Source organism: Peromyscus californicus, unplaced genomic scaffold, assembly GCF_007827085.1.
Source record: "Peromyscus californicus insignis strain IS unplaced genomic scaffold, ASM782708v3 Scaffold_10__1_contigs__length_136768540, whole genome shotgun sequence".
NCBI lineage: Eukaryota > Metazoa > Chordata > Mammalia > Rodentia > Cricetidae > Peromyscus > Peromyscus californicus.
In genome coordinates, this window is record NW_026294391.1 from 52621870 (window position 1) to 52725171 (window position 103302).

A 103302-nucleotide genomic window follows, 5' to 3' on the forward strand; every position below is an offset into this window, starting at 1 on the left:
AAATTTTTTTCTTTTTTTTTCATTTTTCTTTATTAAGAAATTTTCTACTCACTCCACATACCATCCACAGATTTCCCCTCCTCCGTCCTCCCACCCCCAGCCCTCTTTCCCAAGCCACCCCACATCTCCACATCCCCCCAATCGAGGTCTCCCATGGGGAGTCAGCCGAGCTGAGCACACTGAGCCTAGGCAGGTCCAAGCCCCTTCCCACTGCACCAAGGCTGCGCAAGGCATCATACCATAGGCACCTGATTTCCAGAAGCCTGCCCTTATACCAGGGACAGATCCCGATCCCTCTGCCTGGGTGCCCCCCAAACAGTTCGAGCCAAACAACTGTCTTCTGTATCCAGAGGGCCTAGTCCAGCCCCATAGGGGCTCCACAGCCACCAGTCCACAGTTCATGGCCTTCCTCTAGTGTGGCCGGTCGTATCTGCATGTCCCTCCATTATGATCTCGATGTCCCTCACCTGCAGAATCCCTCTTTTCTCTCATCAACTGGATTCCCGGAGCTTAGCCTGGTGCCTGGACATGGATCTCTGCATTTGCCTCCATAAGTCACTGGTCAAAGGCTCTATGATGACAGCTAGGTTATTTGCTAGGCCAGTCACCAGAGTGACTAGACCAGTCCAGGCACCCTCTGGACCACTGCCAGCAGACCAAGGTGGGGTCATCCTTATGGATTCCTGAGAGCCTCCCCAGCACCCTGCCTCTTCCTATTCCTATGATGTCCTCATCTATCATGGTATCTTCCTCCCTGCCCTCCCACTCTGTCCCTGTTCCAGCTTAATCCTCCCATTTTCCTATGTTCTCATCCCCCACTCCTCGCCCTCTGCCACCCCCCCAAACCCAGTCTGCTCATGTAGATCTCATCCACTTCTCCTTTGCAGGGTCATCCATGTGTCCCTCCTAGGGTCTTTCCCTGTAAGCTAGCCTCTCTGGAGTTGTGGGTTGCAGTCTGGCCATCCCTTCCCTCACATCTAGTATTCACTTATGGGAGAGTACATACTATGTTTTTCCTTCTGAGTCTGGGTTACCTCACTCGAGATGATATTTTCTAGTTCCATCCATTTGCCTGCAAATTTCTTGATATCATTGATTTTTACTGCTGAGTAGTACTCCATTGTGTATATGTGCCACATTTTTTTTAATCCATTCTTCAGTTAAGGGGCATCTAGGTTGTTTCCAGGTTCTGACTATTATGAATAATGCTGACATGAACATAGTTGAGCATGTGTCCTTGTGGTAAGATTGAGCATTCCTTGGGCATATGCTCGAGTGGTATAACTGGGTCTTGAGGAAGACTTATTCCCAATTTTCTGAGAAACCGCCATACTGATTTCCAGAATGGCTGTACAAGTTTGCATTCCCACCAACAGTGGAGGAGTATTCCCCCTGCTCCACATCCTCTCCAACATAAGCTGTCATCAGTGTTTTTGATCTTAGCCATTCTGACAGGTGTAAGATAGTATCTCAGAGTTGTTTTGATTTGCATTTCCCTGATGACTAAGGATGTTGAGCAATTCCTTAAATGTCTTTCAGCCATTTGAGATTCTTTTGTTGAGAATTCTCTGTTAAGCTCTGTAGCCCATTTTTTAATTGGATTGTTCAGTATTTTGAAGTCTAGCTTTTTGAGTTCTTTATATATTTTGGAGATCAGCCCTCGGTCTGATGTGGGGTTGGTGAAGATCTTTTCCCATTCTGTAGGCTGTTGTTTTGTTTTATTGACCATGTCCTTTGCTCTACAAAAGCTTCTCAGTTTCAGGAGGTCCCATTTATTAATTGTTGCTCTCAGTGTCTGTTCTACTGGTGTTAAATTTAGGAAGTGGTCTCCAGTGCCAATGCGTTCCAGAATACTTCCTACTTTCTCTTCTATCAAGTTCAGTGTAACTGAATTTATGACCTCAACATAAATCCAGTTACACAGAAAAGTTTTATTAATTGTCAAGCCTAGGGGCACAGTTGTTATGGAAAGGTGTTCCATATCTCATAGTGGGAAAGTTTGTTGACTGACTTTTGTTGGTACCCCTATCTCTGATGGCAAGAATGATTCATTTTAATTAATACTCCTCATGATGCTTCTGTAAAGGCATCTATTTTTCATTTAAGAGAAAGACAAGCCCTATTTGTAGTTTGCTAGACTTAATAGGGGTATGCTGTATTAGGTTGAAAATTTTAATTTATTTCACATTGCTACAACACAATGAAGAGATGCTCCCTAACTAAATGTAGTTGCTCTAAATATTGCCCCTTTTCACAGACCCTAGAGTGACAGTAATTTCATTCATAGTCGAATTACAGGTTTATCATGACCTTCAATCAACTAACTTTGAAAATGTAAGCAATTCCAAAAACAGAAATTAATTCTTCACTGTGTGTAATGTCTCACATTTGTTTTCCTTTTTTTCTAGATGTAAGAGGTCATGGATAGAGACTTGTGCAGAGAAGAATGAGAGTCCATGGAGAGATGTGCTTGCTAAGGGATAGTTGCATATAGATGATGTGCAAAGGATAGGAGGAGACCTTGTTATATGGAATTCTTTCAAGCTTGTGTTCATCCAGAACTAATCCCCTTGGCTGGTTGAGCTTCATGCTATGGCTACTTCACTCAGTCTATCTCACTAGGATTTTAAGGTTTTCTTCCCATTCATTCTTCACTTAGGGAATTCTGACTTTCAAAGAAACTTCTTTCTAATTTACAATCACTACTCTACCAGGTCTACCATCACACACACACACACACACACACACACACACACACACACACACACACACACACACACACACACGCATGCACACGCACAGGCACATGCACACTTCTCCACTATAACTTTCATTGTCATAAACTGGAAGCCCATTGGACTGTCACCAATCTCTACACGACTCTATCTAACTCATGATAGTCATATTTCAGCTCCAATGCTGGACTTACAAGCTTACATCAGCTTGTCTGCTTATAATTGTGTATCTTTTGTGTGCATCCTAAATCTTTTTAGGTGGTTTTGGATCTGAAGATAAAGAAATTTCCTGGGGAACATACATAGGATTTCCAGCCATGTAATGAATTCATCAGTCTGTTGATCATAAAAAAAAATAGTTGGGAAGTCAATAAGTATGAAGATGGCTAGGATCTATACCACTTGATTTCTACCTTGAAAAAGCCAAATCCATCTGAATATTAATTAGCTTTCTCAATTGCAACATGAACATGGGACTTGATAATTGTATATTCTAAATTTAAAAAAACATCAAACCACATTATTCATATAATGACAGCTGTAGCAATTACAACTTTCTTCATTTTTCTACTCATCCAGACACTGTACTAAGATGAATATTAATGTACTTACTCTTGTATCTTTATATGTTTCATCTATTCTATTACATTGCTTCTCTTTTCTTTGTGGTGCTTGTACTTGATATATACTGACTCTCTCATTTGTCACTTTACATTCTGAATTAAATAAATTTCCATTCTAAAAAGAAGGTCTTGGATATCTTTTGCTGATAGAGGAAATTTATGTAGAGATGCACCATGAAACCTACACACAATCAAATGTAATGAGCAAAAGGGAGTTTTTTTCTCTCAAATTTGGTCTGATCTCAAGGATTGTATCCTTTTTCTTCAAAATCACAGGGCAGTACTTGAGCTAAGTAAGAAAGGATGGGGTTTTTGAGTAGGAGACGGGAGGGATATGAAAAGTTACTTTAATCCAGAGAATTTACTTTTTCGTTTTCAACTCTAGTGCTTCCAGGGATAATGATGCATATGTTGTAAGAATTCACATATTGTGGGTGAGCAGCACAAAAAATATGTATTTTTTCAAGCCTAATATTCAGAGATCACATGGTTTAAGTTTACCAGAATATGACTTTCATATTCTGGCTTCTTTTGCTTAATATAATTTCAAGTTGTATCCATTTTCCTACAAATAGCATGATTTTGGATCGGGGAAGGTGATTTAGATAAGAGAGTAGTAAGACAGGTGCTATGAAAAGAGAAATGGGAAAATGGGGGATAGCTTTATCTGGGGAGAGCTGGTGAGGCCAATACTGATGCTAATGGACAGGGAAGTAGGAGGGATAAAGACACTAAGGATGGTTCAAAAAGTCATAGGGAAACAGTTTATATTTACTTAAAGATATGTACATGATATACATGTATATGTGTATACATACATAAAAGTTTTTAGATTTAATTTTTTTCCTGTTTTTCTTTTTTATTCATCTATTTATTTTACACTCCAGCTGCAGCCTCTCCCATCCTCCCCTCCCAGTCTCCTCCTCCCATTCTCCCTGCTCTCACCCCCCAATCCCCTTCTCCATCAGGAAAGGGCAGTTCTCCCATGAGTATGAACAAAACATGTCATATCAAGCTGCAGTAAGACTAAGAACCCCCCCCCCCCAGTTATTCAGACTGGGCAAGACGACCCAGTATGAGGAGTAGAGTCCTAAAAGCCAATAAAAGAGTCAGAGACAGCCCCTGTTTCCATTGTTAGGAGTCCCACAAGAGCACCAAGCTACACAATTGCAATATATGTGCAGAGTGCCTAAGTCAGACCCATGCAGGCTCCTTGGTTGCTGTTCAGTCTCTGTGAGCCCCTATTAACCAAGGTTAGTTGATTCTGTGGATTTTCTTATGCTGTTCTTGACCTTTCTGGCTCCCACACTTCTTTCTCCTCCTCCTCACCAGGATTCCTGAACTCCGCCTAATGTTTGGCTGTGAGTATTTGAATCTGCCTCCATTAGTTGCTGGATGACACCTCTCTGATGGTAATTGGGCCAGGCACCAATATGATCACAGGAGGCAGTAAGTTCAGGCTACTTACCTATTACTGCTAGGAGTCTCCCTGTAGACTCCTGGGAGATTCCAGACCAGGCTTTCAGCCCACTCAAAATGGTCCCCCTCCAGCAGTAACCCTCAGCACTTACCTTCTCCATTCCACCCCCAAACTGATCGTTCGTATTCTGTGATTCTTTATTTGTTGGATCTTTGTGTGGTTTGGTTATTGGGGTGACTGTGGCCTCATAGAAAGAATTTGGCAATGTTCCTTCTGTTTCTATGTTCCTTTTTGTGGAATAATTTGAGGAGTATTGGTCTTAGTGCTACTTTGAAAGTCTGGTAGAATTCTGCACTAAATCTGTCTGACCCTTGGCTTTTTTTGGTTGGGAGACTTTTAATAACTGCTTCTATTTCCTTAGGGTTATTGGTGTATTTATATTGTTTATCTGATCTTGACTTAATTTAGGTAAATGGTATCTATCAAGAAAATTTTCCATTTCTTTTAGATTTTCCAATGTTGTGGAGTACAGGTTTTTGAAGTATGACCTAACGATTCTCTGAATTTCCTCAGTGTCTGTTGTTATGCCCCCCTTTTAGTTTCTAATTTTGTTGATTTGGATATTGTCTCTCTGCCTTTTGGTTAGTTTGGATAAGGGTTTATCTATTTCATTGATTTGCTCAAAGAACAAACTTTGTTTCATTGATTCTTTGTATTATCTTCTTTGTTTCTATTTTATTGATTTCAGCCCTTAGTTGATTATTTCCTGCTGTTTACTCCTCTTAGGTGTGTCTGCTTCTTTTTATTCTATAGCTTTCAGATGTGCTGTTAAGTCACAAGTATGAGATCTCTCCAAATTCTTCATGAAGGCCCTTCATGTTATGAACTTCCCTCTTAGCACCACTTTCATTATGTCCCATAAGTTTGAGTATGTTTTGCATTCATTTTCATTAAATTCTAGGAAGTCTGTAACTTCTTTCTTTATTCCTTCCTTGACTCAGTGGTAACTCAGTAGAGAGTTATTCAGTATCCATGAGTTTTTAGGCTTTCTATAGTTTCTGTTGTTGTTGAAACCCAGCTTTAATCCCTGGTGGTCTAATAACATACAAGGGGTTATTTCAATTTCTTTGGATCTGTTGAGACTTGCTTTGTGGCTGAGTATATGATCAATTTTGGGGAAGGTTCCATAAGGTGCTGAGAAGAAAGTGTATTCTTTTGTGTTTGGGTGAAATGTTCTGTAGACATCTGTTATGTCCATTTGAATCATAATGTCTGATAGTTCCTTTATTCCTGTTTAGTTTGTGTCTGGATGACCTGTCCATTGGTGGGAGTGTGGTGTTAAAGTTTCCCACTATTATTGTATGGGGTTCAATGTGTAGTTTAAGCTTTAGTAATGTTTCTTTTACAAATGTGTGTGCCCTTACATTTGGGGCATAGATGCTCAGAATTGAGATATCTGATCTTGGTGCATTTTTCCTTTGAAATGCCCTTCTTCATCTCTTTTGATTAATTTTGGTTAGAAGTCTATTTTGTTAGATATTAGGATAGCTAGACCAGCTTGTTTCTTAGATACATTTGATTGAAAAACCTTTGCCAACCCTTTACTCCAAGGTAATGTCTCTCTTTGATGTTGAGGTGTATTTCTTGTATGCAGCAGAATGACACATTAGCCCGTGTCATTTTATTGGCGAATTGAATCCATTGAGAGGTATTAATGGCCAATGATTGTTAATTCCTGTTATTTTGCTGTTGTTGTTGGTAGTGGTGTGTGTGTGTGTGTGTGTGTGTGTGTGTGTGTGTGTGTGTGTGTGTGTGTATGTATGTGTGTGTGTATGCTCATGCATGTGCATGTGAGCACCTGCCTGTGTGTGTTTCCCTTCTTTGGGTTTTGCTGGTGTAAAATTATCTATTGCCTGTGTTTTTGTGGGTATAGCTATCTTCCTGGAATTGTTGTTTTCCTTCTATTACCTTCTGTAGGGCTGTGTTTGTAGATAGATATTGTTTAAAATGGACTTTGTCATGAAATACCTTGTTTTCTCCATCTATGGTGATTGACAGTTTTGCTGGGTATAGTAGTTGACGTATTAAGTTGAACCAACCCTGCATTTCTAGGATAAGGCCAACTTGATTGTGGTGATTATCTCCTTGATATGTGTTTGCATTTGGTTTGCTAGTGTTTGTTGATGGTTTTTGGTTCTAGATTCCTCAGGGGTATTATTTTGTAGCTTTTTGTTGTTCTTGTATTGTCTTTGTGTGGTTTGGGTATTAGCATACTACTGGCTTCATAGAATAAGATTGGGAGTGAGTCTTTAGTTTTTATCCTTCCTTTTCTTCTTTTTAAAAAAATAGTTTAAGAAGGATTGGTTGTAGTTCTTCTTTGAAAATCTTGTAGAATCTATCTAATTCTGGACCTTGTTTTTAGTCAGAAAGCTTTTTATTATTTCAATATCTTCCTTTGTTATGGGTCTGCATGCCTCTAATCCCAGCACTAGGAAGTGGAGACAGAAATATAAGGCAGGTGGAGACAGGATCTCGGCCCCCTATTTGGTCTGAGAATTCATAGAGTTAAGAAGCTTCTAGTGGTTGCTGCTCTGCTTCTCTGACCTTTCAGCTTTCACTCTCATGACCTTTCAGTCATTACCCATCTGACTCTGGGTTTTTTTATTGTTAAGACTAATTAGAATCACGCTTCACTTTCCACTCCCTCCCAAGTTCATAATAACTTAGTTATTATTGTTACATACAGAAATACTTATATACACAAATACTTCATATAAATTTTACATACTAATTCCAGTTCTCCCTCCTCCCCTTCTGCTACCCTCCCCACCTCCCCCAATCCCACCTCTCAATCCACTCCTCAGAGAGGGTAAGGCTTCCCTTGGGGAATCAACAAAGTCTGGCATACTAAGTTGAGACAAGACCAACTCTCCACTCCCCCCCCCCCCCCACCGTGTCAAGGCTGAGCAAGGTATCCTATCCTAGAGAATGTGTTCCAAAAGCCATTTCATGCACCCAAGATAAATCCTGGTCTTATTTCCAGGGCTCCCCAAACAGATCTAGCCACATAACTGTTGCCCACATTCAGAGGGTCTAGTTTGGTCCCATGCATGTTCCCCAGCTGACAGGCCAGAGTCCATGAGCTCCCACCAGCTTGGTTCAGCTATCTCTGTGGTTTTCCTCATTATGATCTTGACCTCACTTGCCCCTTGTGATCCCTCCTCCCTCTCTTCTACTGAAGCCTAGGAGTTCAGCCCAGTGCTTGGTTGTGGATCATTGTATCTGCTTCCATTAGTTACTAGATGTAGGTTCTATAATGACAACTAGGGTAGTCACTAATCTGATTATAGGAGAAGGTAAGTTCAGGCACCCTCTCCATTATTGCTAGGAGTCTTAGTTGATATCACCCTTGTGGATTCCTGGGGAATCCACAAGTACTAGGTTTCTCCTTATCCCCCTAATGGTTCCCTCTACCAAGAATTATTCACATAGATGAGGAAGAATAATTCCAAGTCAGTGGCATATACTAGATCTTCAACATAGTAAAAACAACTTCCCCATGTTATAGAATAATACACCCATACAGCTACAAAGAAGCGTAGAGCACCAAGTAGATAAGATTAGAAATAAAATCCCCATAGTATACCACAGTTAAAAAATTAAGTGTACAGAATAAAAGAGTATTGAAAAATGCAAGAGGAAAAAAATAAGTTACATATAAAGGAAAATCTGTTTAAATAGCTGATTCTCAATGGAAAATCTGACAGCTGGAAGAGGCTGGAACAATACATTCCAAGCCTTAAAAGAACAGGAGGGCCAACACAGACTAATATACCCAGAAAAATGATCTACCATAGTTGAAGGAGAAAAACTTTCCACAATATAAACAGCCTTAAATATTTTATACCCAACACACTAAATGTAAAGAAAATATAGGAAGCAATATTTTGCGCTGAATAGAGTAATGAACATATCTAAGAGTCTGTGGAATGAGATGTAAAACTATAATTACAAAACCACAAAGTACCACTGAGACACAAATAACAACACCAAAAATCAGTAACATAATGACTAGAATCAATGTCCAACTTTCAATAATAATGATAAATACTAACAGCCTCAGTTCTCCAATCAAAAGTCATGGTTGGATAAATGGATCAAGAAACAAAATCTACTTATTTCTTGTCTACAAGAAACACTTCTTAGCTTTAATGATCAACATTACTGTAGAGTAAAAGAATGGACAAAAACAGTGACAAGGAAGCAAGCAGGTATCACTATCCCAATAGTAACTTCCTATTGTTGTAGACAGTATGTACTTAGGATACAGGATTTGAATGAATGGAGATAGATATGATCCCAAAACTTCCTCCTTCAGGACTTGCTTTCATATTACTGGAAGCTGTCAAGGAAGGGATGTAATCAATAGTCTTAATCAGTTGTGATGCTAATGAACTGCAATAATGACCAGCATGACAATATATCCATCCCTAAAGGTGTGATAGTGACGCTCATGTATTGGCAGTAACAAAGAGCTGTCTAATTGGACTTAAGGCCCACATAACAGGGGTCTCCTTGCAACAGACAGAGATCATTGCAGAAAACCACAGCTGGTCAAAATGCAGAGAACATATGATACTGGTGTGCTCAGCCCCAATTCATACAACTACAATTTTTGCACCTAAGGTTCAGGGACTATTATGGAATGGGGTGGGGGCAGTGTGCAGAAAGATTGTGAGAGCCAGAGGATCAGGAAATCTACATGAAGGTAGTGTCTTCTAGAAATGACAAGAAAGCTGTATTCCTGATATCTCAAGGACATGGCTGCCTAAATAAGATCTGAAGAAAGACAGCATCAAGCAACATGTTAATGTAGAAAGGAGAAATCTAATGGTGTCCTACACAAAAAGGAAGAGCAATTAACAAGTGGTGAGAGAGGGAGAATTAGTCTTCCAGAGGTTGAGTCACCTAATAGCTATTTAATACTAAGTGGTTAGCCCTAAAATGCATGCATACAGGCAAAAGATCTAGCAGGTTTTATTTATGTATTTTTGTGTTTATATACATACAATAATAATTAAAGTAAAAGAGTCAATAAACTTGAAAGGGATCACAAGGGATATAGAAAGGGTTAAATGAAGGAAACAAGGAAAGAATGATATTATGTTGTCAAAAATAAGAGCATAAAAAAATCACAAAAAGCCACATAAAAAGTCTTAAAAGAACTCAAAGTGGAAATATCAATTATTAAAAAGTCAATGGGTTGCACACTGGAAGGAGGAAGATGTAGATGACAAGGAAGGAAGAAGAAAGAAAGAAAAATAAAAGAAAGTAAGGAAGAAAGGAAGGGGAAGGCAAGAAAGGAAAGAAACAAACTGAGACTCTGCAGTCAGCTGAAGATCACATGTAAGTAGAACCAGGAATCTTACTTGGTTCTGTGTGATTCCACATTCATGTTCTTTCATGTCACACACACACTGCCCAGAGTTATTTAAATGGAAGATAATTAAAATCTCCTAATATATCCCATAGCCACTTCCAAAGTCATTATCTTTCATATATACCCAGACTATCTCTTGGCTTTAAAGACTAGAAAGTACAAATGGAATTACGCTTCTGGGCTGACTACAGATGTTGAGAACTCTTAAGCAACCCTACTTACATCTCACTTGTTTGGGAGAAAAGGAGAATTGGAAAAAGCTGACAATGTCAAGGGACGTCAAAAATGACACAAGATGTCTTTATGAATGTGACCAGTATGAGTATTCTAAATTTATTCCAGTTTTTATGTAAATACACTCTGCTGTATTATGTTTCTTTCTGAAAATATATAGTCTTCCCTCACCTTTGCTCACATCTCTCAGGTGCCTCATTGTGTTGATCTTTCTTCTTCAGCCTTATAGTCAAATTTCTCATTGAGGTTATGTGCAGCTCATAACTAGACAATTTCTTCTCATGGTCCTAACTATCTCAAATTTAGACTTAAATTTATCCCAAATAATATTTTGATAATGCTTTATGTTTTCTCATGTTCACTAACAATTACTCCTCCTAACCCAGATTTGCAGTCTAAGAACTTAAATATCAACTGAAATATCTCAGAATTTTCGTAGAAGATCAAGTAGGAGTGGGAAATATAATTTACTTCCCTTTTAATATTTGGTGCTAGAGCTTGAACCCAGGACCATGAGAATGCTGAAACATGCTCTACTACCAAACTACATCATCAGCCCCATAGTTTGCATCTGATTTTTATTGGGTGATAGACTGTATTTGCTATGATGGGGTGATTTTATACATGTTTTGATATGTCCTAAGCGTTAAGAGTGGTGCTTTGCTGACAGCTCAATAATTTCTTAAAAGAATGACTGGGTGACCATCTTTATATTTTGAACTTATTTTACTTTTTTTGTAGTATTTAATTAGGATTTTAAACTGTCATTTTAATGTTTATAGGATATACATTCTAAGGAATAAGACACCATGAATTTTCTGTGTGTATGTGGGGAAGTGTGTTCATGTCTGTATGGGTGCACAGGTATGAGAGTGTACATATACATGTGCACACACATGTGAAGGCCAAAACTCAACATCTACTGTCTTTGTTCAGATGCTATCCCCCATGTTTTACTATTGTCATTTTGAGACAGGGCCTTTCATTAACCTGGAACTCACTGAGTAGTAGGAAGGACCGGCTGGCCAGTGAGCTTCATAAATCCTCTATCTCTGCCTCACTAGGGCTGGAGTTACAAGTCTACACCATCACAACCAGCTTTTTTTTTCATGGATTCTGTGGATGAATCTTGGGTCCTCATGCTTGTACCACATGCACTTTACTGATACAGATGGCCCTACAGTTTTTCATCCAAATCTTTTCTGGTTTCTAAAACTGCTTACTAAAAAATGTACTCTACACAAATATGAATACAACATATCCCTACTATGGGGAAACCCAGAATCCAGAATAAACATATAAAATGAACCAGACTTCTTGGTGCATATATATTAATTGTTATGTAATATATACTAAGTAATCCAGAAGTATGAAGGAGGGAGATCATCAATTCTGCTATTAGAAGAGAAATGTGGGTCTGACACAGTACTTCATGCCTGTAATCTTGCCAGTTGAGAAGCTGAGGCAGGAAGATCATGAGTTTTAGGTCTCAGCTATAGAGGAAAGTTAATTAAATTTGGATCACGAGTCAAGATCCCATCAGAAACAAATAAAATGACAAAAAGAACAGAGGAAAGGAAGAAGGGAGAGAGGGCGGGAGTAAGAGGAGGAAGGAAAAATGAAAAGGAATTCAGGTAAAATATATGTTTATTTAGCAGCTTAAGCCCACAGAAATCTTAACAGAATAGTTTAGTTGCTTTTGGCCCAATTTCCAAGCTTTACATATTGACAGCAAGATACTTTTCTATTTCCCCCATCTTTTCTTCTGTTTTATATGTAAAACCTTAGTTCTATTAGCCTTAACTTCACAAATCATGGTCTCGTGGTTTCATGCACTTCAGGGTATTTAATTTATTTATTTTTGTTAATAATTATATTCTAGTAAGATATGGCAGTGAAACTCATGACAGGGTTGTTGGGAAATTCAAGCACACCCAGATAATATGCTGACTAAACTGGAAAAATGGTCTTGTTGACAAAATAGTAAAACCATAATTGCATGAAAAAATGAAGCAACTATGAAAGTATCCTAAGAGGAAGAAAACTGGGGTTCAGAAAGGGCAAGTGAAAAAAGCAAATTAATAACCAACAAAGACTTAATAGGGTCATCAGAGTGCCTGAGGTTTAGAAGTCACCAGCACTTTTGTTCCTGATGGTTTAGTTCCTGTCTTAGGGTTTCTATTGCTGTGATGAAACATCATGGCCATGAGCAATATGGGGAGGAAAGGGTTTGTTTTAGCTTACACTTCCAGGTAACACTCCATCACTGAGGAAAGTCAGGGAAGGAACTCAAATATGGCAGGAACCTGGAGGCAGGGGCTAATGCAGAGGCCATGGAGGGATGCTGCTTACTGACTTGCACCCCATGGCTTGCTCAGGCTGCTTTCTTATAGAACTCAGGACCACCAGTCTGGGGATGGTACACCACCACAAGGGGTTAAATGTTACGGAGGCATTTTCTCAATTGAGGTTCCCTCCCTACAGATAACTCTAGCTTTTGTCAAGTTGGCATAAAACTAGCTTGCATAATTACCAAGATAAAAAATGGTAGTCTTAAACTCATTACTACTTTTTCATTGCTGAGGTGTTTTGGCTGGCACTCGTGAGGATGAAGCATGAATAAACAACTCTAAAATCCAAGACATCTGTGACAAAACTGGCTGGCTGCTGAGCCATGTGAGGAGGTAAAATCTTATAGCAGATGGTTTTCTAATATATATGACTCATATAACAATTAAAATCTAGCTGTTGCCTGTTTCTACTTTGGAAGCCAATGAAAGAAATAATTTTATCAAAGTCTTTTAGTTAATATTTCCACTGAGCTACTTTTTAAATTGTTATAATCCTTCCAAGTGTGAGTTTCGAGATATAAATAAATAAATGCATCTTCAAGAACACATTTTTTTTTGGTGACTGGGTTAGTGTTTATGTTTCTCTTTTGATAGTGTACAGAGTGTCTTCCTTACTAAAGTCTAGAACGTAGGGGTGAAGGCTCTATGTAGGTACCAATTTAACTTCTCCATGTTTAATGAGTTTTGTAGGTGTTGTCTTCAGCAACAGGGTCTTGTCATCAGTTTGTAGAGGGCAATACACAGTCTTGGCAACAGACTGGGTCATTTAGGGATTCTCATGGGACCCCTTTGGCCAACAACACAATTAGATATAACCCAATCCTGGTACTGGAAGCTTCATTTGGTGACAAGAGATGGCCAGCAGGGGCTCGGATTCTGCCATTATTGGGTAATTTTATTTAAAGCACCTTAACATATGTATATATTTTAGGATGCTTCAACTGTATCAGGTTTCCCTATTACCCCTCAAATGGCACTTACTTTTAGCTGTCTTAGCTTATGTTCTCTTTTGGTCCCATTCTCCCTTCCCCTCCCCACTTGATCCTCTCTCCACCCACCATTCATAGCTCTCTATGATATTTCCCTTTCCTAGGGAGTTCTATTTGTAATCCCTGGTCCCTTAGTCTACACATAACCTCTGTGGTTCTTCAGATTGTAGCTTGGTTATCATAGAGTTAAAAGCTAACATCCACATATAAGTGAAAACATATTTGTCTTTTTAGATCTGTAATACCTCTCTCAGGATAATATGTTTCATCCATTTATCTGTGAATTTCATTTTTTCACAGCTGAGTAATATTTAACTTTGTAAATGCACCACACTTTCTTTATCCATTCTTCTGTTGAGGGACATCTGGGTTGTTAACAATTTCTGGATATTATAAATAGAGCATCAATGAACATGTTTGAGTAAGTGTCTCTGTGATTGGATGACACATCCTTTGTGAATATGCCCAAGAGTGAAGAGTGTTGTAGCTGGATCTTTTTTTTTTTTTTTTTTTTTTTTTTGGTTTTTTGAGACAGGGTTTCTCTGTGTAGCTTTGTGCCTTTCCTGGAACTCACTTGGTAACCCAGGCTGGCCTTGAACTCACAGAGATCTGCCTGGCTGTGCCTCCTGAGTGCTGAGATTAAAGGTGTGTACCACCACCACCTGGCTATAGCTAGATCTTAAGGTAGATTTATTCTCATCTTCCCAAGGAACCACCATACTGATTTCCATAGTGGCTGTCTAAGTCTGCATTTCCAACAGCAACCTTACTCCACATCCTTGCCACTATGACCTGTTACCTATTTTACTGATGTTAACCATTCTGATGGGTGTAAAATGAAATCTCAAAGCAGTTTTGATTTGCACTTCCCTCATGACTTAGATTGCTGAACATTTCTTTAAGTGAAGAACACTTTTTAAAGACTTGATAAACATTGTAATCTTGTACATTCATATTTATTGCTGCAGTATTTATAATACTTAAGCCATAGATTCAACCTAGATGTCCATGAACAAATAAAAGGATTTGTAGTTCAGTACCTTAATTAAATGTAGACTCAGAAAAGACAAAACCACACTTTTTATATCATATGCAATCTCTCTCTGTCTTTGTGTCTCTGTTTTTCAGATTATCTATCTGTCTATCTATCTATCTATCTATCTATCTATCTATCTATCTATCTATCTATCTACCTACCTACCTACATATCTATCATGTCTCAAGTAAGGAGACAGTGAGAAAAAAGTGAATATCAGAATAAATGTGACATAAAAATAGATTGAGGGACTATTTGAGGGAGGAGAACATCAGGAAGACAATGGCCTTGGTGATAAGTGACGGCAGTGAGTGAGGGAGATGAATAAGAAGAGTAAAACAATGTATGTACATAATATGTATGAATGAAAATATTTTATATGGAAAATTAAAAATAAAAACAATGTTAATGCCTATATATATAAATAATTATGTGGTTTAAGATACATATGTTTTTCATTTGTGGGAAGTTTTGGCTCTTTGTGTAATTGAATTTCTTTCCCATAAGAACTTTTCAGCCTTCCTTAACCACACATCTGAAAAAGGATTAGTGTCTAGAACATATATGTGTAGTGTCTAGAACATATATATATCCACCCTCAAAACCTAAGAATCAAGGAAACAGCCTTACTAAAAGATGTAATACTTAACTGAAGAGAGATAACAGCCCTACTAAAAGATGTAATACTTAACTGAAGAGAGATAACAAAGACTTCTGAACAGTTTAAAAGGTGCTAAATGTCCTTAGCTACATACCAATCAGAATGTCTAAGGTCATGAAAGTAACCAAAAACAAATTTTGGAGAGGATGTGAGGAAATGGGAACTCTCATCCACAATTAATACGACTATTAACTGGTGCAGCCACTCTGGAAATCAGTGTGGAGAATCCCCTCAAAAGCTAAAAATAAATCTACCATATGACCTAGATATACCACTCCTTGACATATGCCTACAGGATTTGACATCCTACTCTACAGATACTTGCTCAGGCATGTTCATTGCTGCTCTATTCACATGTAGGGAAAAGGAAAACAACCTAAATGTCCTTCAACTGAAAAAATGGATAATGAAAATGTGGTACATATACACAATACAATAGTATTAAGCTGTAAATAAAAATGAACTCATGAAATTTGCTGGTAAATGTATGACTAGAAATAGCCATATTGAGTGTGGTTAACCCAGAAAAAGAACTGCACATGATCTCTCTTATTTGTAAGCTATAGTTCTGAATTTATAGATTTGAGTATATAACATGGAGCAACCACAGAAAACACAGTAAAAAGGAACCATAGGTGATGGTGGAAGGAGTTCTAAACACGGGGAACATAGACACAGGTTCTCTGAATTGGGAAACAAGAAAAACATGTGGTAGGGAGGTGTCTGTCTGAGGAGGGGAATACAGGAAAGAAGGAATAAGGATGGACAAAGAGAACTACAGATATTTGAAAAAGCCATAGGGAAGCATTATTTTGTTTTCTTAAAATATGTGTGTGTGTATGTGTGCGTGATATAAGTGTATGTACACACACAAATGTACTTAATGAAATCACACTACTGGAAGTGATACTGCTCCCCCCAAGTTCCACAGACTATCCAAACAAAAACCCCAGAGCCAGGCATGGGAAGTCTCTCTTTGAGTAGTCATTAGAGGAGTTCAAGAGCCTCCCCAAATGCTACAGGCTATTGCTGTTACCCTTGGCTGCTTTCTAAAACTTGAAAGTAAGCCCCTATTGCTAAAAAACACCACACACTTCAGATAGAGGACTTGTAAGAATGGAGCTAGAACTGACCTGGAAACTCCTCCATTAGCACGAGGTATCAGTACCCGGAAAGTCCTTTGTAAGCTGCCATGTTAGAAAAGAAGTAAATAGTCCTACCCAACTATAAAACCTATAAACCACAGCAATGACCCATAGTGCAAGTTATACCCAAGGGTACAATAGTGGCACTTATAGCTCATAGGATTCCCAACAGTTGTCTAATTAGACTTAAGGACTACTCGGTAAGAGGGAATTCATGCGTGCTATTGCCAAGCTAGCCAACTATCCATGGCTGCTGTGTTCATGGTCAGCTTCCTAAACCAGTCTAATTTCTAACCGTTCCTAAATACCTATCCTTATACTCACAGATAAATGTAATTCTTACCCCCTCATTTTTTTAGAAAAAAAAGATAAGCTCCTTTTTGAGGCAGACAGAGACCATTATTGAAATCCATAATGGTACAGAGCAGAGAATAACTGACTGTGGGCTATTCATCCCCTGTTGATACACCAGCAATGTAGTTCTCACATCTAGGTTACAGAGAAGGGAGTGGGAAGATTGTAAGAACCAGAGGACAAGGATATCTACTGTCAGTGTTTTGTTTTGTTTTTATGACAGGGAAGCAGAACCCAAGGAATCTTAATAATACGGCTTCCTAAACGAGACCTGCACAAAGACACCAGTTTGACACTCCAATATGGATGGGGGAAATTTCACAAGACCCATAGATGAAGATCTATAGGTAACGAATGACTGCTGAGAGAGGGAGAATTAATTTTCTTGGGTTCCTTGATAGATTAGGCAACACCAAGTCACCAAGTGGTCATTCTTAAACACATATCAAAAATACTAAATAAACTCAGTAGGATATACATACATACATACATACATACATACATACATACATACATACACACACATATATCTGAAATAATATATGTGAAATAATAATATATATAATAATTAAAGAAAATGAGGTCATATATTTGAGAGGGAGTAGAGTGGGCATGGGAGGATTTGGAGGGTAGAGGAAGTTGGTAGAAATGATGTAAATACAGAACTTGGGTCTAAAATGCTAAAACTTAATTGATTAAATAAATAAATGCAAACAAAGAAAAACTGCTTTGAGATTCCATTTCACCCTGGTCAGAATTGCCATTGTTAGGAATACAAATGACAGCAAGTACTGGCATGCATGTGGGAAGGCAAACCCTTACACATTGTTAGTGAGAGTGCCAACTAGTGAAGCCACTTTGAAAACCAGTATGTAGGTTTCTCAAAAAACTAGAAATAGTACCACCATATGACCAAGTGACACCACTCCTGGGCATGTAGCCAATGTACTTTATATCCCTCCACTACAGATATATATGTACATCCATGTTCATTGCAGCTTTTTTTTACAAAAACTCAAAAATGGAATTAGCCCAGATGTCTATCATTTAACTAATGAATAAGAAAAATGTGGCACATACACACAATGTAGTATTACTCAGTGATAAAACAAAGATAAAATCATGACATTTTCAGGTTAATGGATGAAACTGGAAAAATTACACTGAGAGAGTTAATGCAGGACCAGAAAAAAAGCACCATATAGTCCCTTTCACATGTGGATCCTAGCTTCCAACCTTTTGTGTTACATATTTAACTTAGTGAATAATTGGACAGCAAGAAACTAGAAAGGGGCAATTGTGGGAGAGCTGACAGTAGATTATAGGTAAGAAAAACAGAGAGGTAGATTTCTCTAAGTGGAAAGGCTTAACCCAGCAGGGGCACTGGAGCATGAAGGGAACTAGGAAGAACAAAGGGGGGGAAACTAATATCAAAAGAAGGGGGTATGAAAATTCATTTGGAAGCTTACTATATCATGATATAGCTAAAGCCAATTGATTGGAGGAATTGTAGGATATCCAATATGTAAAATGTAGGAAGAGGGAGTTAAAGAATTAAACAGAGATGGGGTCCTAGTTGTTATGGGGGAAAGGAGTAGTGACTGGTTAAACCGATACGATAAAATGGAGTTGGAAAGGATACACTGTGCATGGTGGGGATTTGCTCCAGAAGACATGAATTATTAAGTCAAAATCACGAGTTTCTTTGAAGTTAAAGTAACACAAACACAAATTTATGTACGTGTGTGATACATTCTCCTAACTACACATACAATCATCCTAGAAGTTTCAATCCTTTTGTCAAAGGTCCTGGTGTACACCAAAGAAAACGATACTGTGAAAAGTATGCTCTGCTCTTTATTGACTTACAGAACATTACAGTGACAAGATATTTTTCAATTTTTGAAATATGTTGTTTCACCCCTGCATATTAAAAGCTCAGCCATAGCTTCATGAGATCTGGACTTTCCTTAAGACTTTTCAAAGTTAAACAAACTATTTTATTTAAACAAGCACACACTTTTTAAAATTAGAGACCAAAAACACTGAGCTATTTTCCCTTCCTTGTAAAGCTGACTTCATTGTTGTGAGTTTAGCAGGTGGACTCAAGCGGTAGGAAAGTGTCACAGACTGAAGCCCTTAAAAACTTGATGTTTTAGTATTCAGTGTACTAACAGAAAGCCTTCAACATGTTCTTTGGTGCTTCCTCAAGTAAACAGCTAATCCTGAACTCTAAGTGCTATGATGCTCAATGCTTAGGCGTGTATGAATGCCGCTGTTGGAATAGTTTGTATGAAAACTGCTCCAGGGTGATGGAAAACCATACTATTTTTGAAACATGACATTCTATGAAATAATTATGTATGAGTTAAAGAATACTGATAAAGCTAAAGATGCATTTGGAAATGAGAGGTAGAGTTGAGAAATGGCTGGCTGTGAATTTTTTACTTCAATTTCTAATAAGTCATTTGTTTTGGGGTTTCTGTATGCTTTAAGTAAAAACTTTGCTAAAGTTTGATTCTCGGATTTCTTGTCCAAGGTTTTAGGTGAATTTGACTGTCTATGCTGATGGCCATTATACAGAAAATTACCATTTTCTGCTTAAATTTTAACTTTTTTAGGAATTAAACATTGTGTAAGACTGTAACAAAGTGGATAACTATAGAATAACTTTACCTGTAAAATCTAGGAGTAACATTAACTGTATCATTTTCATTAACTGAAAATCTTGCTTTTAAACATGAGATTTGTTTCAGTAAACTTTGGAATAACTGTTTCTTTACTATAAGCAAAAGTTAGCTACATTAATTTGCTAATTAGAAAAATGTAATAATACTAATCTCTGTTGTAGTCACAAATAAGGTATTAGAATATTATTGGTTTAAAATTAAAAACTAAATTTTTGTTATTTCAAAATTTAAATATATTCCTTATCTTTCTGTGGTTTGAATTTCATCCTAGTTGTCAAAGCTTGTCTTGATACTGGAAGACAGTAATTTTAACATATTTTTAAGTTACAGAAGTTACAAGATGAAAACAGATACACTAGCCAACATCCATGGAATATCTATCTCCCAGCAGAAAGTGAGATTCACTGAAACTCAAAATAAATTCTAATAGAAGATTAAGTTTAACATGCTCTTCAAAAACTATTAGTAACAGGATTGAGAAAGAGAAACGAGAATGCATTGGCTTCTCCACTGGCTTCTGCAGATAACTGGGGAACAATATTTTCAATATTCTCAGTAGTATTTGCAGTATCTTCTTGTGTAGTAGAAATATTGAAGGCTACATAATCATGATCACATAAGGCTGATAAGACATTTGATGGATTCTTCAGATTATCCAAAAGGAGGTCATTAGAATCTTGAAGATTTTCTCCAAAATCACATATTGGTGTACCATCTAATAGTAAAAGCTGGGGTTTTTCCATGCATTGTTTCACATGTTTGTCTGTGGAAAGACAGTGCTTTGTTACATGTGATGTAGGAGGAAAACAAAGTATAATTCACAAGTCGTAACACTGCTAAATGCTTCGTGGAAGATATTAAGTGTTATCTGTCTACTCTTCTGAGTTACACTCTTTAAATTGGTCATATTAGCCAAGAAAAATGTATTCTTAAAAGTTACTATCAGCCTTTCCTACTATACTTATAGGTGATTCATTTTTTTTTGTATTGAAAAAGAGATCTAGTTATATCCAAATATGTGTTTTGAATTAAGGAGGTACTAACCACTAGACATAAACTTGGCAGACTACACCAACCATAAAATAGAAGGCTGACTGTGAATGACTAGGCTTACTAAACAATAAAGGATTTATTTTCTGAAAAAGAACTTTTAATGTCATGTGAGGAACACAAAATTATACCACATCCTTTTAATGTTTGGTCATGGTTTTTGTCTTAAAATCAGTCACATATATACTGTCCCTGAAGTTTATAGAGTCATTATCAGGGCTCTTTCATATGTATAATCTTATTTAAAATAGCTTATGAAATAAGAAAAGTAGTTCACACAAGCATTGACTAGGACTTTCAAATGTTAAATCATTTGCCGAATGTCATATGGATAGTTGTGAGCCTGGGTCTTGGGTATACATTTTCTGATCATTCTACAAATTTTCTTTTATACCTTTTTCCCCACTGGCTTCTAGCAGACTTCTTTCTCCTTCGTTTTCCATTAGACTTACACTCTGGGTACAAAGAGAAAATACTAAAGTCCTTATCAATACGTCATTTTCAGTGATAAAGTTAAATAACTGAGATCAAATCTTTCCCTTGAGGCTGTAACTGTGTAGTGTGTTTTCCAAACACGAGGCCACAGTTTCAATTCTCTGCACCCGAAGAAGCATATTTCTTGAGAGATTAACAAAGTTAAGAAAGGTACATTTCCATTTATCTTGTTTTCTAAAAGTATAGTTTTCTAACTGCTGTTTAGACAGAAGAACAAAACTAATTCACAGTACATCCAGAGCCAACTGTACCATGCAGGTCTATTTTCCATTTGACTTGAACTAATATCTACCAATATTTGTTGGAGCAGACAGAAGCGAACACAGTAGGCACTGTTTTCAAACACACGTGTTTGAATGTGAATAATGAGACTCACCAAATATGCCTGCTATGCCTGGCAAAAAGGAAACAATACTTCCTTCCGATCATTCCTGGCTAAACAATATAACAAGAATGAATTCCCTCAAGTTCTAGACCCGTTGCTGATCAGCAGGGAAAAAGAATGATTTCCCCCTATACAGCTTCCCTAATTGGAGAAATCAGTCTGAGAGAATAGGGGTTTGTTTTGTCTTAAAACAACAACCATATGATCTTACTAAGCTAAGAGAATGACCTGTAAATAGACGTTTAAAGACAGTTGTCTAGGAGGAATTGTTTTCTCTTACTATTTGTAGGCAAGTGAGAAAGATTTTTTAAAATTTATTTTATTTTATACACTTTGATTAATATATAATTGTGTCATTTACCTCCCTCCAGTCCCTCCCAGCTTCCACCCCCTCTAACTCCTTCCATGCACCCACTCTCACTCAGCAAGGAAGATTTTTGTTTGTTTGTTTTCAGAAAAGGTCTCTCTATGTAGTCCTGCCTGTCCTGGAACTCACTGTAGATCAGGCTGGCCTAGAACTCACAGAGATGCTTCTGTCTCTACCTCCCAAGCACTGGGATTAAAGGTGTGCATCACCACCCCTGGCCAAGAAAGACTTTAATAAAGACATTTTCAAAAACTGGCTGTCTTATTCTTTTCTATTTCTATTTTAATTTCTAGTAATAACTATGGGCATTTCATAACCCAATTAATTCCAGTCAAAATTGAAGATTTCCTTGATAAAATTGGGGTAACTATCCGATAATAATACAGTAGTACATTCAATATTCAGATATTTGGCCATGTCAGAGACTAAAATGCAGATTTTCCCTTTGTGAAATATTTTCACCCCATAATTATAAAGCCATGGCATAAGAGAAAGGGGGTGGTATTCTATAGTAACTTTTTAAAAAATGGGTGGAAGATGAGTAATGTGGTGATACTAACACTAAGTCAGTCATAAAAACTCAGTTGCCCTCCCCCATGGTTGAGATCTCTTAACAATTTACCAATTTATTCATAAAGAATAATTAAATTTATGGGACAACACATGTGTTAAGCAAAGTAGCCTAAGCCCAGAAAATCAAACACCGCGTGATCTTCCTCATATGTGGATAGTAATCTCTAACTGTTAGATATATGTATCATAGTAGAAGTAAATAATGGTAAAGGTGAAGAAACTCGCAAAGGGTACATTAGAATGGCAAAGAAGTGGCTTTAAGGGATCAGGATGGAGAAAACAACAGAGCAAAGTAGAAGAGGAATACTAGAGGCATATGGGGTACAGCAGAGAAAAAGAGACGGAGGGAACTAAAAGGGGAGTGTGGCAGGGAGACTCAACCAAAATGAAATGTGTGTGAAATACCTTATGGAAGCCTGCTACTATGATAGCTTGTGAAAAGAATATTAGCAAATATATTACTTTACTCTTATACTTCCCTTTGACACTTGAGGAAAATTCACAAGAAAAATATCTTATTTCAGGGTATCTATAGCATAAAAGCCCATTAAATTGAACATACAGTCCCAATTATGATCCTATAGTATGGAATATAATAAGAGTCTTCTTTGTGTAATTTATAAAGAAAGCAATTGCCAAGAAAACAGCAATTCATTTAGAAGCATATGTCAAAAAATTTTGAGATAAGTTCTCACTATATTGTCTAGGCTGGCCTTGAACTCCTGGACTCAAGAGATTCTCCTGCATCAGCATCCCAATTAGCTGGAACTATATGTGTATGTACTATAAGTATTTGTGATACTGTATAAAGCTTGCCAATTATTTATTATCAGTACTTATTTTGTAAATGTATGAACAAAGAATTTGTATTTGAATAAATGGATTTTTAATGTTATAAGTACCCCAAAGTATTAAAATCTTAAAAACACATTATGCTGGACAACCTTTGTAATTAATCAGTATTAAGGCACTTGAGGAAAAATGTGAATCAGTCAATGAGCTATTATAAATATAAGCCATCTTATATCATTCACTTAACTGAAAAAAATTCTGCTAAATCTACTATGGCAATATTCACCAGTAAATTACAAAGAGATGATGTATAAAAAGTAATAAAGAGATGAGACATGGATCTTACATTGGTTTCTACCACAATATCCATATTGAGTAAATTTTTAGATTTGTTTGCCATCAAAACAGGAAGTTCATAATAGGCTGACTGAAAAGAAATTACAAGGAAAATCCTCTAAATGTACTGACATTATAAATAAACATCTAAATATCTAGCTATCATGGAAAAGGGGGAGTTTGTATAGCACCGAAAGACACTGTGAAAAGAAGGGCAACTTTGAATACATAAAATCACTAAAAGCAAAACATGGACTACTTTAATGTTTAATATTTTAAGTTGCTGGAGAAAGGAAAACTTCATGTAAAGACAAATTGTGATGTTGCTATAAGGAAGAGAGACATAATGATTTCAGAAAACTAGGCAAATATGAAATATACTAAATTGGAAAAGTCAAGGTAAAAGCACAAGTATTCTTGCCTCCCAGGCCTGATGTTATTGGTGCTAATTCTCATATATCATTCTAATTTTTGAACAATAAATATAAATGCAAGAAAGTCACAAATTTGAGTTGATGAGCTTACCTCACTGAAATGATCAAAGTCATAATTCACTGCCTTCCTAGATAATAATGAATTTAGCTCTACCAAGTTTCCTTCAGTATGATGCATTTTATTCCTTCAATGAGAAACATAGAGATAGGGAGTAAAGGTGGATGCAAACCATGATATTCTTACTTCTAGGAAATAATCTTTGAGAAATCCAGAGGACAGTAAGCTGAAAAGATTATGCTGGGTTCTCAGCTAAGAAACCATAAAACTAATATTGCACTTTTCAGTTACAGATATCTCACTTGCAGAGTATAAAGCCTACTGCTGTAAGATTTCAGCCCACTTCTCAGTAAAATTTCAGAGTTTTCAACCCGATGAACTCCAGAAAAGGATGGGAGAAAAAGACCACGTTAGTCTCTTCCTAAATAGGAAGTACTTTTCAACCTGAGAAAGATGTCAATCGCCACAGTTTTTGCACATCTGGTACAAAATAAAGACAACAAATTGCTGTCTCAGAAGAGTAAGATCTGAGGAACCATAACTCATAACTAGCTGACCAAAAATGACCAGGAGTTCTTTACACTTATGAGATTGTATATATTCAAATTTTGGTTTAGAAATGACTTGATTCCTCTCAGTGAAGAACACCTAGTCTAAATCTCATCAAAAGATGAGTCGCCGGGTGGTGGTGGCACACACTTTTTAATCCCAGCACTCAGTAGGTACAGGCAGGTGATCTCTGAGTTTGAGGACAGCCTGGTCTACAGAGCGAGTTCAAGACCAGCCAGAGCTGTTACACAGAGAAACCCTGTCTCACAAAAACAAAAACAAATACAAAACAACAACAGAAAAAGAGTCACAGACTTGAGTGAGTGGGACACACACATCAGCTGGTAAGCAAAAGTATTACACATTTTTTTTAACTTTCTGTCAGGACCTCTGAGGCTCTTGACTTCATTTTGTCATTAATTAGGAAAACTAGGAGTTCTGAGAAACATTTGCATTACTATCAAGTATTATCACCAGTATTTCTACTCAACTTGACTTCAAGAAGCTATTAAATTCTTATAGGCCGATATCATAGGAATCCGTTGGTTCTCTCTATATCTTTCTTTCTTTTTTTTTATTTAAAAGTTTTTTCCACTCTACATACCAATAACAGTTTCTCCTCCCTCCACTCCTCACTCCCCACCACCCACTCCTCTTCATCTCTCCCTCCCCCCACCCACATCCACTCCTCAGAGAGGGTAAGGCCTCCCATGGAGAATCAACAAAGCCTGGCATATCAAATTCAGGCAGGACCAAGCCCCTCCTCCCTGCATCAAGGCTGAATAAGGTATCCCTCCATAGGGAGTGGGGTCCAAAAAGCTAGTTCATGCTCTAGGGATAAATCTGGTCCCACTGTCAGGAGCCCCACAAAGTGCCCAAGCCACACAACTGTCACCCACATCCAGAGGGTCTCCCTAGCTGTCAGTCCAGGGTCCGTGAGCTTTCACTAGCTCAGGTCAGCTGTCTCTGTGGGTTCCCCCATCATGATCTTGACAACCCCCCCCCCCCCCCCCCCCCCCCCCCCCCCCGCTGATATAATCCCTTCTCCCTCTCTTGGACTGGACTCCAGGAGCTTGGCCCAGTGCTTAGCTATGGATCTCTGTATCTGCTTCCCTCAGTTACAAGATGAAGGTTCTATGACAACAATTAGGGTATTCACCAATCTGATTACAGACATGCATGGATCGCCCTATATCTTTTTTTTCTTTCTTTCTTTCTTTCTTTTCTTTCTTTCTTTCTTTCTTTCTTTCTTTCTTTCTTTCTTTTCTTTCTCTTCTTTCTTTCTTTCTTTCTTTCTTTCTTTCTTTCTTCTTTTTTTGGTTTTTCGAGGCAGGGTTTCTCTGTGTAGCTTTGCACCTTTCCTGGAACTCACTTGTTAGCCCAGGCTGGCCTCGAACTCACAGAGATCCGCCTGGCTCTGCCTCCCGAGTGCTGGGATTAAAGGTGTGTGCCACCACTGCCCGGCACCCTATATCTTTCTTAATCTAGTAGATCTTGGACTCAGCTCTGATGGTCAAGTCCATCAATGTTAAAACAACGCAAAATAATCATCCCAATAGACACTGTTGTTGTCATGGTTAGCTATGGTTCTGGTGAGACTCAGTGCCCTAAAAGATAGATTATTTTTATTGTCTAGAGTTGTTATTTTATGCACATGTCTAAGAGTCTACACTGAAGTTTGGGATCAAGCTGAGGAAGCTCCTTTGGGGTGTGTATGTTAAGAGAATATTTATATATCAGGCCTACCAAGGACTAAATGTGGTCTTTGTCCCTCTGAGATTGGTCAATAAATGTGAGCCAGTAATGAGGAATAATGCAAATGTAAGATGATAACACATGCAAACAGACAATTGTAAGCACTACTGATGAAGGTGAAACTCAGGCAGACATCCTCAGGACAGAGATGTGCTGACAATGGTGCCTTTATGGTTCCAATTGAGTAGTATTTTTGCTGAAGCATACACAACCTTCAAGTTTCAGGAAAAGAAGACATTTCTCCTTTTTTTCTTATAGTTCTGTTCCATGCAGGAAATTTCACTCTGATTTGAGAGCTAATATTGGGTATAGAATTGAGTATTTTACAATAACAGTGTTGGGTTCTCATTTTCATTCTAGAAGAGAAACACTAAATGCATCATCAGAGTGTATCTGTAATACATGAGAAGCAATGATAATGTCAGGAATTGAGGTACCCAGGGGAAATGTTGCTTTAATCGCTTCTCTCAGCATACTATTAAACAGTTTTTCAAAACCATGTATATGTACATCTAAATTAAAGATGGAAGACACCAAATACCTGTTCATTATACTGTTACACAGAGTGTCTGATTGTTCTGCAATCAAAACTGAATCCAGAGGAGAAAGCTCTAATTCCAAAGAAAAATCCTTTGGGTCCTGTACAAAGCATTCTTCAGTTATTTGTTCTTGGAAAAATGGTATGGTCAAATCCAATTGAATGGTCAGTGAATCTTCATTCATAGGTATGTCCGGAACTGGCACGTTAGGGTCTTTTCTGAAACATAATGCAGAAAAATATTAACTCAACATGTTTCAAGAGTTCAAATCACATGGGCTATAGTATATCTATTTATATTGTATAAGCAGATTTTCAATACTCAGATCAAAGAATTTATATAGTGCCAATATGCTCTTCTTTAATTTCATTTATGTAACATATGATACAATGCTCAAACATACTGACAGATCAAATGATTATTTGGCAATAAAAATAATTAAACTATTAATCATCAATGAAACATAAATGAACCTTGGAAATATGCTAAGATAAATAAACCAAACACAAAAGATTACTTGTATGATATTATTGATATGAAGTGTCCAGAATAATCAAATTTAAATTTTAGAGACAGAAAGTAGGTCTTATAAGTGGGAATGAAAAATCATATTGGAGTAATGAAAATACTCTAATAAAGAATTATGATGGCCAATTAACAACCCAGCAACTGCACTATAAATAGCTGAAATAGAAAATTTAAATGTAGACATTTTATAATATAACTTATATACATACATATAACTTACATTTAATACATTTCAATTAACCAGTCAGTAGATAAGTAAAATGTATTTACAGACAATAGAATATCATTTATGAATAAATTCTAGTACTAAACTGTGTCACCTCAATTTTAATTGAGAAAAAAAGTATGGGGATTATTTTCATGTCATTTAAAAGAGGAAATATGAAGGTGAAAATAGTTATTTGATGATTATATTATATAGCAAATTATATTTAAGCTTATATCAAGGGAAAGATACAAAAGCTACACTACAAGTTAAAATTGCCACTGATGAGTGTATCACTATAGCAGAGGTTAATTTCATCATAGGATTAGTGATTTCTTTCCAGTAGAATAATCAGTGGATGGAGAGATGAATCACTGCTTAACAGCACTGGCTGTTAACCTCTTCTTCCAGAAGAGCTGGGTTCAATTCCCAGCACTGATATGTTGGTTCACAATGGTCTGTAACTCTATTTCTATGCAATCCAAGGCCTTCTTCTGTTATCCATGGGCACCAGGCACACAATGGGTGAGCAGACACACATGCAGGGAAATGTCCATACATATAAATTTTATAAAAATTCTCATACAGAATAATCAAATTGTATCAGTAGCCATATTTTCCTTATTTTTTTCTGAATTGACAAGCAGAAAGTTCTCACATATTTGAACACCTACACATTGAACCAAAGAAGATAAATTATCAGTTCAACTTTCAGGCAAATTTGTACAGTTATAGATATTTGAGAACTTTCTAATTGTTCTCTAGAGGCCATAAAGTTTGAGATACATTTACTTCTTTCTTTAGTAGTGCTTTTCAGTATACTTTGACTTTGAGATGTGCCTACTGTTAGGAATATTTACCCCTGTTTATTTGGCACACATGACATTCACTATCCAGAAGGCTTTCATACTGTTGGCTTTAAGATGATCTGTCTACCTACCTATGTATGTATCTACCTATGTATCTATCTATGTATCTATGTATGTATATATCTATCTATAAATAAATAATCTCTGTACAAAAATTTCATTCAAGGTCCATTGCTCTAAATTCTTCCTATAAAAATACGACCTTCTCATTATTTTTCCCTTTAAACACATTTGTTAGATGCAGGTAACTTAGCAGCTTGCTAATATCCTTTGTATTCCTAGGTCTAGGATTCCCATGCTCACAGCTATAATGACATTTGCCTCAAATATTTCACCCCCACCAAAATATTCTACCCCTTGGGTTTCCTTTTGATATTGCCTTAAGGTAGTTTATAAATATCTGCCTCTCAATGTTCACTAGAAGGCTTTTCCTTCCCTAGTCTCCTTGCTAGACATTCTTTTATAAAACTCTTTTCTTCCTGTAAGACTTGTAAAACTCCATCTGACCTTCCATTTATCTAAATAGGCATCTTTAAATGTCTAAACAAGACTAGGCATGGTGGAACATGCCTCTAATCCAAATATTTGAAAGGAAGAAGCAGGCAGATTTCTATGAGTTCTAGGCCAGCCTGATATACATAGTGAATTCCAGGACAGTCAAGGGTACATGGTTGTCTCAATAATCAACCAACAAACAAAAAGTCTAAACAAATGTCTAAGCATTTCATGTTTTAAATGTTTAAACAAAAATTAATGTTTCCCATCAATAAAACAGTCTTAAGAATAGCATACACAAAACCTCACAAATAATACAATTAAATATTGGTTTAAAAATCTGATACTTTTACAAAGAACTCATAGAAAAGTATACATGTAACAAAAAATGCTCCAAGTCATAGTGGCATGCACATTTTTGTGATAACTACAAGGAGTCTGATTGGACTTAGTGCCTGCTCAACAGTAAAGAAATCGTGCCTGGAACTGGAAACTTAGCCAACTACCAGGCTAGAGAAGTCATGAATCATAAAGAAGAGCCTCATAAGCACCAGTTTACTTAGACAGCATAATTCCTAACTATATATTGAATACGTAATACCCAGAATACGTATAGTGCTCACCCCTCATCAAAGAAACTTCCCTTTGCAACAGAAGGAGACCATTACAAAGAACTCACAAAGCATCAACATGCAAAGAACAACTGAGTGTGGGGTGTCCAGCCCCAATGGATACATTTACAACACAGAGTCTTCATCTGCTTAGGGGACATTGGGAAAGAAGGGGCAGAAAGATAGTAGGAGCCAGTGGACCAGGAAAAGTTCTGCAAGACTGTGTCTCCTAGAAATGACAGGGAAGCTATACTCATTATACCTCAACAATATGACTACATAAACAAGACCTGAATAAGACCATCAGCAATAGACTTGCTAACAAAGAAGGAGGAAATCTCACAGGCTCAGCTTTGACAAGAACAACAGCCACCTAATGGCTTTTGACAGTGGGAAGATTAGTTTTCCCCAGGATGAGCCCATGAATTGATTATCCAATACTAAGTTGTCAGACTTGAAACCATATACATACAAACCATACAAACAACACTAAACTGACTCAGAGGGTTGTATTTATATATTAATGGGTATATATACATATATATATTCATTTTATCATATATACATTTTCTCATATTCTATATGAGGCCATAAATACAAGAGTGAGAGTGGGAATGTGGGAGGGGCTAAAGGGAGGAATGGTGAGGGGAGGAATTACGTAATTATATTTAAATTTTTAGCATGAATACAAACTCTAAAAACAATTCAGTGGGTATGTGGTATATGCATGTATATGCATGTATGCTTACCTGAGGATATGAATGTAGTGGGTAGATGTCTAAATAGGATGTGTTTATTTTCCTCTGCCTTGATTTTTGGGGATAGTGTCTCTCCATTGAACATGGAGCTCACTATTTAGACTATACTAAGAGGACAGTGAGCATGCAAGATCTAGCCATTTCTTTTATTCAATGCTATGGTTATAGAATTTGGTCTCCCCAGGTGGTGGTGGCACATGCCTTTAATCCTAGCACTCGGGAGGCAGAGGCAGGCAGATCTCTGTGAGTTTGAGGCCAGCCTGGGCTACAGAGTGAGTTCCAGGACAGACTCCAAAGCTACACAGAGAAACCCTGTCTCAAAAAACAAACAACCAAATAAAAAAAAAAAGAATTTGGTCTCTATGCCCAGCTTTTATGTGGGTGCTCGGGATCCAAACCCAGGTTTTTAGACTCGCACAGCAAACACTTTACCCACTGAACCATCTCCCTAGTCCTGAACCATCTCCCTAGTTCCTGAAAATCTCAACTTTTTTTCCCTTTTTTAAAAAAAAGTGCTTATTACATTTATTAAATTTGTAATATGCTCTGATTTATTTTTTGTATTGCTGAGTCATTAAAACTAGGTAATTCCATGTGGGGAGAATTACTTTACCAATGAGCTTTGTCTTAAGCCCTTTAACATTTCTTTTTTATAAATGAAAATTTTATACAAGAATTTCAAATATATATATATATATATATATATATATGTATACACACACCCACACACATATATATATCCTGTTGTGATTATGCTGTTCTGCAATAATAAAATCCAGTTCAAACTGTTTGTTTATGAAGGGGAGTAAGCATTTAAATGAATTCGAGTACTACTATATAATAAATATATACAAATGAATAATGTATTGCTAATGTATCACCAGTATAATGTTTCATTACCAATATATTGATTGCCCACAAATCTGCTTACCCATCATCTCCACTTGGCTGGTCTACAGATGAAATTAAGTTTTTGGATTCTTTCAAAATTGGTAAAACTCTGTCAAGGAGACTTTTACATTTGTCTTCAACAAGTTCGTAACCATCTTTTACTATCTCCATCTAAATAAAAAGTTTAGAGAAAATGAGAGTTGACTATGCTCCTTGAATGTATCTACTATTTCTTGGATCATAATTGATGCAATTCCCATTCAAATTATTTAACAATTATATAAAAAAAAACAGGAACTAGAATTAGAAAATTTACTGACAACAAATGTTTGTTTTTAAGCCATCCACTACCACCATTTTACTTCAAAATCTTACAGCTTCTTTCTTCTTGTCATCTGGAATATGTAAATACTGATGATCCCATTCAGAATCTGAAGCTCCAGGTATAAATGATAATGACCTACAATGAGATCCACAAATTTAATGTCTTAAGATATATTAATGTTGCAGTGGTCAACCAGCTGTGTTGAATAGAAACTAAGTTTTAGTCATCCTTTGACATAATGATTTCCATTAGAAATTAGTGCTATAGGTCTTAGTATCAGAGGTAAAGGGCACTTCACATTTAAATCACTTAAAAGAGTCAATGCTCATTTGGAATTGTATCTCTGTATATTAGCCACCTCCCAAAATGTCTAAATCTTTTAGTACATCTTGTAATCTAAAACTAAATAAAGCACAGAGTAAAAGCTTCTTGAATTATACCTGATCCTAGAGCTGGGGAAGGCAAAAGACAGATAAGCCTGGGACATTTTACTATGTTCAAAGTAAGTATTCACCATAACGGTGTCTGGATATATTTATTAATAGATCCATTTTAGTAAGGATTAAAATCCTTCAAATAAATTATGAATATATGATTCTATACTGAAATCATTAACTGAATATAATCAGGAAAAAGGAAATATTCTTTGTAACAATAAAACTATCACCATACACCACAATAGTATTATAAGATTCCACTATAAATCTTCAATTAGAGACTTCAGTCCCACTGTCAGCCTTCCAGTGAGGTGAGAGCACAAGCTGAGACTTCCATCTTTGAGGCAGATCTCTACTCAGCCCTCAGTTTTCCTTCTTTAAATAATATTCAGGGCAATATAGCAGACCAGCTTGGTCTAGCACTGCTCATATCTTATATTCCTCTCACTCACTCATTTCTTTATACACTTGCATCCTTCTTTTGCCTCTCCCAAAGAATATAGATTAACTTGGTTTACATGGTCTCAAGGGCTCAACCTCCTGGGAAATGAGACTGTTATACATTATTTGAGTGCATATTTATATTCTTCTTTTTTTCACTTCGTTTTTAACCAAAACTCCCACATCCTCCCTTTTCATTCTTTTTTTCTTCTATCATTCCCCCTTCTGTACATGTTCCATTCTTTTATTGCCTGCACAGCAACCTAATGCTAACCACTAGTCCCAGTGTGACTTCTTGCTTGTTTTTATTTCTACTCATATTCACAATCCAATAACTAATATATTAGTTCACACATTTACTTCCGAAAACAATTGGTTCTTAAGGAGAAAAGATTGAGTGAATGTTTTATAGTTAACAGGTATTTTATTTTCATAGTGGGCGTGGTGTTTTGACTAGGAATGGCCCCCATAGACTCATGTGTTTGAATGCTTGGCCATAGGGAGTGACACTATTAGGAGGTGTGGCCTTGTTGGAGTAGGTGTGGCCTTGTTGGAGGAAGTGTGTCACTGTGGAGGTGGGCTTTGGGGTCTTATATGCTCAGGCTATGTACAGTGTGGCAAATAGTTTTTCCTTCTGCTGCCTGCAGATCAAGATGTAAGACTCTCAGCTCCTTCTTGTAGCTAAACATAAATAAAAATTATGGGTTAATTTAAATGTAAGAGCCAGTCAGTAAAAAGCTTAAACTAATGGCCAAACAGTTTTAATTAATATAAGCTTTTGAGTGATTATTTTATAAATGGGTGTGGGCTCCTTGGTGCTGGGCAAGCACAGAAAAACCTTCAGCTACACCTTCTCTAGCACTATGTCTGCCTGCATGCTGCCATGTATCACCATGATGAAAATGGACTAAGTCTTTGAAACTGTAAGCTAGTCCCAATCAAATGTTTTCTGTTATAAGTGTTTCTGTGGTCATGGTGTCTCTTCACAGCAATAGAAACTCTGACTAGGACAGTGGATTTACTGTGGGTAATGATATGTCTTGCTTTTCTTAGCAGGTACTTTTTTCTTTGCTGGCAATACTTAATCCATGCATTCTGACTTGTTCAGAAATAGACAAGAGAATAAAGGCGCCTCTGTAGAATACTCACCTTTTTCTCTTTTTTAGGCCTGTATGGTTTCCACTTATCAAATCCAAGATACACTGGAGTACCTGAAAATAACAGACTGTTTTAACTATGACACCATTCTCAATATTTAGGGAAATCAATAGTAAAACAGGAAGGTTGTGAGAGGTTCTAGAAAGTACAACTATAACTTTGCATAATCATTTGGTTTTTCACATGACTTTATATTGTACTTTATATTTATGCACAAAGTGCCATCAAATAACAATATTTCCAAGAAAATAAAAACAAAGTCTCCTTTAAAAAAAAAACTTATACCTGTGTTAACAGCTGCTGTTGCTCACAGTACTTTTTCCTTAGGTTTGTGATTTCAAGACATAGGTCTGAATAGTCCCTGAAACATAGATTACTTAAATGAAGATAATAGTGTTCCTTAAAAATTTGAAAATAAAATATTCAAAAATACTTTGAATTACCTCAACTAATAGTATCCATTATGTTCTTCGCAAAATTATACCCATCATCGTCCAGTGGAATATTACTGCCTTTTGGTTTAAAATCGTTGCCTTTACTAGTTAATAAGTTCACACAGAATTTAGAGCAATGAGTTTTCACTGATGTTGATAATAACCTAGAGCATTGCACACGTTAAGAAATCATTCTACCACTAAGTTGCATGCCCAAACCCATACATTTATATTTTTGAAAGCTCAGATTAACTTGATATTTTGAACTTCAGAGATCAATCGAATGACAGATGTCATACTTAGATTTCTCACAATCCTACCTTAATACTTCTCTAGAAACTTCAGAAAAAAGAACAATAAATTTCTTCTTAATTAACTTCTATCACTGGAGGAGGAAAAGATTTTGTAGAAGTATATGAGAACAAACTAATCTCCAAGTTACCTTTATACAAAACTATCACATTCAGACTTCTATTAAATAATACAAGAGACACATGCTATCAACTTGCATTTCTAATACTGAACTTGTTTTTATACACAAATTTTCATTGAGTTTTGGGTTTTAAGAATAAACCGCATTCTAAACAATGTTGAATGTATGTGCTTACGGATATGCTCCCTCTGATACTTTTCAATTATTAGAGAGGCACTGCTTGAAATGCACAATGTTTGAACATGTCTAATTATCTTTGTTCAAGTAACAGTAATGTTACAATTAGAAACATGAACACAAAACCTGGAAAGTGTTAGCAGAATTAGTGGAATAGGATACCAGAATTGATTCATTGTCTTTAACTTCTTTCTGATCCCTTATTTTTACTTGTAAAGACTACCATTTCACTCCTATTGTGTTAAGCAAAGAATACCATACTTAGTACCATTTGCAGGGTAGGGGTTCCAACATTGACTGATGATCAGCAGCTCTTCAGTAATCCTCCAGGACTCCAGCACCAGATTGGGACTGCTTCGACATTCAGCCTCGTTAACTAACTACTAAAGTCTCCATTTCTCCAGTGTGAGATAGCCATTGTTGCACATCCCAGACTGCATCTTGTAAACCAGTTTAGTAAATACCTCCTTTTAATATATTAGTTCTGTACCTTTAGAGAACCCTGACTAATTAATACAGATTGTTGTAGCAGTGGAGTACTGCTGTAACAGGCCTGATTGGGTTGTTTGGGGGAGGATTGTGAAAGATTTGGGAACTCGGGGCTGGAAACATCATTTAATATTTGGAGATTAATGACCTATTGTTTTACTTAAATGATAACACTGACAGTAATGCAGGAGAGGGAGGTCTGGCCTGTGAAGTTTCAGAAAGAAGAAAAGACACAATCATGGCCATTCCTGTGATATTTTTTGGACGAGAAATCTTTGGACGTGAAACCTTTGCTTTGCTGACATAATTGATTCTGGTAATCTGGGACTGAGAAATCAGCTGTGATTAAGAAGGGATCAGCATTATTGAAGTGAAATCTGGGCATATTTCCTCAGAACAGCACACAGAAGCTGTGGCCCAGAGGGTACTAAGGCTCCTTCTAATGCCAGGAACTGGCAACAAACATTCTTTATTAGCCAAATCAAATAGATGAGGGTCAGGTTTTAAATAGGAGGACTACTCAAATGGCAGTATGTTCATTTCAATAGGAGTGATTATAGGTAGCATAAATTTTAAAAAGCCTTTTTGGTATTTATAAGTTGAAAGTCCTGATATAAATGGATATTGTTTTAAAGATAGCACTTGTTGGTTGCTTTGCATATATAAATTTATATGCTTTTAGCTCTGTCAACATGTACATAGCATTTAGATAATGTTCAGACACACAGCTCTCTGCAGTGGGTGATAAAAATACAAAGGTTGTCTTAGAAAATAACTTCTTATAAAGTGGGCATTTAACAGACTAACATGAAGACACTCAAATAAACCTTGACTCATTAAAACTTAGTTTTTTAAATAACCAAATGACTGGCAAAATCAAGAGACTAAAAAGCCATTATCTTGATAAAATATAAAATCTTATCCTCTTAACGAATTCTCTTTTTCAGGAGTTACTAAGAGCAGAACAATATTTTTAAGAAAGCCTTGTTGCTTTAGACAGAGAATTAGGTTCTGCTTCTATAGCAGTAAAATAAAATTGGCTTCCTAAAATCCCAAGGTAAATTCACGTCTTGATTTTCTGCAAACAGAATCTCATGTTAACTGAAATTTTAATACTTAAAAATCTTACTCTTAGTAGAGATTCAAGCAATAATATCCTTACTCTCTTTCTTTATATATCAGTGATTTGTGAAAACATATGTGTATATATACTGAGAAAGAGTAGTGAAATATATTTTTATACTAAATATAAAAAATATATTTAGAATGGAATAAAATATATTAAGGACAATTTACGACAGAACAAAGTAGTTTATGATCATCTGTCTACATGGTTAAACATCAAGATGCCTTTGGCAAGCCTATACACAGACAAGATCTATGCTTTATGTGATTTTTTTCCCTTCAATCCCAAATTCTAGAGTTAACTCTCTTTTGTTTATTTTTGAGATTGTAATTTAAGTACAACTTTTCTCTCTTCCCTTTACTCCCTCCAAAGTCTCCCATATATCTCTCCCTGCTTTTTCAAATTCATGGTCTCTTTCTTTTCATTAATTGATATATATATATATATATATATATATATATATATATATATATATATATGTATTCCCAAATATAGCCTGTTGAGTCCATATAATGTTACTTGTATGTATGTTTTCAAGGCTGATCACTTGGCACTGAATAACCAATTGGTGTGTTCTTCTAATGGGGAGAACTACCTCTCTTGCTGCCAAGATTTTTCATTTACTTATAGCTCTTTGTGCAGGGTTGAGTTCTGCTGGGCTTTTCCCCATCAACTTTGGCATGCCCACTAGTGTCATCCTTGTTCAGCTCATGTTTGAGTGGTCATGTTGGTGAGACTTTCTGAGTATAACTTCTGCTGTTACTAGGAGACACAATCTCGCAGCGAATTCCCTGATCTTCTTATTCTTACAGTCTTTCTGCCCTCTCTTCTACAATGTTTCCCGAGCCTTAGGTATGGTAGTGTTTTGTAGATGTATCCACTGGGGCTGGGTGCCACAACTCTGCATTTTGATTGATTGTAGTTTTCTGTAGTGGCCTCCATCTGTTGCAGCGATAAGTTTCCTTGATGAGGAGTCAAGACTACACTGATCTGGGCAAATGTTTATAGATGGTTGTTAGGTAGGGAATATGCTGGTTTATTAAATTAGTTGTTGTGGGTTCTCCTCCAATAACCATGATTTCACTAGCTCTAAGTAGTTAGCTAGGTTTCCAATACCCGGCATGATATCCTTGTTGAATGGGTCATTGAGTCCAAATAGAAAGCTGTTGGTTACCACTAAAGTTGGTTACCACTACTGCATCCTTAAGATTATCCTGCCATTTTGGTCATTGATATGGTTCATAGGCACCACTGTTGGGTAGGGCTGTTGATTGCCTCCCTCCTTTGGAAGTTTGTATGGCACCTTCTCGTACCATGTAAGCTAGTCCTCAGGGAAGGGGTATTCAGGTCAGCTACAGCTCAGAGGTCTCTGGGTCCTGTTTTTGCAGTGCATGGTGTCTTCAGCAACAGGGATTTACTTCACACCTTTAGGGGGTAACCAAGAGCAACAGCAATAGGCTGCATATTTTGAGAGTCTCTTCAACAGCCCTGGTCAACATCTCAAAAGGGGGCTTATGTCTGGTATAGGGGTTAGGTGGTCTTTAGCTCTCAGAGGGAGCACCATCAGCACAGATGGTAATTTTTGTTGTAAAAAGTTAATATTATTATTCCTTATGGTTTTTTTTAGATATACTTATTGTTCTTTTAGCCACATCCATCTTTCTTCTGAGTTTACCTCCCCACATCCCACTAAGGAGCAACCTCCTTTCCCATTTCCCTGATTAGATCACTTGTACTCTGCTATTTCCCCTATATTCCTCCCCACTCCCAACCCCCATGCTGGATATGGTTCTGTTTTACTTTCCTGATTCCTGTAGTTATTACAGGCTATGTACTCACATCTGAAGATTTAGAGCCAGGAGCCTCCAATATGAGAGAACAAGTGAAGTTTGTCTTTCTGGGGCTAGGTTACCTCATTCAATGTGATCTTTTCTAGTTCCACTCATTTACCTGCAAAGCTCATTATTTTATTTTTCTTTACAGCTAAATAGTATTCCATAGTGTATATGTATTATATTTTCATTCCATTAGTCGGTTTTAAGGAATTTAGGTTGTGTCCATTCCTTAGCTATTGTGAATAGAGCTGCAATGAACAGGGCCTAGCAAGTATCTGTAAAGTATGACGTCAAGTCCTTTGGGCACATGCCATGGAGTGGTATAGTTGGGTTATATGGTAGATTTACTTTTACCTTTTTGAGAATTCTCCACACTGATTTCCATAGTGGTATCAGCAGTTTACATTCCCAACAACATTTGTTGTAGGTTGTTCTATTGATCTTTGACATTCTGACTGGGAAAAGCCAGTGGATCTGGGAGCTGGCTGTGAGATTGTGTCTCCTAGTAACATCAGAGGCTACTCCCATAAAGTCCCACCAACATGACTGCCCAAATGTGATCAGCATTATACAGACTAAATAGGTTATATTTAGGAATCTTTGTATATGAATATACATATATGCATGTAATAAAAATTAATAAAAAAGAATAAAAAGAATGAGGATGAATATATGAGAGAGTTTGGAAAGAGGAAAGGAAAAGGAGACATGCAATTAAATTATAATCTCAAGTAAGAGTAGCAGATGAAGGGGTCCAGTGACAGCTTCTAAGAACTAGTTATTTTTGTTCTTGAATTCAGCATATAGTTCTGATAGCTTCAGTTTTTACTGTGGGCATCTAAATTCTCCCAGGAATTGGTTCTAAATATTATATAAAATAATGAAAACTTTACAATGGGAAAGTATCACAAATATTTGCTTAGAAGGAACCTCAGAAGGCTCCTTTGTTCACTATTTAGGAGTAGTGTTTTGACTTGTTTGCATATAAAACCAACCAGAACTCACTGGAACAGTATCACCATATGATGTATACCTATACAGTGGTTAACATTCAACAACAGACTGACATCCAAAATTAACATGGACTGGCTCATGCTCAATTTCAATGAAAATCTTGGTTTCTTTTCAATGTTGATGAAAAATGCTTCTATCTTCTCCACTCCTTCTCTCCTTTCTTTGTTGCTGTATATGAAAAGCTTAATTTAATAAGACAAATACAAAAGATAGACTCATGAAATTAAAGGTTCATTTGCATGTCACAGAAAGATTTTCAGAAAAATTCAATTTTAGTTTGAATGCTGATGAATATTTGCTAAAACATGCCCACATATATCCTCTAATGTAAATAATGGATTACAATATTTCCTCAAAGGTATTACTGTGCAAATATCTAGCTAGTTAAAATTTGCCTTATAATATTATTGCCTGGGTAAAAGTCTAACTGTCAGAGACATTGCATGGTATGTTATGGACTCTGATTCCTTATAAAACACTGAAGAATATTTTATATAGGCCAAACTTAAAAAAAAAGACTGAAGCAAGAATCAGTAAATGCATTAGGCATGTATGTCAGAGTATTTAAATACAGAATGTATACATTTAGCAACCTTTTATAGTTTTCTTTCTCAGTTAAAATGGAAATTTCCATCTAGCTTAGTACTCATATTTCTGTTGTTGTCTTATATCCTGGTAATTTTACTTCTGATTTGTGCAGAGGTATGCTAGGCAATCTCAGTTATAATTGAGCTACTGACTCATTAATAGCAATTCAAGAATTAAAAAAGTTGATTCAGTGTTATGTTTTAACTTAAAAGACATCACACTAAAATATTTCACGTAAAGTAAGAGTAGAGTTTCACCACTCTGCAAGTAATCACACTTGAAACCCTGGAAACAGGTGCTAGAGAACAGATTAATACCCACTGTTTCATTTGTGCATATCTGGCATCCATGTTGCTCTGTATGTTTCTAATCTCTTGCATCTCAGTCAGAATTTTCTGAAACTCATTACAGTAGAGGCTGGTATCTTCATTTTTTATTGTTGATACCTAAAGTGGGAACAGTACCGTCAGGCTGGTTAAAATTTGGCAAATCATTAACAATCCATTATGAGCACTAATGAGAAAGAAAAAAAAGCATGACTAATGGGAAAAAGTACGTCCAATTTTGTAAATGTACCTTGATTATAGTACTACACTATGCACACTTCATATTGTAGTTATTATATACATTATTATGCTTCCACTAACTTGAAAGCTCCTGGAAGATTAGGAGGCTAGAGAGATGGCTCAGCAGTTCATAGTGCTAGCTGCTCATCTAGAGGACCCAAGTCTCAGGGGATATGACACCCTTTTCTGGCCTCTGCAAGAACTACATGTTCATGGTAGATAGACATGCAGGCAAAATACCCACACATATAAAAATTAGATAAGAAATGAAAATATTATAGTATCTGACTATAATTCTTCCTAATTTCAAGAACAATACATTACACATAGCCTTTCAATAAACCCAGAATATATGCACACATATGTACTATGTATTACACAAACATTACATACGTTTATGTACACATGCATATATATGTATATATATCATAATTATATTGGCACACATCTATAATGTCAGTACTCTGGAGGCTGAAGAAGGGTGAAGGGAGATCATAAGTTTGAAGCTGAAAATGCCTCACCCCCCTCCACCAAAAAGAAAAGAAAAGAAAAGAAAAGAAAAGAAAAGTGAAAACTCTAGTTGAGTATGGCAGAATTTCTATCCCTAATGAAATGACAATACCTTACAGGGACAGCAAAATACAGTTTATAGTAAGTACTGTAACATAACCAAACACAGTACATATCATTATATGTAACTTTGACACACTATATTAATTTAAAAACATTCTGTCATATATACATCTCATTTTGTTTAGAGCTGAACTCTGAACCTTTCCTTCCTTTTCCTGTTGGGAGTGATTATGAGAATAATCGGGGAGTAGTTTTATCTAGTGAATAATTCACAATATTGTTACCTCTCAGAAATAATCCACAGTAGACTATAGACTCATTTTTGGCCTGCTGAGTTGTGAGCATATTAAAATATGTTTTTTTATTAAATGAAACACCACACTATGCTTAGACAACTTAATGTATAATAATGCCTATAATAATGTGAAAATTAATTTTGCAGGTGGTGCTTGGAACAGCTTTAATGATTTGACTATGTATTGTTTCCAAAGGTCTAAATGCATTATCACCATAGTCAATAGAACTTTTAAAAGTTTCATTCATTCAGAATCTCATAGTATGGGCATAATAAAAGCTTATTAAAACTTTTTAATACAGAGGAGAGAAACAATAAAAAATAAAAGTTTAACAGAATAAAACATTATCAATTATTCTAAATTGAAGCTTTATATCATACCACTACTACGAATAGGAACTAGAGGCTCCTGGTCCCTCAAAGGAAAACTTCAAAATTGTGAATAGAAACTGCCACCTTGTTTTACGTGCTGTAAATGTGTCGAAAGAATATGCTGATCTATGAAACACTGCTGTATAATTAACAGACTGGAGAGGAAGTGGATACTTAGACTTAAAAGCGATGGCCATGAAAAGCAGTATGTAGTAAACTGCGAAGGAATAGTGCAGATAATGTATTTTATCAGGACTAAGAAGAAGGAGCAATTATATTAGCAATGAGCCAGTTCTCCCTTTTGATTCCGTGATGAAAAACAAATTAAAATAAAAATATGGTATCTCTTTTATATATTGTTACTTTCACTAACTAATGAGATGTGAGAATCACTATTCCCCATGCAGAAGTTTTAATCTCAAATTAAATACTCCTCAGGTCATATGTCTTAAAATTATTCTTAATTAGACCAAGAAGATTAAGTGTTCAGTAGAATCAGCAATGTCTGAACATGATTCTCTTTTCAGTGGGATTGAAGAATGCCTCTGTGAAGCATTGTTTCTCATTTTTCTACCCCTTAGAATAGAAATTGTAATTCCAAAACTACCATGACTAAAATTAAAGCTGTTTCAATTTGGCATAAGAAAAAGAAAATTTGCTACTTTAACAGTCCATTTTTCTTATGACCACTTCATACTCTTCATTTTGGGGAGGAGTACCAAAAATATTTTCTTTATATGGGTTATGTTAATGTCTACCATATAAAAACTTAAAATTGATCTCTATGGCTATGGAGGATATAATATGGTGAGGCTTTTTGATGATGTGGCTATTTTGGGTGTCATCCATGGTCCTGGAACATGCTTTAATTTTTTTTATAAGGTAGATCCAATGATAACAAATCTATTTACTCTCTCTCTGAAAGCTTTATTTCTTTTGCACTTCTGAAGGATAATTTTGCTGAACACAATTAACCTTGTGTACATTTTTTTCTTCAAAATTTAGTATCAAAGGAACACCTGTGTTTACAGTACAGAGAAACAGGTCTTGTGGAACCGGGACACAAAGTTCCCGGGGTTCATGGATCTGAGAGGTAAGTAGTGGTGCTAAAGCATACCAGTGCCTCCAAATGGGTCTGTGCAGTGTCAAATGGTTATTGGAGTGTTAGAAGCAGTCTCAGCCCAGAACAGCTGCATAATGCTATTTCAAAAAGACCTCTGTGGAGGTAGTGCCATGGCCACTGTGACCTTATGTGAATTGTACCCCTCCCCCCAGGAAGCTCAGAGTAAATGACACATGACTACGTACTGAATTTGGTCTAAGAGAATTCTGCCAGACTCTAGGGAGAAGTCTTTGAGTCAGAAATCAGAAAGGCAGAAACTAAATTGGAGCCAAAGTTTGACGGTGAATGGTATAGGTCCTAAGCCGCTCACCAGATAATAGAAGCAACCTCCCCTCAGAGATGAGACCAACATTAGTAACCTGATACCCAACAACTGCTCAGAAATGTGACCAGTATCTGAGCCTCCACCTGCGAAACACTCCCCACTGACTAGAATAACCTGACCTCCAGGAAGAAAGCATAGAAGCAATAACAAGATGGCTAGTGAAAGTCAGACTTCTGGGAGGCAAGTAACAAACAGGCTAGATAGAATGCATTCAGGCCCTCTGTCCCATATTTATCTTCATTCATATTCGTTCTCTCTCCCCATCCTTCCTTCCCTAGTCTTCCTTTTTAGATTTTCCTTTCCCAAAGAACATAGGCTGGCAAGATTTGCATATGTCTCCTTCTTCAATTAACCTTTAGTAAGACTGTTTCATATTTCCCTCCTCATTTCCCCTACTTCTTGTTCCTTTTGTACATATTCTTTCTCCTCCACTTTTTCTCAGTCAAGCTAATATCAAACACTACTGCTTTTACCCTGAATTCTTTCTGTTGCTGTTACTGTTGCTATTTGTTTAATTTTTTCTTTCCACTCATATCAAAAGCACCTAATATGTTAGTACACACACTAATATCTATGTCCCTTTAGTTCTTAAAATGATTGTTGCATATAGGAATGAATAACTTTTTTATTGGGCTAATACTGGACTACTATTGGGAACTTATCCTTTGATAGTGTTTTTTTTCAGACAATACTGTAACTTCAGGGGAATACTAAGCATCAAATTTGGTGTCCTCATTAGCAGTCTTGCAGATGAAAACAATACCTCAACCCTATAACAACATAGTTCTACTTGGAAAGACCGAAGAGTTCCCTTGAAATAGTAAGGGTGGTTTGAAATTAATTAGTTAATCATAATGAAATTTAAAAATAAATAAATTCAACCAACAGCTAAACTCCAGATATATGAGATCCAAAATGGAAAGCCATAATTTGAAAAACCAAAGCAATATTAGTCCTCCAAAAATTACTCATCCCCAGGCCAAGCTCCAGGAGTCCAGTTGAAGAGAGAGAAGAGGGATTCTATGAGCAAGGGGGGTCAAGATCATGATGGGGAAACTTACAGAGACAACCAAATCAAACCAGTGGAACAAACAGCTGTGGAGCCTCCATGGGACTGGACTAGGCCCTCTGCATAAGCGAGACAGTTGTGTAGCTCTATATGCTTAAGGGGCCCCCTGTCAGTAGGATCAGAATCCATCCCTGATGACTAGGCCCTGGGTGGATCTCTGGGAGTCCAATCAACGAGAATGAGGAGGGTTTATATGAGCGAGAATTGTTGAGACCAAGGTTGGATAAAGCACAGGGACAAATAGCCAAATGAATGGAAACACATGAACTATGAACCAATGGCTGAGGGGTCCACACTGGATCAGGCCCTCCGAATGGGTGAGACAGTTGATTGGCTTGATCTGTTTGGGAGGCATCCAGGCAGTGGGACCGGGTCCTGTGCTCATTGCATGAGTTGGCTGTTTGAAACCTGGGGCCTATGCAGGATTGTTTGGCTCGGCCTGGGAGGAGGGGACTAGACCTACCTGGACTGAGTCTACCAGGTTGACCTCAGTCTGTGGGGAAGGCTTTGCCCTGGAGGAGATGGGAAGGGGGGGGGGGGGGCGTTGGGGGGAAGGTGAGGGGGACGGGAGGGGGGAGAACAAGGGAATCCGTGACTGATATGTAGAACTGAATTGTATTGCAAAATAAATTACAATAAATTTAAAAAAAAAAAAAAAAAAAAAAGAATCCATCCCTGGTGCATGAGCTGGCTTTTTGGAGCCCACTACCTATGGTGGAACACCTCGCATAGCCTTGAGGTAGAGGCGGGGGCTTGGACCTGCCTCTACTGAATGTACCAGGCTCTGCTGACTTCCCATGGGAGGCCATACCTTCTTGGAAGAGGGAATGGGGGATGGGTTGATGGGGGAGGTTGGAGGGATGGGAGGAGGGAAGAGGGAGATCTGTGATTGGTATGCAGAATGAACAAAAAATTTCTTAATAAAAAATACTAATCCCACAAAATTAGGCTCTAGTAAGAATTAGTTACATGAAATTTTGTTAGGTGACTCAAAAACATGATTGTAATATGTTTAAAGAAATTAAGGAAGACAAATAAACTGAAGGAATTCTAAGAACTCAAACAAATAGTTCAAGGAAACAATAAAGCAAATATAATGTATGAAAGAAGAATCCAAATATAGCAACATTGAAGAAAAACCAAGCTGAAATACTGGAAAAGAAAAAATGCAAACAAAATGAATATGTCTGTAGAATGACAACAGTAGACTGTTTCAAGAGCAGAATATAGTACTTGTGCTTGAAGTTAAGATGGAGTAATCAGAATGTTTCAAAAAGGCCTCAGATGAATTCATCCCAAAGTATGACTGATACATTTAGAATACACATCATGCTATGATAATACCAAATCTGAGAATCGTTGGTATAGTAAATGTTTTCAGCAAAATCATTGCCGTAAAAATTCCAGAGCTATGAAAAGAGATGCCAAGCTAGATATAGGAAGCATTTAGAACACAAATGGAAAATAAACATGAAAGAACTTCCCTTCAACTAAATCACTAACTAGAGAGACCAAAAAAGTATATTGAAAGGAACACAAGAGACATCACCTACAAAAGCACGCTTGTGAGAGTAACAGTAACAAAGGGAAAAGATCTAAAAAACCAGGTGATGATATATTTCAAGTTCTGAAAGACATCTACCATTACAAAAATATTAATTAATGCAATAAAACTATTTTTAAGGGAAAACTTTTTCATGATAAAAACAGACTAAAGGCATTCGTGACCACTAAGCCAGCTCTATGGAAGATACTTGAAGGAGTCCTTTGGAATAAAAAGAAAGACATCCATAAGGGCCAGAGGAATAAGAAAAGCCCCAAACCACAAAACAATAAAACATCAGGAATTAATATACATCTTTCGACAATAACTCTGATTATGAAGGGTATTAATTCCCTAGGCAAAAGACAAAGACAAAAAGATTAGGTTAAAAGCAAGATTTATTAATTGGTGCCTCCAAACAACTGACAGTTCTTATGGTGAAAGGATGGGATTTTTTTCTAAGCAAATGGAGCAGAAAAAAATCCTTCTACCATTGGTTTTATATATAATTATTAAAACAGCGAATATACAGAACAAAAAGAAGGCACAGAAAGCGTCAAGAGAAAAGCGATGCATCACCCACAAAGAGACTCCATCAGAGTAACAGTTGATTTCTCAATGGAAACTTTGAAAGCCACAAATGTTGAAACAATGTAATTCAAGTTCTGAAAAAAAAAAACCAACACACAGACACCAACTCAGACTATATTCAGGACACATTAGAAGAAGTCAAATGAGGGAAACTTATACCTCTAAGTGACTATATTTAAAAAATCAGAAAAAGCACAAATAATTGACTTAATGATGCAACTCAAAAATTTGGAAAAGCAAGGACAAACCAAATTCAAATTCAGGCAATGGCAAGAAATAAAAATAAAAATTAGAGGAAAGATTAATGAAATAGATACAAAGAAAACAAAATAAAGAATCGATAAATTCAAGAGCTGATTCTTTGAGAAGATAAATAAACAAGATTGACAGACCTCTGGCCCAACTAACCAAAAGACAGAAAGGTACCTAGCTCAAACCCATGGCCTCTGTTGAACCCTCTTTGTGTGAAAACTACATTTCCTGGATAAGTCTCATCTTCTCTTTCTCTACTTCCCCTAAACATCTGCCATCTGCAAACTGATGGGCCTATTTCTAGACCTGTGGCCATGAACTCTTCATTCATGAGTTCCCCTTGCCTGACCTAACTCAGATGCATGGTATTTTTTGGCACCATAGAAGCTAGATGGAAATTAAGGAGGCTTTCGAATGAGTGATAACCAACAGTTGCCTAGTTGGATTTAAGTTCTGTTCAACAAGAGGGAAGTCATGCCTGGTACTAGAAATCTAACGAACTTTCTGGGCTAGTGTGGTCATGGACTTTAAAAAAGAATCTACTACTTGCACTTTGCAAGACCAGCTTAAATCCTTATTACATTTTAAATCTTATCCTTATATCGACAGCTATTACCCCTCATCAAAGGAGCTTTTCTCTACAGAAAATAGAAAGCATCACAGAAAATGGACACAATGCAGAGATCAATGGGTTGTGGGAAAAGCAGCCCCAAAGTATACCTTTACATCACAGCTACTGCATCTATTGTTCAGGGAACATCACAGAAGAGGTTGCAGGAAGATTTTTTAAGAACCAGAATATCAGGAAGTCTGCTGTAAAATAGTCTCTCCAAATAAACAACTAACAAACAACAACAAAACTCCAAAAACAGCTCCATATAAAAGATAAGAACAATGGTAATAGACATACCAATGTAGAAGGAGGAACTTTCACGGGCCCCACCCCTAGACAAAGAACTATAGGTACCTAGCGACTACTGAGAGAAAGAAAATTACCCTCTCCCAGCAATGAGGCACCTAATTGGTTATCTCATATGAAGTGGTCAGCACTGAAATCATATACACAGAAACAAAAGAATGGATTCAGAATGTTGTAATTATATATTTGTGCATTCATATGCACATGTGTATAACAATAACAAATAAAAGGTCATCAATTTGAGAGGAGGCAGAGGACCATGGAAGAAGACATTAGAGAGAGGGAACCTGGAAGGGTCTGGAAGGAGGAAAGGGATATGTGTAAGAAATGTACTTCCATTTTAATTTAAAATGTATAAAATAAAATTTTAAAATCCAAAAAATGAACATTAAGTGAAAAAAATCAATCACTGTGATTTATCTAAAGGCAACATATCACAAAGGTACCTGCTCACAATTGTTATTTTCAGCCCTATTCATAATAGCTAAGTTATGGAACCAAACTAGGTGTGCAAGCACAGAATATGGATAAAGAAACTGCTGCACATATACATGACAGAAGTTCTTTTCAACTGTAATGACGAGTGAAGTTTTGTTGTTTGTAGAAAGATGTATGCAACTAGAAACAATCATATTTAAAGAATAAAATAAGCTGGGCGGTGGTAGAGCAGGCCTTTATTCCCAGCACTTGGGAGGCAGAGGCAGGTGGATCACTGTGAGTTTGAGGCCAGCCTGGTCTACAGAGAGAGAGTTCCAGGACAGCCAGGACTACATAGTAAGACCCTGTCTCAGAAAAAAATAAGAATGAAATGAATGAAACTAATTTCAGAAAGACAAAAGTTCTCTATATTCTCTCATTTGTGGTTCCTAGATTTTATATGGTCACAAAATTTATATTTTCTCCATATAAAAATATGTAGAAAATTAATGTGGAGGTGAACATTTCTAGTGAAACAAAGAAAAATAATAAGTAGAGGGAGAAGAAAAGAGAAGACACCGGGCAAGCAGGCTCAGTATGTGTGTATTCTTATAAGGAAATGTTTACCTAATTAATAACATTTGAATTGACAAAAATATAATTATTAATTTATTTCAAGCTATAATACTGTGCACATTACACATTAAAATTGGAATACTTATTTAATCAAACACACATTCCTAAGAACATTGAACTGTAATCATGAGAGACCAAAGATGGAAAAATTATTTCTATAGATTTTTTTTATGAAAATAGATCTGTCATAGTTCTGAAAAAAATGTCTTAAGACTCCTAGAGATTTAAAAAATATGTATTGAGAACCAATATTCTTACTGACATTCTAAATTTTCTTTCTCTGTTTGTTTTTGGTCTGGAACTTCTAGTCTATAAAAGTTCACGTGAATTTACAACATAGACAGATATCTTGCAAGTGAAAAACTGTTTAACTACTATATATGCAGCTTTGATTTGTCATCAGATATGGGTGTATGTAGATAGAATCTGTAGTTACTTTCCTCAGTACTCAACAGTCATGTTACTATTTCATAATCTATCCTAGCCCCCTCTGCTTATTTTCTAAAATGTTATGATATCTACATAGTAAAATGACACACAAAAATAAAATAGAGCACAAAAAACAGCTTACCCAAAAATTACATAAAGGTCATGTTTACTGCAACCCAAAAATGTACCTAGCAACCAGTTCCTAATTCCAGCAGCTTCATGCTAAGACTTAGAGAAATCATGAAATGTTTAAAGTAAGGACTGAATGCTACCCTAAATTGTGCAGTAATGTATAAGACAGGGGTCCCCTTCCTACCTTTCGCTTAATGTTTTCAAGAAGACAGGCTCCTCCTTTTTTGAAGAGTGGATGCTGAAATTCCAGAGGTAATTTCTTCTCGCTAGTCTTCTCACCCTGCAGTGTAATCACTTTTCGGAAACCATCTAGTGCAAAGAATGAAAATTAAAATTAGACAATAACAATGTTATATAATAGATTCTAACAAGAAATTTGGAAGGATTAGAACAGGTAAGTAATGTTCAGAATGTTTGATGGTCATAAAAGACAATTTGGTATACTCTAATAGCTTAATTTCAATCTTGGGTACTACTATCTCTTCTTGTTGTTCTGTCTGTGTGTGTGTGTGTGTGTGTGTGTGTGTGTGTACAAGCATCTGAGCTGGTGTGGTTTCCTGTGTAGGAGCATGTACAGACCAGAAGTTGATACCATGATGTCTTCTTCAATCTCCTATCTACCATATTTTTTGAGGCATCTCTCATTGAACTTGGAATTTGCTGTTATGTCTAAACTGGCTGGCCAAGTGAATTCCTTGGATCTGCCTTTCTCTGTCCTCTTTCCCTCAGTGCTGGGATTTGAGATGTGCAACATCCACCTGACTTTTATATTGGTCAAGAGAGTCTGAACCCATTTCCTCACACTTGTACAAGGACTTTACCAACTGAGCGGTCTTCCTGGTTCCAGAATTTGAGATCTACTGGTTTAATTTAAATTGCTTATACACAACTTGGCAGTGACTCTAGAGTCTAAATAAATAAGGATGGGTTACATATATGTTTATATATAATATTCAAGCCTCACTTTAACCAACAGATTCCAATCTTTCCAACCACTGACTAAATGCCAAGATGCCACAATATCTCATGTATTTCCAAATGGGGGTAACACTATATGATCTGGGTTTTATCTCCTTTTGGTGCCATGTTAATCATTTGGAAAAATACTAAAAAAGAAAACAGTATGAAAAAGGAAGAAAAAATACATGGAATCACACACACACACACACACACACACACACACACACACACACACACAAAAAAAAAACAAAAAAAAAACAAAAAAAAACACCACAACAAGCAAAACTAAAACAGGATTGCTAAAACAATCCTGAATAATAAAAGAACTGCTGGAGGTATGACCATCACAGATTTCAAGTTGTACTACAGAGCTATAGTAATAAAAATAGCATGGTGTTGCACAGAAACAGACTTGTTGATCAATGGAATTGAATTGAAGACCTAGACAAAAATCCACACACTTACAGGCACCCGCTTTTTTGATAAATAAACCAAAAATAGACACTGGAAAAAAAGGCAGCATCTTCAACAAATGTTGCTGGTAAAACTGGATGTCTTCATGTAGAAAAAGGTAAATAGATCCATATCTATCACCCTCTACAAAAGTCAAGTCCAAGTGGATCAAAGACCTCAACATAAAACCAGACACATTGAATGTGATAGAAGAGAAAGTGGGGAGCAGCCTTGAACTCATTGGTACAGGAGACAACTTCCTGAACAGAACGCTAATAGTGCAGGCACTAAGACTAACAATTAATAAATGGAACCTTATGAACTGAAAAGCTTCCATAAAGCAAAGGACATTGTCAATAGGACAAAACAGCAGCCTACCGAATGAAAAAAGTCTTTTTTCCAATTCCACTTCCAAAATACATAAAGAACTCAAGAAACTAGGAATCAAAAATCCAAATAATCCAGTTAAAAGGTGGTTACAGATGTAAATGGAAAATTCTCAATAGAGGAGTCTCAAATGGCCAAGAAACAAAGAAATGTTCAACATCTTTAGCCAACAGGGAAATGCAAATCTAACCTACCTTGAGATTCCATCTAACACTTCTCAAAATGTCTAAGATCAATAATAAAATTGATAGCTCATGCTGGCGAGGATGTGGAACTAGGACAGCACTCCTCCATTGCTGGTGGGATTACAAACTTGTACAGACACTTTGGAAATAAATATGACAGTTTCTCAGAAAGATGAAAATCAATCAACTTCAAGATCCAGTTATACAACTCTTGGACATATACTTAAAGGACACTTGATTTTACTACAAGGACAGTTGCTCAACCATGTCCGTTGTTGCTCTATTCATAATAACCAGAAACTGGAAACAACCTAGATGCTCCTCAATAGAAGAATGGATAAAGAAAATGTGGCACACTTACACAGTGGAGTATATTTGACTGCTAAAAAAATTGATATCATAAATTTTTTAGGCAACTGGATAGAACTAGAAAAAATAATCCCGAGTGAGATAATCCAGACCCAGAAAGATAAATGTGGTATGTATTCGCTTATATGTGGATGTTAGCCATTAAGTAAATGAAAACTGAGCTAAAATCCATACACCCACAGAAGTTAGGTATGAAGAAAGGGACTAGCTGTAATATAGGGATCTTTCTACAAGGCAAAAATAGAATAGATTTTGTGGGACTGGGTATGGGGGGGCTAGAATGGGAAGAATATATGGGGAGTGTGAGCGGAGATAGGGTTGAGGGAGGGAATGCAGGGAGAGACAGCTGGATTTGAGGGGCATTTGCGGGGTGGTATGAAAACCAGTGTGGTGAAAGTTTCCTAAAATATATGAAGGTGATCTATTAGGAGTATTTAAATAATTCATTAAAGTATGATTCATTAGAAGTATCCAAATAATGAGGGAGATGGAGTCCCGATTGGCCATCTCTTGTCACCAAATGAAGCTTCCAGTACCAAGACTTGGTTACATCCAATTGAGTTGTTGGCCAAAGGGGTTCTATGGAAATTCCCAAACAACCTGGGCTGTTGCAAAGATAATAGGTTGGTCTCTCCAAACTGATGGCAAGGCCCCATTGCTGAAGACAACAATACAACTCATTGAACATGGAGATGTTGACCTAGTGCCTACATACCTTCACCCCTATGTTATAGTGTCTGGTGTGGGAAGGTACTCTACAGGGTACCAAAAGAGAAATGTAAACACCAACCCAGCTGCAAAACCTTTGATCTACAGTCTGTCCTTCCTGTAAAATATGCTAGGACAATGGTGGCACAAACCAATGTCTGATTTGACTTAAGGCCTGCTCCATGAGATGGAACCCATACCCTACACTGCTTGGGTGACAGAAAACCAGAGACTAGATACCCCAGAGACCTAGGGTGAAACCAAATACTACTGATCTAAAAAAATAACAAAAATTGATTACTAATAATATTCTGCTATACTCATCGATCAGTGCCTTCCTCAGCCAGCATCAGAGAAGCTTCGTCTTGCAGCAGATGGGAAAAAATATGAGACCAAAAGCCAGGCATTAAGCAGAGAGAACATACAGCTCTAAATGGAATGTCTCCATCAAATCCCTCTTCTCAGAGCTCAGAAAACCCATTGGAAAAAGATTGAAAGAATTTAAGAACCAGAGGAGATAGAGGACATAAAGAGACCAAGGCCCTCTTTATCCGTGGAGCAAAGCTCATATTATCTCACAAAGACTGAAACAGTAAGCACAGGGCCCGCATGGATCTGGGCCAAGTCCTCTGTGGATATATTATAGCTTTCAGTTTAGTATTTTTATTGAACATCTGAGTGTGTGAATGTGTGGTCTCTGATTCTTGTGCCTTCTCTTGGGCCTCTTTTCCTTATGTGCCTTGTCCAACTTCAATATGATAATTTTTTAATGTTATTATATTTTATTTTGTCATGTTTGCTTGTTGCCTCTTAGAAGCCTGCTCTCTTCTAATAAGAGAAAGAAAGAGAGTGCAGCTGTATGGGAGGAGTAGGAGGAGGGGAAACTACAGTCAAGATACAGTGTATGAGAAAATGTATCTTTAATAAGAGGGGGAAATACATAAATAAGTAAATAAACAATTTTAAAAAAGAAAAAGGAAGAAAAACTAAAGGATATGGAGATATGACAAACTAGGCCATCTAATCCCAAGCAATAACAACAATTAACCAAATTAATATATATATATTAAATATCTGAATAAAGATTTCTCAAAAGAACAATGTGTGTGTGTGTGCGTGTGTGTGTGCGTGTGTGTGTGTGTGTGTGTGTGTGTGTGTGTGTGTGTGTGTGTGTGTAAAAGTCCCTGGCTAGACAAAGAAATCTTGAGAAAAAAAAGGATAATGCTAGAGTGACTATCATATCTCTTCTCAGGTGATATTGCAGACGCACAGTAGTTAAAACAGCATAGTGCTGGCAGGAAATTGGGCCAACGGAATAGAATTGAAGAACAGATACATGTCCATGTAATTATTACTGCCTGGTTTTCTACAAAAATGCCAAAAATACTCACTGGAGGAAAGACAGATTCTTCCACAAATGGTCTAGGGAAACTCAATGTCCACATACAGAATGAAATTAGACCCATTTCTAGCACCCTGCCCAAAAGTCAACTTGAAGTAGATCAAAGACATTAATGTGAAATCTAACTCCTTAAAGTGCCAGAAAAGTTAAGATGTACTCTAAATGGAACTCCATTCTTTCAACAGCATTTTACAGATTCAATAAAAGTGCAATCAGAATCCCCATGAATTAATGCCAACAATAGGCAAATGGAACACTGTGAAACTAAAAAGCTTCTTTATATGTTGATTTTATATCCTGCAACTTTGTGGAAAGTGCAGTAAGTTCTAGGAATTTTCTGGCAGAGTCCTTGGCATCTTTTATAGTATCACATCATCTCCAAATAGTGACAATTTGACTGCTTCTTTTCCTATTTGTATCCTTTTGTTTCAATTCTCTTGTTTTATGCTCTAGCTAGAACTTTGAGCACTGTTTTAAACAGGAATAAAGATAGTTAGCAGTGTTTTGTTCCTGATTTTAATAAGGTTGATTCAAGTTTTTCTCCATTTAAAGGTGATTTGGCTGTGAATTTGTTATATTTTGAGAAATGTTCCTTCCAGTTCTATTTCTTCTAGCACGTTCGCCATGAAAAGGATGTTGGATTTTTGTCAAAGGCCTTTTGGCCTCTATTGAGATAAGCATGAGATTTCTGTCTTTAACACATTTGTCAATTTGAATATGTTCTGTAGTGTTAAGGAATAACCTGTAGATGTCTGCTAGGTCCATTTGGTCTCTGATATTTAACTCTGATACTTTCCTTTCTTTTTTTTTTCTTTCTGGATGTCCTGTCCATTGGTGAATGTATGGTGCCAAAGTCATCTACTCTTACCATGCTGATGTTACTCTGTAGCTTGGTATCTACCATTGTTTCTCTTCTTTCTAAAATATTCCTTTCAATAATCTTTGTAAGGCTTGTATGGTGGTCATACATACTTTGAGTCTGTTTTTATCATGGAATATTTTTGATTCCTCATCAATTATGATTGATAATTTTTCTTAGTGAAGTAATCTGTTGGAAATGTGTCCCTTACAAGGATTTCTTGAATGGTTACAGAGAGTTCTGAGGTGGGGGCAGTGATCTGGGCAACTTCAGTGATTCACAAAAGTGAAGAGCTCAGAGAAGGAGATCTCTTTCTCAGAGAGCTAGGAGGTAAGAAGGAATGGGGCCTAACTTGAGGTGAGACGGTGTGGGATCCAAAGGCACTTTCTCCACTCTTACTTATTGTAGTATTGAAATTCTTAGCTAAAGCAATAAGACAAAAGAAGCAAATGAAAAGAAGACATAAATATGAAATCCTTATTTACAGATGATATAATTCTATGCATAAGACACAGTAAATATTCCACCCAGAACTTGAACAGATGAACACTTTCAGCCAAATGGCAAGATAAAAAACTAACCCAATGCTATAATTCTATACATAAGACATGGTAAACATTCCACTCCAAACTGAACTGATAAACATCGTGATCAAAATGGCAGGATATGAAACTAACCTGCCCATTGGTAGTAAGCATTGCTACATACCTATAACAAATATGCTGAATAAATTAGAGAAACAATCTCATTCACAATTGTGACAAAACCCTGCCCCAATCCTGAAATAGACCTAACCAGGGTAATGAAAGACTTATATAATGAAAATTTGAAAATACTCAAGATAAAAGGAAAGAGGACACTAAAAGATGTAAATGCCTTTCATACTCATGGATTAGAAGAATAAATACTGTGAAAACGACCATTGTATCAAATGTGATTTACAGAATACAATCCCTATCAAGATTCTAATATCATTCTTCATGGAAGTAGAAAAAAGATCTTAAAACTGATTTTAGTGCCCATAAGTCCTCAGATACAGAAAACAACACTTACCAAAAGAGTAATGATGAAGGTACTGCTGTACCTAATTTTAAGTAATAATACACAGAAGCAGTAACAAAACCAACATAGTCCTGGCACAAAGATCAATAAATCAATGGAAAATAATAGAAGATCCAGATAGATCTTTTTATTTAGAATAAAACCCACAAAATCTAGACAACCAGTGTTGTCTATCTTGAAAATTAATTCATAGCAAGAATAAATGCACTTGTGAATGAATGCAGATAGATAGAAGTCAAAATATGAATGTATATGAGTGACTGCATATATCAGACTCTACATTTGTGAATATGCAACTATCTGCATAGAGAGAATCTGAATGTTTGCCCAGGAGGGTGACCACATAGAGACAGGCTCTGCATCTGCATCCATGCAAGTGAGAACATACAGAAAACTCTTGCCTTGAGCCAAGACTAGAGACCACAAATGGACAGATTTCGCATCTGAAATCAAGTAAGTGATCACTTAGAAATAGATGTTGTACACTGTCCAGTTGTCTTTCCATTACTGTCTTCATTTTTATATTTATTTATCATGTATGTTCATGCATTCTATATCATATATGTGGAGGTCAGAAGACAGCTTGTGGGAGTTCTCTCTCCACCATGTAGGTTCCAGGAGTTGAACTCAGGAGACCAGGCTTGGGGGCAAGTACCTTTATTCACCTTCACTTTTATACTTATTTGAAATGTAACTTCAATCATGTGAGCTAGCTTTATCCTGTCCCACTCTCTCTCTCTCTTTCCCCAACCTCACTTTCTTTGTATTCTTTCCTCCCACTCTCTTTTCCTTCATTTCTTTTCCTTCTCTCCTCTTCTTTCCTTTTCTTGTTTCTTCCCTCCCTCTTTTTTGTGAAGGTTTATTTATTTTTATTTTTTGTGTATGAGTATCTTGCTCATGTGTAGGTTTATGTCCATGTGTGAGCAGTGCCCAAGGGGACCAGAAGAGGCAGTCAGAATCCCCTAGGACTGGAATTAGAAATAGCTGTCAGCCACCCTGTGGGCGCTAGGAACCAAACATGGATTGTCTAAAAGAGCAGTCAGTGCTTAATGTCTGAGCAATTTCTCCAGTAACCTCGACCTCTTTCTTTATTGCTTGCTTGCTTGCTTTTCTTGAGGGTTGTCTTTGAGGCTGAAGGCATCTTTCTGCCTTCGACTCTCAAGTCCTGAAATTGCTTTGTCTGCATTTCTTTTCCTTTCTGTTTTTATTGTATCTTCAGGTAGTGCTTCCTTATGTCCTACCATTATTTGCTCATTTCTATTTACATTTTCCCCTTCCATTCTTCTTTTTCTGTTGCTGAATTTCTGGGGTACTGTGGTTTCTCCATCTGAGAGCCCAGATAACCTGATACCAGCATTTCTGTCTGTGTCCACGTGTCTATTTGCTTGTCTTTGTTACCCTACTGTTCCAGTCAAGTCCATTCCTAGAGCCATGCTGGAAATGGCAGGAAAACAACTCTGATGAGCAGATACTAGAAGTGGAAAAGCATTTGAGGAAGGAAAGCATTTGATGTAAAGAAAATATGATTAAGAAAGTCATTGATATAGGAAAGTGCATGACAGACAGTTCTACACAAAGTGTGGCCCAGGGACTGTTGCTAATCCTTTTGTTTGTTTGTAATCCTGTTGTTATTAATTGACTATCATATTCAAATATTGTGTAAATCTATTTTTATATTTCTCAAAGTATTTAAGATAAATTTGGTGTCTTTTTGATGTTTTAAATTTAACCAAAATATAATTAGATCATTTCTCCCTTCCCTTTCCTACCTCCAGCCCCTTTCACATTTACCCCTTCTTTTCCTCCCAAATTCATTGCTTTGTTTTCTTGAACTGTTGTTGGTACATATATGTAAATACACAGATACATAAATAAAACCTGCTGAGTCTGCTTACTAGTGCTTGTGTGTATGTGATTTCCAGGTTGACCACTTGGTATTGGGCTCAACTATTAAGGGGCTCAACTATGGGGAAGACTATTTCTTCTACTCTCAGTAGTCTGTAAGTTGCCTGTATTTCTTTCTCTAGGGATGGAGTCTTGTGAGATTTCCCCTTTCCACCTAAGTATGTCTACTGGGACTGTCCCTGTTCAGGTCTGGTTTAGGCTACCATGTGGTTAAAATATCATAGGTGAAGCTTCCCTATTATTTCTAGGAGACACAATCTTGTACAGACTTCCTGAGCCTCTGGCTCTTACAATCTTTCCATTCCCCTTTTTGACATGTTGTGTTGTGGATTTATCCATTGCGGCTGGGAGCAGCTCCTCCACCACCACCACCCACTGGACCCTGTAATCTCCAAGACCACTCTGTGGCCCAAACTCACTAAGCCCATCATCCTTCCCCTGGCCAACGATCCCCCACAAAGTCAGCAGCCCCTAGAGGCACAAGCACCACCTGCACCAATTGGGTGAAGAACCCCTAGAGGCACAAGCACCACCTGCACCAATTGGAATAAGAGCAGCCTCCCCATGAGCAGCCTTCTCCATGAATATCAGCAGATACTAGAGGCACAAGTGCCACTCACACCAGTTGGAAGAAGAGACTCCATAGGCACAAGTAAAGCCCACACCAGACAGAAGAACTGAACAATATGCTAGATCTAGGCACCCAAACCCCCACAAACCTCTGCTGAGTGAACCCTACTGGACCTGACAACCAGCCAATCACCAGAACCCTTGGCCATTCAGGGCAAAAGACAATAAAGGAAACAGACAATAATAGAACAAGAGACCCATCCAACAAAGGGATCACAAGAATTGGGGGTAATGAAGGGCAAGGGTCGAGGGAAAGAGAGCTTAGGGGAGTGGGAGATCCCAGCTGGATCAAGAACAGAGAGGGAGAACAAGGAATAAGAGACCATGATAAATGAAGACCACATGAGAATAGGAAGAAGCAAAGTGCTAGAGAGGCCCACAGAAATCCACAAAAATACCCCCACAACAGACTGCTGGCAATGGTCGAGAGACAGCCCCATCTGACCTACTCTGGTGATGGGATGGCCAAACACCCTAATTGTCGTGCTAGAAACCTCATCCAACTACTGAGGGATCTGGATGCAGAGATCCATGACTAAGCCCCGGGTGGAGCTCTGTGAGTCCAATTAGTGAGAATGAGGAGGGTTTATATGAGCAAGAATTGTTAAGACCATGGTTGGATAAAGCACAGGGACAAATAGCCAAATGAATGGAAACACATGAACTATGAACCAATAGCTGAGGAGCCCCCAGCTGGATCAGGCCCTCTGGATAAGTGAAACAGTTGATTAGCTTGAACTGTTTGGGAGGCATCCAGGCAGTGGGACTGGGACCTGTCCTCAGTGCATGAGCTGGCTGTTTGGAACCTGGGGCTTATGCAGGGACACTTAGCTTAGCCTGGGAGGAGGGGACTGGACCTGCCTGGACTGAGTCTACCAGGTTGATCTCAGTCCGCGGGGGAGGCTTTGCCCTGGAGGAGATGGGAATGGGGGGGGTGGGCTGGGGGAAGGCTGGGGGGGAAGGGAGGGAGGAAGACAAGGGAATCCGGGGCTGATATGTAAAATTAAATTAAATTATAAAATTAAAAAAATGAAAAAAAAAGAAAAGGGAGGAGGAAAGGGAAGAGAAACTGTAATCAGGATATATTATATAAGAAAAAATCTATTTTCAATAAAAGGGGTAAAAGTTTTAAAAAAAAGGGATCACAAGAATCAACACCTGTTCCTATAATTATCCCAAACCCAGATGGGTAGACAGCAGTGTGAGAACACATTCAATAACATATAGAGCAATATGGTACCACCAGAACCTAGTGATTCTACAGCAGCAAGACCTGAACATCCCAATGCAGATGAAGCAGAAGAAAACGACCTTAAAAATAACTTTATGCAGATAATAGAGGCCTTTAAAGAGGAAATGAAAAATTCCCTTAAAGAAATGAAGGAAAAGAAAAACAAAAAATTGGAAGAAATCAATAAATACTTGAAAGAAAGCCAAGAAGATCAAGAAAAAACAATCAAACAGGTGAAGAAAACAGTTCAAGATTTGAAAATTGATACAGAGATAATAAAGAAAATACAAACTGGGGGAATTTTGAAAACGGTAAATCTGGGTAAATGAACAGGAACTACAGATGCAAGCATAGCCAACAGAATATAAGAGATGGAAGAAAGAATCTCAGGTATTAAAGATATGACAGAGGAAATAGATTCATTGGTCAAAGCAAATGTTAAATCCAACAAATGATTAACACAAAAAATCCAGGAAATCTGGGACACCATGAAAAGAAGGAGAAGAATTCCAGCTAAAAGGCACAGAAAATATATTCAACAAAATCATAGAAGAAAACTTTCCCAATCTAAAGAAGGCCATGCCTATGAAAACATAAGAGGATTACAGAACACCAAATAGACTGGACCAAAAAAAGGCCCCTGGCCACATAATAACCAAAACACAAAACATACAGAATAAAGAAAGAATATTAAGAGCTGCAAAGTAAAAAGGCCAACTAACATATAAAAGCAGGCCTATCAGAATTATATATACCCGACTTCTCAATGGAGACCCTGAAAGCCAGAAGGTCCTGGACAGATGTTTTGCAGACACTAAGAGACTACAAATGCTAGCCCAGACTACTATGCCCAGCAAAACGTTCAATCACCATAGACAGAATAAACAAGATATTCCATGACAAGACAATATTTAAACAATACCTGTTCACAAATCCAGATCTACAGAAAGTACTGGAAGGAAAACTCCAACCCAAGGAAGTTAGCTGCACCCACGAAAACACAGCCAATAAATAATCTCATACCAGCAAATCCCAAAGAAGTGAAACACACACACACACACACACACACACACACACACACACACAACCACCACCACCAGCAACAAAAAACAAAACAAAACAAAACAAACCAGGAATTAGTAATCACTGGTCATTAATGTCTCTTATCATCAATGGTCTTAATTTGTCTACAAAAAGACACAGACTAATAGAATGGATACAAAAATAGGATCCATCCTTCTGCTGAATACAAGAAATATACCTCAACTTCAAAGACAGACATTACCACAGAGTAAAGATTGGGAAAAGATTTTTCCAATCAAATGGACCCAAGAAACAAGCTGGTGTAGCTATCCTAATCTCTAACAAAATAGACTTCAAACTAAAATTATCAAAAGAGATGGAGAAGGACATTTCATATTCATCACAGGAAACATCCATCAAGATGAAGTCTCAGTTCTGAATATTTATGCCCCAAATACAAGGGCACCCACATTTTTAAAATGCAGGGGGCTGTGGGAATGTACAGCAATGACAACTAGTATTTAACAAGTTGACCCACCAGATGCATGATTCCCTGTTGGTGGGGCCCACTTGGCAAAGCCGTGGAGTTACTGACTGTGAATGACTGGTTGTTTTCTGTCCATAACTTTCTTGGGTGCCAGTGCTATGCCTCTCTAATAAGAACACTTGTGATGTTCTTTCCACAGCCCTTTGGTATGTCTTATACTTACTGGGCACACATATAGCTGTGAATGTTCTGGAAGATGATTTCTGCTTAGGATGTATAATTCTGATTTATAGAAATAATACTAGGATACTTTACATTACTCAGACTGACATCGGATTCTCAGTCACAAAAACAGCCTTTTACACAGACAGCTAATTTTGGACTTCAGAACAAATTCAAAACGTACTAGCTGCCCTTGCAGAAAATACACAAAGACTAATTTCCAGGTGTTGTTTACTGCTAAATCAAGGCCAGACTGTTTACAATAAGATACAGCTCCCTGCAGTAGTTCTTTTCTGTGTATACCTTGACCACTCAAGGTTCAGCCAATTGTTTACTGTCTGGGATCCCTCACCAATGTAGAGCTACTTGCATTGGCAGTGTGACATTACTAGCCTAAGAGAAACTACATGACTTACGAGTATGGGTAGGACCCTAAAAATGTAACTTACAATTGTCCAGAGTTTGGCTGTGAGATAGCAGTGGTAGTGTGGAGAGAGACAGCTGTAGAGCTATGTGAGAGCTGCTGCAGAATGTGAGTGAAGTGTGTGTGTGTGTGTGTGTGTGTGTGTGTGTGTGTGTGTGTGTGTGTGTGTGTGTGTACTGAGTGAGAGATGAAGCAGCATGAGAAAAGTAGGAGTGAGTGAGTGGGTGAAAGAGTGAGTGACTGAGTAAAGAGTGAATGAATAACGTAAAAGAAGAGTGCTGTGTAAAAAAGCTGCTGCTGCATAGAGGAGCTGTGCCTAGGAGCCGTGTAAAGTGCTGTATGGTGAGAGAGCTGTGTAAATGAGATGTTTAGCTGTGGCTGTGTGGAGATTTGTAAGTGTGTGGAGGCAAGGAAGAAGAAACTATATAGAAAAGAGATGTAGAAGAGAAATGTATGTAAAAGAAAGCCGTGTCACCATGTGAAAAGATGTATGTAAAGATATGTAGCAGTGTGGAGATATGTAGTTGTGTGGAGAAAGAGTCAGAAGCCACTTTAAGATGAAGTAAAAGAGAAAGTTACAATCGGAAAGCATGTGTTACCTTATTTTACCAGTCATATAGATAGAAACTTATTTATAAATACACTCAGATAGAAAAAGTCTAGCCTCTAGACAGAAAAGCATTTTTTCTTAATCCATAGCTACTCTGGGGTCTTCTATTCAGAACCCTGGAGCAGTTCGGGGGAGCTGGCCTCCCACAGTCTGTGATAGTAAAAGAAACATTACTAAAGCTTTAAATCACACATCATACCCCACACAATAATGGCAGGAGACTTTAACACCCCACTCTCACCAATGTCTGCCAGACAGAAACTTAACAGAGAAATAAGGGAACTAGCAAATGTTATGACTCAAATGGACTTAACAGACATCTATAGAACATTTCACCCAAACACAAAAGAATATACCTTCTTCTCAGTACCTTATGGAACCTCTAAAATTGGCCACATACTCAGCCACAAAGCAAATCTCAACAGATACAAAGAAATTGGAATAACCCCCTGTATCTTATTGGATAACCATGGCTTAAAGTTAGAATTAAACAACAACACAAACTACAGAAAGCCTATAAACTCATGGAAACTGAACAATGCTCAATTGAATTACCACTGGGTCAAGGAAGAAATAAAGAAATTAAAGATTTCCTAGAATTCAATGCCGGGCGGTGGTGGCGCACGCCTTTAATCCCAGCACTTGGGAGGCAGAGCCAGGTGGATCTCTGTGAGTTCGAGGCCAGCATGGGCTACCAAGTGAGTTCCAGGAAAGGCGCAAAGCTACACAGAGAAACCCTGTCTCGAAAAACCAAAAAAAAAAAAAAAAAAGAAAGAAAGAAAGAAAATTAATGCACAACATACCCAAATTTATGGGACACTATGAAAGCAGTACTAAGAGGAAAGTTAATAGCACTGTGTCCACATAAAGAATTAGAGAAATCTCACACTAGCAACTTAAGAGCACACCTGAAAGCTCTAGGACAAAAAGAAGCAAACTCACTCAGGAGGAGTAGACAGTAGGAATAATCAAATAGAGGGCTGAAATCAATAAAATAGAAACAAAGAGAACAATATAAAGAATCAATGAAACAAAGAGTTTGTTCTTTGAGAAAAACAAGATTTGGACAAACATTTATTTAAACCAGCCAAAAGACATAGAGAGAATATCCAAATCAACAAAATCAGACATGAAAAGGGGGACATAATAACAGACACCGAGGAAATATGAGAATCATTAGGTCATACTTCAAAAACCTGTATTCTACAAAATTGGAAAATCTAAAAGAAACAGACAATTTTCTGGATAGGTACCAGATACCAGAATTAAACCACGACCACATAAACAATTTAAATAGACCTATAACCACTAAGGAAACAGAAGCAGTCATTAAAAGTCTCCCAATCCCCCCCCCCCAAAAAAAAGGCCCAGGGCCAGATGGTTTCAGCACAGAATTCTAGCAGAATTTCCAAGAAGAGCTAATACCAATACTCCTCAAATTGTTCCACACAATAGAAACAGAAGGAACATTGCCAAACTGTTTTTATTAGGCTACAGTTACCCTGATACCCAAACCACACAGAGATGCAACAAAGAGAGAATTATAGACTAGTCTCCCTTATGAACACTGATGCAAAAATACTCAATAAAATACTGGCAAACTGAATCAAAGAACATATTTTAAAAAATGATCCACCAGTGATGCAGGTGTGGTTCAACATATGAGAATCTGTCAATGTAATCCACCATATAAAGAAACTGAAAGAAAAAAACCACATGACCCTTTCATTAGATGCTGAAAAACCCTTTCACAAAATCAATACCCCTTCATGATAAAGGTCTTTGAGAGATCAGGGATACAAGGAACATACCTAAACACAATAAAAGCAACATACATCAAGCCAACAGCCAACATCAATTAAATGGAGAGAAACTCAAAGCGATTCCACTAAAATCAGGAACAAGACAAGGTTGTCCACTTTCTTCATATCTATTCAATATAGTACTAAAAGTTCTAGCTAGAGCAATACAACAACAAAAGGAGACCAAGGGGATACAAATTGGAAAGGAAGAAGTCAAACTTTCACTATTTGCAGATGACATGATAGTATACATAAGTGACCCCAAAATTCTACCAGGGAACACTAATCGTTGATAAACACCTTCAGTAATGTGGCAGGATACAAGATTAACTCAAAAAATTCAGTAGCACTCCTATACACAAATGATAAATGGGCTGAGAAAGAAATCAGAGAAATATCACCCTTTACAATTGCCACAAATAAAATAAAATATCTTGGGGTAACACTAACTAAACAAGTGAAGGACCTGTATGACAAGAACTTTAAGTCTTTGAAGAAAGAAATTGAAGAAGATATCAGAAAATGGAAAGATCTCCCTTGCTCTTGGATAGGTAGGATTAACATAGTAAAAATGGCAATCTTACTAAAAGCAATCTACAGATTCAAAGTAATCCCCATCAAAATCCCAATACAATTCTTCACAGACCTGGAAAGAACAATACTCAACTTCATATGGAAAAATAAAAAACCGAGGATAGCTAAAACAATCCTGTACAACAAAGGAACTTCCAGAAGCATAACTATTCCTGACTTCAAGCTCTACTATAGAGCTATAGTAATAAAAACAACTTGATATTGGCATGAAAACAAACATGTGAATCAATGGAATAGAATCGAAGATCCTGATACAAATCCACACAACTATGAAAACCTGAGTTTTGACAAAGAAACCAAAACTGTACAAATGGAAAAAAAGAAAGCATCTTCAGCAAATGGTGCTGGCATAACTGGATGTCAACAAGTAGAAGAATGCAAATAGATCCATATCTATTGTCCTGCACAAAACTCAAGTCCAAGTAGATCAAAGACCTCAACATAAATCCAGTCTCACTGAACATGATAGAAGAGAAAGTGGGAAGTAGCCTTGAACAAATTGGCAGGGGAGACTAATTCCTGAATATAACACCAGTAGCACAGACACTGAGATCAACATTTAATAAATGGGATGTCTTGAAACTGAAAAGCTTCTGTAAGGCAAAGGAAACTGTCAATAAGACAAAACATCAGCCTACAGAATGGGAAAAGATCTTCACCAACCCCACATCTGACAGAGGGCTAATCTCCAAAAATATATAAAGAACTGAAAAAACTAGACATCAAAATACCAAATAATCCAATTAAAAATGGGATATAGATCTAAACAGAGAATTCTCAATAGAAGAATCTCAAATGGCTAAAAATGGCTAAAAGGCATTTAAGGAATTGCTCAACACCCTTAGTCATCAGGGAAATGCAAATCAAAATGACTCTGAGATACCATCTTACACCTGTCAGAATGGCTAACATCAAAAACACTGATGACAGCTTATGTTGGAGAGGGTGTGGAGTAAAGGGAACACTCCTCCACTGCTGGTAGGAGTGCAAACTTGTACAGCCACTTTGGAATTCAGTACGGCAGTTTGTCAGAAAATTGTGAATCAATCTACCTCAATACCCAGCACTACCACTCTTGGGCACATACCCAAAGGATGCTCAATCATACCACAAGGACACTTACTCAACTATGTTCATAGCAGCATTATTTGTAGTAGCCAGACTCCAGAAACAACCTAAATGTCCCTCAACTGAAGAATGGATAAAGAAAATGTGGTACATTTATACAGTGGAGTATTATTCAGTGGTAAAAAAAAATGACATCATGAAATTTGCAGGCAAATGGATGGAACTAGAAAAAAATCATCCTGAGTGAGGTAACACAGACCCAGAAAGACAAACATGGTATGCCCTCACTTGTAAATGGATATTAAATGTAAAGCAAAGGATAATCAGGCTACAATCCACACCCAGAGAAGCTAGGTAACAAGGAGGACCCTAAGAGGGATGCATAGATTGCCCTGGGGAGGGGAAATAGAAGAGACCTCCTGGGTAAACTGGGGGCAAAGGAAGTTGAGGGGAGGGGATGTAGGATGGAAACATGAGGGGTCAGAGTGATAAAATTGGGGGAGGGACAGAGAGGGAGAGCAATGAAAGAGATATCTTGATAGAGGGGACCATTATGCAGTTAGGGTGAAACCTTGTGCCAGGGAAATTCCCAGGAATCCACAAGGATGACCCTAGCTAAGGCTCCTAGCAATAGTGGAGAGGGTTCCTGAACTGGCCTCCTCCTGTAGTCAGATTGGTGACTACCCTTATTGTCATTATAGAACCTTCATCCAGTAACTGATGGAAGCAGATGCAGAGATCCACAGCCAAGCATCAGGCCGAGCTCCTGGAGTCCAGTCGAAGACAGGGAGGAGAAGTTGTATAAGACAGGGGGGGTCAAGATCATGATGGGGAAACCCACAGAGACAGCTGCCCCATGCTCGTGCCAGCACACAGACCCTATACCCATAGCTAGTGAGCCTGCATGGGACCAACCTAGGTCCTCTGCATGTGAGTGACAGTTGTGTAGCTTGGTCTGTTTGTAAGGCCCCTAACAGTGGAACCAGAATCTGTCCCTGGTGCATGAGCTGGCTTTTTGTAACCTATTCCCTATGGTGGGATGCCTTGCACAGCCTTGATGCATGGGGAGGGAGCTTATTCCTGCAGCAACTTGATATCCCATGTGTTGTTTACTGCTATGGTAGACCTTACCCTTTCTGTGGAGTGGATGGGGGTTGTGGAAAGGAAATGACGGAGGTGAATGGGAGAAAAAGAAGGAGGGGAAACTGTGGTTGGTATGTAAAATACATTTTTAAAATTTAATAATAAAAAAGAATGTACAATGCAATATACGCATGTTAATTTGGAAGAATTGTATTCAGGGGAGTAATTAAGTATAAACCTCCATTATACAAACAACCATATTACTTTGTTAGAAATTTAGTAGAATAACATGAACCCAAGATGTTTGTAGACCTAGTATGAGGTGATAGTGAGTTGTAGGGCTGCTAAAATCTACCTGAGCATTCAATGCCCGGTGGCATAGATACCAATGAGAAAAATTATATTTGAATAGGAGTCATTTGTCTCCCTAATAAAGCTTGTAATATTCTGGAAAAGAAAGAGTAATTATCCTGTGAAGTGGAAATATGTACATATATTCCAATCACTTGCATGGGAGATCCTTTGCCAATCTACAATTTCTATTTCGGTAAAGGCAAAGGATACTGTTTCTGCTTCTCAAAGTAGAGAAATGGCTAAGAAATATCTAAAAATATTCATTTTTTCCTAGAAATTTTGGAAATGTAAATCAGAACAACTTTGAGACTTCATCTTACCCCAGTTATAATGGCAAAGATCAACGAAACAACCAACAACAAATGCTGGAGCAGGTTCGAGGAAAAGGGAACCCTTCTTTACTCTTGGTGGGATTGCAAACTATTGTCATTTTGCTAAGTGGTAATGTTATCAAACTGCCATCATATAAATATTTTTGTTTATATCTATAGATTAATGCTGCTCTCAATTTGATCAGAGAACCTTCTTTTCCTTCTTTTCTCACATTTGCATTGATTAATCTAGAGACTCATAACTCATCAAAGTGATAAGAAAGAGTGAGCATGAGTTCACAGCCATAAATCAGCATCTATATCAAGGCTCAGAGGACAGCAAGAAAGAGGGAGAAAAGAGGCTATAAGAGCCGTGGATGGACAGAAGTGCTGTAAGATGTTTTGGACATGACATGGATGATGCACAAAAGAACGCATAGAAGCTGTGGTTACCTGCACAAGACTTGCAGAAGATCAAGTAAGTTAAAATCCATCATGAGGGGTTGGGGATTTAGCTCAGTGGTAGAGTGCTTGCTTAGCAAGTGCAAGGCCCTGGGTTCGGTCCTCAGCTCCGGAAAAAAAAAAAAAGCCATTATGAATGAAGGAAGGACTTCGGTGTCCCACCCCTAGCAGTTGATAGCTCCTGAGAAGAGAAAGTCACTTGGGGGGTGTGGCCACTGGTAAGTTTATCATGCCCCACTGGATGGCCTCACACCCATGTTCATATGGGCAGCAGTAATAAGATTCAATATGCTAGGGAAAAATACATGAAGGAATTTGTGGGGTGGAGTTGGAGATAGGCAAGAAAGGTGGCTATGATCAATATGCATTGTGCATATGAATGACATTTTCAAAGAATAAATAAATAATATTATTTTTAAAAAGGAAAGTAAAACATTCATACATATGAGCTTCAGTACACAGACAAATCAAGCTGTAACTGAGCTAGCAGCTTCCTCTGTTTTTGCTAGTTTTCTCAGTGTCAGAAGGTGCTATGTAGGGTGCTGGGGACCACAAGAGCTACAGTAATGTTCTGCATGGCAAGATGTGCCCATTAGTGTGAAGGTGTCATGACAACTATGGGAGCAAGCAACCTTTCTTTTATTTTTATGAATATGTGGCCCACTCCACAGAAGGGACCTCATGCTTGGTACTGTTAATCTGATCGAGAGCCCTCAGCTGAGTAGGTCCTATGCCTTAGAGAAGTTGTTACTGCTATTTTGTTAAAAGGAGATCATATCAAATTGCCTTTTATAACATATGTTTGTATCCAGAGATTAGTGTTATTCTCAGCTTCTTTTGTAATGGGAGGCACTTAGTGCACAGACTCACAACTGTTCAAAGTGCAGAAAATAAATGATTACAGAATGACCTACCATACGTGGGCTATCTATTATTACCTGATCCATGGCTTAGGTAACATCACTGAAGAGGAGGCACAAAGAGTGCAAGAGCCAAAGGTTGACATGGAATGCTGAGAAGCAGTATCTTCTGGAATGGACATGGCAATTACACTCACAGGCTCACTACAGCTGTGCTTACCAGAACAAAACTTGCATCACCATATCAGCATGCAGAGGAGAGGGGCTCGTGAAACCTAACATGTCACTGAAGGACTGTGGGTGGGGATGTAATGTCAGTTTCTTTGGTGCTGCTGTCACTTGGTAAGTTGTCCTTGCTCACGTAAATAACCTCCTACCTATACTTGGGCAAGAAATTCTAATTACATCGAGTGGACCATTTATATTAAAACCCATCAGAGGAAGATTTATTGAGAAGAAGTAGTATTTCCATGGGTGAGGGAGAAGCATGAAAAATGGTAATGGGTATGAAAATGACCCCTTAAAAGTCAGTACATATGGGTATGAAATTGTCTAAGAATAAAAAGTGACACGTGATTTTTCAAGAAAGAAGGAGGAGAATGAAAGAAAGAAGGGGAGAGAGGGAAGAAGGAGGAGAGAGAGACGAGGGTATGAAAAAAATAAAGCTGTATAGCAAGTAGTCAAATTAATTTTGAAGAAAACAAAGCTGGAGGAATCACAGTATCAAGCTTTAAAATGTGGACATTCCACACAATGGGATAAAAATCTTTGTCAAATATACATGGAAGATAATATACAAATATAAAATAACTTAAAAATAAAAAACTGTCAATTAATAGATGAGCCAATGAACTGAAGATATAGCCCTCAAAGGAAAAATACAAATGGCCAATAAATGTTCTGTAAAGTGCTCTATATCCTTAACTCTTAGGAAAACGCAAATTAAAACTACTTTGAGATTCCGTCTTACCATAGTTAAAGTGAGTCTCATCAATAAAGCAGATGAAAACAAATGCTGCTGGAGAATGGCAAGCCTTGACACTGTTTATAAGAATGAAAACTTGTGTAGCCACTATAGAAATTAATGTGGATGTTTCTCAAAAGGTAAGTAAAACATATTTTGTGAATAATTCAGCATTCCTGAGCAAATACATATTTATATTTATTATCACTCTATTCATAACAGCAAGGAAATAAATTCAACCTAGATTTCTAACAACACATGAATGGAAAAAGAAAACACGACATATGACACATACACAGTGAAATTTTATTCGGCCATAAAGAAAAATAAAATTTGCAGAAAAAAATAGAACTAGAAAATATTATTATTAAATGAAGTAATTCAGGCTCTGAAAGCAAAATACTACATGTTCCCACTATGAGTGATCCTGGCTTCTGATTTTTTTATATATTGTAGGGAATGAGGATAGAGCAGCTGCAAGAGCTGACAAAAGTAAAAAGACTTAAGAGAATAGTTTCTTTCCTCGGTAAGTGTGAAAATAAATCATGTCAGTAGTTAAAGTAAGATTGCTTACATAATAATGCTATAATGCTGAAAGATAAAGAGAATCAATAGGCCAAAATAACTATATATATTAACTTGAGAGCTAATAAAGAAATCTTTATATTTCCTTCTTACTATGCCTACAGCTATGGTTGGTATATTTAAAATATTTAAGTGAAATTTTGCGTGTTGTTAATAAACATGAAGTTTCTGTGCTTGTTACCCTGGATGATTTAAAGCACCACATCATAAACTACTTCTCACAGTTAGGCCTTGAAAGTAGGCAGTGATTGGTCAGTGAATGAACCAAAGAGGAAGTCATTGGTTAATTACAAAGTGGGTTCAGTATGGCCATGGAAGCTTTTGCCCTAATTGTGATGAAGTGAGGAGAGACTGGGAATAACAATTGTAAACATCAAGTCAGTCCCTCAGAAAAATTTTACTACCAAAAAGAAATTTGGTAGTATTTTAAAGATATTTATAACATTAGTACACAACTTTCACTATAAAATAAATGTTCATTAAGAAAATTTTGAGAGAAATAAAAACAAATAACTTTTTAAAAGTGTCTAAAATTAAAACAACCTTAATAATGGTATTACATAAAATGATAGCACATTTTAAATGTGGAAAATGTTTAAAAAACACTAGATTAAAAATATTAGACACAAAATTTAAGCACTATTGTTTTCATAAATATACATTGTTTGTCTATACCTTTTGTTCTTATAATTTTCCATACTAGTAACACAAAAAATGATGTTGAAAATATCAGACCTAGGAACAGTATAATTCACATTTCTGCTATGCAAGATTTTCAGAACTTTAAAGATTAGAAATAGGAAAACTAAAATATAATTAATGAAGGTAATGAATTGCCTAGCTGTACAATCTGGATCAAGTATACTTAATTTCTTTAGCTCCCATTCTTTAGCACCAGCACAGTAAGATTAAACTAGATAAATCTTTAGTCCCATTCAGCTGTATGATTCTGAACTCAAAAATTTAAATCAGATCTTTCCAGAAAGGATATTTTTTTATGTTTGAAAACTTCAGTGGTTCAAAGGAGAATAGCCACCATAGGTACATATATTTGAATACTTGCTCCCTAGTTGATAAAACAGTTTGGGAAGGATTAGAAGATGTGGCCTTTTTGGAAGAGTTGTGTCACTGGGGTAGGCTTTGGGCATTCGAAGGCCCACACCATTACCAGTTGGCTCTCTCTGCCTTGTGGTTGTGTTTCAGTATGTATGCTCTCAGCTTCTGCTCCACTGCCATGCTTGCTTGCCTGCTGCACGATCTCACCATGATGAACATGCACTCTACACCCCAGGAACTATAAGGTCCAAATTAAATGCTTTCTATTATAAGTTGCCTTGGTCATGGTGTTTTATCACATCAATAGAAAAGTAAGAAGAACTTCAGTCAATAAAAAAAGCTATGCAGAATTTAAACAATACACTATATTACCAACTTTCACTCAATTTGGACTTATATTTATGCATTGAAAATAAAACGGATATTTTCATGACAAATGTTAGTGCTTGTACAATTAAATCATACTTACACATGTTGAGCTGTCGTATAAAGCTGGATATTTTGTTATGCTTGAAGTATTTTGGCAGTATTTCTTTGGAAAAGTTTTCTTCATTCACAATCTCAAAGCTGTGACCATCCTTGTAATAAAGAAAGATCAAAACAGTCATTAAAGAAAAAAGGTAAGGTTTCACACAAGTAACAATTCAAAATAATGCCTCATGAACCCCAAACCTGTGAAAATTTAATGTCCAAATTAAAAAATTCTTCACACTGGAAGTATAGCTCACTAGTGGAGTACACTCATAGCATGCATAAGGATATGGTTTCAATACTTTATCATGGAGGAACATATATCATAAAGATATAGAATATAAGCAAAAGAAATACCATGAAAATGTAATGGATTGACTGTGAAAGCATGTGTCATCAAATCTCACAAATTAAATATAAACAGGCAAAACCAGGCGTGGTAGAGCATATCTGTTATTCCAGCACTTGGAAAGCAAAAGCAGGAAGACTGAGGGTTAAAGTCAGTCTGGATCATACAAGGAAACTTTATTTTCACAGACTTGGGCAAAAAGTGCATGAAGTAGTAATACAAAGAATTAGCCTAGCTGGGCATGGTGACCCATGCCTTTAATCTTAGAAATTGGGAGGCAGAGGCAGGCGGATCTCTGTGAGCTCGAGGCCAGCCTGATCTACAAAGCAAGTTCCAGGACAGTCAGGACTGTTACAAAGAGAAACCGTGTCTGGAAAAAAACAAACCAAAAACAAAAACAACAACAAAAAGAATTAGCCAATTGTAATGTTTAGTGTTAGTTGTCAACTAGACAAAATAGAGAATCACCTGGGAGATGGGCTTCTAAGCATGCCTATAGGGGATTAAATTGACTGTGCTAATTGATGTGGGAAGACCTCTCTTATCTGCAGGTAGGACCAATCCCTGAGCCAGGGATCCTGGACTATACAAGTAGAGAGAAGGTGCTGAGAAGCATGTTACATTCACTCCTTACTCTCTGCTTCTTTATTGTGGATGCAATAAAACTAGCTTCTTCAAGCTCTGGCCACTGTGACTTCCTCCATCGCATTGGACTGTGACTTTGCACTATGCATTGAAACAAACACTTCCCCCCTTAAGCTGCCTGGGTCAAGATATTTTATCACAGCAACAGAAAACTAAGAGACCAATTAAGTTTTCCAGAAAAGTTTTCAAATTTTTTTTTTTTTTTTTTTTTTTTTTTTGGTTTTTCGAGACAGGGTTTCTCTGTGTAGCTTTGCGCCTTTCCTGGAACTCACTTGGTAGCCCAGGCTGGCCTCGAACTCACAGAGATCCGCCTGCCTCTGCCTCCCAAGTGCTGGGATTAAAGGCGTGCGCCACCACCGCCCGGCTAGTTTTCAAAATTTAAATTACAACAATGAGATATAATCTTTTGCCTACCAAATTGACAAAGACTAAAGAAAATATTAATCTTCAGTGTTTGCAAATTAGCAAGAGTACAGATAAACAGGTTCTCATACTGTCAGAATTTCAATTGTCTTAATATTGCTAACAGTAAGCATTCAAAGTCCCCAAACACTCAGTCTTTGGCTTAGAAATTCTAATTCCAGATTGTATAGAGAATAATTACTGATATGTGATAAGATTTAATAATGAACAGTTACATAAGTATTTGTACATAATATTGAAAATTATAAACTACCATAACTCTAATATGATAACTAAATCTACACAAATGAATATTATACAGTGATGAAAATGAAGCTATATAAGTATATTTACTGAATGGAAATCCTCATGATATATTTCAAGTGAAAAAGACAACTTTTCAAAAGGTGTAAAATGCATCATTTCATAAATGATAGAGATATGTGATAATAATACAGACCAATGACAGACTACCTAAATTTGATCCCTAGCATCCCTGCTCCCCTCAAAAGATATTTAGACAAACAAAACAATATTACACAAACTGATAACAGTAGTTATCAATTGATGGCACTATAACTATTTTACTTACTTTCCAAAAAGTAGACTGCAACAAAAAGTATTTTAAAGTAGGCAAAGGTGATAATATTCTTACATGCTGCTCATCCTCTTAAATTATAAATTTAAATTTGAATGAAATTATAAAATAATGAATTAATTTCAATGTCATTTTTTTTAAACTTGATTCCGTACTTCAACTAAGAATTGGAAAGAAAACCCTGCTCATCTATTATTTACCCATTAGATTCCACAGATAGTTTTGTTCTTTAGAGGTTTCATGGCTCATTATAAACCCCCAAACCACCAAGATTGTGTGTGTGTGTGTGTGTGTGTGTGTGTGTGTGTGTGTGTGTGTGTGTGTTTATAGGTGTATGTGCCTGTGTATGCATGCATGTGCTTCTGGAATCTAGAGGGGGACATTAGGTGCCTTGCTCTATTTCTCTACCTCATTTTCTTGAGCCAAGCTTTCTTACTGAACCTGGTACTAGGTAGGTAGCCAGAAAGCCCCAGTGATACTCCTGTATTACACACACACACACACACACACACACACACACTTTTTACCTGAATTTTAGGATCTGAACTCAGGTCCTCTGCTTGTGCACTAAGCACTTTTACCCACTGAGTCATTTCTCTGGCCCTGGAGCCAAGGACTGTCATTCATTCTAGTCTAGCCATTAGCAGGGTCCCTGAATTACTTTAATAAAAGGTATGTGTATTTTAGGAGGATGGGGTTATCTTTAGTTGGCTTTGCTTATCAAGACTATTCATAAACTAACCAGAATCCATACCACCTTAGCTTTCCCCACAACTAACTGGTCTTCAGAGATTAATACAGAATGTCAGGCAGTATCTGCAAAATATCACATTGTTATAGTTCTTGATCAACTCTTTGTGGAGACACACAAAAATAACTCAATTGAAAGGAGTCAAGAAGTTTAAAATGTCATAGAGAAGAACATTAACTATAAACTGGATGAGAGGCGTCTGAATAATTAGAGGCTTGATAATGATACATAATGAAAGAAAGAAATGCAATGATATATGTTTTAAGTTAACTACATCGTTTATTTTGCTCCATCTTTAGCTTTTTGAGAATGAAATAGTGAGTACTGAAAAGCAATGTATATACCAGAAAGCTCATGGTGACATTAAACAGGAATGAGGAAAGGACTAGCAAGAGGAGGCTTGGGAAATAAGGTAGAGCAGTAAGAGAAGGGGATAAATAAGAAAAAATTTATAAAGACACTTGTATGAAAATGTCATAATTAGACCCATTACTTTGTATGATAATTAAAAATAATTCAAATAGAAAACACAGATAATTAGCTGAGAGTATTCACATACGTAATTTAGCGTTCAGGAGGCAGAATCAGGATCACAAGTTTAAGAGCAATGTCGCTATACAATAAGATCCTACTGAGCAAAAAATAGGGGGGTGTCTGGAGATTAGCTCAGTGGCAGGAGTTTGTCCAGCAACACAAGGTCCTAAATTTGATCTGTAACATTTGAAAAATTAGAAAGTAATAATTTACATTTTGTGATCAGAACTATATTAGTTGGCAACTGCAAAAGAGAAAAACACCCGTTAATTTCTTTCCTATAGAAGAGGAGAAAATAGAATCTAATCAGGAGGTTGCTGATATAAAGCACCATATTAAATATCCTCTACATAATAGATGTACACTCTGGTTTTCTAAAAATGATCAAAGTGAAACTTGGCAGACAAACCTTCTATTGATCTTTAAGTCTGATACACTAAAGGACTTTGGGCTCATTACTATCTTGCCTAGTAATTTAATAACTAGCTGAGACTTATCACTTATAAATGATGGATGGAATTGATCTTATGTTTTCAGATAAGAAAAATGAACTGCAAGAGCTAATTTCACTGAACCCACATTAAAGACAAAGGGACCTTGATTCTTGTTGGCTAGAGACACTGCTATGCCTTATTGGAGAATCTTTTCATGTTGTATGTGAGTTGTAACAAAAGTTAGAATTAAAGGTGATAAGGTAGCAATATGGAGTACTGAATGTAATGAATATGTATGCATTTAGTACTCCATAGTGCTGTCTTATCAGCAAATTGTAACTCATAACTTCATGGGAACTCATATTCACATGGTACACACACACACACACACACACACACACACACACACACACACACACACACACGCTATGTGTGTGTGTGTATGTGTGTGTGTATATACATATGTTTCTTTTCTGTGACTGTGATAAAACACTATGGCCAAGATAACTTACAGAAGGCAGAATTTATTAGTGCTTAAGAGACCACCAGGGCAGGAAGGCATGGAAGCTGAAGAAGGATGAAAAGAGATACCATTCTCAAACACAAGCATGATTCAGAAAGAATGAGAGAGAACTGGAAGTCGGTAAGACTATGAAACCTCAAAGCTTGTCTCTAATGACATACTTCTTCCAGGAATGCTGAGTCTCCTAAACTGCTGCCAACAGTGACACCACCTGGGAACCAAATGTTCAAATGCTCAAGCCTATGGGGGACATTTCTCATTGAAACAACCTCACATAGAGAGCATACAGGAAAGGTTAAGACTTCCACCAAAGGCAGTGATTGCTTCTGAGTCTCACACAGCACAGTTAATAAGAATAGTTCCACCACTAAAATGGGTATATTGTTAGAAAAGTTACCTTCTGAATGTTCTCATAGGACACTATGCAAGCAACTGAGATTTGGAGCTGAATGAAAGTATTATTGAAACAGGGTGGCCTACATTTAAATATGATTTCACATTGGAGAATGACTGTGAATGGACAGAGGTTTATAATTCAGGGATGATAAAATGTCTAAAATTGTGGTGATGAATGTACCACTTTACAAACATGTTAACAAAACTTTAAATTACATTTTTTGAGTAAAATGAACAATATTTCTTAGTAAAACTGTTATTTAAAACGATTCAATCTCAATGTTGCTAAGATGTAGGAAAATTCTCATTCTCTTTTGTTTTGTACTTCTATATAGTATTTGGGGCTAGAAACTAGCTCAGCAGTTAAGAGCAGTTACTTTTCTTGCAGAGGACCCAAAATTGTTTCTTAGCACCCACATTAGAAAGTTCATAACCACCTGTAACTTCTGTTTCAGGGGATTGAAACCTTCTCCTGGCCTCCATGGGAACTCATATTCACATGGTACACACACACACACACACACACACACACACACACACACACACACACACACACACACACATGCACACACACACATATCACACACATATAATTAAAAAACACAATACAATAGATAAAAAACAGTGCTAGAGTGTCCACTATCCTAATTGAAGATTTACAGTATATATCATCTTCAAAATCCATAAATGTTTTTCTGGCCCACTGTGCAATGGCTTAGTAAAATCATCATCACAAGCAAATTTTGTCCATCTTCAATATTCAAAAAAGAGCTTTCATTCTATACATAAACAAGTCAATATTCTGTTTTGGTAGCATTGTATATAAAAGCACAATTTATTTATTTAAAGAACAAGATATATACAGTATTGTAGCAGTTTTCTTTGTTTCTTTTCATAATATTATTTTTTCTGTATTAACTTCTTAAACATTTTAAATTCTTTGATTTTCTATTTGAGAGTGTTAGTGATTTTAATTTCTGTTTCTCATTTGTTTTTTTCCTTATAAAACATTGGTGAAGGAGATTTTATTTTACCTAGTCAGAACAGTTAAGGTCAAGAAAACAACTGACATTAAATGCTGATTATCAGGATGTAGAGAAGGGGGACACCTCATTTACTATTGATGAGACTGCAAACTGGTGAAGTAACTCTCAAATCAGTGTAGAGAATCTTCAAAATCTTTTTAAAGAAAAAAATTATCTTATGACCCAGCTATACCACTGTTCCGCATGTGCCCAAAGGACTAGACATCTCACTCCAGCAGATACTTGCTCAGCCATATTCATAGCTCTTTATTCACAATAACTAGGAAATGGAAACAACTAAAATGTCCTTCACCTGATGGATGAATGATGGAGATGGGGTGCAAATATACATTATTCAGCTACAAAGAAAAAAATGGATTCAAGAAATTTTCAGATTTATATATGAAATTAAAGGAGTATACTGAGTGAGGTAACCCAGACCCAGAAAGACAGATGCTCAATGTTTTTGCCTATTTATGGGGCCTAATTCTTAACCCATAGATGTATTGTATCACCTCTGGTATCCACAAATACCAAGAAAGTAAAAAGGGACCTGCAGACAGGGAGGGGGAAGCTCTGTGGAGAGGAATAGTAGGATATTGGTGCTATGAAAGGGAAAACAGGAGGGAAGACTTGGTTCTGGTGGGGAAAATTAAGGACAACAAAAAAGATGGTGGGAGGATAAATAACACGAAAGGTGTTTGAAAAGGCCAAGGGGAACCAAATTATCTTGTGGTTACATAAAATTAGATAATATATTCATATCAGTATATTATATACATATATATGTATAGTTTAATTAAAATTATGTCAGTTGGGGTGATAATGTTCCCTCAAACCAGAGACTATCTAGCAAAAACTCCAGTGCAAGGCATGGGAAACCTGTTTTCAAGTTGTTGATAAGGGAAATTCCAAGTGACTACCAAAAGAATATAGTTATTACTGTTGCTCTTGGTTGCCTCTCAGACATTGAAGGTACATCCCTATTGCTGACAACATCACACACTTAGGACACAGGACTCAGAATATTTGAGCTGGATCTAACCTGAAAATCTCCTTCCTGCAGTCTAACTTCCATAGTACCAGGAAGTACTACGTAATTGGCCAAGGGAAGGAAGTAGTTCACAGACCTATCCAGGTATAATGTCTATAATCACAACAATGAGCAACATGCCTCATCTGAAAAGTTCAATATTGGCACTTATATTCTGGGAGTAACCAACAGCCATCTAATTAACATAAGACCCACTCAGTAAGAAGGAATTCATATCTGGCACACTAAACTTAACCAGTTAACCATGGTTGGAAGTTACAGACCCTAGAGAAAAACCTACTATTGCCAATTTACTAAACCAGTATAATTCTTAACTGCATTCTAAATACTTATCCTTACAAATAAGTGTAACTCTTACTTCTCATCAAAGAAACTGAAGTATAGGCCCCCTCTTATAACATAGGGCCAGTTGTTTTGTTTTGTTTGTTTGTTTGTTTCCAGGGGCCAGTTTACTAATATCTCTGTGCCATATTACTCCACCATCCTATGTTGACCCATGTCTAGCTTCAATCAGACCCTCAGGAAGTATGTCAAGTCTAGCCAATCAGAGTCCTACATGGCCATAAGCAGAAACTGTTCTTGCTATTTTCAGTCAAACAGACCCCTGACACAGCAAACAGACCCCTGATATTGCAACCACAGTTGCTGACTGGATGTCATGAGCCAGTCATAAAGTGATTCCTGTACCAGTAAGGATCTATACCCAATCACTTCAAAGTACACTTAACCGCAGCTAGAATTCCCCTGATCCTGCTGAAAAGGAGCCTGCAGGCTTCTCTCGGGTTTGCCATTGGCCACTGTGTCAGATGGTTGACCCCTGCATGCTGGAATTTTTCATTAATGCTCTTGTTGATTGCATATGTGAATGGTGGTCTTTTATGGGACTTCTCGCAGACCCTAATAGAAAATTTTTCTCTCAGTAAACAGAGAGCATTACAGAAAATCATAAGTTTTTTTTTTTTTTTTTTTTTTTTTGGTTTTTCGAGACAGGGTTTCTCTGTGTAGCTTTGCGCCTTTCCTGGAACTCACTTTGGAGACCAGGCTGGCCTCGAACTCACAGAGATCCGCCTGGCTCTGCCTCCCGAGTGCTGGGATTAAAGGCGTGCGCCACCACCGCCCGACAAGTTTTTAAGATGAATAGAATAAATGGCTGTTCAGTACTCAGACCCAATTGATACATCAAGAACATGACCTCTATACACAGGGCTCAGGGAACACTGCAGAACATGGGTTAGGAAGAGTCTAAGTGCTAGAGGATTAAGATATTTGCTTTGAGAGTATGTCTTCTATATATGACATGGAAACAGCAACCATGAACTTTGCATAAATTTATAATTATGAAAATCCCAGGGTAAGGTTCAGTGGGATAGAAAGATTGGCTCTAAACTCTTTGAGCCAATTTAATTAATTAATAAGTTATTATCAATACTTTTGTGGTTTTGGTGATGAGTCCACTGACCTACATCCCACCTCTAATTTCTTTAAATATAAAACATTTACTTCAATATTTCTTTTGTTTTAAAGCTGTTAGGGTCCTGGAGAAGTCTGATAAAAGACCAACATTCACATATGTCATAAGCAAGAGTGTTTATTATCTTAAGATTCCAGCATGCTGGGACCATACATCCTACACAAAGGCAAAATGGAGACAACTCTGAAAGGGATGTGTGGGCTCCTTTTAAGCATAACTAAGGAGAGTTCCTAGGGCAGTTAGGTCATTTCAGATATGATTGGCTTAAATAAGTGGCAATCACATTAATTAGTTTTAATTGGCTAGGGCTAGTTAGGGGCTGGTCAGGGCTACAGTTTTCCATTTTGGGGCAGGCCTGGACAAGTCCCAGGCTTTCTCCTTATTTGGTTATTACCTTTAGCTTATTGACTGTGAAGGCTGGCTGGCCTAGTATGTGCTGACTGCAGGGGCTGGCTGAGGCCTGGTACATGTAGTATGTGTACATGTAGTACATCCTTGCTGTTGGGAGTGTTAGAGACTGATTGGCCTTTGTTTGTGGTTTCCTCAGAAACTGCTTGCTCAGTCTCAGGAAACTGAAGTTGAGGTCTGATTTTTGAAAGAAGACTGAGCAGCCTGTTATGGTGTCTGGTCAGTCCTCCCAAAATCTATATTCATGAAGAAGTTAAAAATTAAAGATGACACCCACTATTTTCTTCAAGTGGATTATGAGTAAGCTGTTTATGAAACAATAGTGGCTATGAGTTCATCATTATTTGAAGTTAGTTGTGGTACTTGGAAATTCATTATACCACTTTATATTTATTTTTGACATTTTATTAATAAAAAGTTTTACCTCAGCTGAGTGTGATAGTACATTCCTGTATTACCAGCACTGGGCAGGCTGAGGCAAGATAATCTTGAATCAAGACCAACTTGGGCTACAGAGTGAGACTCTGTTTTAAAAACAAATGGACATGATGCCACAGTGACTATCACATTAGAGAAGTAGCCACAATTAGCCTTTAACAGATTCTATAAGATTTTGTCCTCATTCAGAGTGATTAGAAGCTAAATAAAAATCAAAATCCCAGTGAAGAAAAGTGCATTCATAATTCACCCAGCTCATTCAATGCGAGGCTAATAATGCCCCAGTGATAAAATGATGTGTATCACAAATTCTCTCAGAAACTGTGACAATAGCTAGGCCTGGAACACCCAGCTTAGGTACACTTGGCAGGAAAGCTTCCTTTTTCCCAACCTGATCTACACAGTGAGTTTTAAGGCAGCCAGGGCTACATACTGAGACCCTATCTTTCAAAGAAAGAAATAGTGAGGGCTAGCTGTATAGCTTGGTAGAGCACTCATATAACATATGTACGATCTCACATCCATACCAAGTACCACAGAATAAAACCCAACAAATTCTGTAATTTGTGCTTTTAGTAGGAAAGCTAGAGTATGTGCTACTCATGGTTTTATGGTGAAGCTGTACAATTCTGAGTGACTTTTTACTCATGTAACACATGTTTAGTGATTCTGAAGAGAAAAAAAAAGGTAGAAAATGAGAATAGTTTTTTGCCAGGATTCACAGCGTTGGGTGAAGTGAGGCTTAATCATCTTCTTATGAAACTCAATATCCACCAAAGTGCTGTGGGGGTCGCAGTAATGGCCTGTGCCTCTGTCCTTCAACCTGTCTGAAATTTTCCCGCACCCAGAACAGACTCTGAAGCTACATCCCTCTCCTTACGCCCACGCATCTTTTACCTTGCTCCAGTGAATCACATGGTCCAAGACGGCGTCGTCTACTAATACCCACAGTTTTGTGAGAAAGTTAGGAACTGTCTTGCAGAGTTGCTCCATGTTTCAGGGTGTCAGTGCCTAGAGGAAATGTTAGTTCTGAACTACTGTTGCCAGGAGAGCAATTTTACTTCAGGTCAAGCAGCAGTTTTCGTCAAAATGCCGATTACCCGCCTTCAGAACTTTGCTTGGGGGCGGGCCTTAATTTCCCAGGGGAAAATTCTCATTGGCTAGTTATGGTACCCGATTTCAGCACCTTCTGGCACGTGACTATCAGGGAACTTCCGGTCGAGGAAATCCTTTGTGGTGTGAGGAAAAAATGAGCCGTGAGCAAAAACAGTAGGGGGCACCACTTTGGACGTTTTCTCTGCTGCTTTTCTGGCTATAAGTGCCTCAGGGGCTGGAGAGATGGCTCAGAGGTTAAGAGCACTGACTGCTCTTCCAGAGGTCCTGAGTTCAATTCCCAGCACCCACAAGGTGGCTCACAACCATCTGTAATGAGATCTGGTGCCCTCTTCTGGCCTGCAGTTATACTTGCTGTATACATAATAAATAAATTAATAAAAAAAAAAAGGAAGAACTTCTGCAAACTCCCTCTTTGTTCCTAGCAGAAGTTAACTACTTGCTGCTAGAGGAATGCTGTATAGGATATTATATATAATGACCTTTAAAGGAACAAGGGCTCTCACTGTGTACAGTTATGGCCTGGCAACCAAGTGGTGTAGCACGATACTAGGTTAGCAATGAATAAGCTCGATGTTGCATATAGCTTGGCAACGAACTTAATGATATTACAAGGCAATGCTTTGCAGTGGATGATTTTGATCTTTTCTCTGGATAGATGATGAGAACTGGTTGGTCTTTGTTTTGATTTGTTTGATTGGGTTTTTGTTTTTGTGTTTGTTTTTCAGAGTTTCACTACATAACCCCAGCTGGCCTGAACTCACATACATAGGCTGTCCACAAATTCATAGAAATCTGCCTCTGCCTCCCTAGCACCAAGATTAAAGATATGTGCCACCGCAACTGGCTGGTGAAAATTCTTGGTAATCATTTTGGTGAAGTGAGACACTTCTAGAATATTAGAGTATTCCCTTCTTCTAGTGATAAGGTTGGAAGGGAAGCCAAGTAGAAATAAAATTGTCTAAAAATGTACACAATTTCTCTTGTTGTTTTCGTATTGCCCTTTCATTAGAAAATAGTTTGTTGAGGGGCTGGAGAGGTAGAACAGTCAAAAAATGCTTACCATGCATGCATGTGGATCTGAGTTCAATCTCCAGTAACCACGTAAAAGCTGCAAGTGGTGTCTCTGTGCTTGTAATCACAGTGCAGGGGATGAAGGAACAGGCATATTCCCAGGGCTAATTGTCCATTCACCTACATATCTTAGTGAGATAACCTGTCCCAATAATCAAGGTGAATGACTTCTGAAGAACAGCAAGAACTCTGATTTCTCCATGCATATACACACATCCAAACACACACACACACACACACACACACACACACACACACAAACACACTCGCACAGGAAGACACACATACACATAAAATAGTGAATGATCAGAATGCTAAAAAATTGTTTTCTGAAATCTTTTATATCTCCCTGAGTTGAATTGAGTTTTGAAATTTTGCATTCCATTTTTCCTTTAAATTTTGTTTATTATTTTAAAGATTTATTTTTATTTTATGTGCATTGGTATCTTGCTTGCATGTGTGTCTGTGTGAGGGCATTGGAGCCCATGGAACTGGAGTTACAGACAGTTGTGAGCTGCCATGTGGGTGCTGGGAATTGAAACTGGGTCCTCTGGAAGAGTAGCCAGTGCTCTTTACCGCTGATCCATCTCTCCAACCTTCACATTCCATTTCTTATGAAGGTAAGATTTATCATAGTAGCAATAAATGGCAGTAGGAGCTATCAAACTTATAGTTTACATTCATCTTATTTTATTTGAGTAAAATTTTAAGAGCATATGCAAGAAAATTGAGTATGGGTTTAAAATATCTGCACAGACATTTCACATAAAATAAATTTACTCTTCAATTTTAACATGCTAGATATAAAAGATACACAAGGGTCAATGCTTTGTTTTAAAGTTAAAATTATAGAGAAATTGTATTAATTGTCTAAGGTCACACAACTTGATTAGGGGACAGTTTCATACAAGCTAGCTAAATTTCTAAAGGAAGTATACTCAGTAATATCAATATAGGAGATGTTATTTCAAGATAATCCACAGGTTTATTTTTTAATTTTTAATTTAAAAAATTTTCTTTTTAAAAACCATTATATGTGTGTGTGTGTGCGTGTGTGTGTGTGTGCACATGTTTGCAGGTGAGCTTGCCTATACAGATGTATCTGAAGATGTTTTTTTCTCAGTTCTTTCTGTACCTTAAGTTTTGAAGACCAGGCCTTTTACTAAACCTAAAGATCATCATTTTGGCTAGACTAGCTGACCAGTGAGCCTCCTAGGATCTCTTGTCTCTGCTCCCCCAAACTAGGGTTACAGGCGTACATTGATGTGCTCAGCTTTTATGCAAATTGTAGAGATCCAAACTCAGGCCCCCATACTTAAAAAGCAAGCACTTTACCCACTGAGTCAACTCCCCAGCCCCCACAAGTCTTATATTTGGATCACAGTTTATCATTATTCTTGGACACTAACCAAATAGTTCTAATTATGATTTTTTTCATATGAAGAGCAAAAAATATTTTTAGCTTAGCCTGAATAACTGCTTGAATATATATTAAGAAATGCAACTACCATGAAGCTTGATGCTAACATAATAGTAATGGTTTTAATGACATTTCCCCAAACCTTGTTTCTACTCTGTTCTTCGTTGCCCACTCAGACTTCATGATCCTGGATAAGAAATAATTAAATTTATATCCCTGGCATGACTGCATGTAAAATTACTAATAAAGGTGATTTATGAAAAAGTTATCAAAGCACTGGGGTTTTGCTATCAATCTATGACAGTATATCCACTGGAAATTATGAAAGGTTTGGTTCCCCAATGATACTGGAAGAAAGTGTTAATAATCTGCAGATTAAAAAGTTTCCATCAAAATATGAAAAGACCATTTTTGTTATCTTTTCATAATTAAACAAAGGAACAAATATGACATCATCAAAAATGAGTGGTTATTCTTCCAAGACTGACAAGGACGAATACATTCAACTCATATTTATTGCAGTGTATTGGGTAGCACGTAAGTCAACTCCAAAACCATGAGCACTTCATTCAGGTGTTATAATTCAGTGTCTGTGTGAGGCCACATATATTCAGAGGTGAAGAGGGAAAATTTTTGTTCTTAGCAGCTGTATCTTCTTATGAGATCGTTATTTCTCCCCACCTGCCTTTCATCAAGATGACCTTTAATAGGATGCATACCATGCAAACAGTGTAGCATCTGAGCATCACAGACTATTTCTAGTGTTCCAAGACACTACTCTAGCAATCTGGTTTAGTTCTACATCTCAGTAGGTATGTAACACCTTTATATTTGTTCTATCTGGGACAGCTTCCATATTTCTCTTTCTTCAATATATTTTTGGTAATTCCTTGCTTTTCCTCCTATATGCACTTCCTAAACTGACTCGGTGTCTTAGAATTTTAGGCACATATTCTATAGGACTTGAAGACTTTTACAGCCATTTTGTAAAACACACACACACACACACACACACACACACACACACACACACACACACACACACACACACACACACGAATAGAATGTCACATGTAAAAGGCACCTGAAAATTCATTTGCTATATTTTATGGAGGAAATAAATGAAGCCTAATACCTATTCTTATTGACTAAATGGTAATTAAAAAAATTACTTTTCAGTGCTAGGGATGGAATACAAGTCCTAACACATGCAAGGCAAGTACTCTGTCCACTGTGCTATACCCAAATTCCAAATAGTGAATATCTTAAGAGCTAGTAATATGCCACAATTTAAAAATTAAGTGGTCATTCTTGAATGGAAATTAAATAGCAAATTACTAAGATTATTATATAAATATAACATGAAGTTTATTTATAAGACATATTTATATTGAAATATGGTTTGATTTCTTAGTTTTGTTTTTGTAATTCTGTAGGTGCCTACAATGTGTTTTGATCAAGCCCTTCCCAATCCTCCAATCACTATTCCTTCACAACTTCATGACTTCACGAGTATATTCAGTACTGCCAGTATTTGTACGAGTGTGGGGCCATCTGCTGGAGCATGGTTGGCCTCTCAAGGCCTGCATCCTTAGAGAAAGTTGACTTTGCCTCTCCCATCAGCCATCACTTAACTATAGCTTCTCAGCTGGATGTCCTTTCTTGGTTTCTTATGAAGTATCCTTTATTATTCAATCTTTATGCTACTGTCTTCCTTAGCCAGTACTTGTTCATTTGAATAGTTTTCAGCTTGAAATGTAGCTCAGTGATAGGCTTGCCTGCCTAGCAAACACAAGGCCCTAGATTTGATCCTGAGTACCAAAATAAAAAAAAAAAAACTTTGAATTTCCTTACTTATCTCTCTGAGTCTTTTCAAATGAATTCAAAATGATAAATATTCATTTCTACTCTGTTTGCTTGGCTTCTTTTGTGGAACTAGGGATTTAACCCAGGGCCCAAGGAATGTTAGGTAAGCACTCAGCCGCTGAGCTGTAGCGCCAGCCTAATCCCTGCTCCTCTGAGTAATGAAATAGTGATTCCTAATGTAAAAAAAAGCCTGGCATTAAATTAAGATTGCACAAATACTTATAACTTTTTGCCCAAGACCTTCACCTCTCCCCTTCCCACTTCCTTTTTCTTTGCTTCTTTTCTTTCATGTACTTCCACCATTCAAGAATAAGCCAAGGAAGCCTTTGGAGTGTTTTCATTCTTGCCTTCACAGTTAAGTCTAAGCATTCTTCCAATGTTTGTTTCTCTGTTCCTCCACTTCCTTAAGGGAATTTTTCATTTTCATTTCCTCTTTAAGGAGCTCTATCATTTTTATAAAGTTATTTTTAAGGTCGTTTTCTTCTGCTTCATCTGCATTGGGATGTTCAGGTCTTGCTGCTGTAGAATCACTAGGTTCTGGTGGTGCCATATTGCTCTTTATGTTGTTGAATGTGTTCTCACACTGTTGTCTATCCATCTGGGTTTGGGATAATTATAGGAACAGGTGTTGATTCTTGTGATCCCTTCGTTGGATGGGTCTTTTGTTCTTTTATTGTCTGTTTCCTTTATTGTCTTTTGCCCTGAATGGCCAAAGGTTCTGGTGATTGGCTGGTTGTCAGGTTCAGTAGGGTTCTCTCAGCTGAGGTTTATGGGGGTTTAGGTGCCTAGATCTAGCATGTTGTTCAGTTCTTCTGGCTGGTGTGGGCTTTACTTATGCCTATGGGGTCTCTTCTTCCAACTGGTGTGAGTTGTGCCTGTGTCTATGGAGTCTGTTCTTAAAACCAGTGTGGGTTTTGCTTGTGCCCGTTCTTCCAACTGGTGTGGGTTGTGCCTGTGCCTGTGGAGTCTGTTTTTCCACCTGGTGTGGGTCGCACTTGTGCCTATAGGATCTGCTGGTGTTTCTGGAGAGGTCTCCTCATGAGGAGGCTGCTCTTCTTCCAGTTGGTGCAGGTGGTGCTTTTTGTCTCTAGGGGATCTTCTTCTTCCAAATGGTAGAGGTGGTACTTGTGCCTTTAGGGACTCTTCTTCCAATGGGTATAGGTGGTGCTTGTGCCTCTAGGGGCTGTTGATTTTACCAGAGACGATTGGCCAGGAGGAGCTTTTGGGCAGTGGGGTGAGTCTTGTAGGTTACAGGGTCGAATGGGTGATGGAGCTGCTGGCTGGCTGCTGGAGCTGACATGGGAGGGGACAGGGCATGGGATATGCCTTGGGGCTTACGGACCAGGGATTGGGGCAGGTTAGCTGAGAGACCAGTCACTCACCTCTTGTTCCAAATGGGAAGGTGGGGAGAGGGAACAAGAGGAGAGGAGGAAGGGGAAGCTATGGTCAGGATGTAAAATAAATGAAAAAAAATTTAATTAAAAAATGTTAAGAAGCTCTGACAATTTTCAATTTCATTATGTAATTTTAAAATTATTTTTCTTTGCCAACAATTTACATTTTTATGTCAATAGATAAGTTTTATCATTACATAATGATAAAAAGTGCTTCGTTTGCTTACCATCTCCAAGATTTTATGTTTATATTCTAATTGGATTATAAAGTTATTGAAGTCTACACTATTTTAGAAGCTATACATTTTTGTTTTGTGTAGAGATAGACACAGTTTTGTGCATTGGTTAATTACCTAATGTTCCCCCAAGCTATTTTTCCTTTCCAATCATATTTCTCTGTGTTTAGTGACATTGTGATTATCTCCATGCTGGTCTTTCTGCCTGTGTGTTTTTTTCTCAAAATTATTTTGTATACTATTGCCGAATATAATTACTCTGCCCAGAAAATTATGCTTGCTTTTTTCACTGACACACATATTGTATTAGTTCATTTTCTGTTACTATAATAAGATATATGATGCTGGGTACTTCATAAAAAAGAGACCTGAACAAAAACAATGACCAAACAAAATGAAATTAAAAGCTCACCTAAAAAACCTCGTTTTGTATTGGGCAACTATTGCTGGGCAGAGGGCCTGACTTGGAGTATGGTTGATACACAAAGTAATACTCCATCAGAGAAAACTCACGTTCCCTTTCCCAGTTGCGTTTGTTTGTTTATTTGTTTTGGGGTACATGCAGTTAGGTGCATATGGAGGTGGAGAATATCTGGGAGTTGAGATAGAAGAAAACATGACCAATATGTATTGTATAAAGAATATTTAAATTAAAAAAGAAACTTTTAGTATATCTCAGTGGTATACTGTGTGCTTAGCATGCCCAAAGGCTCACAGTTCAATCCTCAGTCACACACACACACACACACACACACACACACACACACACACACACACACACGAGAGAGAGAGAGAGAGAGAGAGAGAGAGAGAGAGAGAGAGAGAGAGAGAGAGAGAGAGAGAGAGAGAGAGAGAGGTGGGGAGGGGCTAGCTTTATTTAACTCTCTGTTCTGGAGGTTCAAAGGTGTGAATCTTGCATCATTTGGGCTATGATGAGGGTCCTCTTGGCTATGTTACACAGCAAATACCAATAGAGCACAAGAATATGTAACAGAGGATATCATGTGGTGAGGTAGGAAAACACTGGTTATTTTGTTTAAAAACATCCTCCAAGAGGCCTTTCTTATTTCCTTTAAAGGATGCTCTCCCAGCAAACTCTTCCACTCCAGTAGACCCACAAATCCTTCTTCTTTCTGACTTTTTGTTTCTTTTGGTGGTGCTGGGAATCCAATCTAGAGCCTACCAGGTAAGATCAATTTTATAGATTCCTGATTCAACACTGCCTCTCTATATTGTCATGTCAGAGACCAAGTTTCCTCCACATGAAACCTTGGGTTTGTTGAAATTATATCCAAAATTATACAACATATAAAGTGAATAATCAGTACCTTCTTTGGAGTGGTTTAAATTTCCCTTTACTGTCTTAATACCCATTATGCTACTTCAAATGGTCCATTATTTAACAGAAGGAAACACACACACACACACACACACACACACACACACACACACACACACACACTCACACACAAATGCTTAGCTCAAGGTTTATTCCTCACTCTTGGCTTTATTGCCCACTTTCTGTGTGCCTACTAATATTCTATCATTGTTATAGAGAAGCAAGGTAACACAGTGGAGGAATTGTGGAATCTAGGATTAGATCATATGTTGCTGAATTCTTACCCTGGTATACTGGCTGTGAGAAGATGTATAATCAACCTCTCCACTTCAGTGTTTTCACATAAAATGAAACTAATATTACTATTCTTTCTTTTGTTTATTGACTCTTATTTCTGGCCATATTCTTATGTATTCTTGTCTGTATGTGTACCTCATGCATGCCCGGTGTCTATGAAGATTCAAAGAGGGAATTGGATCTCCTGGAACTTGAGTTATAGGCAGCTATGAGTTTGAATCTCAAGAAAGAACACAAAATAAAGAAAGCAGACAGACTGCTCTTTGTTCCTTTGTTCCATGTACAATCTACTTTGACAAGGACAGAGATAGGAAGTGAGTCATTTTTTCCTTTCCTTTTTGTCTAAATGGCTTATCTGTTGTCTAGTTGTCCTAGTGTTAATGTACTTTTTGTACGGTGTTGCAGATCAAGTCCAAGACTTCACACATTCTGAATTTAATAACCTATGTTTCTCCTATGTGTGGAGTTCAATTTTGAGATCTGTTCCACTGATTATGTTTTCTATTACATCATTTGCTGGTACCAAATTTCTTTAATTGCTATAAGGTTACATTATACTGTAATATATAGTAATCTATCTATCTATCTATCTATCTACCCATCTATCTATCTAATCACTTTTTTTTCAATATGTTTCTGAGTCTTTTTTTACATGTTTATTTTCCAAAAGAATTTTAGTGTGATTCTTTTCTAAACTCATCATATTCATATTGAAAAAAATACAGTTTTAAAGCTTATATGTTAAAACAATTTGTGTCTTTCAAATTTTTCAAGTCTTTACTTATGTTTCCTTGGTTAATTTTTACAGTTTTAGTAACATACATTTGTTTATCTTTATATAGCATGGGGTAAGCATTATATTAAAAAGTTTATATCATGAAATCTTTAATTATTCTTATGTGATCTAGATAGCTCTGTAGTAAATGACACCATTACCATTTTTGTGTGACCAAAATAAATGACTTGTATCCAATGAGAAAGTTTTTGCAGATTAAGTACACATAGAGAATGGTCTTTGATTTGCAGGCATGCTGGTTAGTTTTTTGTTAAGTTGACACAAAAGGTCAGCTGGGAAAAGGGAACATCAGTTGAGAAAACCATCCATCAGATTATCCTGTGGGCGTGTTTGTTGGGTATTTTTTTTTTTTTTGGTTAATGATTGATGTGGAGGGTCCTGCCTACCATGGGCGGTACTACCCATGGAGAGGTGGTGCTGGGTGGTAAAGGAAAGCAGGATGAGCAAGCCATGGAGAGCAAGTGTGTAAGCAGCATCCCTTCATGCTGCTTCAGTTCCCACATAATGGTTCCTGCGTTGGCTTCCTTCAGTGATGGACTGTGGTCAAGATCCCTTTCCTCCCCAAGTTGCCTTTTTAGTGATATTTTATCACAGCAATAGAAAGCATTTAATAACAGCAGCTATAACTACTTGCAGAGACTGGTGTTATTTACATACCTGCTTATTAGTTTAATATTCTCAATTCATTGTTGGATGGCACCACTCTGTTTCAAGAATGATATGGGAATAAAGCACTCACTACTTTTTGCTTTGGAACAAATCATTTACGTCATCCCAGGAACGCATTTTGAGATATTCTTAGCCATTTTTATTTCCTTTTTTGAGAAATCTCTGTTCATATCTACAGCCTATTTTTAACTGAGTTGTTTTCTAGACTCTTTGCTTTTTTAGTTATTTATATATTCTGAACATTAAAACTCTATCAGATGTTTAGCTAGCAGACTCCCTCCTACTCTGTGAGCTTTTTCTTCATTTGGTTGATTGTTACTTTTGCTGTACATAAGCTTTTTGATATTGTGAAGTACCATTTGCCAATTGTTGACCTTAATTACTGGGTAAATGGAGTCTTATTCAGAAAGTCCTTTCCTACTTCTCTATCTTGTGGGGTACTAGCTATATTTTCTTTGATGAGTTTTACTGTTTAAGAGTTCATATTGACATCCTTGATTCATTTGGAGTTAATTTTTGTTCAGGGTGATAAAAATGGATCTAATTTTATTCTTCTGCATATGGACTTTCAGGATTCCCAGAACCATTTGCTGAAGATGCTGTTTTTTCTCTAACATGTGTTTTTGGCTTCTTTGTCAAATATCAGATATATCCACTTATGTTTTGTTCCATTAGTCTACATGTCTCCCCTGACCCAATATCATGCTATTTTTTATTACTGTAGCCATGTGATGTGTCCTGAGATCTTGAATATGCTAATCCTTCCAGCATTTTTTAATGTCCCCAGAATTTTTCTATTGCCGTTATAGTTTCTATTGCCATGACAAAATACCATGGCCAAAAGCAAATTAGGGAGGAAATGGTTTATTTCACTTTATAGTTGTAGTTTATTATCCAGGAAAGTCAGAGCTGGAAGTCAACACAGGTACCTAGAGGCAGGAACTGATGCAGAAACAATAGAAGAGTGCTGGTTATTGACTTGATCCTCATTGTTTGCCCTGCCTGCTTTCTTATAGCACACAGGACCACCAACCAAGGGGTGGCCCTGTGTATAATGAGCTAGACCCACCCACATCAATCATCAATCAATAAAATGAATCATAAGCTTGCCTACAGGCCAGTCTGGCATGGACATTTTCTCACTTGAGGGTTTCTCTTCACAAATGACTCAAGCTTATGTCAAATTGATATAAAACTAGCCAGTAGAATTGACCCCTTGCCAACTTCATACACAGACACATCATTTTTCAACTGGAACCTTTCTTTTCTCGTTTGTCTCCAAGATGGTGTTATTATTAATACCACAATATAAAATATTCCAACTTTTACAAGTTCCATTGTATTTAAAAACTCAAACATTTTAAAATTTCAGTCACTTTAAAACATTCAAAGTCTCTTTCAAAGTTCAAAGCCTCCCTAAAACATCCAAAGTCTCTCCAATATCCAAGAATCTCTCTAAAATTTGAAAGACATTGTAAAATCCTAATATCTCTGTAAAATTCCTGTCTGTTAACTGTGGGCTCCTATAAAATTGAAGAAAAGTAAGTTGCATCATTTCTTACTCCAGGAAGGAATAACCAGGATACAGTCATAGTTCAAATAAGACAGCCAAACTCCAACAGTATAACTAACTCAATGTCCAATATCTGGGATTCACTAAAGATATTTTGGGCTCCAAAGGGTTGTATGGTCACAGGTCTCTAGCTCTGCCATACATATAACATATAATTTATCTCCTAGGCTCAGATCAACTCCAATCTATGCCTGCTGCTGTTGTCAGTGGTCATTCTATAGTACCGGCAATCTCCAAAATGCAGGGATCTCTACTGTAACTGGGCTACACCTTCAAAAATAGCCTCTACTGGTATCTGTTCAGTGACTCTGACCCTGCCTGTGGTTGTTTGAATCAGAATGGTCCCATAAGCTTACGTATTAAAATACTTAGTCCCTGGTTGTAGAAATCTTTGGAAATGATTATGAGGTATGGACTTGTGAAAGGAAGTGTGTCACTGGGGCAAGCTTTGAGGTTTAAGAAGCCCATGTCATTCCCAGTTTATCTCTGTCTCCTACTTATGGGTCAAGAAATAAGCTCTCAGCTACTTCAGAGCCATGTTTGTCTGTGTCCTGCCATGCTCCCTGCAATGACAGTCATGGACTCACCCTCTGAAATGGTAAGCCCCAAATAAACTATTTTTTCTATAAGTCACCTTTATCATGGTGTTTTATCACATCAATAGAATAGTAATTAAGACAAAGTTGGTACCACCAGGAGTTGGGTACTGTTGTAACAAGCTTGACCATGTCATTTTTTTTTTGTAGGAATGTGTAAGACTTTGGAACTTTGAACTAGGAAAGTAGTCCAAATCTCATTTTAAAAATCTGTCTGAGTCTAAATTAAAAGTGTTGGACTAATTTTGTTTACAGATGAGATTTCAAGACAGTCTAATATTGACTCTGGATCATGGCTATCAGCAATCATTCTTATGCAAGCCTACAATGAAAAAGAGCAAGCAGGACAAAAGAAACACAAAATGTACAGTGTGAGGAGAAAATGAGCACCAGAAAATTTAATGTTGGAGCTGAGTCTTGTTTGTGCTGAAAGAGATAAAGAAAGACCTAATGCAGAATGGACTGAAAGGAGTGGTACATGTAGGGCAAGACCCTACCTAGCGAATCCTGTAACTTGTAAACATAAAAGGCTTCAGGACTTTTCTGTTCCTAAAAAGCAACAAGAAATCAAAGAGTTTGTAAATGTATTCATGGAGGAGGCCAGACTCCATCCCAAGCAGGCAGTCAAACTTGGCAATGTCAGCTGCATGGTTCTGGCTTTATATTCATTAAGGATACAAGAGTAAAGAGGTTGTAGAATCTTTCTCTTCAGTTAAAGAGAGCAGCCAAAGGCAAGGGTATGGCAGGAGAGACCCTGACAGGCCATTGCCTGAACCTGTGAAAGTGAAGTCTGGGTGGTGTTGGAGAACCCAGGGTGTAGAAGATGCCAGAACCCTGGGATATTTGCCAAGGAAAGCTGCATACAGAGAGTGGAACCAGCCCAAGAGGGAAATATGTTCCAGTCAGCAAAGCAATAAGGTGGGTCCATTTAAGCCAGTGGTTCTCAACCTTCCTAATGCTGCGACCCTTTAATACAGTTCCTCATGTTGGGGTAACCCCCCCACCATTAAAGTTTTTTGCTGCTACTTCAGAACTGTGATTTTGCTACTGTTATGAATTGTAATGTAAATTTCTGTATTTTCAGATAGTTTTAGGCAACTCTTGTGAAAGGATTGTTTGACCTCAAAAGATGTCATGACCCACAGGTTGAGAATCACTGATTTAAGCCCTTTGACATTAGACATGATGCTATAAGATTTGGTGTTTGTTGCTAGACTTTGGTCTTGGTTTAGTACAATATTTCTTCATTATTTCCCCATTCTTAGTTTCTGAAATAGTAGTGTGTATGTTGGAAGCACATAATTTGATATTTGATTTTACAGGGGTTACAATTAAGAGATTATCTTGAGTCTCAGAAGAGACTTTGGACATTGGACTTCTAAGCTATCTTGAGATGGTAGAAGACTATGGGGACTTTTGAAGTTGAACCAAATCCATTTTACATCATGATATGGCTACAAGCTTAGGGGGATCAAGTAATGGAATAGAATGAGAATGGCTCCTATAGACTCATATGTTTGAAAATTTAGTCACAAGGTGGTAGAACTGTTTGAGAAGGATTATAAGGTGTGGCCTCATGGAAGTAGGTATGTCCCTGGGTTAGGCTTTGAGATTTCAAAAGCTTGCACTATTTCTATTAAATCTCTCTTTCTTCTGCTTTTAAATCAAAATATAAGCTCTCAGCTTTATTAACTGTCATTTCAAAAATTCTGTTGGTATTTAGGTCTCAGGAAAATACTCTCAATCTAAACAAACACTTTTCTCTCCAGAAGTGCCAACTGCCTAGTGTTTGATCTTTAGGGAGGGATATCATCAAATTATATTTATGTCAAATGCTTTAACTTCTAGATTGGAGGGGTAGGCCAATGGAGAATACCCATCTAACTTACACATTAATCACACAAAATCACTTTTAGAATATTTTGAATATCATCTGGTACTTGATTAACATGACTTTGGAAGTGTTTCCCCTTAGTAGTAATTGAGGTAACAGCCCACCACACCTTCTCTTTCACATAAATATTGGGTTTCCAGGGCAAGAAAATGTTAGTGCTCAGATTCCCAGTGACACAGCCAAGTGCTTCTCTAATACTGTTAACTATGGAAAAGGGAAAGTATGTTCATATTTTAAGGATGTTGCAATGAAGTCCCAGAAACTAGATGTTATGGTTAATATTGTAAACTTGACAGAATCGAGAATCACTCTGAAGACAATTCTTTGGGCATGTTGGTGAGAAAGTACCTCAGCTAGGTCAGCCTCTGGGCATATTGAAGAGTGATTATCTAAATTAAATACAGAATATTGGTGCTGAAAAATGGGACTGCTGCTCTAATAGTCTGAGTGCCTCACTGCCATCACTCAGTCCATCACACAAGACAAAGTAGAAACAATACTTCTTCTAGAGTTACTCCAGACCCCAAAACCTTAGAATGATGCCCTTTCTACCAACAGCAAATAGTTAGGCTGACAACAACACCTTCTACCCTTTATGTATAAAGAGTCTTTAATAAAGGACTCCCCCCTCAAAAAGCCAAGGCCCTAAACTGAGCTCAAAGTTCCAGGAAGCCAGATCTTTGAAGGTTTCGGGAGAAAAGCATCTGACCCCTACCCCAGATATCCAGTGCTTTCAAAGAACCAACACACCCTGAAGTTAAAAAAAAAAAAGAAAAAGAAGAAAAGCTTATCTAAGGAAAACAACTAACTTTCCCATTCTGTCCCTAAGGAGACCTCCTCCTTTCCCTATCCATAGCCACAAAACCCCCAGCTTGAATCATGTAAACTGTTTTGAACTCTGGTCATTTTATGGTTTCTGGGTCCTGGGCCTTGAGCACAGAATAGACAGATCTGGAGAAGTAACTCTCTGGCGTTAAATAGTCCCTGTTCTAGCTGTTCTCATCATTTATTTCTTCCTACAAACTTAATTCTTACACATTGGCATTCCAGCCCCATTGAGTCCCTTCTTCACCAGGCTTCTATCTTATCTCCTATTTGCCATTTCTCTTCATGTTACAAGGGCCACCCTATTCTCCAAACTTACTGTGGCTAACTGGTGGTCCTTATGCAACCTGGAGACCTCACTCCATCTTGACCTGTGGTGGATTGAATAAGAATGGCTCCCATAGGCTTATATATTTGAATATTTAGTCACTTGGGAGTGACAAGGATTAGGAGGCCTGACCTTACTGGAGGAGGTATATTTCTGGGGGTAGACTTTGAGATTTTAAAAGCCCAAGCCAGGCTCTCTCTCTCTCTCTCTCTCTCTCTCTCTCTCTCTCTCTCTCTCTCTCTCTCTCTCTCTCACACACACACACACACACACACACACACACACACACACTGTGGGTAAGGACATAGCTCTTATCTACTTCTCCAGCACCATGCTATTATTCTTAACACTACGCTCCCCACTATGATGAAAATGGACTAAGCCCATTTGAAACTGTAAGCAAGCCCCTAATTTAATGCTTTCTGTTATAAGCTACCTTGGTCATGGTGTCTCTTCACCTGACCAAGTAAACACAGAGACTTATATTGGTTATAAACTGTATGGCCGTGGCAGGCTTCTTGCTAACTGTTCTTATAGCTTAAATTAATCCATTTCTATAAATCTATACCTTGCCACATAGCTCGTGGCTTACCGGCATCTTCACATGCTGTTTCTCATCGTGGTGGCTGGCAGTGTCTCTCTGACTCAGCCTTCCACTTCCCAGCTTTATTCTCCTCCTTGTCCCGCCTATACTTTTTGCCTAGCCAATGGCCAATCAGTGTTTTATTTACCAACCAATCAGAGCAACACATTTGCCATACAGAACATCCCACAGCACTTCCCCCTTTTTTTTTCAAAAAGGAAGGTTTTAACCTTAACAAAGTAAAATTACATATAATTTGGGAATTTGGGCATAGCTTTTCTTACTACTTCCTGCTGGAGGGGGGCGCTGTATCTTATGGGGACACAAAGAAAATTTTAGGATCATGGAGTAGTCCGTGAGGCTGTGTCATCTGAGCCAGTTGCCTTTAAACCATTTTGGATGTTAGATCATCTGGGCCATGGTGTCATCGGAGACCTTCAGGGGGTCTTGGCTGGTCAAACCTGATGTATCTTAATCTGGAACAAATCCATAGCCTCTGGCTTTCTGTGGGAACAAAAGCAGAGTCTCTTTTTTAAAGCAACATATCCTTATATTCAAAATTTGAAGTCAAGGTACCTTTAAAATATGTATATTGGTTTAACTCAGCTTTCTTTACAATCAAATATCTCTTTGTAGTTAAGAATCCCAAAAACAACACAATCCAGATTCTCTGTGTAATATTTATCTTTATGTGGCTTATTTTTTATATTAATTTTATTGTCTCTTTAAAGACTTTATTTTTTAAAACTATGTATTTGTTTATATAACTGTATATCATCATATATCGCCTTTTTTGTCTCATTTAAGCCTACGTATATTTTATATACATTGTAAACTATTACATCTGAATCTGTCTTATTGTGAAATCTATTGTTTTAAACTGCAGCAGCTGTGACTGCTGGCTCCACCCACCTCAGCTTCCCAACATGGTGGTGGTTTACCATTAGCTCTGGGAGCTATCGTGGGTCTATGTTTTTATCCAAGCAGCATGTAGCCCAGAAACCTATTTTTTTTGTTTGTTTTGTACTAGCAAAGGCTAAATCCACCATGCAGCTTAATGTGTCACTTGTAGAGGACTCATTCCCGCCATACTGCAGGTCGAGCACGCACACTAGGAACCCACAAGTAGCTCAAACCGGCAGCTGCTGCTCATTTGTGAGAGAAAATTAGGAACTGTTTTTAGCTCCATTTTAGAATCTTTTTTTTTTTTTTCAGTTTTTAGGTGGAAACTCTTGCCCCACGTTGGACGCCATTTGTAGCTTGAGTTTTCCTGCCTGGCCCACAGTCAGGACAAATCTCTCTCACCTGCCAGTCCCACAGCCGCCCAGACCCGACCAAGTAAACACAGAGACTTATATTGGTTACAAACTGTATGGCCGTGGCAGGCTTCTTGCTAACTGTTCTTATAGCTTAAATTAATCCATTTCTATAAATCTATACCTTGCCACATAGCTCGTGGCTTACCGGCATCTTCACATGCTGTTTCTCATCGTGGTGGCTGGCAGTGTCTCTCTGACTCAGCCTTCCACTTCCCAGCTTTATTCTCCTCCTTGTCCTGCCTATACTTCTTGCCTAGCCAATGGCCAATCAGTGTTTTATTTACCAACCAATCAGAGCAACACATTTGTCATACAGAACATCCCACAGCACGGTTCTACTCCTAAAAACAGTCCTTTGGCTTTCTTTCTAAAAAAAAATTCAAATAACTGGGTCTCAAATCAGATCTTAAAATTCCCCACCTCATCTGATCTTCCATTCACAGCTGGCCTCAAAATCCCCTTGAAAATCAAAATCACTGGCCTGCAGTTGGCCTGTGTGATCCACTTATCTTCTAGGACAAGTGACAAATGTCAGAATTAAAGATTGCCTAACTTTGGACCTTTTTAAAAATCTCTACCCATGTCCTTCCCTTTGTTTGCCGGACTCTGACTATGGGGCCCTGCTAGCTCCAACTTCTTAACCTAACTCCCCTGACCCTCTCTTAGATCCTGATCTGTCAGATGGGCCCCATATACCAAACCTCACCAGAGGTTTTTCCCCCTTCAGCATTGACTGAATCTTTCCCTCTGTCACCTGATTCTCCTCCAAGCAGTTGCTTCCCTCTTCTCCTCACTCACCTAAATGCTGTATTCCACCCCAAAATGTCTTACCAACTCCCTCCCATCCCTTATCCCCACTTTCCCTACCCCAACTCCTGAGTTACTTCAATATATCCACCACTGTCCTTCTCTTCCTCCATCCTCACTTACTTGACCCATCAGTTTCAGCCTCAAACCACCCCACCCAACCTCATCCCTTATCCCCAGTTTTCAACCACAGCCACTGCCTATCTGCACACAGCTTCTCTTCTCTTTGTTCCTGTTCCTCCAGTCTATTCACCACTATCATCTTTCTCCCCGACTCCTTCTCCTCGCCTCACGTGACCACACAGCCCACCCTCACATTTATCCACTTCCCTTGCATTTCCTTTCCATGGACTTACACGGATTGACAGTTCCATCTGGGCTCATGTTCCTTTTTCCATGGCTGATACATGTCAAGCAGAGGAAAAACTGGGCAGTTTCTTTCTGAACACTCCTCCAAATTTAGAAAAGAGTTTCTAGGACTGTGGTGGTTGGAAGAAAATGGCCCCCACAGGAAGTGTCACTATTAGGAGGTTTGGCCTTATTGAAAGAAGTGTGTCACTGTAGGGGGTAGGTTTTGAGGTCTCCTATGCTCAGGCCACATTCAATATAACACACAGTTGCTTCTGTTGGCTGTAGATAAAGGTGTAGAATTCTCAGTTCCTTCTCCAGCACCATGTCTGCCTGCACACCACCATGCTTCTGCCATGATAATAATGGACTGAACCTCTGAAACTGTAAGCCAGCCCCAATTCAATGTTTTCCTTTATAAGAGTTGTCATGGCCATGGTGTTTCTTCACAGCAATAGAAACCCTAACTAAGACAAGGACTAATATAATATCATCATTTAACCTGATCAGATATTTACTGTGTTCTGACATCTACCATCAAAATGGATGAAAAGGTCATATTTGGCAGTTATTCAACATGCTAATATATCAACAAAGTAAGTGAATAATCCCATTGGAATAGATGCTATCTCCCAGGATCCCAAATGGAAATACCAAACAAATCAATCTAATGATATACATAAGAGATATCATATGGTCTCCTGCCTTCTAATAGGAATGTTTAAAAAATAGAGCCTTTAGCAAGGTTAATTATGAGATTAGGGAACCATTCAGGCGCCCAATTAAAATCCCTCTCTTTTCAGGATTTCCCTTACAGAGGAAATTGCTAAATAAACTGATCTGGACCCTACTTCTTCCAAGGGCCAGCTCTTCCTTCATATTCAAATTATCCCCCAATCAGCCCCTGATATTTGTAAACACTTCAAAATCTCAAAGTAGTCCCTTAGACTCCCCCAAAGGACTTTCTCAACCTGGCCTTCAAAGTTTTTAATAACAAGAAGGAAGAATCCAAAATGGAAAAGTTAAGAAACATCTTCAACTTAAATACCAGTTACTGGCACCTGCCATCAATCCCCAACAAAAGACAAGTCAATCTATAAGATCAGGTCAATCAGGTCACCAGTGCCCTCAAATGCTTCCTGGAGACTGCTTTAGTTGTGGTACAACGGCCTATTAGGCAAGAGCATGACCCAATCCCAGGCCCCTACCAGGCCTTTTGCCAGCTTCCAACAATAGGAACACTGGGAAATGCACTGTCCCCAGGAGAGATGACACTTCTGGAAGCTTGGGCTCGTCAGCCCCTTCCACTCTTGGCAAGTCTCATGAACTGAGGATAACCAAGACAGTGTCTGGCCAATCTATCTCCTTCTTTATTGACACTGGAGCTTCTATTTCCTTGATCCCTGACTTTTAAGGAGGCCTCCTCACAGCCTCTACATCCATCATGGTCATAGAGGGAACTACAGAAAAATAAAAAATTACTCTACTTCACATTTGGAAAACTAATATTCATTCACTCTTTCATTGTCCTCCCCTCTTGCCCAACTCCATTTTCATTCAAAACAGCACAAGAGTCAAACAAACGTGCAAACTAGTGAGTCTTCAAATAATACTAATTAAACATGTGACATTGGCAGATGGGGGTTCATGATGCCTTACTCACACTGACTCTCATAATAATAATAATAATAATAATAATAATAATAATAATAATAATCCTAGTGCTTTCTTTGATGTTAGCCAGTGCAGTTCTAAGAGGATGGACTATTAGCTCAAGGAATTACCCTACCTGTCCTCTATTTGGGAGGAAGCCACCTGCTTTGGGGAACTTGCTCTTTTCTTTGACTAGTTCCTCATTGCTCTGATCACAGGTGCTGGGCCACCTTCGTATCCCCCTCTCCTCCCGAGGCACGTGCATGAACAGAATCATGCTTTTCTAAACTACCTAAATCAAACCACTTCTCTAACAACACAGCTTTTTAAAGGAACCGTAATGTGTCTTCATCCCCCCATGTCGGCGCCTCCTCTACTCCCTCAGACAGCCAACGAGGCATTTCCCATACTTTTTTTTTACAACTTGACTTACATTCCCTTTGGGTTTTTTCCTCTTCTTTCATTGGTTCTTTGGGAATTTCACATTGTGGACCCCAACCGCACTCATTTGCCAGTCCTTCCATGTCTGCCTCCTCACCTTTGTGACCTTCCTCTGCAAGCCCCCCCCCCAAATGAAAATTAAAAACAAACAAACAACAACCAAACCAAGTCCAATCTGTGTTATTCATAGTCTCACTGGAGCATGATCACACTCTCAGTGGCTTGCTCCTCAAACAGAACTGAGTCGTTTCCATCCCATCCCCCCACCAGAAGCCATCAACAGTGGAGAGCTAACATCAGTATCCTTATCACACCTTTTAAGCAGTCTTCTCAATGGCTTCCTGTCTAGGCCATTGCTTTTCCCTTGGGGGGAGTAATTGGGGGGAGGATATGGGTTGTCACAGATGCCATCCATGTCCCTCTCTCTAAACTGTGTATCTGCAAACATTAATGTCACTGAAAAAGTAGCTTCCTTGCTCTTTACAGTTAGCTGGAGCATGGATTATGGGCTTCTACATGTTTTCTAGTGACAGCACAGACCATGAACACAGCCCCTGGCTGTAGTAGGGCCACTGACCCACAAGTCCCTCAGAGGCAGCCCAGACCACATATACCAATCTGGACCCAGGTGGCAGCACAGTATACTCACATCAATATGGCCCCTGGGGACAGAATGGCCTACAGACATCAACATGTATTCAAGTGGCAGCCCAGACCACAGACAGCAGCACGGATTTCAGTAGTACCACAAACCGTAGACATTGACCATTGATGCAGACCCCAGATGAAGTAGGACCTTGGAACCAGACATGACCCTCAGGGGCAACATGGATTTGGACATCACCATGGCCTCAGGTGGCCACTGAGGCCCCTGGTGGCAGCATGCCCCATGGACATCAATATGGCTTCAGGCAGCAACCCAGACCATGGACATCCACATAAACTTCAGTGGCAAAATGGACCACAGACATCAAAACAGACCTAGGCTGCAGCAAGACCCCAGTCCCAGACGTGGCCCTCAGCAGCAGCATGGATCTGATATCACTGTGGGCTCAGATTGCAGTGTAGGCCACTCACATCAGCCTGGTCCTGACAACCATCGCATCTCCAGTTCTTCCTCTTATCTCTCCCCTTTTACCACCACATACTTGCTTGACTACAGTGGGCAGGCCCCTCATTGGGTTTTTACTTCATTTGTGCTGACACCTCTGAAATAAAATATATACCAGAAGTCAATGGGGGCATGCTTAATTTTGAGCTATATTATAAGAAGAGTCCTGGATTGCTCTAGATGACTCAAAAAAGCAAACCAGAATCAATCAATTATTTAAAACTCTAACAAAATTAACTCTCCCATCCCTTAGTGCCTACTTAAAGAACCATACTAAACTCAGTAGCCCTAGCATATCAGGTATCTTTATGTCTCCACAGTCCCTGCTTCCCTATATCCATCCAGTGGGTAACCTCTCACCAGACTTGACTAATGCAACATCACCAGCATTGTGTTTCCCCCAAAGGAATACCTAGACTTCCCTATAGAACATGGTGACTCAGAAATTGTCTGTCTTTCCAGTCCTCTTACCTTCAGTTTGTCCAAATCTATCCCCAGGTTCCTTTGTTTGGGACTGGGAGAGACCTGATTCCTTGGGGCTAGGAAAGATTTTTTCAAAACCCGTAGTCTCCCCATTCACATGTGATTCTGTTTCTACTCATAGACTTCTAGACATCTCCATATCTTACTGGTCCTTCCTTGAAACTAATACTTTCTGTCTAGTTCAGGAGGAATCTAAATTTAATCAGTCTTTCCTAATCAACTTACAGCCCTTCACCACCATATCCCTAGGACATACCTTTTCCTTATTGCACAACAGAAAAGATGAAACTCCACCTAGTAACCTGCTTCAGCCTTATTCCATGTCTCTTCTACAAGACAGGGCTCTTCTGGGTCTATGAGTCCTATGCCTACATTTGTCTGCTTAGTAATTGGAAAGAGACATGTACCCTGGCCCTTTTCTTGCCTAGCATTTCTATCACCTCTCTAGGTACTCGACTCACCATCCTGGTCTCTACTCTGGTAAAAGTAAAGAGAGCTATCTATCCACATCATCT

General features: G+C 37.8%; 1 protein-coding gene across 1 annotated transcript; it reads right to left on the reverse strand.

Annotated features, from left to right (window-relative positions):
• Window positions 1-20130: 20130 nt before the first annotated feature.
• Window positions 20131-81615, reverse strand: LOC128114920 (heat shock factor protein 3-like). The gene is made up of 12 exons (XM_052745371.1): window positions 81520-81615; window positions 71593-71701; window positions 49252-49376; window positions 40147-40271; window positions 34015-34090; window positions 33721-33782; window positions 31744-31828; window positions 31409-31539; window positions 27014-27229; window positions 24202-24295; window positions 21123-21183; window positions 20131-20441 (listed from the first exon to the last, which is right to left on the reverse strand). Exons 1-12 carry the CDS (start codon window positions 81613-81615, stop codon window positions 20131-20133), a joined length of 1491 nt encoding a protein of 496 aa, XP_052601331.1.
• Between the last annotated feature and the right edge of the window lie 21687 nt (window positions 81616-103302).

Bases quoted from the DNA above. Each gene is read 5' to 3' on its own strand.
- LOC128114920 (XM_052745371.1), bottom strand. From the start codon at position 81,615: ATGGAGCAACTCTGCAAGACAGTTCCTAACTTTCTCACAAAACTGTGG. The intron at 34,091-40,146 runs GTGGGTATTAAT...TCTATGTTTCAG, and splicing joins AGATATGCACAAATGAAACA to GGACTATTCAGACCTATGTC. The intron at 21,184-24,201 runs GTAAGCTCATCA...CTTTGTACCCAG, and splicing joins ACTTTGATCATTTCAGTGAG to AGTGTAAGTCTAATGGAAAA.